We start from the raw sequence: 132,049 nt of genomic DNA, 5'->3' as shown, positions 1-132,049 counted from the left end.
AGAAAACACTCACAGAGACTTTCTGGCAAACACCAAGCTGGTGGTAATTCTTTATTAGCTGAGGGGTATAACTTTTGAACGGAGAGGCACAAAAAAATATTTCACTTTCAGTAGAGCAGCACCAATTAGAGGACATACTCAGGCTAAAGAGGTTGTCCAGTACTTTTAAAAAGATGGCTCATCCTTAGGATAGGTTATCAAGATCAGATTGGTGGGGGAGCGATAACCAGCCCAACCGCCAATCAGCTGTCCCCGGGTGATGGAGGTATTGACCGAATGTAATAAGTTGCATAGCAGATAAACACAGCTCCGTCAACTGTATAGTGGCCACAGCAGAGTACTGCAACTCTACCCCTATTCATTCTCATATTGGGTGTAATGTATTAATAGTGTGAAATGCAGCAGTTTGCTAGTCATCAGAAGTGGTGCAAATTGAGCAAAATGTATCAAAATGTTGCAAAATGCACTAATTTGGAGAAAATGTTATGTACCTTCTTTGTGGTGCGTGTTTGTTATGTATTTAATTTTGGAGCATGTTGTATTCGGTTACCTTTGTCAGTACCATAGAGAACGAATTAAGTAGTAGGGATGAGCGGACCCATGGATGTTTGGATTCGTCGGGTTCTGCCACACTGTAGTTCAAAGTTTGATTTGCATTTGACCCCAAACCCAATAGAAGACAATGGGGACCCGAACTTCAGTGCTTTACAATGTGAAATGATCATAGTAAGGGCTAGGGGCTGCAAAAAGGAAGCAAAATGGGGGTAAGAGCAGGACAACTGCCCTGGAAACAACTGTGGATAGGAAAATGACTTAAAAAAACATAGAATAAAAAAAATTATAATCTTGAACCAGGAGCTGAAGGTCCAAGTGGAGAAGGAGGTAGAGGAGATGGATGTTGCGATGTAAGTGGAAGAGGCAGGGGAGGCGGTATCCAACACTGTTTTTCGGTTTTGGGTTTTTTTAGTTCTTTTTTAGGGAACTGACTTCAAAGAACATAGAATTAAAAAAAGAAAAAAAATACCACTCTAGAACCAGGAGGTTCAAGTGGTGGAGGACGTGGAGTAGGTGGAGATGGAAGTGGATGTGGCGGTGTAGGTGAAAGAGACAGGGGAGAAGTATCCACCACTGTTTTTGTGTTTTGGGAGGTTTCTTTGGGGATGTTTGTTTGATTTTGTTTTTTTTTCTTAAAAGAACAAACAATTAAACAAAACAAAAAATAATAATCTAGAACCAGGAGGCAGAGTTCCAAGTGGAAGAGGAGGTGACAGTGTAGGTGGAAGAGGCAGAGGAGTAGGTATCCAACACTGTTTTTGTGTTTTTTCGTTTTTTTGTCTTTGTTTTTTTAGGGAACTGACTTAAAAACACATAGAATAAAAAAAATATGAAAAATCACAATCTGGAATCAGGAGACGGAGGTCCAAGTGGAGGACTAGGTGGACATGGTGGTGTAGGTGTAAGAGGTGGAAGAGGAGGTAGCCAACACTGTTTTGGTGTTTTTTTGCTTTTAGTTTTGCTTTTTGTTTTCCTTTTGTTTGTATTTTTTTATTTGGAGAGGCCCCAAAATTATATGAATGTCAAAAAGAGTATAACAATGGTTGGGTGTGGCTGGTATAGCTGTCTAGTCAGGCAAAGGTATGGACAAGTCCTGAGGGATTCATGCCTGGTTCATTTTAATGAATATTAGCTTCCCCACGTTGGCTGTGTATATGCGAATGCACCTGTCTGTGATCACATCCCCTACCGTGCTAAACACACGTTCCGACAGAACACTTGCTGCAGGGCAGGTCAGCACCTCTAAGGCATAAATGGCAAGCTCAGGCCATGTGCCCAATTTGGAGACCTAGAAGTTAAATGGGACAGACCCATCAGTTAGTAGAGACATTTGGACACGTACTTTTCCACCATGCTGTTGTAACGCTGCCTCCTGATAATACTGACAGTATCACATGTGGATGCCGAATGTTGTCACGTGCTGACAAAGTTTTACCACATTTTGACTATGCTAAACCTACCTTCCGAGGTGGCGATGCCCCAGTTGCTTTGGCATCTTCCTCCTCCTCTGCCTTGTTCTTCCACTGAGCCCTAGCTGTCAGGTGGGAACACCGTCAGTAGTACCTCTACCAATGTGCGCTTGTATTCCCGCATTCTCCAATCCCACTTCAGTGATGGATGTAAGGACAGTACAATGTCCTTGTAGCGGTGATACAGTAGGGTGGCTACTCAGTAATCAGCAATGGTAACAATCCGTGCAACTCGGTGTTTGTGGTGCAGGCACAGCAGCATGTATTGGCTCATGTGTGCCAGGCTGTGCCAGGCTGCCAACAGGCAACGACAAGCTGTTCATGGTGGAAGGTGTTTAATCTGTGTCCTCTGTATCATCTATATCCTCTGTAACCCCCAGTCAGGCTTCAGTGATGCCCGTGAGCTGCTTTAAATGCCACCCTGCTGTGAACATTGTTCCTTCTCCTCTTGATCATCCTCCAAAACTGTCCCCTGGCTGGACAGTTGTGTACCTTGTCGATTGTGAACCCACAATCTTAGCCATGTGTAGACAAATAGCCTGTGAATGGTCCCTATTTCTCCTCTTACTACTAGCCACCACCTCATCAATCATCTTCTGAAGCATTTTTTTCAAGGAGGTATAGTAATGGAATAGTATTGCACAGCCTCTTCAGCATATGCAAGGTTTAGTTCCACCTTATTGGTACGTTGCATATGAGGCAGTAAGCAGTAAAGCGGAAGACAGGTGAGCAGCAGCAGTGTGAGAGTGGTGAAAGCACACCAAGATGGCCCCCACTTTCTGCAGCAGCTCTGATATTTCGGGGTAATCTTTCAGGAAGTTCTGCAACACAAAATTCAGCACATGCAGGAGGCAAGGGATGTCTGTAAAACTGGCTAGGCTGCTACGAGATTTTGCCCGTTATTGCACACTACCAGGCCGGGCTTGAGGTTTTGCAGCACTAACTAACTCATCAGTCTGTTGAGTGACCACTGTACACAGCTCCTGCACGGTATGGGATTTTCCCCCCAAGCAGATGAGCTTCAGAACAGCTTAGAGTCATTTCCCCATGGCTGTGCTGAAGTTGGTGGTGCAGGTGTTACACTGACCAGAAGATGAGGCAGTGTAGGAAGCGGAGGAGTCAACATGAATAGAGAAACATCTGTCAATCCTCGGTGGTGATAGGACTTGCATCAAAACGCTTTTTACCTCAGACGTAGCCGCCTTTACATTTACCCAGTGGGCAGTTAAACGTCCCTACCCATGCTTACTGGTCGACCTATTGGTAGTTTTGTAGATCGTGATAATGATGGCATTGTGCAGTGCACACCGGATTTTCTACACTACATGTACATGCAGGGCAAGGATGGCCTGCCTGGAAAAATAGTGGCCACTGAGAACCACACACTGTGGTTCATATAATCCCAACATATTGTTTCCCCTTTTTAAATGACTTGTGAGCTGGAGGAAGAGTCCGAGACAGCAGCAGAAGAGGGAGCAGGAAGAGGCTCAGGTCTTTTCTGTTTTTTCAGTTGTGTACTCCACTGAAGCTCATTATTATTATTATTTATTTATATAGCACCATTGATTTCATGGTGCTGTACATGAGAAGGGGTTACATACAAATTACAGATATCACTTACAGTAAACAAACTAACAATGACAGACTGATACAGAGGGGAGAGAGGACCCTGCCCTTTCGGGCTTACATGCTACAGGATGGTGGGGAAGGAGACAGTAGGTTGGTGGGTTGCAGCAGTTCCGGTGTTGGTTGAGGTGATATCACCGGTAGTGGTGAGAGAGAAGGAGGTAGCGGGGGTCATTGCAGGCTGTATGCTTTCTTGAAGAGGTGGGTTTTCAGGTTCCGTCTGAAGGATCCAAATGTGGTTGATAGTCGGACTTGTTGGGGCAAAGAATTCCAGAGAATAGGGGCTATTCGAGAGATGTCTTGGAGGCGGTTGGGTGAGGAGCGAATAAGTGTGGAGGAGAGAAGGAGGTCTTGGGAGGACCGGAGATTACGTGAGGGAAGGTATCGGGAGATTAGTTCAGCGACATATGGGGGAGACAGGTTATAGATGGCCTTGTAATGTCAGTATTAGTAAATTTGAACTGGATACGCTGAGGAAATGGGAGCCAGTGAAGAGATTTGCAGAGGGGAGAAGCGGAGGAGTAGCGAGGAGAGAGATGAATTAGTCGGGCGGCAGAGTTAAGGATGGACTGGAGAGGTGTGAGGGTGTTAGCAGGGAGACCACAGAAAAGGATGTTGCAGTAGTCGAGGCGGGAGATGATGAGGGCATGCACAAGCATTTTAGTAGATTGAGGGTTGAGGAAAGGACGGATTCTGGAAATATTTTTGAGCTGGAGGCGACAGGAGGTAGAAAGAGCTTGGATGTGCGGTTTGAAGGACAGGGCAGAGTCAAAGGTTACTCCGAGGCAGCGGAATTCTGGTACTGGGGAAAGTGTGATGTCATTAATTGTTATAGCTAGGTCAGGTAAGGAAGATCTGTGAGATGGAGGAAAGATGATGAGTTCAGATTTGTCTACATTGAGTTTGAGGAAGCAAGAGGAGAAGAAGGAGGATATGGCTGATAGACACTCTGGGATTCTGGAGAGCAGAAAGGTGACGTCTGGGCCAGAGAGGTAGATCTGAGTGTCATCAGCATAAAGGTGGTAGTCCGTGGGACTTTATGAGTTGCCCCAGACCAAGTGTATAGATTGAGAAGAGTAGGGGTCCTAAAACAGAGCCTTGGGGAACTCCAACAGAGAGAGGGTGGGATGAGGAGGTGGTGTGGGAGTGGGAGACGCTGAATGTGCAGTTGGAAAGGTATGAGGAGATCCAGGATAGGGCAAGGCCTTTGATGCCGAAGGAGGAGAGGATCTGTAGTAGGAGGCAGTGGTCAACTGTGTCAAATGCAGAGGACAGGTCTAGAAGCAGGAGTATAGAGTATTGTCCATTTGATTTGACTGTAAGTAGGTCGTTAGTAATTTTGGTCAGGGCTGTCTCAGTGGAGTGATGGGGGTGGAAACCAGATTGTAAATTATCAAAGAGCAAGTTAGATGATAGGTGGGAGGAAAGTTCAGCATGGACATGCTGTTCCAGGAGTTTGGAAGCAAATGGAAGCAATGATATTGGGCGATAGCTGGACATAGCGGTTGGGTCGAGGGTTGGCTTTTTAAGGATAGGCATGATTGTGGCATGCTTGAAAGCAGAAGGGAAGGTACCGGACGTTAGCGATAGGTTGAAGAGGTGGGATAGGGAAGGGATAAGTGTGGTGGTGAGGTTGGGGAGGAGGTGGGATGGGATGGGGTCAAGTCCACAGGTTATGAGGAGCGATTTGGAGAAGAGGTGATTAAGCTCCCCTTCAGTGATGTTGGAGAGTGAGGTTATGGGGTTTGGGCATTGGTCATGTTTCACGACTCTAGTGTTGAGTGTTCTGGGATCCAAGGCTCCTTCCCTGTCCCTAACGCTAGGGACACCCTAGCTTGCCCTGTTCCTCAGATTACTTCTGATGGTGAAAATGCCAGGAGCATATACCTTGCTCCTGAATCTGCCCTCAGTTTGTACCCTCCCCCCACCCAAGGAATAGGGGAGTAGTAGGGTACCATAATACACCAACCAGACTAACAAGGTATAATGAACAGGAATAAAGGAAAACATCAATCATACAAATATACTCACATAAACAACAGAGTCAAACACCATGGAGTGGAGGACGGGGTCAAACCAAAGTAGGAGAAGGAGGGAAATTAACACACACCCAGCATCGGTCTCAGATAAATCAACCAAACGCCTTCTCAAATAACAACCAGCAATCTCCAGCCATGAAGCTAAATCTATCTCTGACAAAGCGTGCTTGCCGGGGCCCAAGTTATATAGGAGATGGGAGTGGCTAACAGTGAACAGCTGAGCATTAATGCAGGAAAGTAGGAGAAATTAGACGCTGCAGACTTCGGGCTCCTCTCTGTCACAGTAAACCTGTGACATTGTGCTTTGCATTCAGATGCCTCGTTATGCAGGTGGTGCTCAGGGTAACAACATTTAAACCTTGCTTCAGTGTCTGATGGCACAGCGTGCAAACCACCCATGTATTTTCAAGGACCTCATTTGAATTGACTGAACTGGTCTTGGTCCAGCCAATACCTCCTTCTGTCCTCCACAATCGTGTATTCCTCATACAACCGGCTGCAAGACTTCTCCCGGGTATTCCCATACTCTGGAATTCTGTGCCCCAACACGTCCGATTATCGACAACATTCAAAACTTTCAAGTGGAACTTGAAAACCTATCTCCTCTGAACAGCTTACTGCCTGCAATGACCCCACTGCCACCTCATCATTAGCAGAGCTGCCACTACACCAACACCAGAGCTGATGTAACTCCCCAAACCTGCTGTCACCTTTCCCATTATCCTGTAGAATGTAAGCCACAAGGGTAGGGTCCTCTCCTTACTGTACCGGTCTCTCAGTATTAGTTTGTAATTTCTATTTGTGTGTGGTATGTAACCTCTACTCATGTACAGCACCATGGAAACAATAGTGCTCTAAAAATAAATAATAATTATCCCCCACATGATCTTCCACCCAGTCCTCACCCTTGCCCTACTTGTTGGTCTGCAGACAACAGAAAGCTGCAGCAGTTGGCACCTGTGTCTCGTCATCATCATCATCTGATATGTCCTGCGGTGGTCCGCTGACCATTTGCAATACTCCCACGTACTCATCCTCAAACAGAAGAAGTGGTTGGTCATCAGTGCACTCAATCTCTTCCACTTGTGGGGCAGGGCCAGGTGGATGGCCCATGAAACCACAGCCAGCAGAGTCATCAAAAAGCAGAAGTGACTGCTGCATGACTTGGGGCTTAGACTGCTTGCCTAATTTCAAAGGGGTGAGGTGGAAGACACATACCCATGGGCCACAGGTGCAAACCCTGTGCTTTCCAGAGGGGACCGGGTGGAAGACAAAGCGATGGAACTGAAGGCACTTTCAGCTATCCAATCTAAAACTGCCTTTACTTGTTCTGGCCTCACCATTCGTCCAGCGGTACTCAGGCCTACAAAATTACACAGAGCATCCTGATGCTGCGTGCACCAGAAGAAGGTGTTGTATTTGGGCATGTAGCAGGCACAGATCAATAACATCCTCTCCCTTCAGCAACTGCACCACCACCAGCAGCAACATGGCCACATCCCCTATTTGATGCTCTCCTCATTCTTTGCACCCCAAAAAAGTGCAGACTATTATACGGCATGTATACAGAAAGTGAGTGGCCAGAAAATTATTACACTACCTGAATGCAGTGTGACCTCACAGAGCATCTTTTCAGAGCACCCCCCTAAAAATAAATAAAAACAAAACACAAAAAGTTTTGGCTACCTCCTCCGCCTCTTACAGCTACACTGCAACATCCACCTCCTCCCCAACTTCCTCCACTTGGACCTCTGCTTCCTTTTTCAAAGAAATTTTTTTAATTCCATACTATTTTAAGTCATTTCCCTACCATATTTGTTTGCAGGGCAATTGTCCTGCTTTTACCACCATTTTGCTTCCTTTTGCAGCCCCCTAGCCCTTACTATGAAAATTTTACAGCCATTTTAAAGCACCGAATGTCATGTCTCCATTGTCTTTCTCTTGGGTTTAGAGTCAATTTCAAGTCAAGTTCTGATGCCCGGATCGAACTTTGACCTACAGTTCGACCGAACCTGACAAACCCGAATGCCCATGGTTTCACTCATCCCTCCTCATCGTGGGAGGGATATTTTGCAGAGGGGCATTGTGTGTGTGAAATAGAGTCACAGAATCATAGAATGTAAAGGCCCCTTTACATTTAGCGATGCACCAGCGATCCCGACCAGCGATATGACCCGGTCAGGATCGCTGGTGCATCGCTAAATGATCGCTAGTGAGCTTTCACACCTGTAGATCTCACAGCGATGCAGCAGCGATCTAGCGGTCGTTACTTACCTTTCACACGCAGCGATCCTGACGTCCTCCCGCCCGCGTCCACACGTCGCTCGTCGGCGCCAGCAGGAAGCCCAGCAGGAAGCAGACGACGAGAAATGGAGCTGCGCGATCTCGCATGATCAGCGATGGACAGCGGGGGAGCCGGTCAGAGGTAAGTATCACACATAGCGATATCGCTAGCAATATCGCTGCTGCGTCACCAAATCGGTGATGCTTTAGCCATATCGCTATGTGTAAAACCCCCTTTAGAGTTTAAGGGACCTCAGTGGTCATTGTGTCCAACCTCCTGCTCAATGCAGAATTTACTAAATCATCTCGGACAGATGTCTGTCCAGCCTCTGTTTGAAGACTTTCATTGAAGAACTCCCCACCTCTCGTGGTACCCCCCTGTGTGTGGGGTGTTTTGCAAAGTGACAGTGTCTGAGTTTGTGGAGGGATATTTTGTAGAGGGACAGTGTGTTTGGTGTGTTTCAATTTCAGTTGAGGTGTGTACATTATGTGTATTATTAGAGTAAAATAGAAAAGGTGTCTCTTTCATAATTTTATAATAATCGCAGAGCTGTATGTGAGATCAGCGCAACAGAGTTTTATTCGAGGAGTATGGCAAACGATAAAATCAAAATTATACTCACCTTTTATGAGTATCTATAAGGCATGTAATAAAGCACATCAGCTGCAGCAGATCCACGTGTCAGTTATAGACCAAAGGATATCCAGAAAAGAAAGGAAAAGTTTGTGGATAGTTTCCATGCTTGCTGATCAATGATGAGACTTCTTCATCAGGAAAGACCACAAGTATCATACTTGATACTTGTGGTCTTTCCTGATGAAGTCTTTCGTACTTTGAAACGCGTAGAATAAACCACTATTTCATTTGACGATGTGGGATATACATCTCATCATTGATCAGCAAGTGTGGAAACCATGCACAAACCTCTAATTTCTTTCCTTTTTAATCTTATAATTTAATTTTATTAAAATGTAATATTTTTAATAACTGTACTAAAAGTAATGTTGTCCAAGGATATGAGTTTTGGCAGACATCTGCTCTTTAGGTTTATTTTTTCTCTGAAATGTTGGAGCATATCAGCCCTAGTTACAGAGGAGATAAAACTTTGCTGTTCAAATTCAGATGTAACCAGCTGCATTCCCTACCGGGCACCCGCTAATCAAATGACTTAGCACATGATAGTTGTTTTTTGTAATGGTGCTATAATGTAAATCAAATGGAATTATGTTGTCAACAGGCAGATGACAAGTGGAAGACACACATGGCAAGCTATAATTACACTGTTTGCAGAATTATTAGGCAAATGAGTATTTTGATCACATCATCCTTTTTATACATGTTGTCCTACTCCAAGCTGTATAGGCTTGAAAGCCAACTGCCAATTATGTAAATCAAGTGATTTGCATCTCAGTAATGAGGAGGGGTGTGGTCTAATGACATCAACACCCTATATAAGGTGTGCTTAAATATTAGGCAACTTCCTTTCCAAAATGGGTCAGAAGAGAGATTTGATGGACTCTGAAAAGACAAAAATTGTGAGATGTCTTGCAGAGGGATGCAGCAGTCTTGAAATTTCCAAACTTTTGAAACGTGATCGCTGAACAATCAAGCGTTTCATGGCAAATATCCAACAGGGTCGCAAGAAGCGTGTTGATAAAAAAAGGCGCAAAATAACTGCCCATGAATTGAGGAAAATCAAGCATGAAGCTGCCAAGATGCCATTTGCCACCAGTTTTGCCATATTTCAGAGCTGCAACGTTACTAGAGTATCAAAAAGCACAAGGTGTGCCATACTCAGGCACATGGCCAAGGTAAGGAAGGCTGAAAAATGACCACCTTTGAACAAGAAACATAAGATAAAACGTCAAGACTGGGCCAAGAAATATCTTAAGACTGATTTTTCTAAGGTTTCATGGACTGATGAAATGAGAGTGACTCTTGATGGGCCAGATGGATTGGCCCGAGGCTGGATCAGTAAAGGGCAGAGAGCTCCACTCCAACTCAGACACCAGCAAGGTGGAGGTGGGGTACTGGTATGGGCTGGTATCATCAAAGATGAACTTGTGGGACCTTTTCTGGTTGAGGATGGAGTGAAGCTCAACTCCCAGACCTACTGCCAGTTTCTGGAAGACACCTTCTTCAAGCAGTGGTACAGGAAGAAGTCGGTATTGTTCAAGAAAAACATGATTTTCATGCAGGACAATGCTCCATCACATGCATCCAAATACTCCACAGTGTGGCTGGCCATTAAAGGCCTAAAAGAAGAAAAAACAATGACATGGCCCCCTTGTTCACCTGATCTGAACCCCATAGAGAACATGTGGTCCCTCATAAATTGTGAGATCTACAGGGAGGGAAAACAGTACACCTCTCAGAACAGTGTCCTTAACGGACACTTGTCGGACCAGTTTCATCTGAAACAAATTTTGTTTCATGAAACCCGATCTGACTAAAGTCGCTCAACTCTAGTGTCTGCAATGCAATTTGATCATGTGGGAGTCAGATTTTATAAACCTCCCCAAGTGTAGTATGATAGTAGTCAGAAAAGTACCTAAAGGACAAGAAAATAACAACATTGCTCTTGCAGGAAGCATAAAAACAGTTTAAAGCTTTGAAAGGCTTTATTGCAAATGTTTGACAAAGCAATAAGTTTGAAAACAGTTTTAAAACAGTAAAAAGTATAAGTATTGTAGCAGTCAATGAACAATCTATTCTATATGTATAGTTGTTTTCCTTCCTCAATAGTATGCATTTCATGATAAACATGCCACAATAGGAAGAATTTTCTCATGCCAGAAAAAGTTAAGCATCTTCATTTTACCAATATACAAGTTTGGTGGATAGAACATTGTTTATTCTATTATATATTTTCCAAATCACTTTTGTTTTTTGTTTTTTTTAACCATTTTTAAATTAAATAAATACACTCCTCAGTATTAAAATTGTAGAAACAAGAAGAAAAAATTGTGGAATAATGGATATTATAGGATTGATAGACATGTTAATGATAGGCATGTGATGAAAACATGGAAACACAATTTCAACACATAGTTTAATAAGTATCGAGAGTAAGTGTCACACAAGGAAGCACATGCACTTACCCACCTTGACATGTTATTATTATTTGTTGTCTGAGAAAAGTTCTGCCACATTGAATGCACTTGTGCACACAGATCAAAATCCACTGCAGGCAACTTCCTTTGCAATTGTTGAGCAATGACATCCCAGATGTGCACAATGGGAAACAAGCTTGCAGGCCATTGCAGCACATTTAATTCATGCAGGGTGCTCGCAATAGCACAATCAACTTGCAACCTCGTGTTCTCATGCTGAAAAACGGCTGATAGGGCACTTTGGAGATATGTCTACAGCACTGGCTCTAGTGTACGTGGAATTAAAACCAGAGGGGTCTGGTTACTGTCTATTATGTAACCCCGCACTATAAGTGCAGGAGTACGACCATGATGATGCTCCCTTGTGAAGGCTTCTGCCAATGTGGTCTTAAAAATAATCTTCGCCTATCATTGCGACTAATACAAAAGAGGGACTCATCGATGAATAGGATAGATCTACATCCCAGCCTCTACTGCCATTTTGCACTTTACCATGATAGAATTTGTGAGAGGACGCAAAGAGATCAATCAAACACTCCATGAATGGACATCTGGCTCTTAGCACCATGTGCAAACGCCTTCTGATGATTTGTGTAGACACTATTTAATACCTTAGGCTTGGTGTGTAACATTGAATGTTACTTGGAATACAAAATGGATCAATTGTGAACACTGTGGTATGGACATTTATCCAAAGTGTCCAAGGAGCTATTTTTCAACATCACTGCACAAGACCACATGGTGTTACCATGTCCTGCAGTGTCTTTGGACTTGTCTTCCAGTGAGCACATCTTGGATGTCATTTGCTGTCAACTGTAATGACAGACAATTTAAATGCCCAAGTGCATTTAGCATGGCACAAAATTTCTTCAATGCCTGTTAATAACCTCACTGATAGCATGCCAAGGCATGTAAGTTCTTGTATTTCTGTCGCTATTACTCGATACTGAATAAATCAAGAGGTTTGAAAATGTTGTTTTCATTTTTTCATCATTTGCAGATCATTATCATGATTATCGATCCTGTGATCTCCATATTCTCATGACTTTTTCTTCTTGGTGTTCAATTTGAGTGCTGAGGCATGTGTATTATGTGTATTACTAGGGTAAACTAGAAAAGGTGTGTCTTTCTTAATTTTATATGTCTTTTTTTTTATAACCATTCTAAAATAAAGTTGTATTGTCCAGGGTTGTAAGAGAGTTTTGGCATCTGATCTTTAGGTTATATTGTCATCAGACAGTTGGCAAGTGGTAAGCTATCATTACAGAAATCAGCAATTACATCCCATAAGGGGCAACACCACTAAAAACACATTAATTAACTACATAGAAAGCTCATACTCTGATTTTGTTAGAAGAATAGTTAATTAAAGTGATATCTAGACACTTTAGTCAATAAGCCATGTAACTTCTTTCAGCTATCATTGAATACATACCATGCAACGTACAACTTTATATTGCTATAAAGAGGTTGTCCACTACTTAAACCATCTAAAATTCTTAAAAATAGCATGCTTGCACGTTCTGTTTCAGACAGATGGGCATGTTACAAAGATTGCAAATCACTGACCACAACAGAAACCAATATATGAAGCCGCTGTGGTCAATGCTTGGTTGCACCTGTCAGATGTCAGTATACTTTACTTTATGGATATAATTTTTTATCTAATTTCACGAATGGAAAACCTCTTTAACATAACAATTATATTCACTCAATATATTTTTTCATTGGGTCATTCTCCCATTCTGGCAGGGTGGTCAATTCATTTCTGGTTGCTTCATCAATGGGCCACCCCCAGACTTGGAAAAATGGGGCCAGATTTTTATTGACTGCTTGAGAGAACAACTTTGCCCAAAGATTCATCTTATCTTTGTTATCTTTACTGACTTTGGACATGGTCTGGTACTTGGAGAAAAGATATTTGAAGGGATCCCAACCAAAACCCTCCTGTAGCTGAAACAATAGAATAACAAAAAGTTATTAACAACGGATCTAATGTGTCCTAAATGGAAGTTAACATAAAATTCCAACATATAATTAATCACATTGTCATACATTGCAATCATTTTACTTGGTATGTTTCTTTTCTTTGGACCTCCAGTGTTGACACAACATTTCATTTACATTTCAAAATCAGAATTTGCTTAAATTGTGTATGTCTCAATTTGTAGTTTCTCAGTAAGGGCTCATTTAGACATCAGTATTTTTTAATTACGAGAAGAGCGGAGTGAGTGGCATTATTTTTGACTAGTTTCATCTGAGTTTCAGCAGAGTGACATCAGTTTTTCTCACTTGAGAGACAAAGAAAATGTTTATCTACTTTCTATTTAGCAGTTCATGAAAATGAGTCTGATTTCTTCATGGATCCATAGACTTACATTGTCGATATTGATCCAAGCTAGGAGCCAGTAATATTCCATATTTTCGGAATGCCAAGTGTAATGCAGTGGTGTTCACACAGTGCGGTAAAGAGTCGGTGACCCAGGTTAGTCCAAATTAACAGTCTTTATTTTCAAAACTCACAAATTAAAGACAAACGTTATCCTCCGGATCACAGCCAGGTCATCCGATACAATCCTAACAAAACTTGATGCCATGGGCGACTACACCGCCATATCACTTGATGGTGCGTCAATTGCGTTGCTTTCTCTGGCCTATGCTCAGTCTTCACACAGACCTGTACTGCACAGCGCTCCCTGATGAGAAGCTTGCAAACAACACACTGACACACTGAAATCTCAACTCAAAGTTTAAATGTGAATCATGGACATGAACCAATCGCAAAACCCGGATTGGAAGGAGAGACCCGCACCACTACCATCCTGCAGATCTCTCCAAAAATAAAAGCCCATGTCAAGTTTTCTTAAATATGACTTGGTCAAATAGGTTGACAAAATACACACTGTTTTATTTTGTATTGAAATTAGAGCGAATATATCAATGTTCAATTTGGATTAAGATTGCCGATTTTGCAATATTCGCCGATTTATTCGTCAAATATTTGCCAAACATAGCCGAACGTCATTGGAGTCAATGAGAGGCAAAAACATACACATACACAAGACCTTCAAATGGGCCCAAAAGCTGCCAAAACATATCAAATTAGGGGCAGGCACCAGAAAAGTGGCCTGAATTGACCCACAGTACAAATTTTAGAATGGCACGGCAGTAATCAAACATGTATGAGGTATCAGGGTCTGGGCCAGCATTTACAGCTTTGAATTGAAATTCACATTAACGAGGTGGGAGAGGGATCGGTGTAGGCCTGCTGTGCTGGGAGCCCTGATACCACATGCAACAGCTCAACCTACTTTTATGCTCAGCCACACTCAGGTGGTACAACTATCAGTTTTGTAGACTAGTATTGTCAGAAAAATGTAAGGATAGTAACACGGGAAGTTGACTTAAAGAAAGTGGAGGCCTGCCGGTCTCGGAAGCCTACTGCTACAGGCAACACACATGAAGGAGATGTCATGTATGTCAGTACCTGGATAAGAATGAAGTGATTAAACAGAGTCAGCATGGGTTTGTAACTAATAAGTCATGTCAGACTAACTTAATTTCCTTCTCTGACGGAATCACTGATTGGGTGGATCAAGGAAATGCTGTAGATATAGTATATCTTGACTTCAGCAAAGCATTTGACAAAGTCTCTCATACAACCCTTATTGAAAAAATGACTAAGTATGGAATGGACAAGGCAACTGTTAGGTGGATTCATAACTGGCTTAGTGATCGGACCCAAAGAGTGGTCGTAAATGGCTGCACATCCAGTTGGAAGAATGTCTCAAGTGGGGTACCACAGGGCTCTGTCTTGGGCCCTGTATTGTTCAACATCTTTATCAACGATTTAGATGAAGGAATTGAGGGTAAACTGATTAAATTTGCTGATGACACAAAGCTAGGAGGGATAGCTAATACTAGAGAAGAGAGAGAGAGGATTCAAAAAGATATAAATAAACTGGAGAAGTGGGCAGCAACTAACAGAATGGTTTTTAACAGGGAGAAATGCAAAGTACTACATCTGGGCAATAAAAATGAAAAAAGCATATACAGAATGGGAGGAATAGGGCTAAGTGACAGCACATGTGAAAAAGACTTGGGTATACTAATAGATCACAGACTGAATATGAGTCAACAGTGTGATGCAGCAGCAAAAAAGGCAAATGCAATTCTAGGATGTATTAACAGAAGCATACAGTCTAGATCACGTGAAGTCATTATTTCACTCTACTCCTCTTTGGTCAGACCTCATCTGGAATATTGTGTCCAGTTTTGGGCACCACATTTTAAAAAAGACATCAACAAACTGGAGCAAGTTCAGAAAAGAGCGACCAGAATGGTGAACGGTCTGCAAACCCTGTCTTATGAGGAAAGGTTGCAGGATTTAGGAATGTTTAGTTTGCAAAAGAGAAGACTGAGAGGAGACTTAACAGCTGTCTACAAATATCTAAAGGGCTGTCACACTGTAGAAGGATCAACTTTATTCTCATTTGCACAAGGAAAGACTAGAAGTAATGGGATGAAACTGAATGGGAGGAGACACAGATTAGATATTAGAAAAAACTTTTTGACAGTTAGAGTGATCAATGAGTGGAAAAGGCTGCCACGAGAAGTGGTGAGTTCTCCTTCAATGGAAGTCTTCAAACAGAGGCTGGACAGACATCTGACTGGGATGATTTAGCGAATCCTGCTTTGAGCAGGGGGTTGGACCAGATGGCCCAGGAGGTCCCTTCCAACTCTACGATTCTATGATTCTATGATCCAGGAGTCTACAAATTTACAAAAATTAGTGGTAGACACCACCTAAGTGGCATCAAATTCAATAGAGGAGAAAGTATAATGAGGAGTGACATCTCTTTCACTACAGCCAACCCAGCAGATGGAGAGACCCAACCAGGAATGTACACATTTCCAAAAATTAGTGGCAGGTCTCACAAAAGTGGCATCAATTTCACCAGAGTAGAAATAGTATAATAGGGACCAACATGTCTTCCACTACAGCCAACCCAGGAGATGGAGACGTAATCAGGAATCATCAAATTTAAAATAATTAGGGGCAGACACCACCAAAGTGGCATCAATTTTACCAGAGTAGAAATAGTAAAATATTGTAGGTACCGACACCTCTTCCACTACAGCCAACCCACTAGATGGAGATCCAACCAGAAGTGTTCACATTTCCACAAATTAGTGTTAACATCTTCAGCAGCAGCAACAGCAGGCACATAAGCCCTACTAAAGATATCACAGACTGCAATTACATGAGATCAATGCAACACACTAAAAACTACATAACCACCTAGTCTGTACAGTGTGCGATTGGGGTGCAAAAGTCCTTGGAGATCCATGACTGAGATCCATGACCATCTTGATGAAAGTTAGGTGGTCTACACTTTCAGGGGACAGCCGGCTGCGCTTATCTGTCAGGATACCACCAGCAGCGCTGAAGACAAGTTCTGAGAGAATGCTGGCTACCGGACATGATAAAATCTCCACGGTGTGACTGGTGAGCTCAGGCCCCTCATCCATTTTTGAAGAACAAAATGTAAAATAGTCCAACCCCTCCCGGATGGATGGTATTGATATTGAGATCTAGATACTTCTGCACCATCCTCTCCAGTCATTCACCACGTATCAGACTTGGACTGTGTTGTGCTGGTGCACGAGCTGGTCTAAAAAATGTGTCAAACGACTCAAAGAAATAGCTTCTGACACTTACTCTGCTGCTGCTAATGTTTTGGCATTGACGAATTGACGTGCCGTTGGTTGGAAGTCTAGAGCTGCGATGCATACTGTGTGCCTCACTGCTGTCTTGGGGAAAACCTCTCTTAAGGTTGTGTAAAAGTGTGTTTAAATACTCCAGCATTCGTGGGTACCTTTCCAGGGTGGGAAGCATCTGGCAAAATTTACTATTATAATGTGGATCTAACAGAGTGTCGACCCAGTAATCAGCATTATTCCAAATCATAACTATACAAGGATCATGTTGCAGCAAGAAGGCACTAATATGTCGGGCTCTTACATTAGGTCCAAGCTCATGCTATGTTGATAGCTGGGTAACACTGATGCTTGTTTCCTCCATCCCCTCCTGCCAACCACGAACAACAGAGAGGGGATGATTATCCTCTTCATCTCCTGACAGTTGCTCGCCTAACACCTCTTCCTCCTCCATTTGTTCCTCGACTCTTGCACCACCTTCACTAACAGTTTGACTGGTATCACCAGCCCTCCTTGATCGCATTAATCCACCCTCCCTTGGCATCCACCTGTGTGATGACAGCCTGGAACTTTTAGACATAAAAGTTCCACATCCTCTTCTGCTTCCTCCTCTTCCTCTGAGACCACCACCTCTTCCCGTAGGCTATTTAAAGTCAGCTCCAGCATGTAGGTGACCGGAAAAGTGATGCTGATGACAGCATCATCAGCGCTAACCATTTCAGTAATCATTTTGAAACTGTGCAAAGGTCCTTAATCTGTGCCCTCTCCGTAAATGTGACATGCCCCATGTCCGTACTGTGTTGGCCCAGGCTATATGACATGATGTACTGCATCAGGGATCGTTGCTACTGCCACAGTCGCTGCAACATGTGCATAGTGGAATTCCACGTGTCGGCAGATTGCATATCATGTTAACTGGCATTGAGAAAGACCTCTGTATTGATGCAAGTCGATGACCCGAGGGGTGCGAATGGCGAAGGTGAATACACAGCTTCTGTGCTTTCTGCCTTAGCTCACCCAAGCCAGGATAGTGGTGGAGAAATCGCTGTACCACCAGGTTAAGGACATGAGCCATGCAGGGCTAGTGTATGAGCTTGCCTTGGCGTAGGGCTACCACCAGGTCGCATCGTTATCAGACACAACCTTCCCTGGATCCAGGTTCAGCGGAGACAGCCCTTGCTCAAAATCTGCCTGGAGAGCTGTCCACAACCCTTCAGCTGTGTTACGTGTTACAGAACCACTCAGCACCCAGAATATGTTGTGCAGTTATATGTACGTATAATAGGTTCTATGTGAGATGCATGTCCCTAATGCATCAGCCCACAGGCTGCGCCCCTGGGCAGAGGGGACATGATATTCTCCTTTTGTCCGTCCTCCCCCCACCTTTGTAATTCCCACAGTAAACATCGGCAGGCTCCGGCCACCTGCGGCTTTTGTAATGCATGTCTGGCCTGCCGCTTTTCTATTGGCTGGCCCTCTGTATCTGTGTGACATATTCTGTGTCCTGTGAGTAAAGTGTTGTCAGACTGGAAATACATGGAGAAGCAGTGATCTTTTATATGCGCCGATGTAAACAGGGAATTACAGCCAGCGTCATTCATTCAGACTCCAGCCAACGCAGAGTGGACCTCCGAAAACACGGGGTGGTACTGAAAGAGGTACCCCAGCTTGGGTAGACCCGGTTACACTGGTGGCAGACAGTGGTATTTGATACCCCTTCGACAGGAGGAAAGGAATGAATGGAAAATAACTACCAGAAGTTAAAGAGGACTACATTAAAAGATCTGGTGGAAGCCCGAGGGTTGATCGCCAGCAACAAAACAAAAGCGGATTTGATAGCAGCCATCATGGAACATGACAGTGCAGCGCCCCCCCAAAGTGAACGTGGAGGAGACCGAATTCCAGAGGGAGGTAAAGAACAGACTGGTGTCCTATGGCCTAAACCCTGCAGTAGAGATCATACGAGAGGTGATGGCTGATGTGCGTACTGATCTGAAGGAAAAGATGGCCGAGTGGACCAGGATAGAGATAACCAAGATGGAGATGACAGAGCGGACCAAAGTGGAGCTGGCAAAGATGGAGATGGCAGAGTGGAGAGAGGAGAGCCAGCGAGCAGGGGGAGCTCTGGCCTTCGACAACATACCTTCAACAGTAAGCCACAAAAAGTTCCGACAGTTGGGGGAGGCAGAGGAAGACATTGACGGCTTTCTGCAGGACTTTGAGCGGCAGTGTGCCCTTCATCAAGTGAAGCCGGAGGAACGGGTTCAGATTCTGGCCAGCAAGCTGACAAGCTGGGCAGCGGACGCCTATCGCATGGTACCTGATGAGGACTGTATGGACTATGAGCGGATCAAAGAAGTGATCTTGGCCCGGTATGCGCTGACACCAGAGGCCTACCGCCAAAAGTTCCGTGGACTTATAAAACGCGTAACCCATACCCACGCTGAATGGGCCTGTAAATTACGGCGGTCACTGCTACAGTGGGTGCAAGGGAGCCAAGCAACCACTAAGGAGGATGTCCTCCAGCTCTTCCTGTTAGAACGATTCTTTAATGGACTAAACCCCGAGACACAGGAATGGCTTCGGGACAGGCGGCCAACGACTCTTGAGGAAGCCGCCTGTCTGGCCGATGAACATCATGATGCCAGGAGGCCGCAGTTCTCTGCATCAAAGGTGGTCACTAGGGGCCTGCCCATGGACCTGGAGGGCCCCGAACCACCGAAGATTGTAGGGGGACCAGCTAGAAACCCGGCCTACCACAGTCCCCCTGGGGTGCGATGCCACACCTGCCGTCAGCTGGGCCACCTGCAAAGACAATGCCCCAACCAGACTCAGCATACCCAGTGGCCAAAGGCGGGAACAGCTACCTTCAGCCGGGCTGCTGTACACTTCTACCAAGGTGAAGCTGACCCGACATTGGGGGCCACAACTAACCAAGGGGTGGAAGAGATGGAGGAAGTGCTGCATGAAGCAGACCCCGTGCAGGCAGCCCGGGCAGATAATCGACAACAGCATCGACAGGTCGTGTGGGTTAATGGGAAACGTATGCAGGGACTAAGAGATTCCGGGGCAACTTTGACCCTTGTGAAGCCTCATCTCGTCAGGGACCAAGAGAAGACGGACCAGACAGTGGCAGTCCGTGTAGCAGGGGGAGCTATACATCGACTACCCACTGCCAGGATTCACCTGAACTGGGGAGTCGGGGATGGCCTTGTTGAGGTCGGCTTGATGAAGGTTTTGCCTGCAGACGTCTTGCTGGGAAATGACTTGGGGCCCATGTTGTCTGCATTCTCGGTGGCCCCTCTGGCTGAGACCTATCCTGTGACCACCCGGAGACAAGCTCGAGCTGCGGAGACAGAATCACACTCAGAGGAGGCCCAGGTAAGACATCCCAGCCCTGCACGTATTCCCATAGCCAGACACATTTCTTGGGCCACCCCAGATGAATTTAAGAGGGAGTTACTTGAGGATCCTTCATTAGAGGGATATCGTGGGAAGGCACAGGAGGGGAGAGGAGTACTGGAAGGGGAACAGTTTGTATGGAAGCAGGGACTCCTCTACCGGATCTCAGATCAGCACCACACAGGGACGAGCCCCACAATAAAACGACAGCTGGCAGTTCCCAAGAAGTATAGGCAGGAGCTACTGCGAATCTCTCATGATATACCCTTGGCCGGGCACTTCGGCGTCAGTCGCACCAGGCATCGTCTGACACAAAACTTCTTTTGGCCGGGGGTAACCTATGATGTTCGTCAGTACTGCCAGACCTGTGACAGTTGTCAGCGCATTGGCAAGAGGGGGGATCGATGCAAGGCCAAATTACGCCCCCTCCCCATTGTGGAGGAACCATTTAGCCGAGTAGTGGTCGATCTGATAGGGCCGTTAGCCAAACCCAGTCCGTCCGGGAAAAAGTATATATTGACAGTGGTAGATTATGCCACACGGTATCCAGAGGCGGTTGCGTTACCTAACATACTGGCAGAGACGGTGGCGGCCGCCCTGCTCCAGGTGTTCTCACGGGTTGGATTTCCCCGGGAGATTATCTCGGACCAGGGTACCCAGTTTACAGCAGAGGTGACCAACCAACTGTGGAAGCTGTGCAGCATAAAGTCCATTAGAAGTGCCCCGTACCACCCGCAAACCAATGGGTTGTGTGAACGCTTTAACGGGACATTAAAACAGCTCATTGGGACTTTTACCAGAACCTACAGGGACTGGGAGAAATTTTTGCCACACCTCCTGTTTGCCTATCGGGAGGTGCCCCAAGAATCCACGGGGTTCTCCCCGTTCGAGCTGGTATACGGGAGATGGGTAAGGGGACCCCTAGACTTAGTGCTACAACACTGGGAAGGGGAGGGCCTCATAGAAGGGGAACCTATTGTACCCAATGTGCTGGAATTCCAGGACCGCCTCCAGGAGCTGACTCAGGCTGTACGTGAGAACATGCAGGCGACCCAGCGGCGCAAGCGCATATGGTACGATCGGAGGGCCAGAGAGCGCACTTTGGAAATAGGACAGAAGGTCCTGGTGTTAGAGCCCACTAAGCAGAATAAGTTTCAAGCTGCATGGCAGGGGCCCTACCAGGTAGTGGGGAAAATAGCCGACACAACCTATAATGTCGCCAATTGTGACGACCCCAGGGTTATCCGCATGTTCCACGTGAATATGCTGAAGCCCTACCGGGAGCGCCCTGAAGAGGTAGTGGCCACCTGTGCACCTGAAGCAGAGGATTTAGCCGGACTTCCCTTGCCGGATGTCTTAGGGGAAAGGACTCAGTCTAAAACATGGGACCAGGTACACTTGGGTGAAGACCTAGGCCCCCGGGAGAGACAGCAGGTGGAGGCATTGTTGAGGCTGCGACAGAGGATGTTTTCAGAGAGACCGGGGTACACTCGCCTGGCACAACACAAGGTTGAGACCCAGGATCAGACCCCCCTGCGACAAAACCCCTTCCGCGTCCCTGAGTCTGTACGGAGAGGGGATGCGACAAGAGATACAAGAGATGTTGCGTTTAGGGGTCATTGAAGAGTCAGATAGTCCCTGGGCATCCCCCATAGTGTTAGTGCCCAAGAAGGATGGGACTACACGGTTTTGTGTAGACTATCATAAGCTCAATTAGAAAACAGTGACGGATGCATACCCCATGCCGCATGTGGATGAGTTGATAGACCGGCTGGCGGGGGCAAATTATTTGACCACCATCGATCTATGCAAAGGCTACTGGCAGATTCCCCTTAGTCCTGACGCTATTCCCAAGTCGGCATTTGTCACCCTGTTCGGCTTATTCCAGTTTCGAGTTATGTCATTCGGGATGAAGAATGCCCCGGCGACCTTCCAAAGGCTGGCTGACCGGCTTCTGGATGGTCTCCAGGACTATGCTTGTGCCTACCTGGACGACATCGCCATCTACAGTGCGACATGGGAAGAGCATCTAAATCACCTAGAGACAGTATTGGACAGGATCCACCAGGCCGGAGTCACCCTGAACCCAAACAAGTGTCACGTGGGCAAAGCAGAGGTTCAGTATTTAGGGCATTGGGTGGGATGTGGGAAACAGCGACCAGAACCAGCCAAGATTGAGGCCATAGCCAAATGGCCCATCCCACGCACTAAAACCCAGGTCATGGCGTTTCTAGGGACAGCGGGGTATTACAGGAAATTCGTTCCCAATTACAGCAGCGTAGCCAAGCCCCTCACTGATTTGACCCGTAAGAACCAACCCCGCCAAGTAACCTGGACCTCAGAGTGTGAGGAAGCCTTCCGCTAACTAAAGGACGCCCTCACCAATACCCCTGTATTGGCCGCACATGATCCAACTAAATGTTTCCTGGTTCACACAGACACTTCTATGTTTGGATTAGGGGCAGTACTGAGCCAAGTCAGGCCGGACGGCCAAGAACACCCGGTAGCTTACCTGAGTCGGAAACTACTGCCCCTTGAAGTAAGCTTTGCGGCCATCGAGAAGAAGTGCCTGGCAGTAGTATGGGCACTCAAGAAGTTGCAACCATATTTGTATGGACGACAGTTTTCCCTCCTAACGGACCATAATCCCCTAGTCTGGCTTAATCGGGTCTCCGGAGGCAACGCCAGATTGCTGCGGTGGAGTTTAGCCCTACAACATCTGGACTTCACCATCCACCACAGACCCGGCAAACAAAACAGTAACGCCGATGGACTAAGTCGACAAACGGAACTTGTACCAACCCCATAAACTTCGGTCATCCCCAAACCGATCCGTTGAGGATCAGACTGTGTATGCCGATCACATCGCTGAAAAGGGGAGCCGTGTTACATGTTACAGAACCATTCAGCACCCAGAATATGTTGTGCAGTTATATGTACGTATAATAGGTTCTATGTGAGCTGCATGTCCCTAATGCATCAGCCCACAGGCTGCGCCCCTGGGCAGAGGGGACACGATATTCTCCTTTTGTCCATCCTCCCCCCACCTTTGTAATTCCCACAGTAAACATCGGCAGGCTCCGGCCACCTGCGGATTTTGTAATGCATGTCTGGCCTGCCGCTTTTCTATTGGCCGGCCCTCTGTATCTGTGTGATATATTCTGTGTCCTGTGAGTAAAGTGTTGTCAGACGGGAAATACATGGAGAAGCAGTGATCTTTTATATGCGTCCATGTAAACAGGGAATTACAGCCAGCGTCATTCATTCAGACTCCAGCCAACGCAGAGCGGACCTTCGAAAACACGGGGTGGTACTGAAAGAGGTACCCCAGCTTGGGTAGACCCCGTTACAAGCTGTATGACTGCGATCTCCAAGGCATATCAGTTTTAACACTGCCTGATTGTGGTGAGCCCTGGCTACACAGTACGGAGGTGGAGGGGATTCGCTCTACACAGTTGGAATACGTGTCTCATTAAGGCAGACGTTGAGGGCTCAGGTGGAGGCCTTGGAGGAGATGGAGGAGACAGAAGCTGTGGAGGAAGTGTGAAATACAGAGGTTTGTCCTGCAAGCCTTGGGGATTCCAAGAAAAATCCTCTGTTTAGACTGAAGTCTATATCTCTGTGGAGGGGAAGTGGCCCTGCCTTGAATAAAAACACCTGCGGCTAACAGGTGGAGTGCTCAGTCAGAAAGTAAATGAATACAAATATCAAAAACTGACCATCACATCCAAGCATAAACATTGTGTGAACAGGTGCTTAACCTGGAGTCACCAACTCATATACATGCAAGCAAAAAAGGAAGCACACTGTAGCACCATAACATGCAAATGTGAAAAATGAAAAATGACTTGCATTACAAATATGAAAAATTGAGAAAGTTTAGCGCATAAAACGGCCAAGTTATGTGTACCTGGAAGCCAACGTTAAGGCATTTCTCGCTTTCCAGGTGCCTGCCTATGCCAATCCTCACTAAGACTGAAGTCTACATCTGAATGGGAACCTATGAAAAATCCTCTGTTTAGACTGAAGTCTATATCTCTGTGGAGCGGAAGTGGCCCTGCCTTGATTAAAAAGGCCTGCGGCTAACAGGTGGAGTGCTCAGTCAGAAAGTAAATGAATACAAATATCAAAAACTAACCGTCACATCCAAGCATAAACATGCAATCTCCTCCACAGAGATATAGACTTCAGTCTAAACAGAGGATTTTTCATAGGTTCCCATTCAGATGGAGACTTCAGTCTTAGTGAGGATTGGCATAGGCAGGGACCTGGAAAACGAGAAATGCCTTAACGTTGGCTTCCAGGTACACATAACTTGGCCATTTTATGCGCTAAACTTTCTCAATTTTTCTTATTTCTAATGCAGTAATGCAAGTCATTTTTCATTTTTCACATTTGCATGTTATGGCGCTACAGTGTGCTTCCTTTTTTGCTTGGGGAATAAAAATCGGCAGTGAGTGGAGGACAGGAAACACACCTACAGTGCCCATTTCAATGGCAACGGCATCAATTCTAATTACTTAAGCTTGTCAACCTTAATTTACTTTATAATAATAGTAACGCATTGAAAACTGGGGGTTATTTGGCTAAAGTTGTGGGGGGGCTACAGCCCAGATAGGGAGGTGGAAAAACTGGCATATGTTGAGGTGTAGGCTGGACGTTCAGCAGCTGCAAATGGAGGAATTGGAGAAGTCGGAGGAAGAAGAGGACAAAGCGAGCCATTTTGCTGGCGACCTATGTGTCATCAGGGGAAGGTGTTACAAAATCCTTTGAAACCCAGGCATGGTTCATTTTAATGAAGGTGAGATCACCTACATTTTGGGTCGACAGCTGGGTCCTTCTTTCTGTCAGGATTGATCCAGTAGCACTGAAGACTCTTTCTGATAGCACACTACCAGCAGGGCAAGCAAGCTCCTGTAAGGCAAATTGTGCCAATTCAGGCCAGGTGTCCAGTTTACAGGCCCAGTAGTCAAAGGGGAATGAACTGTGAGGAAGAACATTGATAGGGGAGGAGAGGTAATTTTGAACCATAGTTGACAACCTGTCTCATGTCTGTTGCAATCGATTCAGTATTACCAGTCTTGTGAGCGGTACTCGAGAAATCAGTCCACAACATGGTCATGAAACCCCTGTCTCCAACACCACTTCGGCTGTGTGCACAACGAACACCTCTTCCATGTTGCCCAGTACGGCTCGTGGTAGAACCTGCACCGCTACTGTGTGCTGGGAATGCCTCTAACAAACGGTTTAGCAGAGTTGCTTGTTTGTTCGCCAATATTAGCTCTAGGTTCTCCTGTGGCATAATGTTCTGTAATTTGCCTTTATAGCGTGGATCGAGGATGCTGGCCAACCAGTAGTCATCTTCCTTCATAATTTTGGCAATGTGGCGGTCCCTTTTTAGGATCCGCAAGAGATAATCACACATGTGGACCAATGTTCCAGGTGTCAATGATGCACTGCCAGTGGTGGGTGGAGGAGCACTTTCTGCCAAATCCACATCCCTCCAGTCACGCACAAACCCTGTACCTGACCCTTGGCAAGCCAACATTTTCTCTTGCCCCCTGAGAAGCATCCTCCTCCCCAAAATAATCATCACCCTCATCCTCCTTCTGCTCTTCCTCTTTTTCCTCCACCTCATCCAGGACAGTTCCCTGAGCAGACAATGCCTAACTGTCATCAAGGCTTCCCTCCTCCTCCTCCTCCTCCGCTGCAGATGCCTGATCCTTAATGTGCGTCAAAGTTTGCATGAGCAGACGCATAAGTGGGATGCTCATGCTTATGATGGCGTCGTCTGCACTTACCAGCCGTGTGCATTCCTCAAAACACTGAAGTAATTTACAGAGGACTTTCAGCTTTGACCCCTGCACACCCGACAACTCGATGTCTTCCCTCAAACTGCCTGCCTGTGTATCCTCCCACAAATGCATTACAGCCTGCCTCTGTTCACACAGCCTCTCAACCATGTGCATGATGGAGTTCCACCTTGTTGCAACGTCTATGATTAGGCGGTGCTTAGGGAGGTGGAGCGATTGCTGCAGCCTCTGCATATGACTGGAGTCTACGGGCGAGCGATGGATTTGTGAGCACAGTCTTCGCACCTTATGGAGCAGGGCTGGTAACTTCGGATAATTATTTATGAAGCACTGCACCACCAGGTTCAAGGTGTGAGCCAGGCAAGGTATGTGTCTGAGTTTTGCCAGGGCTATGGCCGCCACAAAATTACATTCGTTATCTTTGACTACCTTGCCTGGCTCAAGATGTAGACTGCCCATCCATGACTCAATTTCTTGCTGCAAGTAGTTGGCCAGTACCTCCACGGTGTGTCTGTTGTCGCCCAAAGACATCATCTTTAAAACAGCCTGCTGACGCTTACCACTAGCTGTTCGACAGTGGGACACCTCGTGTGCAACACGGGCAGCTGCGGATGGAGTGCTTGTGCGACTGCGCTCTGTTGACGAGCTTTTACTTCTGGAGGAGGAGGAGGTGGAGGGTCGAACGCCTACAGCCAACTGTTGCCTATACCGTGGGCTAGGCAGCACTGTCCCATCGCCGCTCTCACCTGCTTTGATTGACTCTGGGATGCTGCCTGTTGGAGGATGTCCAGTTTCCCTGCCTGGTTGGGGAGAGGTGTGGACTTAAGGGTACTTCACGCATAACAAGATCGTTAGCGAGATCGCTGAAATGTCACAGGTTTTGTGATGCAACAGCGACCTCACCAGCAATCTCGCTACGTGTGACACATAGCGGTGACCGCCCCCCATTGCAATATCGCTGATCGTGCTCGAATGTCCTAGGACATTTTTTGATCGTTGGTGTCCCACTGGCCAGCATGCATCGCTGTGTTTGACGCCATAACAAAGACGAGCGACCTCGTTTGCGACTCAGAACTCAGGGACGCAGGCATGATTTTGCTTTGTCTTTTCAATGCCCCCTCAGCTCCGATTGGTGGTCTCAAATTAGGATCTTTGTAGCGTTTCCTTTTATAGGTCCGCTATCAATTACTGTATGTGCAATCATAACATTTAACATGTACAGTTATAATAATCGCGTGTCCCCGTGTCAGTGACTGTGGATCACCGTATAAATAGCGCACTAGCGACTCAGACAGGGACGCTGAAGCAAACCAGGTAGTGATAGCACAGTAGTGGCCACCAATCGGAGCAGAGGGGCATGGAAAAGGCAACGCTGAAGCACGCCTATCGAGGTCTGAGTCGTCAGAATAGCTGCTGTGTGACAATGTCCCAACGACCACCGAGGTCGTTATACAGATCGCCGAATCATTGCTGCGTCGTTGAATAAATCTGCCTGTTTGACAGCTTACTAGCGACCATGTAGCGACGTACCAGCGATCCTTAACCAGGTCGTATCATTGTCGGGATCGCTGGAGCGTCGCTATGTGTAACGGGACCCTTAGCATCATCGGCTGTCCAGGCTTGAGGTCTCATGTAGTCTTGAGGAAGGTTAAGGAGGGCTGTCCCTGCTGGGAGCTATCTGAGACTGAAATCTCCCAGCCAGAATGAAAAATCAATTATCACTCACAGCAGGGGAGATTCTACTTAGCTCCTTTTTCTATCTGAGCACACTCCTGCCCTGTCACACTGTCCTGCCTGTGCAGATATCACTCCTGGCAGCTCTCACTCCCCTAAAGGGGGTTTTACACTAAGCGATATCGCTAGCAATATCGCTAAAACGTCACTGGTTTTGTGACGTTATAGCGATATTGCTAGCGATATCGCTATGTGTGATACTTACCAGCGACCGGCTCCCCCGCTGTCCATCGCTGATCGCGCGAGAATGTCCGGCTCCATTTCTCGTCGGGCGCTTCCTGCTGAGACTTCCTGCTGTGACGACGAGCGACGCTGGAGGCGGGCGGGAGGACGCCAGGATCGCTGCGTGTGAATAGTAAGTATCGTGCGCTGCGTCGCTGCCGAATCGCTGTGAGGTCTTTCTGTATGAAAGCTCACTAGCGATCATTTAGCGATGCACCAGCGATCCTGACCGGGTGGGATCGCTGGTCGGATCGCTGGTGCATCGCTAAATGTAAAAGGGCCTTAATACCTCAGTTACTTGAGCTGGAGACCCCACACCAGACAAATATAGCCCCCCTCCAGCTGCACTTATAACCTGGCTAAACTGTCTGCATTTTCTATTTAAACAGCCTCATGCTCTTCAAATCATAAAACTTCAAAGGAGTTAACCCTTTATTGCAAAAACACAGTCATCTAGGAGTGCTGTCCAGAAGAGCAGCATCCCAAAAGCCCTCCTAACCACTAAGGAGAATACTGCAGAAGCTGAGGTGCAGTTTTAGTTGGGGTTTTCCTGTATTCAAACTTTCTGACCATCTTATAATACTGTATATTACTTATATTGTAAGCTAATATCAACTTTCAACTTTCTGACCATTTTATAATACTGTACATACTTATATTGTATCTCCCTCACCTCATTGTAGATTGTAAGCTCTCACTAGCAGGGTCGTCTTATTTCATCTTATTTTGCTTTAATTATTGTATTGTTAACGTTGTTACTTATGACTTGTGTTTTGAAACTGTTAAACTGTAAACCGCTGCGGAATATGTTTGCGCTATATAAATAAAGATTATTATTATTATTATTATTATATATTGTTAAAAAGGCCTAAGAACTTTTCCTTATTATAAAGGGCTCTTCTCTAGCTCTCTGCTGATATCAAGTGGCAATTCGTGTAACCACATCTTTATTTCCAAGTATAAGTGATTATATCTACACAAACTGTGACAACACTTTTATGGTCTTCACCTACCTATACCCTTCTCTACTACAGTATACAATCCCTAAAGCACAGGAATATCCACATGCAAGAGAAAATAGACATATAGGACACTAAATCTACTACACGGCAACAAAAAAACAAGAGGAGCCACGCACTATCCCTTTCCTAGAACTAATGTGGAAAAGACATCTGGTAAAAAAATGGATCTCTGCAGACCTCATTAACTAATTCTGGGACTTTGGACAACTTCCTCCATAGACATGACAACTCTTAAAGTGGGGAATCACTTACTCCAAGGCGCTCCTCCAAATGGGTTGGTTCACTGACACGCACTTCTAGTGCGCCACCAAACTTTTCTAAGGACAATTCGGGAACCTTGGCGTCTTCTTACACTGCAAATATTACAGGTCCAACAACTCCATGTATCAATGAAAAAGGGGTACAACGAAATTCTAGCTTCTCAGCAGGGGGCCCTGAGACAGTGAAACTTAATCTCTCTCCCTCAGTTCTGGTATTTAACCCATCATTGGACAAACATACAAATAGAAGTACATCAGGAAAAGACTTTGCCCACAAACAACAACCTTGTACGCCTTCAGAGTCCTCCTGGATGGAGAAAGAAAAATGTTGTGAAGAAGAAACGGAGAGTGGTGGTCATGGGGGATTCCCTGTTGAGAGGAACAGAGGCCACTATCTGCAGACCGGATATAACTTCAAGAGAAATGTGCTGTCTTCCAGGGGCAAAAATTAAAGATGTGTCTGACAGGATATCAGGACTCTTCAGACCTACAGATGACTACCCATTCCTGCTACTACATGTTGGGACAAATGACACCGCAAGAAACGACCTGGAAATCAACTGCAGAGACTTTGAAGACTTAGGCAAGATAGTGAAAGAACTGGGAGCGCAGGTGGTCTTCTCTTCCATCCTCCCAGTGGATGGCCATGGAACAAGGAGGTGGAATAAGATTCTGCAGGTGAACAACTGGCTACGTCGATGGTGCCGTCAGCAACGATTTGGATTTATGGATCACGGAGTGAATTACCTTTGCGATGGACTACTTGCTAAAGATGGGGTGCACCTTACGAAGACTGGAAAACATGTATTTGGAAGTCGCCTTGCTACACTTGTAAGGAGAGCTTTAAACTAGACCAGCATGGGAAGGGAAGCAAAAGACCAGAAAAAGCCATACACCTGACAAATGCTATTGAGAACTCTGCTATTAGAAGTGGAAAGGAAGAACAAAGACAAAAGAATCTAATTAATAAAAATATTGGAGAAAGAGAAACCAATCACAAACTAAAATGTTTCTATACTAATGCACAAAGCATGGGAAACAAACAAGGAGAATTGGAACTACTAACACAGGAACAGAAATATGATGTCATTGGAATCACTGAAACTTGGTGGGACGATACACATGATTGGAATACAAGACTAGAAGGATACAACTTATTTGCAAGAAACAGACTTGATAAACGAGGAGGAGGTGTCGCATTGTATGTTAGAGAGGTGTCGCATTGTATGTTAGAAACGTGTATATCTGCACAGAGATTGAAGCTTCAGAGACTGGGAGTTCTGTGGAAACTGTTTGGGTGAGAATGCAAGGACAGAACAATGGAAAGGACACCATTGTAGGCATATACTACAGGCCGCCTGTGCAAGCTGAAGATATGAATGAACTCTTTATGCATCAAATGGCCAAGTTCTCCAAAAAATATGACATAGTTGTCATGGGAGATTTCAACTATCCAGACATTTGTTGGGAATCTCTCTCAGGCAAAACTAACAGGTCAAGGAAATTCTTGTCCTCTCTTGCTGACAACTTTATCTTCCAAAAGGTAGGGGAGAAAACAAGGGGAACTGCTACCTTGGATCTAATCCTTATAAACAGGGAGGAAATGGTTGAGGAGGTAAAAGTGGCTGGGACCCTAGGAGGTAGCGACCATGCTATTTTAGAATTTTGGATAACTAGAGGAGGAAGACCTGTGAAGACTCAGACGTCAAGGTTAGATTTCAGAAAGGCAGATTTTAAGGGATTCAGAAAGAGAATTGGAGGGATCCAATGGCTGGATATCCTTAAAGACAAAAATGTCCAGGAAGGATGGGAAATCTTGAAAAATGAAATTCTCAAAGCACAACTGTTAACAATTCCGAAAAGAGGGAAGAATAGGAAGCATTTAAGGAAACCAGGATGGATGAACACAGAACTTAAGCACATGCTAAAAAGGAAGAAAAAAAGTTTATAAAATGGAAAGAGGGAGGCATATCTAAAGAAAAATATAATGCTGTCTGCAGAACCTGCAGGGCACAAATCAGATTATCTAAAGCTGACAATGAATTGAGGCTTGCAAGAGACGTCAAAAGCAATAATAAAGGATTTTGGGGATATCTCAAAAGTAAAAGAAAAGTCAAAGATGCTATATGATTTTTACAGGATGAAAATGATGAAATGGTAAGACAGGATGTTGAGAAGGCCGAACTTTTAAATTCCTATTTTGCATCTGTTTTCTCTCAGAAAGGAAATGTAACATCAACTGTTCTTCACTGTCCTATTAAGGGAATAGAAGAATCCAGGATATCTATAAACAGAAAGATAGTGAGGAAACCCTTAGCTAACCTAAATGAATTCAAGTCTCCAGGTCCAGATGAATTACACCCCAGAGTACTGAAGGAGATAACAGAAGAAATTTTTGAACCCCTCTCCATAATCTTTGAAAATTCTTGGAGAACAGGAGAAGTCCCAGAAGACTGGAGAAGAGCAAATGTTGTTCCTATCTTCAAAAAGGGGAAGAAGGTGGACCCAGGCAACTATAGGCCGGTGAGTCTAACTTCTATACCAGGAAAGATCTTTGAACAAATTATTAAACAACATGTATGTCAGTACCTGGATAAGAATGAAGTGATTAAACAGAGTCAGCATGGGTTTGTAACTAATAAGTCATGTCAGACTAACTTAATTTCCTTCTATGATGGAATCACTGATTGGGTGGATCAAGGAAATGCTGTAGATATAGTATATCTTGACTTCAGCAAAGCATTTGACAAAGTATCTCATACAATCCTTATTGAAAAAATGGCTAAGTATGGAATGGACAAGGCAACTGTTAGGTGGATTCATAACTGGCTTAGTGATCGGACCCAAAGAGTGGTCGTAAATGGCTGCACATCCAGTTGGAAGAATGTCTCAAGTGGGGTACCACAGGGCTCTGTCCTGGGCCCTGTATTGTTCAACATCTTTATCAACGATTTAGATGAAGGAATGGAGGGTAAACTGATTAAATTTGCTGATGACACAAAGCTAGGAGGGATAGCTAATACTAGAGAAGAGAGAGAGGATTCAAAAAGATATAAATAAACTGGAGAAGTGGGCAGCAACTAACAGAATGGTTTTTAACAGGGAAAAATGCAAAGTACTACATCTGGGCAATAAAAATGAAAAAAGCATATACAGAATGGGAGGAATAGGGCTAAGCAACAGCACATGTGAAAAAGACTTGGGTATACTAATAGATCACAGACTGAATATGAGTCAACAGTGTGATGCAGCAGCAAAAAAGGCAAATGCAATTCTAGGATGTATTAACAGAAGCAAACAGTCTAGATCACGAGAAGTCATTATTTCCCTGTACTCCTCTTTGGTCAGACCTCATCTGGAATATTGTGTCCAGTTTTGGGCACCACATTTTAAAAAAGACATCAACAAACTGGAGCAAGTTCAGAAAAGAGCGACCAGAATGGTGACCGGTCTGCAAACCCTGTCTTATGAGGAAAGGTTGCAGGATTTGGGAATGTTTAGCTTGCAAAAGAGAAGACTGAGAGGAGACTAAATAGCTGTCTACAAATATCTAAAGGGCTGTCACATTGTAGAAGGATCAACTTTATTCTCATTTGCACAAGGAAAGACTAGAAGCAATGGGATGAAACTGAATGGGAGGAGACACAGATTAGATATTAGAAAAAACTTTTTGACAGTTAGAGTGATCAATGAGTGGAACAAGCTGCCACGAGAAGTGGTGAGTTCTCCTTCAATGGAAGTCTTCAAACAGAGGCTGGACAGACATCTGACTGGGATGATTTAGCGAATCCTGCTTTGAGCAGGGGGTTGGACCAGATGGCCCAGGAGGTCCCTTCCAACTCTACCATTCTATGATTCTATGAAACTACCTATAACAGAAATCTGTCTATCTTCAACAGAAGCTACTGGAAACCCTATAGCAGCAAAATCTCTTGATTTCAATATGCCTCCTAAGCCACAAAGACACTCTTACCTCTGCAAACCAAACTGACTCCCCAGAAGACCTAGGGGCTACCCCATCCCTCTTTAGCCTTGTGGAGCAATCGGAGTCAGGGAACAGTAACCTTGGCTCCGCTTCTTCCTTTACCAATTCTCCTTTAAGACCCTCTATTCCTGAGGAAATACATGCCTACTTACAACAAATTCCCACTAAGGAAGATTTTGGGGCCCTCATCTTGGAAGTGAAAGCTACATGTAGATCTGATATCGCTGTATTGCGTCAGGATAAAAAAATTTATTGCGGAATATGTAGAGTTATTAGAAGGGACCCACAATGACACATGTAAATATTTGACTCTGCTCCAGGAATCTGTGTCCACCCAGGCAGAAGCTCTTAAGGCTGCTAATCAGCATATAGAGGACCTAGATAATAGAGGACAACGTAATAATATCCGATTAAGGGGCCTTCCCGAACAAGAGGGAAATAAGGACCTCTAAAAAATTTTGGAATCCATCTTCAATAGAATCCTAAGCCTTCCAAACACTAACAAATTTAAGCTAGATCGAGCTCACCATGCTCTAAGGCCAAAGGGATCCTTAGCCTTACCACATGACATTATATGTTACGCTCACGACTTTGCTACTAAAGAAGCTATTGTCTCCAAGGCACACACAATGCGAAACCTGGACTATAAAGGATCCACCTTCCAACTATTCCCGGATCTATGCTAGATAATATTGCTAAAAAGGCGACATCTTGCCCCTTTCTATCCACTCTACAGGAGTGTCAAATCATCTATCAATGGGGATTCCACTTTCTCTATCACAGCTAGGGTGAATGGGCGATCAGCATCCTTGAAAGCTCATAGTGACTTGCCCTCCTTCTGAAAAACTTTAAGCATTAGGCTAAGTGCACACGTACCGGAACTCTCGCGGAAATTACCGCGAGAATTCCGGAATTCCAGTCCGCGGGAAAATCGCATTTTAAATTCCCGCGATTTTCCCGCGGAAAAACTAGCATTTTGCAAGCGTAATTAGCTTGCAAAATGCTAGCGTTTTCCAAGCGATCTGTAGCATCGCTTGGAGAACTGATTGACAGGTTCGTCACACTCGTCAAACATAGTGTTTGACGAGTGTGACCAACTTTTTACTACTGAGGCTGCCTATGCGGCATCAGTAGTAAAATATAGAATGTAAAAAAAAAAAAAAACGGTGTTATTCTCACCCTCCGACGTCCCGCGCATCCGTTCCCAGTAATCCTTTGCGAAAATGCCCGCGATGACGTCAGTTCTCGCGGGATCGCGACGTCTCGCGGTAATTCGCGATGACGTCGCGCGAATGACCGCGAGTCTTCGCGATCCCGCGAGAACGGACGTCATCGCGAGCATTTTCGCAAAGGACTACTGGGAACGAGAGCGTGAAGAGAAGCAGGAAGGCTGCGCGGGACGTCGGAGGGTGAGAATAACAATATTTTTTATTTTAAATTCTATTTTTTACAGGGATATGGTACCCAAAGCCCGGAGGACAGTCTCCTCTCCTCCGGACCATGGGTACCATCCGCAATTGTTCTGCTTACTTTCCGCATGGTGTGCACAGCCACATGCGGGAAATAAGCGGAACAATGCATTCCTATGGGTGCGGGATCGCCGCGATTCCGCAAATTAATGAGCATGCTGCGGTTTTTACCGCGAAGCGATTCCGCCGCGGTAAAAACTGCAGCATTAGCACAGCATTGCGGAATCCCATAGGAATGCATGGGATGCTTATTTTTCGCGTTTTCGCGGCAAAATCGCGCGGTTAAAACCGCCGCGGAAACGCGAAAAAAACGCCACGTGTGAACTCAGCCTTACGCTTCCAGAAATCTCTCACTGGAACTAGGCATACCATCACCTTCCCCTCCACCACTGTGGCAAACAAGTCAAAAGAAATGAGGAAGACCAAACTCCACTCATCCCACTACACCACCCATGAGACAAGAACCACATGACTTACACAAAGTCTGCTTAATTTTTTCTCTGTATTTTGTGTTTCCACTGTGGCAGTATAGGGATATCATATCTAAGTTTTAAACTGCTTTAGAATTCGGCCCACATGAATATAAGATTAATCATTTAGTTGCAGGGACTTTCCTCCCTATTATCAGTTAATTCTCTGATCATCTTAATTGTTGCTGGTTATAATAGTTTTGGTTCCTTCAATTTCCAAGGAGCTTAGAGGCTACCCCATTGCTCCCACAGAAATCCTGAGCACATACTGTGTTGTTCTTCAGATTTCTCTAGGAGTTAGGAATTTTAGTTTAAACAATTCCTTGAAGTGATGTTTTCCTACATATTTTATACTTTTATCTGTTATTTATCAGATGTCAACATTTGATTCCCCCTCCATTCATGTTTTTATCTTCCCTCTTCACATTTTCAAACCTTTTGATCCTAAAGACGACTTAATGCATCTCAAGACTTTACCTCCATTCTCCAGCCTTGGCGAGTCTACATTGGCATACTTACTCCTTTTAAATCTACCATGATTAAATGCGTCTCACTCAGCATCAAAGGGCTTAACTCAAATGTTAAGCGATGTGTAACCTTAACTGAAATTAGATCCTGAAAAGCAGATGTAGTGTTCCTTCAGCAAACTCACTTTAATAAATTAGGTTCCTTTAACTTTGCTCGCAATCATTTCCCCACAATTTTCTCTGCCACACAAAACAGGAATATAGCTGGTGTAGCCATTCTTTTTCCAAGAACATGACCAATAAAGGTGACCTCCTCTTATTTGCATCCTGATGGAAGATACATAATATTGGAAGTCACCCTTAGAGGGAATCCTCTTATACTGTGCAACATATATGCTCCTAATACAGCCCAAATCAAATTTCTTAAACGAGTTATGCTTAAGATTTCACGTCTCCCACCTGCAGACATAATCTTAAAGGGAATCTGTCACCTCATTTTTGCCCTATGAGATGCAGCCACCGCCATCAGGGGCTTATCTACAGCATTCTGTAATGCTGTAGATAAGTCCCCAATGTAACTTGAAAGAGAAGAAAAATGAGTTAGATTATACTCACCTGGGGGGCGGTCCAGTCCGATGGGTATCGCAGATCCGGGTCCGGTGCCTCCCATCTTCTAGCGATGACATCCTCATCCTTGCTTCTGTTGCGCTCCTTCACAGGAGTAATTCTCTGTCCTGTTGAGGGCAGAGCAGAGTACTGCACTGCGCAGGCGCTGAGAGAGGTCCGGCGCCTGCGCACTGCAGTAATTTACTCTGCCCTCAACAGGGCAGAGAATTACGCCTGGGCAGGAGCGCGACAGAAGCAAGGAGGAGGACGTCATCACTAGAAGATGGGAGGCGCCGGACCTGCAACACCCATCGGACCGGACCGTCCCCCAGGTGAGTATAATAAAACTCGTTTGTCTTATCTTTCAGGTTACATCAGGGGCTTATCTACAGCATTGGAGAATGCTGTAGATAAGCCCCTGATGGTGGTGGCCGCATCTCATAGGGGAAAAATGAGGTGACAGATTCCCTTTAAGAGGGGATTTTAACATGATGTTCTCTGAAACTATGGATAGATCTGCCTTGTCTGGTAAACCACCATCTCCTTCCCAAATTTACATTTCTTAGTAATTTCACAAGCCACCTCTCTCAAATACCTAGGAATTAATCTCACAACCTCATGTTCTACTTTATACCAGAACAATTTCCCTCCATTATATACAGAAATGCGATCCTTATTGACAAAATGGAAATCACTTCCTCTCTCACTATTTGGACACATTTCAGCAATAAAAATGACTGTTCTCCCAAAAATGTTATATCTTTTTGAAACGTTACCCATATCGGTCCCACTCAGAGATTTACGTGCTTTTCAAGCATTCACTTTAAATTTCATATAGGCAGGAAGGCGTCATAGAATTCCAAAGTCAGTAATGTTGGCTGATAAAAATATGGGATGTCTAGCAGCATCTAACTTTGTTTATTATTATTGGGCATCGCACCTCTGCACGATTCCATCATGGTCTTCTAAACCTACCTGTATGAAATGAATGGAGATTGAAAAATTATGGTTGGCTCCAGCTCAGCCCAACACCCTGATCTGGTCCATTTACAATCCCCCGTCAACAGACCTATGTGGTTCATTCATGCACACCAGAAATATATGGAGGGTCTGCCCTAAAAAATTCAATCTGACATCAACAAACTCCACCCTTCCTTCCTCCCTTTTCCGTCCGATTTTCCCTGAAAGTTTAACCCACTCATTTACAAGGTTATGAACTCAATCAGGCGTGTTTAACTTCGCTGACATATTCAACTACAAAATGCGAATTCTACATTTCTATGATGAGCTGAAAAGAAAATTCTCCCTCCATTATCTGACATTATTTCAGTATATTAAAATTAGGCACTTTGCCTCATCATTATTCCACAGTCTGCAGACCTCCATTCCTACCTCCTTCTAGAGACTGTGCAAGAATAGTTCAACAAGAGGCTTAATATCTAGTGTTTACAATATTCTACATTCTCCAGATACAGATTCCCTAACTAGACACTCTTATATGCTCAAATGCGAGGAATATCTGGGTAAAACACTGACCATGGTAGAATGGAGAAATGTTTGGACCAGAGCAGCCAAGACAGCATCTTGTATTTCATACAAAGAAACTCAGTACAAAATCCTTAGATGGCCACATATATTTAAATAGGCTGCCATTTGTGGTGTAGAAAGGTATTCACCTGCTTATTAGCACTACATCTTTTTAGTTTTTTGGGTTTTTTTTGCTTTGTAAATAAACCCTCCTCATGGTATAGATCCTGACATTTTAATGAAGTTTAAACAAAATATGTTGTTTAGTTGTCTGATATCTCTCCCTCCTCATTTAAACATGCCAGCATACATCCAATACTTGAAAAAAACATTCCAGAACTGAGCTGCTAACTACAGACATGTCTCTAATCTCCTCTAAATCTCTAAACTCCGGGTAGACTTGGTCCATTCCACCTAATCCACTATCTCTCCGATAATTCTCTTCTTGACCCTATACAATCTGGTTCCTGCCTCTAATGAAACTACCCGTACTAAAGTCTCTAATGATCTACTAAGAGCCAAATCTAATGGTGACTACTAGCTGCTCATTCTGCTGGATCTCTCTGCACCATTTGACACTGTGGATCAGCTCCTTCTCACTATGCTCCCCTCCTTTGGCATCAAGGACAAAATTTGTAGGCTCCTCTTCCTCTCTTCCCCTTACTGTTAGGGTTTCTCAAGGATCTAGGTCACCTCCCTTTTTCCTTACATACTGCCCATATTGGACAAACCATGAGTAGATTTGGTTTCCTGTATCATCTCTATGCTGATGACACCCAATTATACACATTTTCTCCTGACATCACCCCTGCATTACTATAAATATCAGTGATTGTCTTTCTGACTGTCTTTATCTCTAACATTATATCCTCCCTCTATCTAAAACTGAATCTGTCAAAAACTGAACTCCTCATGTTTCCCCCCTCCACTAATCTACCTATGCCCGATATTGCCATTTCCATGTGTGGTGTGGTTCTCCCATTACTCCCCAGAAACATGCCCACTGTCTTGGGGTCATATTTGATTTAGATATTTCATTCACCCCATACATCAGAAACGCTCCTCTCTCCATTCCGTCCTGAATGCAGCAGTCAGGATCATATTCCTTCTCAACTGCTACATCAATGACTCTAACCTGTGCCATCATTTCACTATTTGCCCATCCGCTTCACAGTTCAATAAAAACTTATCACTCTGATCCACAAAGCTCTACTTGGTTCAGCACCACCCTACATCTCCTCGCTCGTCCACCCTACCCATGCCCTCTGTTCTTCTAATGACCTAAAACTAACATCCTTTATAATTTGAACCTGCCACTCCTGTCCCCAAGGCTTCTCACTTGCTGCACCAATTTTTTTTAATGCACTACCCAGCACAATTCGATTAATTCCAAATGCCCACAGTTTTAAACATGGCCTAAAATGTTTTGCTTCAGACTGGCCTATTGCCTCACCTCACTTGGGTATCCATGACCGTTTTGCCCAAAGTTTGTTTCAAAATCGTGACTCTCATAGTTTCTGTCCAAACACCCTCCAAGCACTTAATAGCCCTCTGTGTCTGTAATGCACAGATTCTGGCTAGTGACTAGTTCATGCAGAGTTATTTGAATACCCTATTTATTATATTGTTGGTTGAACCATACAATGCAAGCACTTATTACCATTCACCTTTCTTGTCTCCCCTATTTCCTCATAGATTGTAAGCTTGTGAGCAGGGTCCTCACTTCTATTGGCATCTGTTGAGTTATTTGTTCTTTTGTAATGTCTTTTTTGTCTGTACAAGTAAACTCTAAAATGTAAAGTCCTGCAAAATATGTTGGTGCTATAGAAATAAAAAATTATTATTATTTACACTTAGTCACTATAAGCCATGTAATATTTTTGCGGGAAAAGAGGGTGCCAATGCTTGTGGGGTACCCTTATAGAACCTGTCTGATAAAATAGTATGGGCATAAACAATAGACTTTTAGCCAAGCATAATGAGCTACAGGTTACCATATGACTGGCACCTTATCTGATTGCATGTTAAATATTACCTGTCCACATCCCTCATGGGTGATAGGTGTGTAAGTGGACATTCATCCACATTTTGTAACTATGCTAGCACCATCATATACCATTGGAGTTTGTCTGCATCCTGCAGTGAACTAGTGTTATTACCATGTATTTGTAAGGATGGCTTTTTTAGTGATGCATTGTGGTTATTATAGAGAGCAAAATGAATTCTAACAAAATAAATTAGTTCTGTGTCTTACCTGCAGATAAGTCTCCAGTGCGGTCCACAAATTCCAGTCTGCCAACTTTGCCCCATTCTTCAAATACTCTCTGATACAAGCTTCTCTTTTTTCTGGTTCCAGATCAGGATGAGCTTTATCTCTTGGGATTCCCAGAACATTTTCATGTACATATATCGACCACAGGTTACATGTCGCATCTGTAGTGTGAGGAGGGAATTCCCAAGCACTCTGCTGTTGATTGTGCCCAAGTTCATGTATGGGCCCCCACATTCCATCTTTCTTTATGATTTTAAGATCTGTTAATTCTTCGGCTGACTGTTGAAGACACATGACTGGGTATCCAGCATGCATCCAACCTAAAATGTAAAGTATTCACACATGTTAAATACTATTTAGATAATAGCAGCAAAAACATAATGATTATCAGGGTGGATTAAAAGTAGCCAGGGCCCGGGCAATATAGAAAGCATGCACCCCAGGTACTCAATGTATCATGACACATGTCATATATGATCCCCCTGATAAATGATGTGATAGCTCATGTGAGTAACACACAGGTAGAAATGGGAAAACCCGAACACTAAAGTTCAGGGTCAGTACCGAACACCTACTGTTCGGGTTCAGCACCTCGAACAACGGTTGTTTCTCACGCTATCATCAGTATGACAGCGTGAGAAACACCGGTGGCAAAATCATTACCACCGATCAGAGCACTGCAGTTCTCCTGCTGTCAGAAGACAGCATGAACTCGCAGCTGTGACCGGAGGTAAAAAGTTTACCTCTGGACACAGGCATCAGCTGATGGGACTACTAACCCCCATCAGCCTACGCATGCTGTTGCTGATAACAGCAAAAGCAGCCACCACTGATGAGTGTATTTATCAGCCGGCACCTGCAATACAAATTAAAAATTTAAAAAAAAAATTGTGAGTTCCCCTTTTTTTAATTATTTAAATAAATAATTTTAAAAAAATGGTGTGGATTCCCCCCATTTTTGACAACCAGCCAAGCTAAAGCAGACAACTGGGCTGGTTGATAATCTCAGGCTGGTAAGGGGCCATGGATATTGCCCTCAGCCTAAAGATAGCCACCCCAGAAAAGGCGCAGTTCACTGAGTCTGCATTCCCAGCCAGGCCAATGAACTGTGGTTACCTCAGTGAGATCACCACTAGCACTATGAGACAAAGTCTTATGGTGTAGAGCTGAGCTCAGTGAGTTCACCACAGTTCAAAGTTCTCATGACAAACATTGGTGAACTCACTGAGCTCACAACTAGCTCTAGTGGTGATCTCACTGATGTCACCGCAGTTCATTGGCCCACCTCGGAATCCAGACTTAGTGACCTGTGTTAACTTTGATGACATCACCACTAGTCACTGAGGCTGCGAATTCTCCAGTGGTTTTCAGCCTGAACGGTTGCATCTTGGCAAAGTCTAGGTTGAAAATTATTTATCGCAGACATGGATTCAAGCGTGGGACAAACCGTGGAACAGGTGAGGGATATGGTTGTTTTCTATTTTTGTTATTTTACAGGAGATGATCGCTTTATTGCAATGGGCATCAGGTGAGTATTATTGTTGTTTATTATCTTGTTTTTTTACAGGAGGCAATGGCTTCAATGGAAAGGGCGTTAGGTCAGTATAACTGTGTTTGTTATTTTTAAATAGAAAAGTAAAAGTTTTTTATTTCATATAAAGAACTTTATACTTGCTGTGTGTTTATTTACAATATAACTATAGGATTAGTAATGGATAGGTGTGTTACAGACACCTACATTACTAAGCCATGGGCTTGATGTCACCTGAAAATAGAAAGGTGACATCAACCCCACAAATATTAACCCCACTTGCCACTACCACAGGGCAAGTGGGAAGAGCCAGGCAAAGATTCAGATTTGGTGTATCTAATATATGCGCCTTTTCTGGGGAGGCTGCAGGCTGCTATTTTTAGGCTGGGAGGGGCAATAGGCTGCAGCCTGCAGCTGTCAGTTTTGCCTGGCTGGTTATCAAAAATACAGGAGAACCTATGTCATTTTTTTATTTTTTTATATTGCAGGCGCCAACTGATGAATACTCCCATCAGCCGCTGCCTGCTCTCGCTTTTATCAGCAACAGCAAGGGTGGGCTGATGGGAGTAGTAATCCCAACAGCTGACACCTGTGACTGGAGATAAACTTTTTGCCTGTGCTCATAGTTGCAGGCTCACGCTGTCATCTGACAGTGTGGGAATCACACCTCTATGACTGGTAGTATTGATCTTACTGCCAAACAGAGGCAGTGTTTGCGGCGCTGTCATGCATATGACAGCATGATAAACACTGGATGTTCGAGCTCCCCGTTCATGTGAATGGGGACAAGGTTCGGGTACTGTACTGGTACTTGAACCAAATTTTTTTAAGTGTTCAGCTGGACCCGAACATCGAGGGATTTGCCCATCACTACACACAGGTAGTTGGAAAATCTGCACATCTGTAGATGGAAAATGATAGAGATTGCAAATTTTTCCCTTATATACAGCGCTATACATAACATAGTGCTATATAAAATAGAACAGGGGTGGGAGATTAATTTTCCCAAGGGGCCACATGACAGACCGTGACTATTATGGAGGCTGAACCAACATGCTAAAATTAATTCTGCTCAATATTAATACAATAGCGATGAAACATTTTGCGTGTTTTTTAAAAGTGTGATATTTCTGTCTAGTTGTTGTGGTGCTATTTTCCTGGTGATTTTAGTAAACCGGAAGCAAATGGTTGTCAGCTATACGAATGAAAATTGTGTTTGACATTGTTTTATCCCTTTATGTGTTAGTTTTCAACATTTGCTGAGTCAAATGTTTTGCATATTTTGTCATGGCTAGTCGAATTTTTCAGTTGTTTTTGATAGAAAAAAATTTTTTTTGTTTGTGTATTTTTAGGTTAAAACATGGCAAAGACAAAGTCAAATTTATCAACAGATTTCAGGAAGCTTATTATTATGAATGGGAAGTCAGGTAAAAGCCAAAAAGAGGTAACTATGGACTTTAACTGTTCTTAATGTCAAGTGTCACATATAATAAAGAAAGAAAGGAAAAAAGAAGGTTATGGAACAGCTAACAAACCTAGAAGTGGAAGGCCACGGAAAACTTCCTCTAAAGTTGATCACATTATTAAGAAAAAGTCAGTATCTGATGTTCATAAAAGTGCTGTACACATTTCACATGAAATGAAAGAAGAATATGGGGTCCAAGTGAGTCGCCAAACTGTGTTGCGACAGCTAAGAGAAGTAGGGTTGAATGCACGAGTTTCAGTCAAGAAGCCTTTCATCTCTGCAAAGAACCAGAAGGTCCGACTTGAGTTTGTCTAAAAACACAGCCAATGGAAAGAGAATGATTGGTCTAAGGTGGTGTGGTTGGGTGAATCAAAGTTCAATCTGTTTGATAGTGATGGTAAGCACTATATATACTGCCCAATTAGAAAACATAGTGATGAAAGGTATCAAACACCTACAGTGAAACATGGTGGTGACAATGTCATGGTTTGGGGCTGCTTTTCTGCATCTGCCATTGGCCCTCTACATAAAATTGATGGAAATATGAATGCTACCATTTTCAAGAATATACTGGAGAATATCATGCTGCCAAATTGTAAAACCAAAGAAAGTAGGAAGGGGCTGGAAATTCCAGCAAGAAAATGATCCTAAGCACACATCCAATTTAGTAAAAAATGAGTTAACAAAGAAAAATGTTCGCCTGTTGCAATGGCCGAGCCAATTACTTGATTTAAACCATATGAAGCGCCTTTGGGATGAGTTAGGGCGACAAGTTGGTGCCCGTACCCATAGCAATAAAGATGAAATATTTGCAGATTTGCAAGTTGAATGGAGCAAGATCCCTCAGCATGTCTTGAATACCTAGTGGCTTCAATGCCCTGTCAGTGTGGTGCAGTAATTAAAGCAAGAGGTTATTCTACAAAATACTAAGCTATGGCATTGTAAACAATGAATTATTATCTATGTTGTGATCAATAAATAGTATTTGCAAAACTTTTCGCAATCAGTTTTCTTTATTTAAATGACCATACCTATATTCCAAAGCAGTTTGGTTAAAATTAAGGTCTTGCATGATGACAACTTCATACACTTTCAATTTATCACCAGGAAAATGGCATCACAACAACCAGACAGAACAAATCACACTTTAAAAAAAAAAAAGCAAAATGTTTGGTCGCTACTGTATAATATAAAGAAATTAATACTTGTATGACTCAATATCAAACAGAATTATGTATGCTGACATCCCACTATATATACAGTATGATCCACCACATAGTCCCCTACATACAATATGAGCTCCCTGTCACGACACAGCTGTTGGGTGTCCTGAACAGGGGCTCCTTCCCTGTCCTTAACACTAGGGGGCGCCCTAGCTTGTCCTACTCCCCGGGATACTTCTGAAGTTGAAGATGCCGGGGCATCCACCCTTGCCTTATCTCCTGAGTTAGCCCTCTGTCTGTTCTCTTCCCCTACCAAGGGAAAGGGGCGCTACTGTGCACCGTAGTACACCAACCCGAAAAACAAGGCAACACAAGGGGTAACAGAGAACTCCAGGCATACAAAATATTCACTCACATATAACAGAGGAATTCACCGTGGCGTGGAGGTAGGGGAATAAACCAAAATAGACGAGGGTAGGGAATTACCACGCATACAAACCAAGCAACAGTCACAAATAACTCCTCCAACTCTCCTTCTCATATGAACTCCTCTCCCTCTGATAGCCATGCAGCAAATGCTTGCTCTGACAAGGATTTGTAACAGAGCCCAGCTTATAAAGGGGAAAGGACTGGCCATATGAGCTCAGCTGTGAGTATAGGGATTTCCAGTGCTTCTTTTGAGCGCCGTAGTAGAAGCAATCAGACACTGCAGTCTTATGGCTCCACACTGTCGCAGTAACCCCGTGACAGTCCCCCCTCTTCTATGAGGGACCTCCGGACCCTCAGGACAAGGCCTATCAGGGTGTGTCACGTAAAAAGCCCTAACCAGTCTGGCCGCATGAACATCAGATGCTGGTACCCACATCCTCTGCTCGGGACCCTACCCCCTCCAATGTACAAGATACTGAAGCAACCGATGAACAACAAGAGAATCCAAGATCTTTGCAATCTGAAACCCCAAGTTTCCACCGACATTGACAGGAGATGGTGATAGAGGTGATGGTACTGAAGATGCAACATATTTTTTGAGATCAATGGAATACATTATGGATCCTAAAGGTATACGGTTAAGCAAGGCAAAATGCTACGAGATTGACGATAGCTAAGGACCGATAAACCTAGGACCCAGTTTCCAAGACGGAACCTTCAACTTAATGTTTCTAGATGACAGCCTTACCAAGTCACCAATACACAGGTCCGGACCCACCAAACGTCTCCAATCAGCCACACTCTTATATTTGGATCCCAGCTTCCTCAAATTCGTAACCACCTGCCATATGGCAGTAATAGAACATGAAAAACATTCTTCTTCCAGTAAACCAGAAGGATGATTACTATTAAATGAACTAAACTGTCTTTTCTTCCACGATTGCTCAATTTACCTGGACGGCCAGGTCTAGGAAGACATCTGGTGGACCCAAAGTTCTTCAATTTAACGATTATGGAGGCCACTGTGCTCTTAGGAACCTTGAGTACTGCAGAAATTCTTTTGTAACCTTGACCAGATATTGCCTTGCCACAAGTCTGTCTCTGAGCTCCTTGGCCAGTTCCTTTGACATCATGATTTTCATTTGGTCTGACATGCATTGTGTGCTGTGAGGTCTAGTGATGAGCGAGTATACTCGTTGCTTGGCTTTTTCCAAGCATGCTCGGGTGTCCTCCGAGTATTTTGGCGTGCTCAGAGATTTAGTTTGTGTTGATGTAGCTGCATGATTTGTGGCTGCTAGACAGTCTGAATACATGTGGGAATTCCCTAACAAACAGGCAACCCCCACATGTATTCAGCCATTCAAGCAGCCGCAAATCATGCAGCTGCTTCGACACAAACTAAATCTCCGAGCACACTAAAATACTCGGAGGAAACACGAGCATGCTCGGGAAAACCGGAGCAACGAGTATACTCGCTCATCACTAGAGAGGTCTTATATAGACAGGTGTGTGTCTTTACAAATCAATTCCTATTAGTTTAATTAAACACAGCTGTACTCCAATGAAGGAGTAGAACCATCTCAAGGAGGATCACAAGGAAATGGACAGCATGTGACTTAAAGATGAGTGTCTGAGCAAAGGGTCTGAATACTTATGACCATGAGATATTTCAGTTTTTCCTTTTTAATAAATTTGCAAAAAATTCTACATTTCTCTTTTTTTCAGTCAAGATGGGGTGCAGAGTGTTCATTAACCCCTTCACCCCCAAGGGTGGTTTGCACGTTCATGACCGGGCCAATTTTTACAATTCTGACCACTGTCCCTTTATGAGGTCATAACTCTGGAACGCTTCCATGGATTCCGGTGATTCTGACACTGTTTTCTCATGACATATTGTCCTTCATGATAGTGGTAAAATTTCATTCAAATAACTTGCGTTTATTTGTGAAAAAAATGGAAATTTGGTGAAAATTTTGAAAATTTTGCAATTTTCCAACTTTGAATTTTTATGCCCTTAAATCACAGAGATACGGCACACAAAAAACTTGATAACTAACATTTCCCACATGTTTACTTTACATCAGCACAATTTTGGAACCAAATTTTTTTTTGTTAGGAAGTTATAAGGGTTAAAAATTGACCAGCGATTTCTCATTTTTGCACCACCATTTTATTTTTATGGACCACATCACATTTGAAGCCACTTTGAGGGGTCTATATGATAGAAAATACCCAAAAGTGACACCATTCTAATAACTGCACCCCTCAAGGTGCTCAAAACCACATTCAGGGAAGTTTATTAACCCTTTAGGTGCGTCACAGGAATTTTTTTGAATATTTAAAAAAAAAATGAACATCTAACTTTTTTTCACAAAAAAAATAATTCAGGTTCAATTTTCTTTATTTTACCAAGGGTAACAGGAGAAATTGGACTGCAAAAGTTATTGTGCAATTTGTCCTGAGTATGCTGATACCTGATATGTGGGGGGGGAACGACTGTTTCGGCGCATGGCAGAGCTCAGAATGGAAGGAGCGCCATTTGACTTTTTCAATGCAAAATTGGCTGGAATTCAGATCGGACGCCATGTCACGTTTGGAGAGCCCCTGATGTACCATAACAGTGCAAACCCCCCCACAAATGACACTATTTTGGAAACTAGACCCCCTAAGGAACTCATCTAGATGTGGTGAGAACTTTGAACCCACAAGGGCTTCACAGAAGTTTATAACGTACAGCGGTACAATTAAAAAATCATATTTTTTCCACAAAAATGATCTTTTCACCCCAATTTTTATTTTCCCAAGGGTAACAGGACCCTAAAAGTTATTGTGCAATTTGTCCTGAGTACGCTGATACCCCATATGTGGGGGTAAACCACTATTTGGGCACATGGCAGAGCTCGGAAGGGAAGCAGCGCCATTTGACATTTTTGGCTAGAACTGAGATCGGACACCATGTCGCGATTGGAAAACCCCTGATGTACCATAACAGTGCAAACCCCCCACAAATGACACTATTTTGGAAACTAGACCCCCTAAGGAACTTATCTAGATGTGTGGTGAGCACTTTGAACCCCCCAGTGCTTCATAGAAGTTTATAACGCCAGGGCGTGAAAATAAAAAATTCATATTATTTCCACAAACATGATCAATTAGTCCCCAATTTTTTCATTTTCCCAAGGGTAACAGGAGAAATTGGACCCCAAAAGTTGTCCAATTTGTCCTGAGTACACTGATACCCCATATGTGGGAGAAAACTATTGTATGGGCACACGTCGGGGCTCGGAAGGGAAGTAGTGACGTTTTGGAATGCAGACTTTGATGGAATGGTCTGCGGGTGTCATGTGCGTTTGGAGAGCTCCTGATGTACCTAAACTATTGAAACTCCCCACAAATGACCCCATTTTGGACACTAGACCCCCCTCGGAACTTATCTAGATGTGTGGTGAGCACTTTGAACCCCCAAGGGCTTCACAGAAGTTTATAATGCCCGGGCATGAAAATAAAAAAATTGTATTTTTTCCACAAACATGATCAATTAGTCCACAATTTTTTTATTTTCCCAAGGGTAACAGAAGAAATTGAACCCCAAAAGTTGTTGTCCAATTTGTCCTGAGTACGCTGACACCCCATATGTGGGAGAAAACTACTGTATAGACACACATCGGGGCTCGGAAGGGAAGTAGTGACGTTTTGGAATGCAGACTTTGATGGAATGGTCTGCGGGTGTCATGTGCGCTTGGAGAGCCCCGATGTACCTAAACTATTGAAACTCCCCACAAGTGAACCCATTTTGGACACTAGACCCCCCACGGAACTTATCTAGATGTGTGGTGAGCACTTTGAACCCCCAAGTGCTTCACAGAAGTTTATAACGCTCGGACATGAAAATAAAAAAATCATTTTTTTCCACAAAAATGATATTTTTGCCCCAATTTTTTATTTTCCTAAGGGTAACAGGAGAAATTGGACCCTGAAAGTTGTTATGCAATTTGTCCTGAGTAGGCTGATACCCTACATGTGGGGGTAAAACACTGTTTGGGCGCATGGCAGAGCTTGGAAGGGAAGGAGCACCATTTGACTTTTTCAACTCAGAATTGGCTGGAATTGAGATCAGACGCCATGTTGCATTTGGAGAGCCCCTGATGTGCCCAAACAGTGGAAACTCCCCAATTCTAACTCCAACCCTAACGCCAACACACCCCTAACCCTAATCTCAGCCCTAACCCTAGCCCTAACCCTAGCCCTAGCCCTAACCTAACCCTAGCCCTAGCCCTAACCCTAACCCTAGTCCTGGACCTAACCCTACCCCTAACCCTAATGGGAAAATGGAAATAAATACATTTTCTTTTAAGTTTATTATTTTTCCCTAACTAAGGGGGTGATAATGGGGGGGTTTGATTTACTATTTATGGCGGTTTTTATGTTTGACAGCTGTCGCACGCTAAAAGACGCTTTTTATTGTAAAAATAGTTTTTGCATCACCACATATTGAGAGCTATAATTTTTCCATATTTTGACCCACCGAGTCATGTGAGGTCTTATTTTTTGCGGGACGAGTTGACGTTTTTATTGTTACCATTTTCGGGCATGTGACATTATTTGATCGCTTTTTATTCCGATTTTTGGGACGCAGAATGAACAAAAACCAGCGTTTCATGAATTTCTTTTGGGGGGGTGCGTTTACACCATTCCGCGTGCGGTAAAATTGATAAGGCGGTTTTATTCTTCGGGTCAGTGCGGTTACGGCGATACCTCATTTAGGTCATTTTTTTGTGTTTTGGTGGTTTTATGCAATGAAAACTATTTTATATAAAAAATAATTATTTTTGCATCGCTTTATTCTGCGAGCTATAATAATAATTTTAATATTTTTTTATTTTTTAGCTGATGATGCTGTATGGCGGCTCGTTTTTGCGGGACAAGACGACGTTTTCAGTGGTACCATGGATATTTATATGCGTCTTTTTGATCGCGCGTTATTACACTTTATGTTTGGCGGTATGATAATAAATCATTATTTTTTGCTTCGTTTTTTATTTTTATTTTTTAAGGGGTTCACTAAAGGGGTTAACTAATGGGACAGTTTTATAGGGCGGGTCGTTATGGACGCGGCGATACCTAATATGTGTACTTTTATTGTTTTGTTTTTTTTATTTCCAAAAAATGGATTTATTGGGGGAATATTTTTTTTTTTTCTAATTTATTTGGTGATTTTTTTAAAATTATTTTAACACTTTTTTTTATTTTTTTTTTAACTTTATTACTAGAGTTGAGCGACTTTTGGTTTTTCAGGGTCGCGTTTCGTTTCGTGAAACCCGACTTTTCCAAAAGTCGGGTCGAGCAAGATCGTCCGATTATAGGGAAAAGTCGGGGTCGTCCCGAAACACGAAACCCAATGTAAGTCAATGGGGAATAAAAGTCGGCACTGAAAAATGGGGGTTATTTGGCTACAAACTGTGGGGGGGAGGGCTGGCTCCAGGTTTTCATGTGCCCTGGGCGAAAGAGCGCCCCTTTAACACATACCACAACTCATCATGCTCCGATACGGCAGAGAAATAGCGGTATAGTACAATGAAAAATACCTCACTTTTTACGTCTCATGACGAGGCCCATCTATCTCTCCATACAGAATCAATGGTCCCATATAATGTTTGAAACAGTATATGATGAGCTCCACATAATGCTACAGTATATGTTGGTCCCCATGGATGAAGCTCCACTGTCTTATGGGCCCAAATAATGCTCCAAACATAATGGGCCCCATTTCTAATGCTCTAGTGTATAATGGGCCCTGTAAATGCTGCTCCAGTGTCTGATGTCCACCTTTGGAATGTTCCAGTGTATGGTGGGCCCCATCTATCATTCTCCAGAGTATAGTGCTCCCCAAAAATTGCTGTCCCAACATTGAAAACAATGAAATAAGTCTCCTCGCTAGGGAATCCCTGTACTTGTCTGGACAGGTGCTGTAGCTTGCTTAACAGCTCGCCAGCCGTTCTCACGCCCAGTATGGATTGCACGTGATTGCACAAAGGTTAGAAAGGGTACCGTATCCCTGGATAACATGTATGGATAGCATACACATTCAAAATATATGTCTCAGGAGGCAGGCTCAGACGGTGTCAGGCACAGTATGGATTGCACAAAGGTTAGAAAGGGTACCGTATCCCCGGATAACATGTATGGATAGCGTACACATTCAAAATATATGTCTATACAGCATGAGGCAGGCTCAGACGGTGTTAGGCCCAGTATGGATTGCACGTCATTGCACAAAGGTTAGAAAGGGTACCGTATCCCCGGATAACATGTATGGATAGCGTACACATTCAAAATATATGTCTATACAGCATGAGGCAGGCTCAGACGGTGTTAGGCCCAGTATGGATTGCACGTCATTGCACAAAGGTTAGAAAGGGTACCGTATCCCCGGATAACATGTATGGATAGCGTACACATTCAAAATATATGTCTATACAGCATGAGGCAGGCTCAGACGGTGTTAGGCCCAGTATGGATTGCACGTCATTGCACAAAGTTTAGAAAGGGTACCGTATCCCCGGATAACATGTATGGATAGCGTACACATTCAAAATATATGTCTCAGGAGGCAGGCTCAGACGGTGTCAGGCACAGTATGGATTTGACGGCCCAGATTACACAGAGGAGGAGCAGGGAGAGGTAAAGATTGCAAATGCTGGGGCCCTGCCCAAGCAAGGGGGGCCCACTCGTGGGCGTCGGTACTGGCACTGGGCCCCTCATAGTACAGCGGTGTGTCTGACGGCGGGTGTGCTCCACCGCCGTCAGAGACACTTGATTGCACTATGAGGGACCCTGTGCCAGTGCCCGCGCCCAAGAGTCGGCCTACCCACCTGTCCAGGGCAACGGCACTCGCACGGTGTCGTGCGGTAGGTGGTGACCCCGGCCATGGGGGGGGGGGAGGCAGCACAGTTAGGGAGTTTTAGAAAGTGGCATATGTTGATGTTGGACATTCAGCTGATGCAAAAGGCAAAATAGGTGAAGTACCAGGAAGAGGTGGACCAAAGCAAGCCATTTTTCTGTCACCCTATGTGTCATCAGGGGAAGGTGGGACAAAATCCTTGGAAACCCATGCGTGGTTCATTTTAATGAAGGTTAGATCATCCACATTTTGGGTTGACAGACGGGTCCTTTTTTCTGTCAGGATTGATCCAGCTGCACTGAAGACTCTTTCCGATAGCACACTTGCAGCTGGGCAAGCGAGCTCCTGTAAGGCATATTGGGCCAATTCAGGCCAGGTGTCCAGTTTAGCGGCCCAAAAGTCAAAGGGGAATGACCTGTGTGGGAGAACATCGATATGGGAGGAAAAGTAGTTTGTAACCATAGTTGACAACTGCTGTCTCCTGTCACTTTCCATCGATGCAGTATTACCAGTTGTGTGAGCGGTATTTGAAAAATCAGTCCACAACATTGTCATGAAACCCCTGTCTCCAACGCCACTTCTGCTGTGTGCACCACGAACACCTCTGCCAAGCTGCCCCCGGCCCGTACGGCTCATGTGAGAACCATCACCGCTGCTGTGTGCTGGGAATGCCTCAATCAACCGATTTACCAGAGTTGCTTGTTTATTAACCAATATTAGGTCAAGGTTCTCCTGTGGCATGATGTTTTGTAATTTGCCTTTATAGCGTGGATCCAGGATGCTGGCCAACCAGTAGTCGTCATCGTTCATCATTTTGGCAATGCGGGGGTCCCTTTTTAGGATCCGCAAGGCATAATCTGACATGTGGGCCAATGTTCCCGGTGTCAATGATGCACTGCGAGTGCTGGGTGGAGGAGCACTTTCTGGCAAATCCACATCCCTCCAGTCACGCACAAACCCTGTACCAGACCTTGCCACGCCAACATTTTCACTTGCCCCACGAGATGCATCCTCCTCCCCTAAGTAATCATCCCCATCATCCTCCTCCTCCTCCTCCTCTTCTTCCTCCACTTCGTCCAGGAGAGGTCCCTGAGCAGACAATGGCTGAATGTCATCAAGGATTCCCTCCTCCTCTTCCTCCTCATCAACATTGGCTGCAGACGCCTGCTCCTTAAGGTGCGTCAAACTTTGCATGAGCAGACGCATAAGTGGGATGCTCATGCTTAGGATGGCGTCGTCTGCGCTTACCAGCCGTGTGCATTCCTCAAAACACTGAAGGACTTTACAAAGGTCTTTCAGCTTCGACCACTGCACGCCTGTCAACTCCATGTCTGCTCTCAAAGTGCCTGGCCGTGTATCCTCCCACAAATGCATTATGGCCTGCCTCTGCTCGCACAGCCGCTCCACCATGTGCAGGGTGGAGTTCCACCTTGTTGCAATGTCGATAATGAGGCGGTGGTTGGGAAGGTGGAGCAATCGCTGCAGCTTCTGCATACGAACGGAGTGTACAGGCGACCGGCGGATGTGCGCGCACAGTCTTCGCACCTTCTGGAGCAGGGCTGTTAACTCCGGATAATTTTTGAGGAAGCACTGCACCACCAGGTTCAATGTGTGAGCCAAGCAAGGTATGTGGCTGAGTTTTGAAAGGGCTATGGCTGCCACAAAATTACGGCCGTTATCACTAACTACCTTGCCTGCCTCAAGATGTACACTGCCCAGCCATGACTCAGTTTGTCGCTTCAAGTACTCGGCCAGCACCTCGGCGGTGTGTCTGTCGCCCAAACACATCATCTGCAACACAGCCTGCTGACGCTTTCCACTAGCTGCTCGATAGGGGGACACCTCGTGTGCAACAGTGGCAGCTACAGATGGAGTGCTCGTACGACTGCGCTCTGTGGATGAGCTTTCGCTTCTGGAGGAGGAGGAGGAGGAGGAGGAGGGTCGAACGCCTACAGCCAATTGTTTCCTATACCGTGGGCTAGGCAGCACTGTCCCACCACCGCTGTCCCCTGTGGACCCTGCATCCACCACATTAACCCAGTGCGCAGTGATGGACACGTAACGGCCCTGGCCATGCCGACTGGACCATGCATCAGTTGTGAGGTGCACCTTTCCGCTCACTGACTGCTTGAGTGCATGGACAATGCGGTCTTTCACATGATGGTGGAGGGCTGGGATGGCTTTGCGAGAGAAGAAGTGGCGACTGGGTAGGTCATAGCGTGGTACTGCATAGGCCATGAGTTCGCGGAAAGCTGTGCTTTCCACCAACCGAAAGGGCATCATCTCAAACGAGATTAGTTTGGCAATGTGGGCGTTCAAACCCAGTGTACGCGGATGAGAGACTGAGTACTTTCTTGACCTACTCATAGTGTCTGGGAGGGTGAGCTGGACTTGAGAGCTGCATATGGTGGAAGTAGCGGTGGACAGGGCGGACTGAGAGAGGGTTGATGATGGTGATGGAGTTGGTGTTCTTTCTGATGGCCTAGAATCAGTCTTTCGTTGATATAACAGTGGGATTCCCTGACTGCTGTGGCCTTGCAACGACACCTCAACATTTGCTGCTGTGCTAACCGGTGGGCTTACAGTGGGGGAAACAATGTAGCGTTGCTGACTACCTTCGTTGTGATCAGTTGCACATGTGGCACTTGAGGTTTGGTGTTGTGTCCACGCTTGCAAGTGCATGCTGGTTAAATGTCTAAGCATGCAACTGGTATTCAAATTTTGCAGATTTTTCCCTCGGCTAAAGGTCTTTGCGCACTTCATACAGATAACCTTGGCCTGATCATGAGGATTTTGGTAAAAAAAGTGCCACACTGCACTCTTCCTACTTTGGCAGACATTTTGCGGCCTAGCACGCTGTGATCTTTTGACCCTCTGGACAAGCTGTCCAGCAACTCTTTTGATGTTTGGAACCTGTCTTTGGAGTGCTCCGGGCCTGCCAGATAACAGCTGTTGCGATGTCGATGTCTGCTGTGGATGCTCCTCATCTGAGCTATTGGAAGCAGCACCCTCTTCCCCCAATGGATGCCAATCTGGGTCAACAACTGGGTCATCCATCACCTCCTCTTCTATGTCATGTGCACCTTCCTCTGTGTCACCGTGTATGGTGGTATAGTGTGCGGGAAGGGGCACCTGAGTCTCATCAGGGTCAAAATCTGGCTCTGTACACTGCGAGGACAATGTAGTGCTCTGAGTGAATGTACCAGCAGAATCATCCATCAGCGGCTGTGCATCAGTGCACTCCATGTCAGATTCATCTTGGCCTGGGTAATTCACCATTTGACTTGATAATCCAGGCATGGTATGTGAAAACAGCTCCATGGAGTAATCAGTAGGATGGCCTGCGTCATCCTTCTATCTTGGTTGGGGTGAAGGACACAAGGAAAGGTGTGGTTCATGAACATGAGCCTCCAATGACGACTCAGTGCTTTTACTTTTTACAACTGAAGAAGAGGAGGCGATAGAGCTGGAGGCTGAGTCAGCAATGTAAGACAAAACTTTTTCCTGATGCTCTGCCTTTAAAAGCGGTTTGCCAACTCCTAGAAAACTAAGCGTTCGAGGCCTTATGTAGCCAGACGATGAAGCAGGGTCAGCACCTCCTGCATTCGGTCCTATTTTGCTCTTGCCACTACCATCAGATCCACCACCAACACCATCATTACCAGCTGCCAACCCCCGCCCAATTCCACGGCCTCTTCCACCAGCCTTCCTCATTTTTGGTAGAAATGTAGACAAAATCCAACAAACTATATAGTAATGTAAAACAAGGTAAAAGGTGTCTATAGGACAGAGGAGATTTAGAATTTCTGCACACACTTGTGGACAGTGGACACTTTTGGATTGTGTGAGGCCCACTGATATCTGAGTGCTATGTGACACGCTCGATGCACAGCTGCCTGTGACCAAAGTGACGAGAGGATAATGGAGATTTTGAATCTCTGCGTACACTTTTGGACACTGGACACTTGTAGATTGTGTGAGGCCCACTGATATCTGAGCGCTATGTGACACGCTCGATGGCACAGCTGCCTGTGACCAAAGTGACGAGAGGATAATGGAGATTTTGAATCTCTGCGTACACTTTTGGACACTGGACACTTGTAGATTGTGTGAGGCCTACTGATATCTGAGCGCTATGTGACACGCTCGATGGCACAGCTGCCTGTGACCAAAGTGACGAGAGGATAATGGAGATTTTGAATCTCTGCGTACACTTTTGGACACTGGACACTTGTAGATTGTGTGAGGCCTACTGATATCTGAGCGCTATGTGACACGCTCGATGGCACAGCTGCCTGTGACCAAAGTGACGAGAGGATAATGGAGATTTTGAATCTCTGCGTACACTTTTGGACACTGGACACTTGTAGATTGTGTGAGGCCTACTGATATCTGAGCGCTATGTGACACGCTCGATGGCACAGCTGCCTGTGACCAAAGTGACGAGAGGATAATGGAGATTTTGAATCTCTGCGTACACTTTTGGACACTGGACACTTGTAGATTGTGTGAGGCCTACTGATATCTGAGCGCTATGTGACACGCTCGATGGCACAGCTGCCTGTGACCAAAGTGACGAGAGGATAATGGAGATTTTGAATCTCTGCGTACACTTTTGGACACTGGACACTTGTAGATTGTGTGAGGCCTACTGATATCTGAGCGCTATGTGACACGCTCGATGGCACAGCTGCCTGTGACCAAAGTGACGAGAGGATAATGGAGATTTTGAATCTCTGCGTACACTTTTGGACACTGGACACTTGTAGATTGTGTGAGGCCTACTGATATCTGAGCACTATGTGACACGCTCGATGGCACAGCTGCCTGTGACCAAAGTGACGAGAGGATAATGGAGATTTTGAATCTCTGCGTACACTTTTGGACACTGGACACTTGTAGATTGTGTGAGGCCTACTGATATCTGAGCGCTATGTGACACGCTCGATGGCACAGCTGCCTGTGACCAAAGTGACGAGAGGATAATGGAGATTTTGAATCTCTGCGTACACTTTTGGACACTGGACACTTGTAGATTGTGTGAGGCCTACTGATATCTGAGCGCTATGTGACATGCTCGATGGCACAGCTGCCTGTGACCAAAGTGACGAGAGGATAATGGAGATTTTGAATCTCTGCGTACACTTTTGGACACTGGACACTTGTAGATTGTGTGAGGCCTACTGATATCTGAGCGCTATGTGACACGCTCGATGGCACAGCTGCCTGTGACCAAAGTGACGAGAGGATAATGGAGATTTTGAATCTCTGCGTACACTTTTGGACACTGGACACTTGTAGATTGTGTGAGGCCTACTGATATCTGAGCGCTATGTGACACGCTCGATGGCACAGCTGCCTGTGACCAAAGTGACGAGAGGATAATGGAGATTTTGAATCTCTGCGTACACTTTTGGACACTGGACACTTGTAGATTGTGTGAGGCCTACTGATATCTGAGCGCTATGTGACACGCTCGATGGCACAGCTGCCTGTGACCAAAGTGACGAGAGGATAATGGAGATTTTGAATCTCTGCGTACACTTTTGGACACTGGACACTTGTAGATTGTGTGAGGCCTACTGATATCTGAGCGCTATGTGACACGCTCGATGGCACAGCTGCCTGTGACCAAAGTGACGAGAGGATAATGGAGATTTTGAATCTCTGCGTACACTTTTGGACACTGGACACTTGTAGATTGTGTGAGGCCTACTGATATCTGAGCGCTATGTGACACGCTCGATGGCACAGCTGCCTGTGACCAAAGTGACGAGAGCATAATGGAGATTTTGAATCTCTGCGTACACTTTTGGACACTGGACACTTGTAGATTGTGTGAGGCCTACTGATATCTGAGCGCTATGTGACACGCTCGATGGCACAGCTGCCTGTGACCAAAGTGACGAGAGGATAATGGAGATTTTGAATCTCTGCGTACACTTTTGGACACTGGACACTTGTAGATTGTGTGAGGCCTACTGATATCTGAGCGCTATGTGACACGCTCGATGGCACAGCTGCCTGTGACCAAAGTGACGAGAGGATAATGGAGATTTTGAATCTCTGCGTACACTTTTGGACACTGGACACTTGTAGATTGTGTGAGGCCTACTGATATCTGAGCGCTATGTGACACGCTCGATGGCACAGCTGTGACAAAAGTGACTAGAGGATAAGGGAGATTGGATTGCTTTTAAAAAAGCAGTTTGCGGAGCAGTGGGTAAACAGCAATGCCAGCGTGTCAGGAAGCCTTAGAAGGCAGCCCAACAACCAACACCACTGATACACCACAATATAGCCTCCCCTTGCACTGCACACACAGTGACTTGTGTGTTGTGCAGGCCAAATCGCTAGCAGCAGAAGCAGTTCTTTTGTCTTCTTCCCTGCCTAACGCTCTCCCTACAGAATCAGCAGCAACCTCTCCCTATACTAAGATCGGCAGAAGTAAGATGGCGGTCGGCGTGCACGCCCTTTTATACCCCCTGTGACGCCCACCAAAGCAAGCCAATCACTTGCATGCCCTTCTGAAAGATGGTGGTGACCCGTGCCTATGTCATCACGTTGCCCACAGTGTCCATGGATCCTGATTGGCTGAAAAAGAGCACAAAACAAACTTTTGAAACGCGACTTTGGCGCGTAAGTCGCCGACCTCGTGGCCGACCTCATCCTAGGGTCGGGTTTCGTTTCATGAAACCCGACTTTGCCAAAAGTCGGCAACTTTTGAATTTTTTCGACCCATTTCGCTCAACTCTATTTATTACATAGTCCCAGGTGGGACTTCACTGTCCTGTGACAGATCGCTGACCTGTCACAGGCACTACTGCAGACTTCCTCATGCCTGCGCTTTGCAGGCACTGAGGAAGCCAGCTCCCTGCAGGCCCCCGTCGCCATCTTGGATTCGGGGGCCTGTAGGGAAAGAGACCCCCGCAGCAGCGCTGCACATTGCGCTGCTGTGGGAGGCTCAGGGAAGCACGGAGGGAGCCCTCTCCCTACTGATGCTTCCCTTTAACCCCTGGTACACCGCGATCATGTTTGCAAGGGGTTAACGTGTGGAAATCAGCTGACACCCGGCCGCGATTAGCGGCAATCACCACGTGGGCACCGCTGATCGCGCTAGACGTACTATCCCGTCCATGGGCATAGGGGCCCGGGTCCCATGGACGGGATAGTACATCTGATGTCAGAAAGGGGTTAATGAGAAAAAATGAACTTTTTTGAATTTACCAAATGGCTGCAATGAAGCAAAAGTGGAAAATTTAAAGGGGTCTGAATACTTTCCGCACCCATTGTATATAAAGTATGAACCCCCACATAGCCTCCTATATACAGTATGCACCCCCACATAGCCTTCTATATGTAATATGCACCCCCACATAGACTTCTTCATACACTAGGAGTCTGCACATAACCTCCTATATACAGCATGAGCCCCTATATAGCCTCCTACATATAGTACTAACTGAAGAGCCCGGCGCTGCCCGGGCGTAGTAACTAACTACAGTTAGTTATAGCAAATTAAAATGATTATACTGTATCTATATATATAAAGCTGAGTATAGAGCCCTGCCCACTCCGCATAGCCACATTCACTATAATATATGGGTCATCATCCCGTCAGCCAGAGCCACCGGACTACTCCCCCTAATATCTCACATCATCCCGTCAGCCAGAGCTACCGGACAACTACCACTAATATCACACATCATTCCGTCACAGCCGCCGGACTACTACCCCTAATATCCCACATCATCCCGTCAGCCAGAGCCACCGGACAACTACCACTAATATCCCACATAATCCCAACACAGCCGCCGGACTACTACCCCTAATATCCCACATCATCTCATCAGCCAGAGCCACCGGACTACAACCTCTAATATCCCACATCATCCCGTCAGCCAGAGCCACCGGACAACTACCTGTTATGAATGGGTCACCGAGGAGGAACAACAAAAAGCTAAGTCCCAGAAAACCAGAGAGGTTGGTAACTATGCAGATTGCAGATCCCTGATCTTAACCACACAACTTACAGTAGCAGTGGAGCGTTCCTACGATGTTCCTAGACGCCTCGTCACTGACGGAGGACTACATAAAAGTAAAGCAAGAAAAGGGAAAACTAACTGCCCCAGAGCAGACCCCAAAGGAATAGACAGCCCCCACACATGTATTGACGGTGAAGCAAGATGAAAACACAAACACACGCAGGAAAATAGGCTGAGCAAACGATGGGGTCCGACTAACTAGAGAGGACAGGAAAGGAAAGCCACTGTCTGCAATCTGCCAAAAAACCTACCAAAATAATGTCCAACACGTCTGATAGCAAAATTAACCCTGAAGTCACTAGACTTCTCCCACTATATCAGCACTCTGAAATATTCTGAAACAGCAAAAAGAGGCCAATCTAATAAGGGACAAAAAGGCAAATTGGCAAATACAGATAAATAGGAGTGGAAGTTCAGCATAGCCCCAGCAGGGGCAAACTGACCACACAAGAAACTGAATTGACCAACAAGCGTAAGTGTGAACATTAGCAAAAAACAAACTTAACTTGAGAAGACTGGAAGAGAGCTGAAGTCCAAGACCTGAGAAGCAGACTGAATCACCAGCACCAGGATAGGTCGTTGGCTGTCTTATATTCAGTCTGGTACTCCAGAGATCCAATCGTTATCCTCCTCATCAGGTGGCAGATCACTACCACTTAAACCAACCTCACTACCTCCTGTCACCACCAGAGGGAGAACGGAAGGAGAACTCTCAACTGGTGGAGCAGAAAATAAGCTCATAACAGTACCCCCCCGAGGAGGGGTCACCGAACCCTCATCCATGCCACCAGGCCGATCAGAATGGGCCGGGTGAAAAGCACGAACCAATTTATTGGCACAAATATCAGAGGCAGAGACCCAAGAATTATCCTCCTGGCCATAACCCTTCCATTTGACCAAATACTGGAGTCCCCGTCTAACCAAACGAGAATCCAATATTTTCTCTACCTCATATTCCACATTGCCTTTAACCAATACAGGGTCAGGAGGTGCCGCCACAGTAACGACTGGCTCAACAAACCTCTTCAACAGTGACTTGTGAAATACGTTATGGATTTTGAACGTAACTGGAAGAGCCAATCGAAAAGAAACAGGATTAAGAATCTCCAAAATCTTAAAAGGTCCAATAAATCTGGGCTTTAATGTTGGAGATGCAACCTTCATAGGAATATTCTTAGACGACAACCAAACCATATCACCCACTTTAAACCGGGGACCAATGATCCTATGCCGGTTGGAAAAACGCTGGGCCTTTTCCTGAGAGTGACAACTTATCCACCACTTGGTCCCATATCTGCTGCATTCTCAAAACCACAGTGTCCACACCTGGGCAGGACGAAGATTCCACTTGCCCTGAAGAGAATCGAGGATGAAACCCAAAATTACAGAAAAAGGGTGACATCAAAGTGGCAGAACTAGCTCTATTGTTTAGCGCAAATTCGGCCAAGGGCAAAAATGAGACCCAATCATCTTGATCAGCAGATATAAAACATCTTAAATAAGACTCCAGGGTCTGGTTTGTTCTCTCAGTCTACCCATTGGTCTGGGGATGAAACGCAGAGGAGAAGGATAACTGAATTCCCAGATTGGAACAAAAGGCTTTCCAGAATCTGGAAACAAACTGGACTCCTCTATCGGATAAAATGTTCTCAGGAATCCCGTGTAACTGAACCACCTGTTGTAAAAACAAGGGTACCAACTCAGCGGAAGATGGCAACTTTGGGAGTGGTACAAGATGGACCATCTTCGAAAATCTATCACAAATCACCCAGATAACAGTCATTCTCTGAGAGACAGGAAGATCAGAAATAAAATCCATTGAGATATGGGTCCATGGCCTCTTGGGCACCGGCAGGGGCATCAGCAACCCACCAGAACGAGAACAGGGTTTAGACTGAGAAAAAGTCCCACAGGACTGTACAAAATTCCTGACATCACGAGATAAGGCAGGCCACCAAAACGACCGACTCACCAAATCTCTGGTACCAAAAATACCCGGATGACCAGCCAATGCGGAGCAATGGACTTCAGACATAACTCTCTTTCTCCACTGGTCAGGAACATGCAATCTTCCCATAGGGCAACGCTCAGGTTTATCCTCCTGAAATTCCTCCAGGGCGCGTCTCAAATCGGGCGAAATGGCAGAAAGAACTACCCCCTCATCTAGGATAGTAGTAGGCTCGGTCACATTAAGAGAATCAGCAAAGAAACTCCTAGAAAGGGCATCTGCCTTAACATTCTTAGTGCCTGGAAGAAAAGAGACCACAAAATTAAAACGGGTGAAAAACAAGGCCCATCTAGCCTGTCTAGGATTCAAGCGTTTGGCCGACTCCAGATAAATCAGATTCTTGTGATCGGTGAGGACCACAAATTGATGTCCAGCTCCCTCCAACCAATGTCTCCACTCCTCAAATGCCCATTTCATGGCCAACAATTCCCGATTCCCCACATCATAGTTGCGGTCAGATGGGGAAAACTTTCGAGAAAAGAAGGCACAGGGATTCATCTTAGAAGTCACAGGGTCTTTTTGGGACAAAACAGCTCCTGCACCAATCTCAGAAGCGTCTACCTCCACTTGAAATGGAAGTGAGACATCAGGTTGCCGTAAAACTGGAGCTGAAGTAAATCTCCGCTTAAGCTCCTGAAATGCTGATACAGCCTCAGGAGACCAATTCAGCACATCAGCTCCCTTCTTGGTCAGATCAGTCAGTGGTTTGACAATACTAGAAAAATTACGATAGCAATTAGAAAAACCCAAAAACTTCTGGAGAGCCTTCAAAGAAGTAGGCTGAACCCAATCAAAAATGGCCTGTACCTTGGCCAGGTCCATTTCAATCGTCGATGGAGACAAGATAAATCCCAAAAATGAAATCCTCTGTACACCAAAGAGGCACTTCGATCCCTTAACAAGCAGGGAATTCTCCCTCAAAATCCGGAACATAGTCCAGACATGTTACACATGGGAATCCCAATCACTAGAAAAGATCAAAATATCATCCAGATAGATGATCAAAAACTTATCCACAAAGTCTCGGAAAATATCATTCATAAAGGACTGGAAGACAGAATGGGTATTAGAGAGCCCAAAAGGCATCACCAGGTACTCAAAATGTCCCTCCGGAGTATTAAGCGCCGTCTTCCATTCATCCCCGTGCTTGATGCGAATAAGATTATACGCCCCCCTGAGGTCAAGCTTAGTAAACCAGCAGGCACTCTTAACTCTGGAGAATAAATCAGACATCAGAGGTAACGGGTTCTGATATTTAACCGTCATCTTGTTAAGAGAACAATAATCAATACACAGTCTTAATGAACCATCTTTCTTGGCCACAAAAAAACCAGCATCTAAAGGTAATGAGGATGGTCTAATATGACCCTTCTCCAACGACTCCTTAATATAGGATCGCATAGCATCATGTTCGGGTACAGATAAGTTGAAAAGCCGACCCTTGGGAAATTTACACCCAGGCATCAAGTCAATTGCACAGTCATAACTCCTATGAGGAGGCAAAGACGCAGACTTACTCTCACTAAATACATCAGAGAAATCAGCCAGATAATCAGGAATATCATGAGACTGAGGAGAGGTGGAGAAAACAGGAGCGTCCCTAAGAACACACTGACAACCCCAACTCACCACAGAGACAGATTTCCAATCCAAAACTGGGTTATGAGTTTGCAACCAGGGGAACCCCAGAACAATAGTATCGTGCAAATTATGCAGCACCAAAAATCTACAATTTTCTTGGTGGTCTGGGGCAACTCGCATTATCACCTGGGTCCAAAACTGAGGTTTATTCTCGGCCAAAGGAGTGACATCAATACCCCACAAAGGAATAGGCATCTGCAGAGGCGTCATGGACAAACCACAACGTTTAGCAAAGTCCAAATCCATCAGATTCAGAGCTGCTCCTGAATCCACAAAAGCCTTAGTGGAAAATGTGGACAAGGAGCAGATCAGAGTAATTGCCAAAAGGAACTTAGGTTGTATACTGCCCACAGCAAATGTGTGTGCAAAACATTTCTCTCGTTTAGGGCAGACAGAAATAGTATGAGAGGTGTCTCCACAGAAAAAACACTGCTTATTACGCCTTCTAAACTCCCGACGTTGCGCTATAGACAAAACCCCATCACATTGCATAGGTTCAGACATTTGTTCAAAAGGTGGCAGCACATCCCGTGTAGTTTTACGTTCACGTAAACGCCGATCAACTTGAATGGCTAATGACATACAGCCATCCAGACCAGAAGGATCAGGAAATCCCACCATAACATCTTTTACGGTCTCTGACAAACCTTTCCAAAAGAGAGCTGCCAATGCACTATCATTCCATGTAGTAAGGACCGCCCACTTTTGGAATTTTTGACAGTACAACTCTGCAGGATCCTGACCCTGGTCTAATGCCAACAGGGTTCTCTCAGCTTGATCAACGGCATTAGGTTCATCATACAACAACCCCAAGGCTTGAAAAAATGTATAAACATTAGTCAAAATAGGATTTCCAGGTGTCAGAGAAAAAGCCCAATCCTGGGGATCACTGCGCAGCAAGGAGATGACAATTTTAACCTGCTGCACAGAGCTCCCCGATGAATTAGGCTTCAAGGCAAGAAATAATTTACAATTATTCTTAAAATTCAGAAATTTAGACTGATCCCCAGAAAATACATCAGGAGTAGGAATCTTAGGTTCAGCAGCATGTGACTGAATGAGGTAGGTGGAAATTCCCTGCACTTCAGCAGCAAGTTGCTCCACACGATCAGGCAATTGCTTAATCTCCATTAGGAGAAAAAAAAATCCTCCTACGGCCCCAGAAAAAAAGAGGAAAAAATATACACAAAAAAAAAAAATTCTGACACTTTTTTTCTTTTCTTCTTCCTTTAAACAATTTTTCCCTGCTTTTGAGTACCCTAGAAACTGCGGTATGGCTGGTGATTCTGTTATAAATGGGTCACCGAGGAGGAACAACAAAAACCTAAGTCGCAGAAAGCCAGAGAGGTTGGTAACTATGCAGATTGCAGATCCCTGATCTTAACCACACAACTAACAGTAGCAGTGGAGAGTTCCTACGATGTTCCTAGATGCCTCGTCACCGCCGGAGGACTACATAAAACGTAAAGCAAGAAAAGGGAAAACTAACTGCCCCAGAGCAGACCCCAAAGGAATAGACAGCCCCACACACATGTATTGACGGTGAAGCAAGATTAAAACACAAACACAGGCAGGAAAATAGGCTGAGCAAACGATGGGGCCCGACTAACTAGAAAGGACAGGAAAGGAAAGCCACTGTCTGCAATCTGCCAAAAAAACCCTACCAAAATAATGTCCAACACGTCTGATAGCAAAATTAACCCTGAAGTCACTAGACTTCTCCCACTATACCAGCACTCTGAAATATTCTGAAACAGAGCAAAAAGAGGCCAATCTAATAAGGGACAAAAAGGCAAATTGGCAAATACAAATAAATAGGAGTGGAAGTTCAGCATAGCCCCAGCAGGGGCAAGCTGGCCACACAAGAAACTGAATTGACCAACAAGCGCAAGTGTGAACATTAGCAAAAAACAAACTTAACTTGAGAAGACTGGAAGAGAGCTGAAGTCCAAGACCTGAGAAGCAGACTGAATCACCAGCACCAGGATAGGGCGTCGGCTGTCTTATATCCAGTCCGATACTCCAGAGATCCAATCGTTATCCTCTTCAGGTGGCAGATCACTACCACTTAAACCAACCTCACTACCTCCTGTCACCACCAGAGGGAGAACGGAAGGAGAACTCTCAACTGGTGGAGCAGAAAATGAGCTCATAACAACTACCCATAATATCCCACATCATCCCATCAGACAGAGCCTTCGGACTACTCCCCCTAATAAGCCACATCATCCCGTCAGCCAGAGCCACCGGACTACTACCCCTAATATCCCACATCATCTCGTCAGCCTGGGGTCAGATACAGAGCGCTGAGTGGAATGGTCCTAACCTCCATATTGGGGATCCCTTTAAGAGAGGCCTGGCATTAGAACCAGAATGCTGAGTGGATTTGCCCTGACTTCCATACCAATGATCCCTTTAATAGAAGCCTGGGTGAGAATCAGAGTGCTGAAGGATTTACACTAACTTCCATACCGGGGATCCCTTTAAGAGAGCCTGGGATCAGAACCAGAGCGCTGAGTGGATTTGCCCTGACTTGCATACCAATGATCCCTTTAATAGAACCCTGGGGTCAGAATCAGAGCGCTGAGGGATTTGCCCTGACTTCCATACCCGGGATCCCTTTAAGAGAGCCTGACATCAGAACCCGAGCGCTGAGTGGATTTGTCCTGACTTGCATACCAATGATCCCTTTAATAGAACCCTGGGGTCAGAATCAGAGCGCTGAGGGATTTGCCCTGACTTCCATACCGGGGATCCCTTTAAGAGGGGCCTTGGATCAGAACCAGAGCGCTGAGTGGATTTGCCCTGACTTGCATACCAATGATCCCTTTAATAGAACCCTTGGGTCAGAATCAGAGCGCTGAGGGATTTTCACTGACTTCCAAACAGGAGATCCCTTTAAGAGTGCCTGAGGTCAGTACCAAAGCATTTGAAGGCAATTGCCCTGACTTCCATACCGGGGATCCCTTTAAGAGAGGCCTGGGGTCAGAACCAAAGCGCTGGATGGATTTGCCCTGACTTCCATACCGGAGATCCCTTGAAGAAACGCCTGGGGTCAGTACCAAAGCGCAGAGTGGATTTGCCCTACCTTCCATACCAATGATCCCTTTAAGAGAGCCTGGGGTCAGAACCAAAGCACTGGATGGATTTGCTCTGACTTCCATACCAATGATCCCTTTAAGAGGGAAGATGTGCCTATAGGATAGAGGATGTGTGATGGGGATATGGGCACGGGAGGGGGGATTCATTCCTGTCATGAGCTCTGTGCTCCTTTCTGGGGCAGACAATGACTGGGAGCTTATGTTCCCAGGGATGCTAGATTTCTCCCACCATGTCAGTGTCTGCTGAGGTGTTGTCAAGTGGGAAAACTTGCTCATAGCAACCAATCACAGCTCGGCTTCTTTTGAACAGCTCTGGTGAATTGAAAGATGATACACACACACACACACATACATTCAGTTTTATATATAGAGATACAACCCCATATAGATTCCTATATACATTAGGATCTTGCACAGAGCAATCTATATATAGTACGAACACTCATATCCTTTACATATTAATAAAAAAAACATATACAGACAAGCTCATCTCACTCCCGTTCCCCTGGCTCTCTGGTAGGGTCCCTGAGGTTCCACTTCTACTGGTCAGAGCGTACATGCTAGCGTGATAACATCATCGTGCCAGTTTCAGCTGATGACATCATCGCGCTGGCATGTCACAGCAGAGGTGACAGGAGCTCCCCTGGAGCTGCGCTGCCATTCTGTATCGTCGACAACACATCGCCAGGTTGGTCCCTGCCGGGATATGTAGGATGCCATTGCCATATGATGAGGGTAATCTAGCAAGGGGAACTCCGCAGCCTTGAGCCCCGGGCACTAGCCCAGAGTGCTCTCATTATAATCCGTCTATGGTGAGCATGCTTTACACTTCCTGCAGCCTACTAAAAATATCTTCTATTAGCAGGTTTTTATGTTTACTCAATGGCTACGTCACTTACCTGCTGAGATTTGCACATCTGCAACAAATCTTTCAGGACGCAGAAATTTCTTTGGAATTGCTGCCAGTTCAGCTATTGCACACATTATGGAGTCCCACTGAGATAACAAAACATCTGGATCTTGTAATGACCGGATAGAGTCAGAAGGAACAGTCAAAATTATATTTTCTGTTATCAGCTCGGCCCAAGGAATTTGGGATGTACGAATTATCTTCAACCAGGATGAAACTTCAGTCTTTCCTGGGGGAAACACAATACTATAGATTATTGGTCTAAAATTAATAGTTAAAGCACTTGTCCACTTAACTCATCAACATTGGTGGGTGTCTGATATCTGGCACCCCCACTGATCAGTTGTTTCCAGCTTTGGTGGCGGCTGGATGTTAACAGTATATGAAGCAGGAATAGCCCATGCTGTTCCTGCATTGTATACTATTTGCATTCAGCCAGTGCTGTTAATTGTTGATCGTTGGTGCACAGTGTCTCAGGCCACACAAATCTGATATTTATGCCTTATCGTAAGGTCATCAGTAACACAGTTCTGGGCAAGCTAACGATTTAAACTGTCATAAGCAGCGAGCACGGTAAAAAGCAGGCATGTGTTAGCGGATAGCACTCCGACCAATGTTATACTATGGGGCAGTGCAGATTTGTGCATTTTTTCTCATACCGATTTAGCATGAGAAAAAAAATTGCAGCATGCTGTGAATGGCTCTGCAAATCAGATCAAGTTTTTGAATTTACATGGACACAGAGAATGGACAAGATGCAGAAATTAAGTTCACTGTCTTTAACTATGTTCTCATCCACATGCTACCTTACAGACTCCATGCTCCATGAAGACTTGTTTTTTCAGTCTCTGCTTATATTAGCATGAGATGTTGAAAATGGCAAGAAATTAAGTATTTGGTGCATTCTTGATGTTGCCGATTTTTTGCAGCATTTCTGCTCAATTTAGCTAAACTAGTTTACATGCATTTTGAGTACATTTTTTACATGTGTTTTTATGTTTTACCCTGCTGCAGTTTTTGTCTCCTTTTGCTATCTTATTTTTTTTAAAGAAAACTGATTTGTTTTGGAAACTTCCTGTTAGTTACTTAACTTTGATAAAACTTTACTGATTAAGTCATGTGCAGATGGCAAGCATATTTAGTAGAAATGCACTAAAAACATATGCGCATTTTGCCTGCAGATTTCACAGGTCTACTAAAAAAAATTTTTTTCTAATCATCGCAGGTGACTTTGTACTTTTCTGAATCATCTCTTTGTTCTGATTTAAAAAATGTGTACAGTTTTTCTGTAGCACGTATAGTTTCCATAGAGCAGCAACGTTATTATAAAGTATAGGAAATAAACTGGCGACATTAAGCAAACAGTAATCTACATATCAGAAAAAAATGCTTTGCCTTACAAAACAGTTTTTATTGACCCAAAATAATTTCACATGCAAAAAAGAAACCAAAATATGAGCAGAACTTAAAAGTGCTCGACATTAGACTGTCGCTGATACGATTTTTCAGGGTTGTCCCTATATAACATCCAACAGTAATCTGCCATCATTGAGTCATTCCAAAAACCATGGTAGCAGTGTTCCATTACTTTAATGTCGTGGTGAAACCGCTCGCCTTGTTCATTGCTTACATCCCCAAGGGATGAGGGAAGAAATCTAAATGTGAATGCAGAAAGTGCATTTTCAGAGACATGCGACATCCAAGACACTGGTATGTATTTAGCAGTTTCTCAACACCTTAAACAATATTCTGGAGATTTTTGTTTTCCTAAGACGTTTTCACAGATCCACTTGAAGCTTTTCCAAGATCTCAATTCCTTATCATTTAGAGTTCCTTCAAACACATCATCTCTCATAAGCTCTCTGATCTGAGGACGAACAAAAACTCCTTCCTTCAGTTTTGCTGGTGAAATGTTGGAGAATTTCTGTGAAATGTACTGGAACCCTTGCAAATTTGTCTTTGCCATGGCTTTCACAAAGTTTTTAATCAATCCCAACTTTATATGTAGTAGAGGAAGAAAGATTTTTGTTGGAGTAACTAAATGATTATGCTGAACACTGCCTCTACCTGGAGTATAGATATTTCTTTGTCCCCAATCATGATGAACATACTGCCCTACTGCATTTCTGCTGTCGCATAAACACAAGAAGCAACAATATTTTGTGAAACCTCCTTGTATTCCCATTAGCAGACGAATCACTTTCAAATCTCCACAGATATTCCATTGTTGATGCTTATATTGTATAGTATCCAAAACAACTGACAGATTTTCATAACTTTCCTTTAGATGACATGAGTGAGCAATAGGGATTGATGGTTTCAATGGTTTCATATTTCAATTGTGAAGCAAGATCATTTAATTCATGTTGAGTAAAGCATTCTGGCCGCTCCATCAGGTACATACTCCTCTTGACTTGAGGTCTCCATGTCTTTGCCAGTAGCTTCAGCTCCATAGTCTTCATATTCTACTTTATTTTCATCCAATCCAGACAATGGTTGTACAGGAGATGGCAAGGTACCATCATGTGTAACTGGCCTAATCGCAGATTCAAGTTCAGGGTAATTAAATTTATGTTTGTTGTTTATAGAAAAGCCCTTCAGTTTGACAAAACAAAAGTAGCAGTTGTCACTATAATTTTTGGGTTCTCTCCAAATCATGGGAACAGCAAATGGCATAGCCACTTTCCTCATATTCAAGCAGTCACGAAGACCATTTGAACCACTTGAGCGTATCACATGAGGGGCTCAGCTTTTGTCTTGATCACCAAGTGGACACTTAAAGTACATCCGGTACATCTTTCAAGACAAGCAAAGAAATGGGACTAACATAGGAAAAACCTCATACATTGAAAATGCAGAAATAACGTAATAACAAAAATACTTCTGTCTCAGAAACTTTATGTGATGGAGCAAAACTAAGCATATTTTTGGAATCAGCACATCAAACATAACTCCAAACAGATATATTACCTTTGCTGATGATTTTTAATGTTGACCAGTGTTTTTTACATCTCATTGAAGTATATATAGGGAAAATTTGGAAACTAACAAGAAAAAAAGCACAGGTTGTGGATTGCAAAAACACACCAGAAATCAGTTTGCACAGCGCAAACAAAATTTCTGGAAATTCCATCCACTTTGCCAGAGCTAAATTTCTTGTACAGTAGAAATATGCAATAGTACATTGTTTAGGCTACATAGACTGCTCTTGTTCTCAGCAATCATAGTCCTGTTTATACAGTATGATGTACCACTATGATCTCTTGCTCTGCACAATAGATCATTTCACCCGATGAACAAACATCTTCACTCATCAAGTGATTGGTAGCCTGTTTACACCAAAATATTATTGTTAAGAGTGTTCTTAAAAATTATCGTGAACAAACTTTAAGTGTAAATTCAGCTTTAGGTCTCATGCCTACTTGCGATGAAATCGGACAAATCCGATTAAAAATCAGATTGAATTCGGACCAATGTTAATTTATGATGGTGTCTTCATCTGAGTTTTTTTTTCCAGCTCGGATCGGATCACGATCGGACTGGAAAAAAATAGCAGCATCCTCCGATTGTCAGGAAAAAATAGGATCGCATCCCGCAATAGAAGTCATTCTGCAGCGTGGGAGAATGAACTGGCGGGGGGGGCAATAACCATGGTCCCTTCCTAGGCTATGAATATCTGCCCCCAGTCTCTGGCTTTCCCTCTCTGGCGCAGAAAATTGTGCCGGAGCACAGGTCATTGTTTTCTCCTAAAAGATTCTTTTTATTAAATACACACATGTCCCATAATTTGCACACACACTATACTAATTATATTGGTCACTGACATCTATATATCAAACTATTATGCATGTGTTTACTGCATGTAAACCATGTCTTCTATCCTGTTGGCTCCTGCATTGATTTTACAGAAGCTGACAAATTAATTGATGGCTAATTTTCTATCTATATCTCTATGCAATATATATATATATATATATATATATATATACACACACATACACCTGTTCTATGTGTATATATCTATTCTATCTATTCTATTATAACCTATTTTATTCTAAACTGTACCTGGCAGATCATTTGCCAGCTTTTAATCTATCTATCTAAAATATACATATATATTTGAAGAATATTTCATTTTAAAACGATGTGTAAATGACTTAGAACATTTCTCTATGTAAAAATCGCATTGCAGTCTGATAGCAATTGTACTGCATTCGGATGTAAATTGGATGCTAGGTGTGAAAAATCGGATTGTACTCGCATAAAAAACGCCTGATACTCGCATGACAATTACATTACACTCGCCCAACTCTCCTGCATCAAAACCGGACCGATTTTTAAATTTCTAGTGTGTCTCCAGCCTTACACTGGCCTCCAGATTTAGGGTATGTGCACACGTAGTTTTTAGGTTGTACGGATTTTGTTGAAAAATCCGCAGGTAAATCCACAGGACAAAAGTCCTGCGGTTTATCTGCGGATTAGCCTGTGGTTTTGCCCTGCGGTTTCACACCTCATAATGGAGCAGGTGTGAAACCGCAGCGGAATCCGCACAAAGAATTGACATGCTGCGGATTGTAACCCGCAGCAAATCCGCGCGGAAAAATCTGCAGCATGTGCACAGCGTTTTTCAGTTTACCATTGAAAACAATGGTACTGTACAACGCACCTAAACCTGCTGCGGACCCGCAGGGCCAAAACCGCTGCAGATCCGCAGCAGAATCCACACCGTGTGCACATAGCCTTATTATGAATGTAGACCTATTACAACCCCTGGCAAAAATTAGACACAGCTGACTGTGAACAACCAACATCTTTTGCAACATTGCGTGATGATTTACCTTCTTTTTAGGGTATGTGCACACGCTGCAGATTCTGCTGTGAATCCGCTGCGGATTTGGCCCTGTGGATCCGCAGCAGTTCCGCAGACATTGTACAGTACAATGTTTGCCAATGGGATTTCAAATCCTCAGTGCACATGCTGTGGATTTTTCCGCACGGATTTGCTGTGGTTTTAAATTCGCAGAATGTCAATTTTTTCTGCGGATTCCGCTGCGGTTTGGCACCTGTTCCATTGTCCAGGTGTCAATCCGCAGGGGAAAACCGCTGACAAATCTGCAGGAAAACCGCAGATCTATTTACCTGCGGTTTTACCTGCAAATCCGTGCGGAAAAATCCGCAGGTGAATCCGCAGCGTGTGCACTCACCCTTAGGGTGTGTGCACATGCTGTGGAATGCTCTGCAGATTTTTCCACGGGGATTTACTAAAATCCGCAGATAAATCCGCAGGTCAGAAGACCTGCAGTTTATCTGCGGATTAGCCTGCGGGTTTGCCCTGCAGTTTATCATCTCTACAATGGAGATGGTAAACCGCAGCGGAATCTGCAGAAAGAATGTCAATTCTTTCTGCGGATTTGAAACAGCAGCAAATCCGCACGGATAATTCCGCAGCATCTGCACTGCAGTTTCCATTTTCCATTGATTTTAATGGTACTGTACACCGCAGCAAAAAATGCTGCAGATTCGAAGGACCAAAACCGCTGCGGATCCGCAGCAGAATCTGCAGCATGTGTACACACCCTTAGAGTTTGATAATCCTCTCCTTTGTTTCAATTGACATCTCTCGTGTTGGAGCCATGATTCATGTCTGTCCACTTGGTGCAACAGCTCTCCAAGGTGTGCTCTCTCCTTTTCAGATGCAGACTAACGAGCAGATCTAATTTGATGCAGGTGTTAATTTTGGGAATGAAAATTTACAGGGTGATTCCATAATTTTTTCCCTCAGAATTGAGTGATTCCATAATTTTTCCCCTATGCTAGGTTAAAAAAAGTAACCATTACTGGCTACCACATTTTTTGTTCTTGATTTCTTTTAGTGTTTCTTGAAGCCAGAAAGTTGCCATTTGAATTGACTTTAGTTTTGTGCCATGTCTGTGATCTGCTTTTTTTCTACAAAATTAAACAACTGATTCCATAATTTTTGCCAGGGGTTATAGGATCTGCCATTGGTAGAGCCCAATAGACTACCTCCAGTGTCATGCTGAGAGGCACAATTCACTGCAATACAGAAATACTGCAGGAAATTATACCATCAATAACAAACATTTTGCGCATTAAAAATACTTTTTTAAAATACTCTATTAAGTCAAAAAAGAAAACAAAAAAATAAAAAAATACACATGTAGAATTTTGGCCTCCATAACAATCCATATTATGTTATTTTACCTCTATGATAAATATGATAAAAAATAGCAAACAATGTGTAACAACCCTTCTGGCATCACTGCATGGCCTCCCATCCCCCGCACACCAACTTACTTACTGCTTCAAGCCATGCTGTGAATTCTGTCTGCTGCCAGCCCTGTGCTCTGGGCCTCTGCTCTCCTGCATGCTTCCTGGCTATGCGTGTATAGGGGGGCGGCACCAGAACTCTCTGGTTCTTATGCAGTCAGGGAGCACCTGTCTAATCTGTGTCATGATTTGTAGTTTTGCCCTGTCCTGTATTTTGTATAATATGTCATGTAACTTTCCTCTGGTTGTATTTGCTGTAAATTAACCATGTCTCCTTCCCCCAATACTTTGCAATGTCTTGTGATTTACCTGGACCATAATCTAATTTAGGCTTGTGTCAACAGCTAGTGGAACTTTGGCTATTGTTTTCCTAAGCAGAAGATAACCTACAATACACATCCTGTAGACTAAGTGGAGCCCTTACATTTCTAGAATCTTCTGATGGACCAAACCATTGAATAGTAGGTGTGACCCCTACCCCCCTTCAGATGGACTGATCCCAGGAGCCCTGACAATACATTCTTGCTTTAAGATCAGATGTGAGTTGAATGCTAAAAGAGAAGGACGAGGCTGTCTGAGGAAGCTTCGGCCTCTGTGTGATCGTGGTGGATTTCTGGGACTCTTAAAGGACTATGGTTTTGTGATCTGGCACAAGGATTGTCGGGAGGTGCCCCCGAATCAGTTTCCTGTGGACTTATTTTGGGACTCTGCAAATTACCTTCGTGTTGTTCCTATTTTTTGGTCAATAAATCTGTTGGATTATTCCCAGGCCTGCTGTCCCTCCTTGCTCTGGAGAATACTCCCGTCACAATCTGTCCCTGACCAATTACCTAGAGCCCTTGACTATTTAGGTCTGCCACACCCACTGGAACATTGCCTGTGCAATGTCTAAACTCAGTTAGCATCTTGCTACTGAGCCTGCCAGATCCTCTCCTGTGTATCTCCTCCTTCTCTGGAAGAATACTCTTTGTCATGCCTAGTACCTTGTCCGCCTGCCAGGAGGCAGAATATCCTGGTCCTTGAGACTTAGTCCCTGCTCCTTGTCTGAACACTGTCCTACCCCTGCCTCCTTGTCTTTGGCTTCCTTCCCTGCTGTGTCTTTCCTTGTGTCCTCCCTGTCTGTGCCGCTGCAGCATTGCAGCTCTGTCTGTGCCTCTGTAGCCTTGCAGCTCTCTGTGCCTCTGCAGCTGCAGAACCTCTTGCTGCAGCTTCTCTCCACAGACCTTGTGGTTCAGCTTTGCTCTGCTGCTGCAGAACCTCTTACTGCAGCTTCTCTCCACAGACCTTGTGGTTCAGCCTTGCTCCGCTCCTGCTGTCGCTGCAGAACCTCTTGCTGCAGTATCACTCCGCATTCTTGTGGCTCTGCCTACTCAGCACTCCTGCGGCTCTGCCTACTCAGCACTCCTGCGGCTCTGCCTACTCAGCACTCCTGCAGCTCTGCCTACTCAGCACTCCTGCGGCTCTGCCTACTCAGCACTCCTGCGGCTCCGTTTCTAACCTGTTCCAACACACTCCACTCCTTCTTGCCTATACCGTTACCTGCATCTGCTGTGTGAACAGGCGCCTGCCGGTTCCTTCTCATACCACGCCAGCCTGCCCTGTGTCTCCAGGCCGTGCCCGCTTGCCCTGTGTCTCCAGGCCGTGCCCGCCTGCCCTGTGTCTCAGTCTGCCTGTCAGTCACACCTGTTCAAGTGACTTGTCCCCGAGTGGGATCAGCAGCCACAGCCAGACACCCCCCTGGAGTGGCACCCGACAGCTATCTGCCGCACAAGCCTGACCTCAGCATCAGAGGCTCCAGCGAAGACTGAGGTAGCTGTCGTAGTCACGCCCCTTCCAGGGTAGTCTGGTTTGTGGCACAGTGGGGCCACAACCCCCCGGCTCGTGCCATTCAGCCAAGGCGCGAGTGTGACAGAATGCCTGGAGTGCCATTTTTTAAATCACCCCCCCCCCCAACACCACAAAAAACGAAAAACAATCAAAACTCTTATGTACCACAAATTTATACCGAAAAAAAGCAGCTCATGCCACAAAAAATAAGCTTTCACAAAGCTCCTGTGTATATTTCTATATTTGTAAAGTGCTGCAGAATATGTTGGAGCTATATAAAGTTATTATTATTATACTTATGAGGGTACTACTCTGTTTACAGTTGCTTAATCCTAATGTGATGACACCCCGAGAGTTGAGAAACCTAATAACCATGTAGCATTAGTTTCTACTAATCTAATTTGAGCAATAAAACTAATATGGTTGCACTTCCAGAAAATTTGCACTTGTCATGTGCAGAGTATGTCCTTTTTGAAGGGTGCTCTTAATTGAGCATAAAAAAAATACATCTCACTTACCATTTATAAATGTTGGCGCTCGTTCTGCTCCATAGACTGTAACTGGAATTGTTCCTAGTTGACTTTTCCCCTTGACAATAACATACAGGAGTCCTCCCCAGATACTGGATACCACAACCTTCTCATGAACAACGTTCTTTTTACACACAACCACTGGAGCACGGCACAATTGTTTTGCTGAGCTCAGGTCATCTGTCTGACAACCGATCTGTACCTAAAGTGTAGTATAAAAGTGCATAAAATTAGTTATGGTTGGATGCAGAAAAATCAATCCGGACCAAAAAAATAAATAAATAATATATCCTATAAGCAAGACAAAAACCTTGAATACCAAGAATATTTAAACTATTACGCCATGATGCACACTAAAATCTATACAGAATAAAAACATAAAATTTATGATACAGGAATGAATCATAGCAAATAATAAAACATGGAAATTCACCAACATGAAAGTGCTACTGTATTATATCATATCAAACGACTTGAGAAATGTACAGCATTGTATTGTTTCTGCTACAGTGCTGTGTAATCAGTTTGTCCTGTCCCTCTCCCTGTAGCCCAGCTCTGATGTCAGTAAACCCGCGCTTCTCGCTCAAATAGTGTATGTTAGCCATGTTGCTAGTTCATGTTGATGCATGCCTGATTTAAAAACGTCTTTTTACCTACTGCAACCACTACTGTTGCACCTATGATGCTGCTACTACTGTGCATCATCCAAGAATTCAGCTGGAAAATAAAACTTCCTCTGAAATCTTCATACATGATCTGCAGTCAAGTTAAGATATCTGATGAAATCTCTTCATGTGAGTACTGGTTAATACAGACATCCATAGAAATGGTGTCTCAAGAGCCCCACACTCACAGCCAAGTTTTGGAGTCATAATAATACATTTTATACTCATTAATAGAGTATAGAATAACTTCATCATCAAGATCCATGAATAAAGTTACATCCATCTACTGTCAAAAGCCTACAGATTCAAATAAATACAAAAAATGGAACAGAATTATAAGATGCTCAAAATAATAAAAAAAAGTAAAGAAAGCATAGGATCAGGTAAAACTGTGGTGCACAATCCAGAATAGTGCACAATCCAGAATAATCATGTGTTTGTATGTAATTTAATTTATGGATGATTAAGTCATTCTACAGGGAGGGCCAGTTATATGGAAACACCTAAATAAAATGGGAATGATTGGTGATATCAACTTCCTGTTTGTGGCACATTAGTATATGGGAGGGCCATTTTGCAGTCGGCCATTTTGTATCCAACTTTATTTTTTTCAATGGGAAGAGAGTCATGTGACACATCAAACCTTTTGAGAAATTCATAAGAAAAACAATGGTGTGCTTGGTTTTAACATAACCTTATTCTTTCATGAATTATTTACAAGTTTATGACCACTTATAAAATGTGTTCAAAGTGCTGCCCATTGTGTTGGATTGTCAATGCAACCCTCTTGTCCCACTCTTGACACAAATGTACGCTTGCCCCTGCTTGGTGCATATTTTTGGCGACAGTGCACACTGGACATCCGGTGCACCTGATTCATTAAACATTGCATGCTGCATAATGAATCATGCCAGTGTACTCTATCGAGCACTTCACCACGACTGACATTCGTTACACCACTCTTAATTAGTTGTCACTCTTGTTTCTACTCTATGGGATTTTAGAGTGCATCATGGCTCAATAAAGTTTATTTAATTTATTATTATTATTTTGGAGTAACCTTTACTTGGTATTGTATGTTTTTGTACACAGAAAAAGCCTGACTGCATTGCTTTTACTATCATATAAGACTAAGGGTACTGTCACACTTAGCGATGTACCAGCGATCCCGACCAGCGATATGACGCGGTCAGGATTGCTGGTGCATCGCTAAGTGGTCGCTAGTGAGCTGCCACACAGGCAGATCTCACCAGCGACATCGCAGGGGTCGCTGCTTACCTGTCAGACGAGGCGATCCTGACGTCCTCACGCCCGCGTCCACGCGTCGCTCGTCGTCACAGCAGGAAGCTGATGACGAGAAACGGTCCAGAACGTTCTCACGCGATCAGCGATAACCAGCGGGGGAGCGGTCGGAGGTAAGTATCAGACATAGCGATATCGCTAGCAATATCGCTATAACGTCACAAAAACCAGTGACGTTATAGCGATATTGCTAGCGATATCGCTTAGTGTGACAGGTCCTTAAGAGCAATATACCAACAATGAACATCAAGGTAAATTTGCATTTGTCTTCAAAGCATGATTTCTCAGCATTGGCACATCAGATTGCTGCAAAAAGGTGTCATTGTTATTGCTGCACTAGAACCAATAAAACTACAGACCAGAAGTGGCCACATCATTCTGCATGCTCTAAGATTAGAAATCCTAAATGCTGCTCTTATTGAAGAGTTCTAAGCCCCAGCAGAAGAGAATGAAAGTTGACACAAGCTGATTATCTTCATATTAAATCTTTTCACAGATTAGAGCTCCATTTTTCTGCATAAACATAAATGATAAAGATAACATGTTATTTTCCTGTAGTCATCAAAAGAGGAGGTTTAGTATTAAATTGTATTTATTTGGGGCACTGTAACAATTACGAAAGCGTTATCCAGTAGTGGGCCACACCTTCTTAAATGCTCCAGTGCCTCAAATAAAATAAAAACACATACTCACCTCCGGGATTGGCGCTGATCTAGTGATGTTGGCATGCAGTTTCAAGGGTCTCACTAGACATTATTACGGTATGTCATGTGAGTGCTGCAAAATTTTAACAAACATTGCCAGAACAGTGACAGTCCAGGAGGCGAGTACCTGTTTTAATTTTATTTGGGACATTTAAGAAGAGATTGTCTAATAGTAGAGAACCCCTTTAAGTATAAACATTTAGTATACTAATGGTACCTCATATTGCCATAAATTGAAATTATTAAGAAGACAATTTGCAGTAATCTCCCATGATCTGTCTTGTGGCAGCTGCGGGTGGTCAGAATGCTGCCTTTAAAATCTATATCTAAACAGTACATAGGGATTTGAAGCGATGTATAAAAGACAAACATAGGTTAATAGATTAATTAAGCATAGAATTTTGGACCTGAAAGCAACTTTATGTTAGGAGGTGTAGATTTATTTGCATATTGAGATTTAAAGGATATCTCTATGAATGTTGTTTAATACTATCACAGTAACCCCTTGATCAGGCGACTTTATATTATATTATAAATATGTCGTAATTCCAATTCTAAAAATTACCTGTAGACCTTTCCCTACAACTGTTGCTGGAAATAAAAGAGTTGCTTTTATTCTAGGAGGCAGGTAGAGTCCAGTACTTCTCCAGGCATCATAACCTACATGTATTATAATTCAATAAATATTTGTTACTACAATCAATGTATGAAAACACATTATATTAGGATATTATATTGCAAAAGAATCACTTTATGATTTTATGAAGAAAAAACAGTCTGTGTAAAATGATTTGTCAAAATCGGATTTGATTTTCTGTAAAGTTTAAATGTTAATTGTAGATTCATTACCTAAGTTTGTTGCATCAATATGCACTGTAACACAGGGATCACCCAGTTTACCCATACAACTCATTTCCTGGGCCAAGATCATGATGAAAGCCTCCTTGGAGCAGCTTTTTACTGGATGCTCTTTACTTGCATTGGGTAAATTAAATGATTGCACAAGGTCTGAAAGCTCCTGCCACATTGATGAAACAATAGGACTTGCCGGTAACTTCAAAAAACTTGTCACATCCTTTCCGAGCTGGGACATCCAGGAGCTTAGCGGTGGCTTTAGCTCAGTCACACTTTTCAGATCCTTCAAGAGTTGGCACAATGCTCTGGGGAAGTGATATGTGTTAGCTGCTGTCTGAGGATTCAATGCTTTATACACCTTTTGCTCAATTGTCCTGGACAGAATGGTGATTCCAAGTTTGTTGAGGATTTTATTGCCAGGATATTCTGAAACCACATCTGGATTGGAATAGGACCAGGACCAAGATTGTCCACCAATAAAAAGACTTCCTCCCTCTGCCACAAACTGCTGGATTTTTTCTGCTTCCCCATCACTGTAAGCGCTACAGCAGTACACACTGAGCCCTGGAACCAAATCAGATACTACACAAGGTAAGCCTTCTTTCCGTAAGATGTTAGCAAGGGTTTTCAATTCTTTATTCACACCGATCTTCCCCTTTCTACCCATATCTAACCAAGAAACTGTGTTAATGGTGAAAGTCTTCAGTTCAGGTTTAGATAAAAAATCTTCATGTCCCTCAACAACAACACGTCCCTTGCCATAAAAGGCTGCACCAACAAAGCATTGATAAACATCAGTCATTCCAACTGGAAAGGTCAGAGGTCCATGAAGTAGAAGTTCTGAAGGAATACCTTTCCCACTGATGTCCAGAGTAGTTATATTTTGCAGGATAGTCTTTAGGTTTTTGGTAAAGTCCATGCTACAAAGAGAAAATAATCACAAATGTTAGCACTAAGAGATAAGAGAGATCAAAACACCTTGTATATCAAGACGACAGGAGACTGTAATAAAAAATTCAGTAGGTTGACCAATTAAAAAAATGTATCTTGAGCTGCACCAAGTGCAAGTGTGGCGCCTCCAGGAGTATGGTCACCACATTGGCATTACCTTCCTCCTAGGGAGAGTGATTTCACGCCTGGAAGCAATGAAGGGTCTCTCTGGCAGTTAACCATAACATGCAACACAGTTCCCACTCCGGGTCAGCAGAGGGAGCTCTGAACCCAGAACTGAGGGGAGGAGCTGTCTCTGGGGGCCAGGAAGGAGTGAGTCAGTTAGTGTGAGGAGGGCATCATGTGCAGACGTGGAGGAGAAGAGCTGGGGAGACTGAGGAAAGGAGGGAGCTCAGTGCCAGTGATAGCGCATGATCTGGAGCCTGGTCTCCAAGGGTGTATGGATACTAATGGTCCTGCACCAGAAACCAGAGGAATAGGAAGCTGTAAATGCCCTATTCCCACATAATCCTCGGAGGCACAACAGCGACAGGTGAGCCAAGAGAGATAGAAGGCTACGGCTGTCTGCCATGCGAGTGGAGTGTGGATAACATCAGAAAGGAGGAACTCCAGTGTAACTCAGAACTGGGAGTACTTCATAGAGAGCGCTAGTAAGGAGACTGCACAACCCATCTGCCAGAGTGATTCCTGATTTGCTTCCAGGCTAACCAGCTCCTGTGCCATCTGTACTCAGGACCCTGGACTGCATTTGCCAAGTAAAGGTAAAGAAACTGCAACCTATTGTGTCCTTGCCTTCTTGCTGCAACCTCCCCGGCACTGCTACATCTCTGTTCCTGACATTGCACCTTCCTTCCCAACACCCAGCTACACTGCCCTGGGACTACAGCCCTGCCTGTGGATGGCTATAAGATCATTGCTTCACTACACCATCTGTCCACAGGTGGCGTCATGAATCATCTATTCATAAACTTTATTCCATCACTTCACTCCCTTCATGGACGCCCAGGGCCACGGACCAGGTCACCGCCACTGTGACACTTCCCAGTGAAATACCGGCCAGGTACCGAGTACCCCACTGCCCTGGCGGGTGATCCACAAGTGAAACGGAGGCCAGGGGGGTAGTCATGGCAGCGGGTGGCTGCACTGGAACATGCTGGCCCTCCACTCTATTAACACACAGTAGTTCACTCACTTGCAAGTCAGGGTCGATTTCACATGGCCGGAAGTCCTTTTCCTTTAACACCACACAATGACAGTCAGAGTTCAGGTTCAACGTTAACAAAACGATTTTACTCAGCTCGTCTAGTTTAGTCACCAAAACAGTGCAAGATTATTCGCAGAATATCACCCTTCTGTTCCCTGTACTGTCCCTCACTACTCCAGAAAAATAGCGATACTTATAATAGCAGTCAGAGTGTTTCACCTCGCCCCAACGCACGTTTCATGGTCTACTTCATCAGGAGGCGCCTCCTGATGAAGTAGACCATGAAACGTGCGTTGGGGCAAGGTGGAACACTGACTGCTATTGTAAGTATCGCTATTTTGTATTTAACTATTTAAGTACTATGATTGGGAGTATAGGAATGACGTCATGTCATTTGTTGTAATATCTATAACATGGACCTTATTCTATTTGATTAAGAGTTTTTTCTTATAATAATATTAATAAATAGGTCACAAACATGCAGTTACTTTGCTAAATAGTTATTTGATATAGATCAGTGTGTTCCACTTGTTGTGCTAGTGTACTCTGCATCTTTATTCAATAATGTTTTGGATTTTAGAATAATTATGTTCAATAAATGAATTTTGGAATATACTCTTGTGTTCTTTGGTGTAATATATTGATTGAGTTTTTTCCGGCATATTTTTTTGTTTGGGCATTTGTGTAACAGTGCTCGGAAATTATGTCTGAGTCTCCACGGTTGTATGATTTGCGGCTGCTAGACAGCCTGAATACATTCAGGGATTGCTTGATTGTAAGGGAATCCCCACATGTATTCAGGATGTCTAGCAGCCGCAAATCATGCAGCTATGGGGACTCAGACATAATTTACGAGCACGCCCAAGATGCTCGGAGAACACCTGAGCATGCTCGGAAAACTCGAGTAATGAGTACACTCGCTCATCACTATTAGATATATGATATTCATTTACAATCTATTGGTCACATGTCCTTTCCTTCTGTTACTCACCCTCTCTTCTGTGTGATACTATTTAGAGTCTATGTGTCATTTTTCATATAAAGTATGCTTTATAGTTTTTTACATTTGTTGTTGTTAGCTATATTCGTGTATCGTGTATGTTGGTAAGTCACATCATCACAGTAATAATATAAATGTAAGCCATGAGAATATAGTGGAGGAAACACTGATTTGAAATATAAGCAGGTGTATTTTGGTTAAAGCATCTCTCTGAAACAAAAAAGTAACCTAAAAATTTCCTTTACAGTAACTTCATGATAAAACTACAATTGCATTTCTACGTTACTAGATATGTTATGTATTTGTATACTCACTCAGTCCTCCATGGTGTCCTTGGCATGTGGTTACTCACATCAAAAACACCTTTTTCTCCATATTCAGCAGTGAAATACACTCCAGCAACAGAAGTTATTTTATTTCCTGGGAAATGGAGCAGAACATTATCTTGTTTGTGGGTAGAAGACCAATGCCAGGCTTGAGCTCCGATAAGAAGACCTCCTCCCTCTTTTACAAAGGATACAATCTCCACAGCCTGACTACCATCATAACCAGTTATACAGAGCACTCCCAAACCTTTCTTGAGACCAGAGATTTTTTCAACTTTGTATCCACACTGAGAGAGGGTTGTCTCTAAATGGTTGAAGTTCTTGTCAACACCAATTACAGCTTCTGAAGATGGTTTCAGCCAGGATATTGAGTTTTTCATGAAATCCATGAAGGGAGGATGATTCAGATATGCTTCATGGCTCATAACTACTACACGTCCTTTTCCATATTTAGAGGCAGCGACAAGAACATGCTTTTTAGGAGTCACTAAAACTGGGAAGGAAGTGTCACCATTCAGAAGAAGTTTGCATGGCACCTCGTCGCCAGAGAATTCCAGGCTTCTGACACCCTTGACAAGGGAGTATCTATCTTTATCGGAAGTCATATTTCTTATAAACTGTAATACAAATAAAATTGTAGGCACATTATTAATGGTATTTTTTTACTATTTTTTTGAGCAAGTTATAAAACAACTGTTTAATCTGTTTGCTTATTCTCTGTTCACATCTGCAGCAGAGACTTTATTAGGAGCTTCTGTTACAGATTTGGTCAACAATGTTGGGCAAACTGAACAGACCCTATAATTTACATTTTATAGGATCCACGTCATGCTGGTGGTTTGTGGATCCACTGTGCCATGGACCAAAGAGAGTCTGGAGGGGTGTAGCTAAGCGACCACCTGGGATTTACTAGAGCCCCAGTTGATGTGGTTAGACTTAATCCACAAGTAGTCACCAGGTGTCACTCCAGGGAAGATCCAGGGAACCGCAGAAGCTGACTCCATGGGTCAGGAATTATGGTACTGACTCAAAGTTGCCAGCAGAACATGAACAGGGTCATGAACAGAACAGTTATCGGAGCTGATTCAGGCAGGACGGCCTCAGGGTGCCGATACTGGTTTAGACAGGACTAGGTAAAGGCTCAGACTCCGACAAGGCGGGTTCAAGTTAAGACAAGGTATAGACAGGACAGGTACATGATCAGGCTCGGGTAGGATCGGTTCAGGGATAGGTTCAGGTTTACACAATTCAGGATCAGGAATGGGAACCTGACAACAGGGTTGTTACGCAACCACTAACTAGGACACTAAAGGCACTAATGTCGCTCAGGCACCTTCCAACAGGTGTGCATGCACTGTCTCTTTTTTGTTTCAGGGAGTGCTCGCACCCTAAGCATGCTGCCAAGAAACAAGTGCATCGGACGCAGGCCCTGGGATATAAGAAGCATGGCGAGACCAGAAACAGAGGACGTAGCTGGATGGCCGTGGTGGTGGGTATGTCGGCATCCCTGGGTAGGGGGAAGCAGCAACTTTCTGTATTTCCAGGGTTTTGTTCCTATTGTTGGATATGGGATTGGAAAGTAACTTTAACCTACCACTTAGATGGTGGCCAAGCTACCTGCTATTCTAAAGAAATAAGGCCTTATGTTATAAGATACAGTATAAATAAGTCCAGAAAGCAGAAGAGCAGTTTCCATCTACTCAGTTGGGTCTTATCCCAATTAGTCACAAGTCTTCAGCCAGCATTTCAGCCACTAATCGTCCTCTCTGTATAGTGTTTCACCCCAGCACTTGCAACTCTGCTTCTTTCGCGCAATAGAAAGCTAAATTCAAACATCAATGAAATATGATCCAAGTTCAGGCTGTGATGTCTGGACCAGGTCATATGACCATAACTCAATAGCCTCATATATGTTTATGAGGTTGTTGATTTTGTGTCTGGAGTTCCGTGGTAGGTCTAGATTATAGCCTTTACTTAAATCATGTTTCATGGACTTCAGAATTTGTTGTAAGCATATCATCACTGTGGGTATTACGGCAGTTTCTTTGCCTGGGACCATGTATTTGTAGGAAGATGGACCGGGCCGGTGGTACTTCTCTCGCGTCGGTTCCGGAACTATTGGGATTGTCACCATTATTCCTGGGGAAAGTTTTTGAAAGAAGGCAAAAAAAACTAAAATTCAAAAAATGTAAAATTCTCTGGTCCTAGGAGTCAACAGAGTTGAAAAAGTGTGTGTGCACTGTAGGTGTGTGAGTTGTGTGTGTACCATTCATCTAATGTGAAAGTGGTAGTGTTACACCCGGTCCCTGTCCTGGCGTGGCGCCCAGGTCTGCCACTGTTACACCTTGTCCCCGTCCCGGCACTGCGTCCAGGTCTGCCCCTGCCCCCCATTCTGGGCACTCACCTCGAGCCTCGCACGCTGTCCTTAGGCAGCAGCCAGCCTCTGTGTCTAATGCTGCTGATCAGCATTCAGGTCTCTCACCTGCCTCCACCTCCTGGCATCCTGTCAGCAGATCTGTAACTTAAGCTATTAGGGCACGCCCGCCCCCGCCCGCTCTCCTGCCTTCTTAAAGGGACAGCGTGCATTTTTCAAAAAATGCAATTAACCAATGGCAGTGCACTGGCTGCTATTTCTGGCCTCTCCTTCATAGGGAGAGCGCTGGAGCAACGAGTATCAATCAGTGCTACATCCCGTTCTCTTGCTAACCTGTCTGCGCTGCGTCTGCAGTCTCTGTACATTCTTTAATGCTATCTGTCTCCACAGAGTATCAGTATCCTGAGCTTCCTGGTTATATCTGCAACCATCCGGGCGAAAGCCATCCCGTTCCACCAACAGCCATCCGAGTCCGAGGACTGTGTGAAGGTCGCTGGAACCAACTACTTACCAACTACCAGGATCCAGGACCCGTCTCATTACAGACTCTGCTGTAACTACTGTTATCCCTTTTGGTCCTGCTGGGACAGCTGCCACGTATCTGGGGTCTAACTGGAGGTAGCACCTGTGTCCTCCGGATATTCCATTCTGGTCCTGTCTGAGGGGCTTTACTACGGGTACTCGGGGCTCACTAGTCACGCCCCCTTCAGAGCCCCCCGGACCGTGGTCCTGAGGTTCCACTTTAAAAATAAAAAGCGAATGTTAACTTCACCATCTCTGCCTCCGCTTCCATTCGTTACAGGTAGATGTCTTATGTATATAAAATGATGTGTGTGGTGTATGTATTGCATCCAGAGGCTGACTAAGAGCAGCCAGGGACCTAGGTAGTTTATAAAAAACGAATGTGAACTTCACCATCTCTGCCTCCGCCTCCATTCGTTACAGATTGCTCTGGCCATGGAATCCGCTGGACCCCAGAGGCATCCGACTATGGAACTGTGCCAAGAGGTGACCCGCTTAAAAGATTAACAGGACAAGATCACGTCCTAGCTACATAACCTGTTCACCCGCATGGATTCTCTGCTGAACCCGGCTGCTCCTGATTCACCTATCACCACCCATGTACCTGCTGTCACGGCAAGCAAGGGTCCTCGCCTGGTGGCTCCTCCCCACTTCCATGGTGACCCCACTCAGTGTCGGGGTTTTCTCAATCAGTGTACCCTACACTTCGAAATCTTGGGGCACTTGTTTGCTTCTGACTGTGCCAAAGTGGGCTTCATTATGTCACATCTAGCAGGAGAGGCTCTCACCTGGTTAAACCCGTTATGGGAGAGAGGAGACCCGCTGGTTAATGATCTTCAATCTTTCCTAGAGATTTTTCGCAGGACCTTCGATGAACCTGACCGGACCACATTGACCACTTCTGCCCTGCTTCGCTTACGCCAAGGAATCCTCACGGTGGCTCAGTATGCTGTTCAGTTCCGCACCCTCTCGTCTGAGTTATCCTGGAACAATGAGGCCTTGCTGGCTACCTTCTGGGAGGGCCTATCTGGAAAAATTAAGGATGAGCTGGCTGGAAGGGACAGGCCTACCATCTTGGATGACCTGATTTCCTTGGCGACCCAGATTGACCTGCGTTTTCAGGAGCATTCCATTGAGATTAGGCAAGACAAGAGGTCCTACCACCTGGACTCTAGTTCTTCCAAGATGGCCACCTCATCTTCTTCTCCCGAAGCTATGGAGGTAGATCGAATAAGTCTGGCCAGCTGCCGCCAGGAGGGGCGTCACAAAAACAGAGACTGTCTATATTGTGGTAGTTCAAAACACCTGATCCGCTCCTGTCCAAAGGAGTCGGGAAACTCCTGTGCCTAGGCTCGGTAGGAGAGGCCACCCTAGGTAGAGAACATTCCTCTCCTTCACTGCAGATCTCAGTCTCTGTGACCTGCGGAGCAATAAAATTTTCTGGACTCTGTCTGTTGAATTCCGGAGCCGCCGGGAGTTTTATCCAGCAGACACTTGTGGATCGTTACCACTTACCAGTTCAGGCTCTTCCCAATCCATTGCGGGTGACCGCTGTCGATGGCCAGCCACTGACCGAACCTGTCCAGTTCCAGACTGAGCCAGTGGAACTCCGGGTAGGTCTTATGCATTCTGAAAGAATCCGGTTTTATGTGTACCCTGGTTTGTCTCACCCCTGGCTTTTAGGTTTGCCTTGGTTTCAGAAGCACGAACCAGTCCTTAATTGAAGAACAGGTGAAATTCTGCTTTGGGGAGATTCCTGCTCGGACCGTTGCTTAACCCAGATTGAACCTGTTTCACCCCCAGTCCAACTTGCTTCCCTGCCTGGATTACCATCCGCTTACTGGTCCTTCTCGGATGTCTTCGGGAAAAAGGAAGCTGATAAACTCCCCCCCCACAGGTCATATGACTGTCCAATAGATCTTCTTCCTGGAACATCTCCTCCCCGTGGGAGAGTTTACACTCTTTCCCAGGCAGAGACTCAGGCTATGTCGGACTACATCCAGGAGAATTTCACCAGAAGGTTTATCCAAAAATCATCATCACGGGCAGGAGCAGGCTTCTTCTTCATGAAGAAAAAGGACGGATCCTTGCGGCCCTGTATCGACTACCGGGAACTGAACCAGATCATGGTAAAAAACAGGTACCCTTTGCCTCTAATTTCAGAACTGTTTGACCGTCTCTGAGGGGCCAAGATCTTCACCAAGCTGGATCTCAGAGGTGCCTACAACTTGATCTGAATCAGGGATGGAGACGAATGGAAAACAGCCTTCAACACCCGTGATGGTCACTACGAGTACCTGGTAATGTCATTTGGTCTAAGCAATGCACCCGCTGTTTTCCAAGAGTTTGTCAATGACATTTTCAGGGATCTGCTTTACACCTGTGTTGTTGTCTATCTGGACGACATTCTGATTTTTTACACTGACTTGGTCTTGCACCGACGGCAAGTACGCCTAGTCTTACAAAGGCTCAGGAGAACAGACTGTATGCTAAGTTTGAAAAGTACCTCTTTGAACAATCCTCTTTGCCTTTCCTTGGTTACATTATTTCCTCCACAGGATTAAAACTGGATCCAGAGAAATTATCGGCTGTACTCAAGTGGCCTCGTCCCACTGGGCTGAACGCCATAAAGCGATTTCTGGGCTTCGCCAACTACTACAGACAATTCATGCCTAACTTCTCCACCTGAGTGGCGCCCATTTCAGCTGACCCGGAAAGGTACAAATCCCAAGGATTGGCCTCCTGATGCTGAGGAGGCTTTTATTTCTCTCAAAAAGGCCTTTGCTGTCGCACCTGTTCTTCATCGTCCTAACTCCAATGAACAATTTTTTCTTGAGGTTGATGCCTCTTCAGTAGGTGTGGGAGCTGTACTAACCCAGAAATCGTCCGCCAGGCAATGCACTCCTGTGTTTTTTTCCAAGGTTTTTTCTCCCGGAGAGAGGAATTATTCCGTTGGAGATCGGGAATTGTTGGCTATCAAATTGGCTCTGCAGGAGTGGAGGCATCTTCTAGAAGCAGCTCTTCATCAGGTAGTTATATACACCGATCACAAAAACCTTGCTTACCTCCAAACTGCGCAAAGGCTGAATCTTCGTCCAGCCCACTGGGCTTTGTTTTTTGCTCGCTTTAATTTTGTTCTTCATTTTCGCCCAGCTGACAAAAATGTCAAAGCAGATGCACTTTCCAGAGCCTTTCTGCCTCCTGATCAAGAAGAAGAACTGCAGCACATCATTGAACCCTCAAGGTTAGTTGCTGTCACTTCTGCTGATCTTACCTGGCTTCCCCCTGGGAAAACTTTCGTGTCAGCTTCTGAACGTACTCGTGTCCTTCGGTGGGGTCACTCATCCAAGTTGGCTGGTCATGCCGGTCAGAGAAAGACTCTGCAACTCATCTCCCGGTACTACTGGTGGCCTACTATGGCTAAGGACATTCAGGAGTACGTCACAGCCTGTCCTTCCTGTGCCCGTAACAAGACGGCCAAGCACCTACCCACAGGTAGGCTTCAGCCTCTTCCAATTCCGTCTGCTCCCTGGCAACACATCGCGATGGACTTCATCACAGATCTTCCAATCTCATCTGGCTGTTCTGAGGTGTGGGTAGTGGTGGACCGCTTCTCTAAAATGGCTCACTTCATTCCGCTACCCGGTCTTCCAACTACTCCTGAGTTGGCGGATCTGTTCATCCGGCACATCTTCCGTCTCCATGGTTTCTCTCTCCACATCATGTCCGACAGAGGAGTCCAGTTCACCTGAAGTTTCTGGAGAGCAGTTTGTAAACTGGTAAGAATTGAACTGGATTTTTCCTCAGCATACCATCCCCAGTCCAATGGGCAAGGGGAGAGGACAAATCAAATCTTGGCTGGATTCCTGCGTCACTTTGTCAACACGCATCATGACGACTGGGTAGACTTACTGTCCTGGGCCGAATTTTCCTACAACAACCAAGTAAGTGAGTCTTCTGGAAAGTCTGCCTTTCAGATTGTCTTCGGACTGCAACCCGGAATACCTCTTCCCATCTCCGGATCATCTGGCGTTCCGGCTACTTTCTCCGAAGATTTTTCTAACGTCTGGAGGGACACCAAAACTGCTCTGGAGAAAGCCTCCCATCGTATGAAAAGGCATGCGGAAAAGAGACCTTTGGATGCGCCTATCTTCCTCCCCGGAGACAAGGTATGGCTCTTTTCAAAGTATATCCGTTTAAAGATGCCATCCTACAAATTGGGTCCCCGGTTCATTGGACCATTTGAGATCTTGAGACAAATCAATCCAGTCTCTTACAAGCTGAAGTTGCCTACTTCTGTACCTGTGCCTATCTCCTTTCATGTTTCTCTCCTCAAACCAGTAGTTTTGAGCCCCTTCTTTAAGGATCCGGGCAGCACTCCTGACCCTGTCTCGGAGGATGATGTTTTTGAGATAAAACATATCCTGGCCATAAAAAAAGTAAGGGGTAAGACCTACCTGGTGGACTGGAAGGGTTTTGGTCCTGAGGAGAGATCTTGGGAGCCTAGAGAGAACATCCTCTTCTCCTTAAAAGATTCTACGCAGGCTTGAAGAAGAGGGGGTGTAAAGAGGGGGATACTGTTACACCCGGTCCCAGTCCTGGCGCGGCGCCCAGGTCTGCCACTGTTACACCTGGTCCCCGTCCTGGCGCTGCATCCAGGTCTGCCCCTGCCCCCTGTTCTGGGCACTCACCTCGAGCCTCGCACGCTGTCCTTAGGCAGCAACCGGCCTCTGTGTCTCATGCTGCTGCTCAGCATTCAGGTCTCTCTCCTGCCTCCACCTCCTGGCGTCCTGTCAGCAGATCTGTAACTAAAGCTATTAGGGCACACCCGCCCGCTCTCCTGCCTTCTTAAAGGGACAGAGTGCATTTTTCAAAAAGTGCAATTAACCAATGGCAGCGCACTGGCTGCTATTTCTGGCCTCTCCTTCACAGGGAAAGCTGTTATGAGCTCATTTTCTGCTCCACCAGTTGAGAGTTCTCCTTCCGTTCTCCCTCTGGTGGTGACAGGAGGTAGTGATATTGGTTTAATTGGTAGTGATCTGCCACCTGGTGAGGAAGATAACGATTGGATCTCTGGAGTATCAGACTGGATATAAGACAGCCAACGCCCTATCCTGGTGCTGGTGATTCAGTCTGCTTCTCAGGTCTTGGACTCAGCTCTGTCCCAGTCTTCTCAAGTTAAGTTTGTTTTTGCTAATGTTCACACTTGCTCTTGTTGGTCAATTCAGTTTTTTGTGTGGTCAGCCAGCCCGGCTGGGCTGTGTTGAATTTCCACTCTTATTTATCTGTATTTGCCAATTTGCCTTTTTTTGTCCCTTATTAGATTGGCCTCTTTTTGCTCTGTCTCAGAATATTTCAGAGTGCTGATATAGTGGGAGAAGTCTAGAGACTTCAGGGTTAATTTTGCTATCAGTTGTGTTGGACATTTTGGTAGGGTTTTTGGCAGATTGCAGACAGTGGCTTTCCTTTCCTGTCCTTTCTAGTTAGTTTGGCCCCATCGTTTGTTCAGCCTATTTTCCTGCCTTTGTTTGTGTTTTCATCTTGTTTCACTGTCAATACATGTGGGGGGCTGTCTTTCCTTTGGGGTCTGCTCTGGGGCAGTTAGTTTTCCTCTTTTCCTGCTTTAGGCTTATTTAGCTCTCCGGTTGTGACGAGGCATCTAGGACCACCATAGGAATGCTCCACAACTGCTGCTAGTTGCGTGTTAGGATCAGGGGTCTGCAGTCTGCATAGTTACCTACCTCTTTGGTTTTCTGAGACTTAGCTTGTGTTGTTTTTTATTTCGTCCTCGGCGACCCATTCATAACAGAGAGCGCCGGAGCAATGAGTATCAATCATTGCTACATCCGGTTCTCTTGCTAACCTGTCTGCGCTGCATCTGCAGTCTCTGTGCATTCACTAATGCTATCTATCTCCACAGAGTATCAGTATCCTGAGCTTCCTGGTTATATCTGCAACCATCTGGGCAAAAGCCATCCCGTTCCACCAACAGCCATCCGAGGACTGTGTGAAGGTCACTGGAACCAACTACTTACCAACTACCAGGATCCAGGACCCGTCTCATTACGGACTCTGCTGTAACTACTGTTATCCCTTTTGGTCCTGCTGGGACAGCTGCCACGTGTCTGGGGTCTAACTGGAGGTAGCACCTGTGTCCTCCGGGTACTCCATTCTGGTCCTGTCTGAGGGGCTTTACTATGTGTACCCAGGGCCCACTAGTCACGCCCCCTTCAGAGCCCCCTGGACCGTGGTCCTGAGGTTCCACTTTAAAAATAAAAAGCGAATGTTAACTTCACCATCTCTGCCTCCGCTTCCATTCGTTACAGGTAGATGTCTTATGTATATAAAATGATGTGTGTGGTGTATGTATTGCATCCAGAGGCTGACTAAGAGCAGCCAGGGACCTAGGTAGTTTAGAAGGCATGGGCACCCTAGATGTATCACATGACATGTCACATGATCCCCCACCCCCCTGGAAGAAGCTAAGGGCAAAACGCACGTCAGAGCTAGGGGGAACCTTCTGAATCACCCACACTTCTTATCCCACACCTGGGTTTATTATTCAGGTAATAGGTCTCTATTGTTTATGTATTAGTGTATCTGGCTATACTTACTACATAGGGCCTTCACAATTGAATTGGGCATTAACCTATTAGGATGCCTTAGGCACTTGGTCACTTTATTAAATACCCTCATCCTTTGCCCTTCCTTTTGAGAATTGTAATGCCATGATGCTAGCACAGCTTTTACACTGATTTGTTAATACTGTTATTTATTATTTAGTCTGGAGTTATATACTGTATACAGGCACTGATCTCTAATAAATACCTTGTTGGTGTTTTTCCTTGGTCCACCTACTGGGTTGTTTTGTGTATTAATGTTTTATGTCCTTTATCTTTTTAAATATTTATAAATAAATGTTAATTTTAGATTGATGATCTGGGTTGTCTTCGTTTAGTCTGCTGTTTAATTACAGCATGACTTTTTGTTTTTCTACTTATTTTGAAGTGCCTTCTATCACTGTAATACAGGACATTTTATGTAACTTTACATAATAGTGTTAGTTGAGGCACAGGCAGCACAGGAGTTAACTAAATAGGAGGAACAGCACAGAGGAGAGAAGTATAGTCAGGATACTTCCTGATTACAGGTAGTCGCCTGGGCATCCTGCTCAAGGGCATATGGAGTAGACAGCTGCAAGCTGTGAGGATCAGTCTGCGGATGGCAGCAAGGGGCCTTAAGGCCCCTTTACATTTAGCGATGCTCCAGCGACAACACGACCCGGTCAGGATCGCTGGTGCATCACTAAATGGTCGCTAGTGAGCTGTCACACAGGCAGATCTCACAGCGATGTAGCGACGCGGCGATCCTGACGTCCTCCCGCTCGCGTCCACACGTCGTTCATCGGCGCCAGCAGGAAGCCCAGCAGGAAGCGCCCAACGAGAAATGGACGTGGACGATCTCGCGCGATCAGCGTTAGCCAGCGGGGGAGCCGGTTGGAGGTAAGTATCACACATAGCGATATCGCTAGCTATATCGCTACTGCGTCACAAAATCGGTGATGGTTAAAACCCCCTTTAGGCCGGAGAATAGCAAAAACTGGCACCAGCTCAACGGAATCATCCCCAGGAAGGATTCGGGGTCTAAGACCCAGGCAGGAGCAGCTAAGATGGCATTCCCAAGCATCTCTTCCTAATGGAACCGGATGAGGGGCTGTCAGGGAGCTGGTGATATGTACAGTGCAGATGGGACATGGATTCTCCAAAGAGGTTGCCTAGCACTGATATCTATGCAGCTGGATTAGTCCTCATAAGGACTGTTAGTGGAGATGGATACGTGTCTAATATTTTGTGATATATCTACACTAACTAAGACACAAGCAAATCTCTCCCTAGTTCAGCAGCAACTCTCCCTACACAGTCTGATTCTGGAGTAGACTGTGATGAGCATGGCAGTGTCAGGTCTGATATAGACGTGATGACGCTGTGGGGCCAACCAATCACTGCAATGCCACAACCAACATGGCTGTGGCATTAGTGTGTGTGGCAGGCAATCCCTGCATGTTCATTGGCTCTCTAAAGAGTGCCAAATATGCAGGGCAGGGACTCGAGCTCCCGCTGAGCAACCCTGGAAATACTCTGCGAGCTCCGAGCATCTCGAGCAGTAAGATGCTCGGGTGAGTACCAAGTAGTGGCGAGCATGCTCGCTCATCACTATTGTTTAGATGTTCTTTTACATACTTCTGATGCTGAATATTATGGTGAGTATGCAGGAGAGGTTTTCTCCTGATGACTCTTCCATGAAGTTCATATTTGTGCAGGTGTCTCTGTACAGTAGAACAATGTACCGCAACTTCAGAGTCTGCTAAATCTTTCTGAAGGTCTTTTGCAGTCAAGCAGGGTCCTGATTTGCCTCTCTAGCAACCCTATGAGCAGCTCTCACAGAAAATTTTCTTGGTCTTCCAGACCTTATTTTAACCTCCACTGTTCCTATTAACTGCCATTCGTAATTACATTGTAGAAAGAGCAACTTGAAAATATTTTGTTATCTTCTTATAGCCTTCTCCTGCTGTGTGGGCCTCCACCATTTTTCATTTTCCAAGTGCTAGACAGCTGCTTAGAAGAACCCATGGCTGCTGTTTTTTTGCACAAGGTTATATATTGCTGGGTTTTTATAAAGCTGGTAAATTTGCATCACCTGGCCTTTCCTATCGATGATAATGAACAAGCCACAATCCTAACAAGATAAATAGGGCCCAAAACCTTGGTCAAAGTTATCTGAGCACACAAATCTCCAAGGATGCCTAAACTTTTTCATTGGCCCATTTTCCTTTTTGGAATTTTTAAAATGTAAAAAATGACAATATATATTTCTTTGCCTAAAATACAAAGGAAATGTGTCATCTTTAACTTTAGCCCTTTTAGAGAATATTTTATCTTCAACTTGCTTAACTGTTCACAATAACAGTAATTTTGACCAGACTTTTACATGCCACTATATATAATAGAGCAGGGGTGGAAAATTAATTTTTCCGAGGGGGCTACAATGAGAGACTGTGACTGCTGTGGACGCCAAACGAATAGACTGAAGTGAATGCTCCTCAATATTAATATTGATGTATTAATTATAATTATTTTATGATAAAATTTATTAAATCACTTAATATTGAGCAGAATTAAAGGAATGGTTCGAAGGCCAAATAAATATTCATCTATATCTATTTACTGCTGCAATTTAAACTAATTTCTAATATACCTGCATTAAAAATTTGTTATCCTTCCCGAACTACATTGTCTAACTTCTTGTGTGTTTGTTTTTTTCCCTACTTCCTGTGTAATAACACTTCACTTATCTCAGAAAGGAAATGTAACATCAACTGTTCTTCACTGTCATATTAAGGGAATAGAAGAATCCAGGATCTATACACAGAAAGATAGTGAGGAAACACTTAGCTAACCTAAATGAATTCAAGTCTCCAGGTCCAGATGAATTACACCCCAGAGTACTGAAGGAGATAGCAGAAGAAATTTTTGAACCCCTCTCCATAATCTTTGAAAATTCTTGGAGAACAGGAGAAGTCCCAGAAGACTGGAGAAGAGCAAATGTTGTTCCTATCTTCAAAAAGGGGAAGAAGATGGACCAAGGCAACTATAGGCCGGTGAGTCTGACTTCTATACCAGGAAAGATCTTTGAACAAATTATTAAACAACATGTATGTAAGTACATAGATAAGAATGAAGTTATTAAACAGAGTCAGCATGGGTTTGTAACTAATAAGTCATGTCAGACTAACTTAATTTCTTTCTATGACAGAATCACTGATTGGGTGGAACAAGGAAATGCTGTAGATATAGTATATCTTGACTTCAGCAAAGCATTTGATAAAGTATCTCACACAATCCTTATTGAAAAAATGACTAAGTATGGAATGGACAAGGCAACTGTTAGGTGGATTTATAACTGGCTTAGTGATCGGACCCAAAAAGTGGTCATAAATGGCTGCACATCCAGTTGGAAGAATGTCTCAAGTGGGGTACAACAGGGCTCTGTCCTGGGCCCTGTATTGTTCAACATCTTTATCAACGATTTAGATGAAGGAATTGAGGGTAAACTGATTAAATTTGCTGATGACACAAAGCTAGGAGGAATAGCTAATACTAGAGAAGAGAGAGAGGATTCAAAAAGATATAAATAAACTGGAGCAGTGGGCAGCAACTAACAGAATGGTTTTTAACAGGGAAAAATGCAAAGTACTACATCTGGGCAATAAAAATGAAAAAAGCATATACAGAATGGGAGGAATAGGGCTAAGCAACAGCACATGTGAAAAAGACAACAACAGGGTGATGCAGAAGCAAAAAAGGCAAATGCAATTCTAGGATGTATTAACAGAAGCATACAGTCTAGATCACGTGAAGTTATTATTGCCCTCTATTCCTCTTTGGTCAGACCTCATCTGGAATACTATGTCCAGTTTTGGGCGCTACATTTTAAAAAAGACATCAACAAACTGGAGCAAGTTCAGAAAAGAGCGACCAGAATGGTGACCTGTCTGCAAACCCTGTCTTATGAGGAAAGGTTGCAGTATTTGGGAATGTTTAGCTTGCAAAAGAAAAGAATGAGAGCAGACTTAATAGCTGTCTACAAGTATCTCAAGGGCTGTCACATTCAAGAAGGATCATCTTTATTCTCATTTGCACAAGGAAAGACTAGAAGCAATGGGATGAAACTGAATGGGAGGAGACACTGATTAGATATTAGAAAAAACTTTATGACAGTTAGAGTGATCAATGAGTGGAACAGACTGTCACGAGAGGTGGTGAGTTCTCCTTCAATGGAAGTCTTCAAACAGAGGCTGGACAGACATCTGGGATGATTTAGCGAATCCTGGGTTGGACCAGATGGCCCAGGAGGTCCCTTCCAACTCTACGATTCTATGACTTGAGAATCTACAGTGTATTCTGGATGTGGAGACACGGGCGGTCATCGGGTGCTCTAGTCCGCACTAGCCTAAACCGCATGGACCTGGAATCATCCAACCGAATGCCCACTCTCCTTTTACCATGGACATAATGCTACTCAGACAACACAAAGTACGGGTAAAACAGTGTGGCAAAATACCCAAGATGCTGCAAAATTACAGAGTCTCAACCTTCTGCTGACTTGCTGGGATAAGAGCAGATGTGACTTCAGAGCTTGGGGTATCAGCAGGATAAGGAGTTTGTGCAGGTTGGGAATAAATGGTGATGGAGCTGGAATATGAGAAGTAAAATGTGTCTTTGTTGTAATTTCTACAGCCGGGTCCTGGATGGAAGAAGTTGTTATATCGGTCTGGGCCAGATGGAAAAGACGGGAAAAGTGAACAATTCCATCAGAAAAAAACGTTAGCTGTAAGTTACCATGTGCTGTAATCACTTATATGTTCCGTAATACTGGTATTTACCACTGACCATATGGCGTTAATATCAATGTTGTTTTTTGTATAGAGTAGAGTTGAGCGAAACGGGTCGGTCAAATTCAAAAATAGCCGACTTTAGCTAAAGTCGGGTTTCGCTGATCGAAACCCGATCATAGCATGAGGTCGGCCATGAGGTTGCCGATCAGAGAGCCAAAGTCGCGTTTCAAATAATGCTTCCAGCGCCTTTTCTCAGCCAATGATGGAGGACGCACATTGTGGGCAATGCGATAACATGGGCAGCGGCCACCACCATCTTAGAAAAGGGCATTGAAGTGATTGGCTGGCTTTGTGTGGCGTCACAGTGGGTATAAAAGGCTGTGACCACCGACCGCCATCTTACTTCTGCCGATCTTAGAATAGGGAGAGGTGCTGCTGCTGATTCTGAACAGGGAGAGCGTTAGGCAGGGAAGAAGAAAAAAAATAGCTTCTGCTGATAGCGCTTTTCACTGTACAGTTAGTGTGTGGTGAAACTGGAGGATTTTTGTTGTGTGCAGCAGCGCTGGTGGTGATTAGCAATATGTGTGTTAGGTGGACACCACAATATTTAACACATGAAAGAAATGGCCGGAGTGAGCCTCCCGGCCCCCTGTAGGAGGCGTGGGTGGAGGCAATCATGACGGGGGGTTGGAAGGTTTAGTGGAGGGAAGGGTTAATGGGGAGGGGGAGCTAGGGGGTATTTAAGCCAGGGGCTGGGGGGTTCCTGCCCTCTGTTCCCGTTTCCCAGCTCCAGAACAGTCCCACACGCTTACCGGGATGTCTGGAGTGGATCAGGCCCTGGACAGACTGCGGGCGGCAGCGGCAGGGCAGCCTCCGGGATGGTTGGAGGCTCAAGTGGCTGGCCTGCTTCAGGGGGCACCAGCACAGGCCGAGGTGAGAGAGTGGAGATCCAGGCAGGCGAGGCCTCCGGAACGGCTCTCGCCCGACACCGCTCCCCGGGCCTCGCGTCGCCGCCGGAGCCCCTCCCAGGACCCTCCCAGCCGCGCGACGCGCACCCCCCCTTTCAGGGCGTCGTGGCCTGGGAGGAATCCTCTGGTGCGGTGAGGCCCTGCGGAAGTCCGGACCTTCGCCCCGGGGCAGGAGGGGGGCGGAGCCGGCACGCGCCCGGCTTCAGGCTGCACCAGCTCCTTCGGGGGGCCGTGGCGGTTATGGACATGCCGCGCGGCCTGCCTCTTCAGCCACATGTACTTCGGCCACCGGCAGAGTGGCGGCCTGCCAGGTGGCAGGGCCGGGTTCTTCTTCGTCCCCCAGTGGTGTGGGGGAACCCGCTGCGGCAGGGGGCGTCGCTGCGCTGGCACCGCAGCTGCACCTGCTTCTGATGAGGTGACAACGCCTTACAGCCCTGTGGCTGCAGCGGGACCGGAGGCCCGTTTGGCGGGGTCGGCGCCGGCTGCAGGTAGATTCGGGCGAAGCAGGACGCTTTCGGGCTCCCAGCTGTCGTGGGGGGCCCTGGACGCCCAGGTGCAATGTGATGGCACATCAGCAGGAACTCTCGGCGGGGGGTGCCAGGAGGCTTTCGACTTGAGGGTACCGCTGCCTGGTTCAGTCCAGGGGTTCAGGCCTCCCTCCCCGGCCCTTGCTGCGGGGGTGTTCGGGGTCCAGCAACGCGGCAGCGAGTCCGCCACCGGGAAGCGCGAGGTCCACGAGGCGTCGGGGATCCAGGCTTTCCGGCTGGAGGGCACACAGCCCCCTCGCAGCCCGGTGAGTATGTGTCTATGTCCCCTGTTTGTCACCCGCTTTTATCTTCGTCAGTGGTGGTAGGGGGGCCCTCAGCTGAATCCAGTGGCGTCAGGCTTGGGGCTGGGTTGAGCAGTTCAGGGTCGGCCGGGGGCGTGTGTGATATGCTGGCGGATGTGCGTAGTTTGCTGTTGCGCTTAGAGCGGGGTTTTGTTTGGTCGTCACCGGTAGCAGCGTGGGTCGGGCCGCAGGGTGGAGGGTTGTCAGGTCAGTGCGTGGTAGTGCCGGGCCCTCGCGCTGGTGAGCCATTGTCGGTGTTGGTGCAAACCGACAGAGAAAAGGACTGTCGTGTGCATCTGGATGACCGGGCGCATGGCGAGGTGTACGTGTGCTTCGAAGGTTCGTTGGGGGCTCATTTAAAAAAGGAGGTGAAAGAGCGGATTTGGAAGGATGAATATGTGGAAATATTTTCGTTATTGCCTCTTGAGAAGTTTAATTTGGATAAAAGTAAGAAAGAAGATAGCAAAAAGGAAGAGGAAGAAAAGCGTAGGTGGCGCCTGATTCCTCAGACATTTGCAAATTGGCAGCAAGCTTTTGCCATTTTGGCAAGTGTTATTGGGGAAAAGGCCCCTGACAATTGCTCTGCGCTGTTCAGTTATTTGGACGCTATTGGGGAGGCATACAGAGTATATGGCGGTCAGGCGTGGCTGAGGTATGACGAGCAATTCCGTCAGAGGAAGGCTGTACGTCCGGCTATTCGCTGGGACCAGAAAGATATTGGTTTGTGGATGCGTGTGATAGCGCAAAATAAGTTTCGGAGCTCCTTTCATAGGGGGGCTGGAAGCACCAGCCAGAGTAGCGGCACCTCCAGCTCTACGGGTGGCGGGGGTCAAGGGCAGTCGGGAACGCACAAGGCGGGGGTGTGCTGGCAGTTTATTGATGGCCAGTGTAAGTTCGGGGCCAATTGTATATTTAAACACCTCTGCTCAAATTGCAATGGCGCCTCACACGGGGCGTCAAAGTGTTTCAAGAAAGGGAAGTCCAGAGCTGGGGCGGTAATTCACAAGGGGGTGACTCCGGTGAATCTGGAAAGGATGGTTCCCTATCTAAATAGGTACCCGGACAGTGAAAGAGCAGGGCTGTTATATTCAGGTTTTAAGGAGGGTTATCGCATTCCGAGTGCTCCGTTTGAAATCCCGTTTATTTTGAAAAATTTGCGCTCAGCTTTGGAGCATTCTTCAGTTGTTTCGGAAAAACTCAGGAAAGAAGTTTCGTTGGGTCGCATGGCGGGCCCTTTCGTGTCCCCTCCTTTTCCAGATTTGGTGGTTTCCCCATTGGGGGTGGTTCCGAAGAAGGAGCTGAATAAGTTCCGGCTCATTCAACATTTGTCTTACCCACGTGGGAGGTCGGTTAACGATTGTATTGATCCAGAGATTTGTTCGGTGGTATACTCTTCCTTTGACGAGGCGGTGCGTTGGGTGCGAAAATGTGGTCGTGGTGCCCTTATGGCTAAGACCGATGTTGAATCCGCTTTTCATTTACTTCAGGTTCACCCTGAGAGCGTGAAGCTGCTGGGCTGTTTTTGGGAAGGCAGGTTTTTTGTGGATAGGTGTTTACCTATGGGTTGTTTGTTGTCCTGTGCGTATTTTGAGGCGTTTAGTTCCTTTCTTGAGTGGGTCGTGTGCAACGTTTCTGGTTTCGACTCGGTTATTCATTATTTAGACGACTTTTTGTGTGTTGGCCCAGCGGATTCTTCACGTTGTTTCAGGATTTTGAAAGCCATTGAATGGGTGGTGGATCGGTTCGGGGTCCCGGTGGCGCCCAAAAAAACTGAGGGCCCCAGCACGTGTTTGCGTTTTTTGGGGATCGTCATCGATACAGTTGAATGGGAATTTAGGTTGCCTGAGGACAAGCTAGAAGATTTGAGGTCTGATGTGGTCCGAGCGTGTCGGTTGCGGAAAATATCGTTGCGGGATCTTCAGTCGCTGTTGGGGAAGCTTAACTTCGCTTGTTGGGTGATGCCGCTGGGTCGAGTTTTTTCACGTAGGTTGGCTAGCGCTACTTCGGGGATTCGGGCTCCCCATCATTTTGTTAGGTTGTCGGCGGAGCTCAGGGCTGATTTGGCGGTCTGGGAGTCCTTTTTGGAGGAGTACAACGGTCGCTCGTTGGTAATGGCAGATGTGGTTGGTAACGATGCATTGGATTTGTTTACAGACGCATCTGGCGGTTTCGGTTTTGGTGCCTATTTCAGAGGGCAATGGTGCGCAGCTCAATGGCCTGACGTGTGGGTTTCGTCCGGTTTGGTGCGTAACATCACGTTGTTGGAGATTTTTCCGATTGTGGTGGCGGTACATTTGTGGGGGCAGGATTTTCGGAATCGGCGTGTTCGTTTTAATTGCGACAACATGAGTGTTGTGAGCGCGATTAATGGTCTTACTGCATTGTCTCCTTCAGTTGTTCGGGTTTTGCAGCAGTTGGTGCTATTGTGTTTGTCTTTGAATGCACATGTGACCGCAACGCACGTGCCCGGCGTGAAGAACGAGATAGCTGACTCTCTCTCTCGTTCGCAGTAGGATCATTTTCGTTCCTTGGCTCCGGAAGCAGAGTTCGAGGGTCTACTTTGTCCGGAGGAGCTGTGGAGGGTGGCTTACGAGCCGCAGAGTCACTGATCGAATCGTTATTGGCACCGAAAACTTGGGAGGCCTACCGGGCTGTGTGGCGCATGTGGGAAGAGGTCCTCACCAGTGGGGTTGGGTTCGAGCAAGAGGGAATGTTGTTGTCTTGGTTGGGGCGGGGTGCAAGCGAAGGTTGGTCCCGTGCGAAGGTGACGCACTTGTTGGCAGGTTTGTCTTTTGGTTTTCGGTTGCGTGGGTGCAGGGATTTGACGAAAACATTTCTGGTAAGGCAGGCGGCAAAAGGTTTCTGCCGTTTCCGAGGGGGGGGTGATTTAAGACGGCCTGTGTCGTTTAATATGCTGGAGCAATTGGGGCTGGTTCTGGGATCGGTCTGTGCGGATCGATATGAGGTTGTGTTGTTTCACCTGGCCTTTTCTTTTGCATTTATTGTGGCTTTGTGGATTGGGGAGCTTGTGTCTCCCAATAAAGAGTCGATGGGTGGCTTGTTAGCCAGGGATGTGGTATTGACCTCCCAGGGGGTTGAATTCTGGCTGCGACGGTCTAAAACGGACCAGTCTGGTAAAGGCCGTCAAGTTGTGTTGGGTGGCGTGTCTGGTTCTGGAATGTGCCCGGTTCAGTGTTTGCGTAATTTTTGGGAGCTTCATCCCAGTTTGAGCGGATCCTTGTTGTGCCACGCAGACGGGGGTAGTTTGTCTCAGTATCAGTTTGGTGAGGTTTTTAAAAAATCCATTCTGTGTTTGGGGGTAGATGATTCCCGATTTGCCTCTCATTCATTTAGGATAGGAGCGGCGACCGAGGCGGCTGAGCGTGGGTTGGGTCCCTCTTTCATACAGCGCATTGGCGGGTGGAGGTCTAATCGGTATCACAGTTATGTTCGGCCTTAAGTTGAGAGGGGGGGTTTTGGTTGGTGGTACATGGGGTCGAATAAATGTTTGAGGGGGTTGGCGTTAAAGTTATGCTGTAAGTATGTTTTTCCTGTTAGTATCGTTTTGTGTTTCAGGTGCGGAACCGCTGCTGGTCTGGATTTTTGGTCACTCCTTCGTTTATTGGGGAGCATTGCGAGCCAATGTCAGGAACGAAGGCAGACAGTTGGGGATTCCCAGGACTGTGGCGGTGGTGCGGTGGCTCGGTTTTAGGGGCCTGGCGTGGCGTCAGGTGTTGCCGGAGATCCACGAGTGCGTCCGGTTGGACCGGGCACCAGTTATTCTCGTTATTCATGCTGGGGGTAACGATCTGGCTGTCCGGCCCTTTTGGGAGTTGATCAAGGACATTAAGCAGGATTGCTTACGGTTGTGGTTGATGTATTGGGGGATCACGATTGTGTGGTCAGAGATTGTGCCACGCAGGCGTTGGCGGTCTATGAGATCGTTGGAGAAGGTCCATCGGGCCAGGATTAAGGTTAACAGAGCGGTGTCTGCTTTTATTGTTAGAAATGGGGGCGTTGCCGTGCGGCATTTCGATTTGGAAAAGGGCGAGGGCGATTTTTGGTTGGCGGACAGGATCCATTTAAATGCAGTGGGTTCCGATATTTGGGCCCTCGCCCTTCAGGAGGGTATAGAGAAGGCCGTTGCATGGCAGGTTGTGGGGGTCTCGGGTCATTGAGGTGTTCAAGGCCCCCTCGTTGTGGCAGTTTTGGGGGAGGTAGGAGTCCTTGAAGTCGGTGGAAATTGGTTTTGGAGACTCGGTGTAGGGTCTCCTTCGTTAAAAGGTATGCTGGTCGTGATCTGGTGAAAGGTGGATGCGGAGTTTTCCGTCGGAAGAGGGCGTATCTCCAAGTAGTTTGTGGACAATATCTATTGGTGTGCTGGTGCTCCCGAGCCTGTGGGGTAACGGCTGGGAGCAAATGGACGGGGTTTGTTCACAATATTTTGGACTACTTCACCATGATCTTGTGGCTTCAAGGACTTCTCCTTCCAGTGTTAAAGTCATTGTACTTATGTTATTTATGATACAGTGTTTACTGTTTGTTTTGTTGATATAATAAAAGGCTGCAGTGGCCATAAAAATTCCAAAGAAAATACCGGTGTCTGTGTATTAGTTGGCGCCGGAGAGGTGGTGGGGGTTTTTTTCATGGTCATGCGGGGGTAATGGAGGAAAGTCAAGACGCTTGATCTCCCCACGAGGTAAACACTTGACAATACCAATGTCAAGTAATGGCCGGAGTGAGCCTCCCGGCCCCCTGTAGGAGGCGTGGGCGGAGGCCATCATGACGGGGGGTTGGAAGGTTTAGTGGAGGGAAGGGTGAATGGGGAGGGGGAGCTAGGAAGTATTTAAGCGAGGGGCTGGGGGGTTCCCACCCTCTGTTCCCGTTTTCCCAGCTCCAGAACAGTCCCACCCTCCCGCCCTTCTTTTTGGACAGTGGGGTGCAATTCTAATTTTGGGTAATGGCGGTTTTGGGGGAGGGTGGAGTCCTTGAAGTCGGTGGAAATTGGTTTTGGAGACTCGGTGTAGGGTCTCCTTCGTTAAAAGGTATGCTGGTCGTGATCTGGTGAAAGGTGGATGCGGAGTTTTCCGTCGGAAGAGGGCGGATCTCCAAGTAGTTTGTGGACAATATCTATTGGTGTGCTGGTGCTCCCGAGCCTGTGGGGTAACGGCTGGGAGCAAATGGACGGGGTTTGTTCACAATATTTTGGACTACTTCACCATGATCTTGTGGCTTCAAGGACTTCTCCTTCCAGTGTTAAAGTCATTGTACTTATGCTATTTATGATACAGTGTTTACAGTTTGTTTTGTTGATATAATAAAAGGCTGCTGTGGCCATAAAAATTCCAAAGAAAACACCGGTCTCTGTGTATTAGTTGGCGTCGGGGAGGTGGTGGGGGGTTTTTTCATGGTCACACGGCGGTAATTGGGGAAAGTCAAGACGCTTGATCTCCCCATGAGGTAAACACTTGACAATACCAACGTCATGACTTAGCTGGGTACAGCACAGTGCCAAAATACCAAGGAGAAAAAAAAAGAAAAAGATTGATGGTGATTAGGCTGCCTTTTAAGGCTACCTGCTAGCTTCATTGCTGTGTGCACACTGCTGTTCAAACTGCTTTTTTCAAAGCACTCCAACTTTTATTATTTTGTCCTGGTGAGTTACTGAGCGTCCTCACACACTACCGTGTACCGGCTGGTATCACGGACAAATAGAAGCTATCTGGGTGTGACTCTAGAAGAACAAGCCGAGGAGTTTTTCCATTTTTCCAGACCTACACCTTAGAGAGCTGTCCGTTTTTCAAACAGTTTCGTATATCTGCTGTTTGATAACGGTCAAAACTAGACAGAGACAGCGTGTGTCAGTCCCTATACAAATAGACGGAGATTGACAATTTTCCATACAGACACCGTATAGCTGTGTACGCTCCTCACACACTACCGTGTACCGCCTTGTATCACAGACAAATAGAAGCTATCTGTGTGTGACTCTGGAAAAAAAAGCCGAGGAGTTTTTCCATTTTTCCAGACCTACACCTTAGAGTGCTGTCCGCTTTTCAAACAGTTTCGTATATCTGCTGTTTGATTACGGTCAAAACTAGACAGAGACAGCGTGTGTCAGTGTTATGAGCGGTGGAACGCACTAAATAAAATTAAAATAAAGTGCATTCACCGCTCGGGGTCCACCTTGCAGTAGATGGAGTAACCGTTGCTAAAAGAGGCAGGGCACTCAGGTGGTAATGTGCACAGGGTTTAGCTGCACCCAGTGCACTAAAGCAGACTCTGTTTTATGCACAGAGCTGGTAACAAAAACCTAAATAACGCTGAGTCTGTATAGGGTCACAGACTTCAGCGATGTGGACACGGTATTAAAAGGTCACAGAAATATCCTTAAACACCAGGACTATCCCCTCTAGACCTACCGTAGAAAATAGGATACGGGACATCGCAACTGCGAGCACCCAAACAGCTGCTACCGCAGCGCGGCGTGAACTGAGCCGCAGAAGAGACACAGCTACGCTGGCAGCGCGATGCAGGACGCTTAGCTGCTGGCAAAGCTGAAGCTTGGGCGCGCTGGCGCTGGTGCTAATACTGGCTGAACTCAAACACTCACACAAACGTAATAACCAAGGAAGGGGGTATTTAATGAGTCATTCACCAGTCCAAGCATCCATCAGCAAACACACAGCAGCAAGTATGAAATACTAGCGCATGGCGGAACGGCCATGTGCACTTTTTATAGCGTACGGGACCTGCCGGAAAACTCCAGAGCCTTGAGCAGAACCAATGGAATCAGGAGCAGGACCTGAGCACCTGACTCCTGAACTCCAATGGGAGCTCGTCCCATGGGCATGCTAAGAAGCTGAGAAGAAGGACTTAGCCTCTGGAGACAAATGTGAGGATCTGGATTGCTGCATAGGCATGGTAGAAACCAGATTCCTAACATTACCCCCCTCCTAGGGCCCCCTCCTCCCTGAAACCTCTGGTCCACCATCCTGTGCCCAACAGTGGCATAGGGCTCAAACTCGTCCAAAGGCGAGCTTAGTGTCCTAGTAGGTGTTACCATGAACCGGGACACTTGGATGGCATTAGTGGAATCAAGGTCACCAGGTTTCAGAAGGGAAACCTGAGAGATAACGGGAGCGGGCGCTGTAGCAGAGCGCCGCCGTGAATCGGCGACCGTCACCGGTCTCCGCCTAGGAAGGGTGTCCTGAGCACAAGAGGTACAGGCCTGGATACATTTTTTGATGTCCCGAGCCCTATGGGGCCACCAATACGCTCCAGCCAAGAGCTTCGAGACTTGCATGTAACCTCGATGGTGAGACGTATTGGATGCATGCGCCCAGGCGAGTACCTGAGATCTAAGATTAGGAGGGACAAAGGTCTCGACAACCGGTTCAGACTCCGACCATTGCGGGGGGCTGGCTTCCGGAGAAGCCGCACATATGTGGTGACAACCGCAAACGGATTCCTGGTCTGAGTCCGTATTGAGATTAGTACGAGACACCTCCATGGGCTCAGGGGGTAGGACCTCTGGCTCAGACAGCTCAAGAGGTTCAAAAAATTTAGGCGCTGAAACAGCTCTTCGCTTGGAGTGAGCCCGCTCCATACCGCGCTCCGAAAAACGGAGGTCGATACGTGAGGAAATGGAAATCAACTCCTCCAAGCTGGTGGGGATCTCTCTAGTGGAGAGAGCATCCTTCACGTGCTCTGCTAGACCTCGCCAAAAAACGGGGATAAGGGCCTTGTCGGACCATTCCAACTCGGACGCCAGTGTCCGAAAACGAACAGCATACTGGCTAACCGAGAGTGACCCCTGAGTAAGGGCGAGTAGTTGCAGAGACGTGTCATGCGTGACCCGCGGACCGAGAAATACTTGCTTGATGGCAGTTAGCAAGTTAGCAGCGGTCCGAATCTCAGGTCACCACGTTCCCATAGCGGCGTAGCCCATTCCAGCGCCTTGCCCGACAGTAGGGATATAATGAAGGCCACTTTGGCCCGTTCCATAGAGAATTGCGCAGCCAGCAGCTCCAGGTGGATCGAGCACTAGCTGATAAAACCCCTACAGGAGGCGCCATCCCCAGAATATTTTTCGGGTAATGGGAGGCGGGTAACTGTCGGCGCAAGGGCGGACATGGACATACGCCCTACTGCATCTGTGAGTGCCTGGACAGCAGCATCTGTTGCCTGCGAAGCTGCGAGGGCCCTCTCAAGGGTAGCCAAGCGAGCCTCGAGCTGTCGCACGCATTGCAACAATTGCTGCTGATCTGCCATCTACAGCCAGACCCTGGCGCTAGTTTTATGTTATGAGCGGTGGAACGCACTAAATAAAATTAAAATAAAGTGCATTCACCGCTCGGGGTCCACCGTACGGTAGATGGAGTAACCGCTGCTAAAAGAGGCAGGGCACTCAGGCGGTAATGTGCACAGGGTTTAGCTGCACCCAGTGCACTAAAGCAGACTCTGTTTTATGCACACAGCTGGTAACAAAAACCTAAATAACTCTGAGTCTGTATAGGGTCACAGACTTCAGCGATGTGGACACGGTATTAAAAGGTCACAGAAATATCCTTATACACCATGACTATCCCCTCTAGACCTACCGTAGAAAATAGGATACGGGACGTCGCAACTGCGAGCGCCCGAACAGCTGCTACCGCAGCGCAGCGTGATCTGAGCCGCAGAAGAGACACCGCTACGCTGGCAGCGTGATGCAGGACGCTTAGCTGCTTACAAAGCTGAAGCTTGGGCACGCTGGTGCTAATACTGGCTGAACTCAAACACTCACACAAACGTAATAACCAAGGAAGGGGGTATTTAATGAGTAATTCACCAGTCCAAGCATCCATCAGCAAACACACAGCAGCAAGTATGAAATACTAGCACATGGCGGAACGGCCACGCGCACTTTTTATAGCGTACGGGACCTGCCAGAAATCACCAGAGCCTTGAGCAGAATCAATGGAATCAGGAGCAGGACCTGAGCACCTGACTCCTGAACTCCAGTGGGAGCTCGTCCCATGGGCATGCTCAGAAGCTGGGAAGAAGGACTTAGCCATTGGAGACAAATGTGAGGATCTGGATTGCTGCATAGGCATGGTAGAAACCAGATTCCTAACAGTCAGTCCGTATAAAAATAGACGGAGATTGACAATTTTCCATACACACACCGTACAGAGCTGTCCGATTCTCAAACAGTATTGTATATCTGCCGTTCGCATTACAGTCACATCTATACAGAGTCAGCGTGTGTGTGTGTGTGACACTCTGTAAATACTGTGAGGTGCCAAGGGGAGAGGTACTAGAAAATAGATATATTTCCCCCCGTTTCATTGCTTATGTCTCCCTGTACTGATAGTGAAGCCGGTTTATTTCACTGTAATCTGGTCCTGGTTTCTTTAGTGATCAGCGTGGAAAAGACTGGTGGTTCCCCGTCCACACGTTCAATCCAGGTTTGATTCCTGACGGGTCCAGCTGATATAATCAGGAGGAGCTGGGATCTCTCTCTCTCTCGTCTGCTGGGCTGGGAGCTGACACAGTAAGAGTACATGGACTTCTTTGTTGTTGTATAGGTTTATTTTGTAGATAGCCTTCTATTGTTAGTTAGTGGCCTGACGGCCTTAGATATTTTATTTCATGTTTGGCATGTGTAACATTGAATGACCAATGTGCACAATAAAATACGCCGTGCCCATATCCGAGTGGAACTCGCTAGACTGCTGTTGTGACTCCATAGCCACCCGCTTGTGCCAAAGCAAAGATCCCAGCTGAGCTTTATATATATATATATATATATATATATATATATATATATATATATTATATATACATCCCCCACAATACATATAGGGAGATTGTTAGTTACACAAAAAACGTACACAGCTGTACACTTCTGATACAGTTCTGCATATCTGCTTGTGGGATTACGGTCCAATACATACTGTGAGAGCGTCTGTGACTAACAAAATATATACGTAGATATAATTTTTTTAATGCACCTTACACAGCTGGACGCTCCTTATACAGTACCATCTCTCTGCTGGTATTTTTGGTACATTTTCCCAAACATGAGGAAGAATGGTTGAAGTGGCCGCGGACGTGGGCAAGGGGGCGCAGGTGGTACTGATGGTGGTGGTGCATCGACTGGTTCTAGCAAAAGCACAATAGCAGCTAAGGCAGGAGGTGTTGAGCCTGCGTCATCGTCTGGCACAAGAAGGCCTGTAATTTTGCCTTTTCTTGGAGTAGGAAAACCGCTTTTAAAGCCGGAGCATCAGGAACAGGTTTTGGCGTACATTACCGAAACAGCCACCAGCTCTATTGCCTCCTCTTCTGAACGTTCGAAAACTGCAAGCACGGAGTCGTCAGTGCAGGGTTCTGGTCAGGAAAAACACCTTTCCTTGTGTCCTTCACCCCCACCAAAAGTTAAGGATGCGGCAGCCCACACTTCAGATTACTCTATGCCTGGGTTATCCAGTCAAATCCAGAATTCCCCAGTCCAAGATGAATCTGACATGGAGTGCACTGATGCACAGCCACTGCTAGGTGATTCTGCTGGTACATCGACCCAGAGCACTACATTACCCTCGCAGTCTATTGAGTCAGAATCTCACCCTGATGAAACTCAGGTGCCCCTTCCCGCATACTATATCATCTTACACGGTGACACAGAGGAAGGTAAAAAGGAAGGTGCAGATGACTTTGAAGAGGAGGTGATGGATGACCCAGTTCTTGACCCGGATTGGCATCCATTGGGGGAGGAGGGTGGAGCTGGCAATAGTTCAGATAAGGAGAAGGATCCGCAGCAGGCATTGACATCGCAGCAGCAGTTATCTGGCAAGCCCGTAACTGTCCAAAAACGTGGAACAAAAACTAAAAGAGTTGCAGGACAGCTTGGCCAGACGGTCAACTTAGCACAGCGTGCAAGGCCAGAAAAAATGTATACCATAGTAGGAAGAGTGCAGTGTGGCACTTCTTTATCCAAAATTCTACTGATGACGCAAAGGTTACCTGTAATAAGTGCGGAAGGACCTTTAGCCGAGGTAAACAACTCAGAAATTTGAATACCAGTTGCATGCTTAGACATTTAAACTGTGTTCCAAATTATTATGCAAAAAGAGTTTAGGAGTGATAAGGTTAGAATTTTTTTGTTTTGTCATTTAAACTCATTGATGGTGATGTGTGTCAGGGCTCTTTATATCACTGAAAGCAATTGCAGATACCTGTGCAAATTAGTTTGGCAGGTGTGTCCAAATAAAGGCAAGACTACTTAAGAAAGCTGTTCCACATTATTAAGCAGCCTACATTTTTTGTCAAAAAGGGAAAGAAAAAGGATGTGTCGGCTGCTGAGAAGCAACAAATTGTGGAGTATTTAGGTCAAGGCATGACTACAATCAACATTGCCAAGACACTTCATCGTGATCATCGCACAATCAAGAAGTATGTAGCTGATTCCCAGCACACAATTGCGTCAGGTTAAAAGAGCAGCTGCAAAAATGCCTTGTCATAGCAGCAGACAAGTTTTTGAAGCTGCTGGTGCCTCCAACATCCCCCGAACAACAAGATGCAGGGTCCTTCAGAGGTTTTGCAGCTGTGCGTAAGCCATCCTGTCGACCACCTCTACCACTGCACACAAGCAGAAACGGCTCCAGTGGGCCAAACGATACATGAAGACTGACTTCCAAACTGTTTTGTTCACCGATGAGTGCCGTGCAATGCTCGATGGTCCGGATGGATGGAGTGGAGGATGGCTGGTTGATGGACACCCTATGAAAACACGGCTAAGACGCCAACAAGGAGGAGGTGGAGTAATGTTTTGGGCTGGAATCATGGGGAGAGAGATTGTCGGCCCCTTTAGGATCCCTGAAGGGGTAAAGATGAACTCCATAATCTATGTGGAGTTTCTAAAACAGCACTTCCTGCCATGGTTCAAGAGGAAGAACCGTGCTTTCCACAGCAAGATCATTTTCATGCATGTTAATGCACCGTCTCATGCTGCAAATAACACATCTGCATCTCTGGCTGCTATGGGCATAAAAGAGGACAAACTTATGGTGTGGCCAACATCTTCCCCTGACCTCAACCCCATTGAGAACCTCTGGAGCATCATCAAAAGGAGTGTCTATGATGGCAGGAGGCAGTTCACATCTAAGCAACAGCTCTGGGAGGGTATTCTGTCCACATGCAAAACAATTGAAGCACAAACCATCCAAAAACTGACAAATTCAATGGACGAGAGAGTTCAGAAGCTTCTTTCGAACAAGGGGTCCTATGTGCAGATGTAACATCACCTAGAATAAAGTTTTGACTAATTTCATTTTGTAATAAGCTGATAATGCTTATAATTTCACAATTGACCATTTTTTTGTTCTAAATAAAAATAAAAAGGTTGAAAACTCTGCTGTGCATAATAATTTGGAACATGCATTTGGAGTGTTTCTTATTTTTAAAAATACACTGTTTTCATAGGCAGTTTGTTCAAAAACATTGCAATTATACTAGAATATTAGATGACTGGAAAATAACAATGACTGCAATTCATATAGGTAATTTAGAGAAAATATGAGGAAATATTTTTTGCATAATAATTTGGAACACAGTGTAATCAACATGCACTTGCAAGCGTGGACGGACTACAAAACCTCAGGTAGCACATGTGCACCTGCTTCGACTGAAGGTAGCCAGCAACGCTCCATCGTTTCCCCCACTGTAAGACCACCGCCATCGTTAAGCACACCACCAGCACTAAATGTGGAGGTGTCGTCGCAAGACCAAAGCACTCAGGGAATCACAATGGTTTTGCAGCACAACACTTACTCTAGGCCATCACCACCAATACCATCACCAACCCCCTCTCACTCCGTCCGGTCCACCGCTACTTCCCCCATATGCAGCTCTCCAGTCCAGCTCACCCTACCAGACACTCTGAGTAGGACAAGAAAGTACTCATCCTCTCATCCGAGTACACTTTGTTTGAACGCCTACATTGCCAAACTAATCTCATTAGAGATATTGCCCTACCGTTTGGTTGAAAGCGAAGCTTTCTGCGACCTCATGGCCTACGCTGTCCCACGCTATGACCTACCCAGTCGGCACTTCTTTTCTCGAAAATCCATCCCTGCCCTCCACCGGCATGTGAAAGACCGCATTGTCCATGCACTAAAACAGTCAGTGAGTGGAAAGGTGCACCTCACAACAGATGCATGGACCAGTAGGCATGGCCAGGGCCGTTACGTGTCCATCCCTGCACACTGGGTTAATGTGGTGGATGCAGGCTCCACTGGGGACAGCGGTGGTGGAACAGTGCTGCCTAGCCCACGGTATAGGAAACAGTTGGCTGTAGGCTTTCGATCCTCCTCCTCTATCAGCAAAAGCTCATCCACAGAGCGCAGTCGCACGAGCACTCCATCCGCAGCTGGCAGTGTTGCACACGAGGTGTCCCACTATCGAACAGCTAGTGGTAAGCGTCAGCATGCTGTGTTAAAGATGATGTCTTTGGGCGACAACAGACACACCGTGGAGGTACTGGCCGACTACTTGCAGCGACAAACTGAGTCATGGCTGGACAGTCTACATCTTGAGGCAGGCAAGGTAGTCAGTGATAACGGCCGTAATTTTGTGGCAGCCATTGCAAAACTCACACACATACCTTGCCTGGCTCACACTTTGAACCTGGTGGTGCAGTGCTTCCTTAATAATTATCCGGAGTTAACATCCCTGCTCCATAAGGTGCGAAGACTGTGCATGCACATCCGTCGCTCAAACGTCCACTCAACTCATATGCAGAAGCTGCAGGATTGCTCCACCTCCCCAAGCACCGCCTAATCATAGACGTTGCAACAAGGTGGAACTCCACCCTGCACATGGTTGAGAGGCTGTGCGAACAGAGGCCGGCTGTAATGCATTTGTGGGAGGATACACGGGCAGGCAGTTTGAGGGAAGACATGGAATTGTCGGGTGTGCAGTGGTCAAAGCTGAAAGACCTCTGTAAAGTCCTTCAGTGTTTAGAGGACTGCACATGGCTGGTAAGCGCAGACGACGCCATCATAAGCATGAGCATCCCACTTAAGCATCTGCTCATGCAAAGTTTGACGCACATTAAGGATCAGGCATCTGCAGCGGAAGAGGAGGAGGATGGAAGCCTTGATGACAGTCAGCCGTTGTCTGGTCAGGGAACTGTCCTGGAGGAGGTGAAGGAAGAAGAGGAAGAGGAGGAGGAGGAGAATGTGGGGGATGATTATTTTGGGCAGGAGGATGCTTCTCAGGGGGCAAGAGAAATGTTGGCATTCCAAGGTCAGGTACAGTGTTAGTGCATCACTGTAGGGATGTTGATTTGACAGAAAGTGCTCCTCCACCCACCACTGGCAGTGCATCATTGACACCTGGAACATTGGCCCACATGTGCAATTATGCCTTGCGGATCCTAAAAAGGGACACCTGCATTGCCAAAATGATGAGGGATGACAACTACTGGCTGGCCAGCATCCTCAAGCAACGCTACAAAGGCAAATTACACAACATCATGCCACAGGAGAACCTAGAGATAATATTGGCTAACAAACAAGCAACTCTGGTAAACCATTTGTTTGAGGCTTTCCCAGCACACAGCAGCGGTGCTGGTTCTCCCACGAGCCGTAGTGGGCACAATGGAAGAGGTGTTCGTGGTGCACACAGCCAAAGTGGCATTGGAGACAGGGGTTTAATGACCATGTTGTGGAATGATTTCTGAAGTACCGCTCACACGACTGCTAATACTGCATCGATTAAAAGTGACAGGAGACAGCAATTGTCAACTATGGCTACAAACTACTTCTCCTCCCATATCGATGTTCTCCCTCACAGGTCATTCCCCTTTGACTATTGACTAAACTGGACGCCTGGCCTGAATTGGCACAATATGCCTTACAGGAGCTCACTTGCCCTGCTGCTAGTGTGTTATCTGAAAGAGTCTTCAGTGCTGCTGGATCAATCCTGACAGAAAAAAGGACCCGTCTGTCTACCCAAAATGTTGATGATCTAACCTTCATTAAAATGAAGCATGCATGGGTTTCAAAGGATTTTGTCCCACCTACCCCTGATGACACATAGGTAGCTAGAAAACTGCCTTGCTTTTGTCCTCCTCTTCCTCGTACTTGCCCAATTCCGCCCTTTGCAGCAGCTGAATGTCCAGCCAACACATCAACATATGCCATTTTTTAAACCTCACTAAGTGGGCTGCCCACCCCCCCAATGGCTGGGGTCAACACCTAGCGCACCCGGGCAAGTGCTGTTGCTCTGAACAGGTGGATGGGCCCACAGATGGCCGACGGAACAGGCATAGGGCCCCTCATAGTACAATACAGTGTCTCTGATGGTGGGGGGGCCCACTCGCCATCAGGCACACCAGCGTACTATGAGGGGCCCTGTGCCAGTACCATCGACCACGAGTGTGCCCCCCCTGCTTGGTCATGGCCACAGCACTTGCAAGTTGCAATACTTACCTCTCCCTGCTCCACCGCTGTGTAGTCTGGGAAGTTAAATCCTTCACAGGGACGGCCACTAGAAATTTGGTTTATTGATCGATGATGGTTAAGATGTAGCTATGGCCTTTCCTGCTGGCCTCTACCTTCAGATGATCAATGGCTAACATTTGTAATGGACGTCAATTTACAAGCGGATGCAGTGGTGCTTTATGATCACCTTTCACAGTAGTGATAGTCACAGACGTGTGACATTCCTGCCACCATTTTTCAATGTCTCCTCTCATGCCAATCCAATAGAATCGCCTACGGTCTGTGGCTTCTGTCTTTTGCACTCCAAAATGACCAGACACATCATGATAGGCAGTGAGGACCATGTCTACATCTATCCCTGTGATCACAATTTGATGGAGACGAGTAACGGTGATGTGATCCATGCTACTGCGATAAAGCAATCCTTTCTTCACAAAGAACCGTTTTCACTCTCTCCACAGACACAGTAATTGAGGGTCTACATCGCCTCTGCAACATCTACCGGGAGGTTTTCCCGCGATGAGTAATTCCCAAATTTCTGTTAACACTCGACTTTCCGTCTGTACTTGTATCCATGTAGTTTCCAGTAACGGAGAGTCTAGCCTGGCTTACTGAGATTGAAATATATACGAAGATTTAAAAGTACCAGAACACTGTATACTGTTGTACGCTTCCACTACCTTTCCCTTTTTCTACTTGTTAAAGTCTGGTAAAATACATACTGAGCCTGTGAGTGTCTGTGTCTGACTCCGGAAGTATAGACGGAAATTTACAATTACCCCTAGACTGGATACACCTGGTATGTGCTGATACAGTACCTTTGTTCAAAATTTTGTATTACGGTATCATCCATAGTGAGTGAGCGTGTGTGGTTTACGCCTTCTATATATATATGGTGATTCGGAGATACCAATTTTTACCCTACAGTATACTCGATACAGCTTGTATCTTGTTATACAGTACCTTTGTTCGACATTTAGTATTACGGTCAAATCCATACTGAGTGAGCGTTTGAGGCTGACTACGGGACTATGTATATGGAGATTTCAATTGTACCCTATAATATATATACTTGCTTTCTTTTTATCCAGTACCTTTTTTGCAACATTTTTTATTTTGGTCAAACCCAGACTGAGTGAGCGTCTGAGGGTGACTCCGGAAATATATACCGAGATTTCAAATTTGGCCAACACTGTATATAGCTGTACGCTTGTGTTACATTACCCATTTACAGCTTTTCATATTCTTGTGTAATCCATACTTGGCCTGAGAGTGTTTGTGTCTGCCTCCTGAAATGTATACGGAGATTCAGTATGTTTACACTATATTATATAAACCTTGTATCTGGTGATATTGTACACTTTTTCACCTTTTTATTTTATTGGGTAATCCATACTGAGCCTGTGAGCGTCTGTGTATGACTCATGAAATATATACAGAGATTTACTGTTATCCCTAGACTGTATAGAGCTGTACGCTTCTGATACAGTACCCTATATCTGCTGGTATTTTGGGTCAATTTTCTAAAACATGAGGAAGTATGGTGGAAGAGGACACAGACGTGGGCGTGGGGGTCCATCTGGTACTGATGGTGGTGGTGGTGCATCTGCTGGTAGTGCCAAAAACACAATAGCAGCTAAGGCAGGAGGTGTTGAGCCTGCGTCATGGTGTAGCTCTGGAAGGCCTGGAAGGCCCCTTTTCTGGGAGTAGGTAGACTGCTTTTAAAGCCGGAGCATCAGGAACTGTTTTTGGCTTACATTGCTGAAACAGCCTCCAGCTCTATTGCCTCCTCTTCTGAAGTTCAAAAAAATGCAAGCACTGAATCGTAAGTGCAGGCTTCTGGTTAGGAGCAACCACTTTCCTTGTGTCCTTCACCCACACCACAAGTGAAGGATGCGGCAGCACACACTTCAGATTACTCCATGGAGCTCTTTTCACATACCATGCCTGGGTTAAATAAAAATGGGGCCCATCATATAATGGAGCATTCAAAATGGGGGACATCTGACACTGGAGCATCATCCATGAGGCCCATCATATACTGGAGCATTCTAAATGGGGCAGATCAGACACTGGAGCAGCATCTATGGGGCACGTGATACACTGGAGCATCAGAAATGGAGCCCATTATATATGGAGCATTATTAGGACCCATAAGACACTGGAGCACCATCCATGAGGCCCATCATACTCTGGAGCATCATCCATGAGGCCCATCATATACTGGAGCATTCCAAATGGGGCAGATCAGACACTGGAGCAACATCTATGGGGCACATGATACACTGGAGCATCAGAAATGGAGCCCATTATATATGGAGCATTATTAGGGCCCATAAGACACTGGAGCACCATCCATGAGGCCCATCATATTCTGGATCATCATCCATGAGGCCCATCATATACTGGAGCATTCCAAATAGGGCAGATCAGACACTGGAGCAGCATCTATGGGGCACATGATACACTGGAGCATTAGATATGGGGCCCATCATATACTGGAGCATTCCAAATGGGGGACATCAGACACTGGAGCAGCATTTACGGGGCCCATTATACACTGGAGCATTAGAAATGGAGCCCATTATATGAGGAGCATTATTTGGGCCCATAGCACACTGGAGCATCGTCCATGGGGACCATCATATACTGTAGCATTATGTGGAGCTCATCATATACTGTATGGAACATTATATGTGGCCAGTTATTCTGTATGGAAAAATAAATGGGGCTCATTATTCTGTATGGCACACAATGTGGTGGTCATAATACTGTATGAAGTAATATACTGTCCTTTTTTTGAGCTATTGTACAATTTAAAATAGATCAGTCATGTCATGTAAGCAGTGAAGTATTTGTCATTGTACTATACCTATATTTCTGTGCCGTATCGGAGCATCATGAGTTGTGGTATGTGTTAAAGGGGCGCACTGACACTCTTTGGCCCAGGGCACACGAAAACCTGGAGCCAGCCCTACCCCCCCACAACTTTAGCCAAATAACCCCCTGTTTTCAATGCGTAACTATTATTATGAAGTAAATTAAGGTTGACAAGCTTCAGTAATAAGAATTGATGTTTTTGGCATTGAAATGGGCACTGTAGGTAGGTTTACTGTCCTCCACTCCCTGCCAACTTTGCTTCCCCATTGACTTGCATTGGGTTTCGTGTTTCAGTCGGCCTCTGACTTTTCCCTATAGTCGGCCGATTTCGTTCAACCCGACTTTTGAGAAAGTCGGGTTTCATGAAACCCGACTCGACCCTAAAAACGGCAAAGTCGCTCATCTTTAGTATAGAGATTATTTTCAGCAACAGCTCGGTCATCTGCTGAGGTTCTCCTACACCCACTATTAGGGTGCGTCACCCAGTTGTAATCAAGCTTGCCTGGTTGGGGCCCACTCAGAAGTTTTGCCCCCCCGACCCAAAACCCTAGCTACGCCTCTGGTCCCACAGGAGCGTTGTGTCCCAGGTTGAGGCCAAATTGACCTCATTATAATCTGCTTATAGTTGTATGCATCTAATGTATGAATGAAGTCTGTGGTATTTATTTGAAGTGTAAGTTATATGTGTGGTGTGTATTTAATATGTGAGCGATGAGAGTGTGGCATGTATTTTATATGTCCACCTGATCAGTATATAGTGATGTTGCAGCTGTGACTATGTTCTGTGGTGTCAGACATTGTCCGAGTCACATTGTAGAACCTCTAAGGCAACCAGGCAATTCAGGAATCACTACGCAGCAAAATAAAGAAACAAATATCAGCACAGACACATTAACAAAGGAATTTTCTTCATAGGCAGGTAATAGCAAGGGGAGGCTGCAGGGTATGTAGAGCAGGGGCAGGGTATGTAGAGCAGGACAGAGTTAGTCACGTCCCCTGAAGATGTGGAGAATGGACGTATAATAAAAATAATGTCTCTTTCTAATGAGCTATTTGTGTAAGCAAACTGAGTTAAAGAGGAACTTTCACCAAATGTTTCATGCTGAGCTGCTGGACACGCTATGTAATAGTGAATTTTTGCTGTCATAACACCCACTATTTCTCAGGGAGTGGAACAATAACCCGAAGGCTATGTGCACATGTCCGGAAATGCTGCAGAAATTTACGCAACATTTCCGCAACTCCCGCCACGTGTAAAACGCATCTGGAATTCGCATGCATTTTCCCGCTAAACACAAGTGTTTTGCAAACGTATTTACCTTGCAGACTGCTTGCACTTTCCAAGCGATTTCAAGCATCGCTTGGAAAAGTAATTGACAGGTTGGTCACACTTCTCAAACATAGGGCTTGACAAGTGTAACCAACTTTTTTCTATTGATGCCACCTATGCTGAATCAATAGTAAAAGATAGGATGTTAAAAATAATTAAAAAAATTAAAAAAATGGTTATTCTCACCTTCCGATGGCCTCGATCTCCTCAGCGGCGCTTCCGGCATCTTCCGTTCCCAGTGATGCTTTGCGCGAAGGACCTTTGTGACGTCACACTCGCGAGAACGCGACGTCATCTCAGGTCTTTTGTGCAAAGCATCACTGGGACTGGAAGATGCTGGCAGTGTGGTGAGAGGCGGGGAGGACTCCAGGGGCCATCAGAGGGTGAGTATTTCCTGATTTTTATTTTAATTCTATTTTTTATAGGGATATGGTACCCAGGGAATGGAGGAGAGTCTCCTCTCCTCCAGACCCTGGGTACCATCTGCACATGAAGCGCTCACTTTACGCATGGTGGAAATAGCCACATGCGTAAAGTGAGCATTTCAATGCAATCCTATGGCGGCGTAATGGGATGCGTTTTCTTAGCATTTTTGCAGCGGAAAAATGCCGCCAAAACGCTAAAAAATGGCAACGTATGCACATAGCCTAAGAGATACCTCATCTCACTTCATGGCAGTTGCTGGCTTGTAACAAAGGTATAACAAAGCATTTTCTAGTGTTTAGGATATGATTAGTAGTAATGTGTCATGTAATGAAACATATTTAGGCAGCAGCATAAATAAGAAGCAATATTTACATATAATGAATCTAATAAAAGAGGACTTGTCGGCTCGTCTGATACATCTTTCTACATAAACACTTCTCGCACTTTTTATTTCCATAAAATAACAATCCTGCTGCATCTTATCAACAAGTCTGTGTTCTCCTTTCCCTCCTGATAGAAAACTGCCAATTTGTGCAGTAACATCATATAATAAGATTGCTTTTTCTTTAAACTCTGCAGTTACACACTCCATTGTATGGGGGAGAGACAGTACAGAACAAGGATCTAAGAAAAGGTTCTTCATAATTGTTGTTTACTCCATTTCTATAGAAATATATTTCAATATTTAAAGTTCTGTTGTAAGGCAGAGATTGTATAAAAGGCAGATTGGGAAAGAGAGAGTAAAGGGAGATGTCATACATACGGTTTTTGTCCAAGAAGCAGAGGAGCTGAAATGAGAATGCCAATTGTGGTCACTCTACAGGGATGTGCCCAGGATGGTCCCAGCTCACACTATCTAAGAGCAGTACATTTTCTGTAAGATTATATTACGAGTAAGAGGAAGGGGTGGGAGTGGGGGAGTTAACAATTGATTAAGCAAAGGTTTGCAGGTGGTCACTTATATAACAAATGCGATGGTTTTTTTTTAACACTACACAAGTAGTGCTGCTTTTACACAACTACGTGTACTACTAGCAAATTGTGCATTTTTTCATTAAATGCAGCACCTCAGTTGAGCATACAATTGGAAAGAAAATTAATGTAAGTTGGCAAAAAAGCATTGTACATTGTGTGCATGAAATGTATTATGTGTTCATGACCATTTTTGTGCCTTCTTCAACAGTTTTAAAAAGTCTATCTAAAAAGAAATGTACCTTCAAAAAGTGTGCCAGATTCATTAATAGTGAGTGCTAACTATTGGTGCACACCAGACATGAGGGGGAAAGAAAAAAAGTGTCGAAGCGGTTTTATAAACTGGAACAAATTAGACAGAGCTTGAGCCATTGTAATATATTGTACAAAAATATGTTTACACTATCTCTAATGCATATATATGAAATGTTTTCAGTTATTTTCTTTCTTTCTCCAGAGAACCCTTTTAAAAGTAGGTAAACTTTTTTTTAATGTAATCATTAAAGATAAGAGAGCAATAAAATACTTGGGTGCTCATTGCTCAAACCCAGCAATTCCTAATACTCGAATGCTCGCTTCGAATAACGAGTATAATTGGAGTCAATGGGAAAACCAAGCTTTTTTCTGGAAGACCCTACAAAGAGGTCTGGGGGGCACTGAAAATGTTCAAATGGATGGTGGGAAAAGTGCTGAATGGAAGAAGCACCGCATGGGGAAGACCCCAGGAAGCATCGCTAACTCCCAGATCGCTGCTGAGAGCAATGGTGTCACAGTTTTACTCCACCTTAATGAGTGACAATAAAATATTACAGTAGGCAAAAGAACACGGCACTCCAGAGAAAAAGTAAGGTTGTTCGGTGCTCAAGTAAGGTTTCCAACCCATAAATATGTACAAAAATACTTGGCACTCAAAAATGAAGAAGCAGTATATTCTTTATTTAGCATCCAGACAAAAATAGACTCATATCGTATGAACGTTTTCGGTCCAACAACGGACCTTCATCAGAAAGGTGTTTTTGTTTTCTTTTGGTAGAAAACTGGATAAAGCAGGGCTACAGGAATGGGTTAACAGCGCTAGGAGCGCAGGCTCTGCAAACAGATACAGCGCTTAGTGCCCGCAGGAGGAATCCAGGGTGCCGCCTTACACCAAAAGGTGGTAGGTTGATGCATGGGAGGCTCAACAGGCTTTGATAGACTACATCAGTGAGGGACTTGCGGCCTGGCTAGGGTACCCATTGACCCCCGATAGGGCCAAAATTGCAGCAAGGTGGCGCGAGGTGGTGCAGCTTACTTGGTGGCTCCCATGACTGGGCGCACTACTTTGTTTCAGTATACCACCCTACCCGCACCCTCCGTTCTGCTGATGACCTGAGGTTAGCATCCTCAATAATCAGAACCTCCTACTCCCGTCTCCAAGACTTTACACGTGCTGCGCCAATTCTTTGGAATGCACTTCCCAGGTCAATACGATTAGTCCCCAATCCCCACAATTTTAAGCGTGCCCTGAAAACGCATTTATTCAGACTGGCCTATCGCCTCAACACATTAACCTAATCTATCCCTGTGTGGCACAGCCAAAAGTTTTACCATAACCAGGTTCCTCGCATCATGTTCCCACATGCTTTATGCATCCATCAGCCCTCTGTGTCTGTACTGTTACACACTTAACATTATGGCTGGTTGAAACAATCAGGGCAACTGTTACCACCCACCTTTCGTGTCTCCCTTTTTTCCCTCATAGACTGTAAGCTTGCGAGCAGGGCCCTCATTCCTCTTGGTATTTTGTTATAATCTACTGTATGTGATTATTGTTATGCTGTAATGTCTATTGTCTGTACAAATCCCCTCTGAAATGTAAAGTGCTGCGGAATATGTCGGCGCTATAGAAATAAAATTTTTTATTATTATTATTATTACTACTGCTGTGAACAGAACATTGACATTAGCTAGAGAAAGACTTCTTTTACTTTTCTGTGTTTACTGTTATCTTTGCTTGAATGTTAATCTGCATAGTTACTAATACTGTTTAGATTTACTTTAAATCACTGTATATACAGTGGGGCAAAAAAGTATTTAGTCAGTCAGCAATAGTGCAAGTTCCACCACTTAAAAAGATGAGAGGCGTCTGTAATTTACATCATAGGTAGACCTCAACTATGGGAGACAAACTGAGAAAAAAAAATCCAGAAAATCACATTGTCTGTTTTTTTTTCATTTTATTATTTTATTTCATATCCCACTGAAATCTACCCAAGCAGATGTAATACCCTATGGAAAAACAATATACGGTAATACCGATAAATTTTGAACACGTTTTTTGAGGTTTATATACCAACAAAATCTACCCAATAATATGTAAAAGTCTATGGATGAGCAATATAAAGCCAATACGTTTTGAACAAGTTTTTTGAGAGTTATATAGCCACAAAATAACATAACATTGTAACATAGTTTTGAAGGCTGAAGGAAGACCTTATGTCCATCTAGTTCAGCCTATTTTTAGTGCAGCTGTTCTGCATTGTTGATCCTGGGGAAGGCAAAAAACCCAGAGTAGAAGCCAATTTTCTCCATAGGGAAAAAAATTCCTTCCCCTAAGCTGGGTCAACCATCTACCTATAATATTATGTTATTCGTAACCTTCTATACTGTTACTCACAAGAAAAGCATCCATTCCTTTCTTAAATTCATTCAGTGAGTTGGCCATCACCACTTCATCAGGAAGGGAATTCCAGAGCCTCACTGCTCTTACCGTGGAGAACCCTCTTCTATGTTGGTGCAGAAATTGTCTTTCCTCCAAATGAAGAGAATGCCCCCTTGTTCTTGTCACAGTCCTTGGTACAAACAGTTCATTGGAGAGATCTCTGTATTGCCCTCTGATATACTTGCACATATATATTAAGTCTCCCTAAGTCTTCTCTGTTCTAGAGTAAATAGACCTAATTTTGATAACCTTTCTGGGTATTGCAGTGAAGAAACTCCATTTATCATTTTAGTAGCCCGCCTTTGAACCCTTTCAAGTTCAGTAATGTCTTTCTTGAGCACAGGGGTCCAAAATTGCACACAATACTCCAAGTGTGGTCTGACGAGTGATTTGTACAAAGGGAGAATTATGTTTTCATCTCGTGTCCCCAGACCTCTTCTAATGCATCCCATGACCCTATTTGCTTTGGTGGCAGCTGCCTGACACTGGGCACTCCAATTTAGTTTCTTATTGACTAAGATGCCTAAGTCTTTTTCCATGTCTGATTTCCCCAGCAGTTTCCCATTTAGTAAGTAATTATAGCATCTGTTTCTCCTTCCCATGTGCATAACCTTACACTTATCTGTGTTAAACCTCATTTGCCATTTTTCAGCCCAATTCTCCAATTTACTCAAATCTGTCTGCATTAACACAAACTGTCCTACTTTGTGTTAACTACTTTACATAGTTTTGTATCATCTGCAAATACTGATATTTTACTATGTAAGCCATCCACTAGATCATTAATAAATACATTAAATAGTAGGGGGCCCAATACAGAACTAATGGAGATAAAAAGTTCCACATTTTGCTGAATGCGTGCAAGTAGTCAGGCTCCCACCAATCAAAACGTTATCACTTATCCTGTGGAGAGGTGATTACTTTTTTCACAGTAAAGCCCCCATCAAACATAGCGACGCACCAGTGATCCTGACAATGATATGACCTTGTCAGGGTCGCCGGTGTGTCGCTACATGATCGCTGGAGAGCTGCCAAACAGGCAGATCTCAGCAGCGATCAGGACCAGCGACAACACGGGTAACAAGCGCGCGCGTCGCTTAGTTACCAGCAGTGTACCTTAGATACCAGCGTGCTGGTGCAGGGAGCTGGTATCCAAGATAAACAGTGGGTTTCTAAGTGACGCGCGCGCTTAGTTACCCACGGTTTACCTTGGATACCAGCTCCAGCTTGCTGATCGCTGGTCTCCCGCCTGCCACATGCAGAGATTCGTGCTGGCCAGCGGGAGACCAATGATCAAAAAAATGTCCAGGGCTTTCGAGCATGATCAGCGATACCCAGCGGGGGGAGCAGTCGTTGATAGGTGTCACACACAGCGAGATAGCTGCTGAGATCGCTGTTGCGTCACAAAACTTGTGACTCAGCAGCGATCTCGCTGGTGATCTCGCTGTGTGTGACCGGGGCTTAAGTGCATCTCTACCGCTGTGTGCCAAGTATTTAATTAATAGAACAAATGACCACCATACACAACACAATCCACTATACCAAGACCAATAATGCCACATACAGGGAAGGAATTCCAGCACACCATGACCAGACCACATAGTGTCCAAATATTACCAGCATAGAGCGACTAAATAATACCACATACAAGGAGAAATACCACCACACCATAACTAGACTACATATTCCACCACATGGTGACCGAATAATACCACATACAGAAAAGAAATACTGCCACACCATGACCAGACCACTTAGTGACCGAATAATACTACATACAAGGGACAAATACCGTCACACCATGATCAGACCATATAGTAACTCAATAATATGACATAGTACCAGCATATAAGGATCAAATAATACCACATACAAGGAGAAATACTGCTACGCCGACATCAGACCACAAATTACCACCAAATAATGACCACATACTGCAATACTGATCATGAATACAACCCACAATACTAACACTGTTATTACCAGCAGTGACATTATACACAGGTGCTCTGTATATAGTGTCAGTGTACAGGTAATACAGTGATCACCAGTGACATTATACACAGAACCTCTGTATATAGTGTACAGGTAATACAGTGATCACCAGTGACGTCACATAGCAGTAACATTGAAAGGTCTCCAGCCTATCAAAGGCTGCAGGAGTCATTCAACGTAACTGCTATGTGACGTCAACGCATGGCCTGTCACAGAGCAGAATGCCCTGTCACAGCTGCAGCCGGCATTCATCTTGATGTGCGATGTCACCAGGGTCAGCTCCAGGTTTTTGTGGGCCTCGGGAGAAAGAGTCTCAGTGGGCCCCTTTAATACATGCTACGATTCATGATGCACAGATAAAAAATACAGGTGTAGTACAATATGGGCACCACATAGTCCTCCATATAGTATTATGGGCACCACATAGTCCTCCATACAGAATTATGGGCACCACATAGTCCTCCATACAGTATTATGGGCACCACATAGTCCTCCATATAGTATTTTGGGCACCACATAGTCCTCCATACAATATTATGGGCATCACATAGTCCTCCACACAGTATTATGGGCACCACATAGTTCTCCATACAGTATTATGGGCACCACATAGTCCTCCATACAGTATTATGGGCACCACATAGTCCTCCATACAGTATTATGGGCACCACATAGTCCTCCATACAGTTTATTTTGGGCACCACATAGTCCTCCATATAGTATTATGGGCACCATATAGTCCTCAATACAATATTATGGGCATCACATAGTCCTCCATACAGTATTATGGGTACCACATAGTTCTCCATACAGTATTATGGGCACCACATAGTCCGCCATATAGTATTAAGGGCAACACATAGTCCTCCATACAGTATTATGGGCACAACATTGTCCTCCATACAGTATTATAGGCACCATATAATGCTCATTCATTCAGTATGTCTCAGGCTACATATACTGCTCATCCATATAGCACATCACAGGCCCCATGCAATACTCAATCATGCAGTATATCACAGGCTGCATATACTATTCCCCAATACAGCATTATGGGCCACCTGCTCCTCCATACAGAATTATGGGCTCCCGTGCTCCTTCATACAGCATTATGAGCCGCCCTGCTCCTCCATACAGTATTATGGCCCCCTGCTCCTCCATACAGTATATTATGGCCCCCTGCTCCTCCATACAGTATATTATGGGCCCCTGCTCCTCCATACAGTATTATGGGCCCCCATGCTCCTCCTACAGTATTATGGGCCCCCATGCTCCTCCATACAGTACTATGGGCCCCCATGCTCCTCCATACAGTATTATGGGCCCCCATGCTCCTCCATGCAGTATTATGGGCCCCCATGCTCCTCCATACAGTATTATGGGCCCCCATTCTCCTCCATACAGTATTATGGACCCCCGCTCCTCCATACAGTATATTATGGGCCCCTGCTCCTCCATACAGTATTATGGGCCCCTGCTCCTCCATACAGTATTATGGGCCCCTGCTCCTCCATACAGTATTATGGGCCTCTGCTCCTCCATACAGTATTATGGGCCCCTGCTCCTCCATACAGTATAGTATGGACCCCCTGCTCCTCCATACAGTATTATGGGCCCCCATGCTCCTCCATTCAGTATTATGGGCCCCTGCTCCTCCATACAGTATTATGGGCCACCTGCTCCTCCATACAGTATTATGGGTCCCTGCTCCTCCATACAGTATAGTATGGGCCCCCTTCTCCTCTATACAGTATTATGGGCCCCTGCTCCTCCATACAGTATTATGGGTTCCTGCTCCTCCATACAGTAATATGGGCCCCTGCTCCTCCATACAGTATTATGGGTCCCTGCTCCTCCATACAATATAGTATGGGCCCCCTGCTCCTCCATACAGTATTATGGGCCCCCATGCTCCTCCATTCAGTATTATAGGCCCCTGCTCCTCCATACAGTATTATGGGCCCCTGCTCCTCCATACAGTATTAAGGGCCCCTGCTCCTCCATACAGTATTATGGGCCCCTGCTCCTCCATACAGCATTATGGGGGGTCCCATGTAATGCTGCTGCATAAATAAAACAAAAATCATCCTCACCTCTCCCGTTCCACCGCAGGTACACTCACTCAGCATCTCTCCTGCCTCTGCAGCGCTCAGGACAAAGAGGCTGAGCACGCAGTGATAACGTCATTGCACTCTCTGCCCTGAGATGCAGCAGAGTCAGAGAGCGCTGAAGACCCTGCAGCTGCCGGAACGAGGAGAGGTGAGTATTAGAGGGGGCCCCGATGCCAGCGCTGGTGCCGGGGGGCCCTGACTCACAGACCCTATGCAGCTATGATGCGTCCTGCCGCGTCACCCCCCCCCCCGTTTGCCCAGGTCCTCCAGCGCTTACCTGGGTTCACGTGGGCGGGTGGTGCCGCGCCGCCAGCCTTGGTTGGAACGGGACTGCGTGCATGGGACAGCATGCGTCCCGTGCACGCGCGCGCCTGGGGCTCCTTTAGTGTTAAAGGGCCCACGTCCTTTTTTTTTTTTTTTCTTCCGCTTCATTTTTTTGTTCTTTTTTGAAGAACTCCTCTCTGGGACGGGGCCCACCGGGCATTTCCCCAGTGTCCCGGTGGGCCAGTCCGACCCTTGGCACATCGCACACCAGTCAGTGAGCTGACACTTGTATGTGCTGCTGCAGAACTGCCAGAGCAGCAGCAGCTGTAGCTGACTTGCGGAAATGGACACTGAAGTGGTGTACCTTGACCAGAAGCTCTGGCAAATGAAAGTATGTTTTCAGAAACTGCTGAACTACCAAGTTGAGCACATGTTTTAAGCTTGGTACGTGCGTGAGCTTGCAGATTACACCCATTATCACACCATGCCTAGTTGGAGGTTCATCAGCAAAAAACACAGATCTATCTGGTCTGTTATTCCTTTAAGTAACTCTGCTTCAGTGTGTGGTTTGCCTCCTAGACTATTTAGCTTCAGCAGAGTGCTACAGTTTTCATCTTCCTGCAGATGTTGATGATGTGCTCTGAGAGCACATTGGAGATGGAGGATGAGGAGGAGTAGGAGGGGGTGCAGGAACTGCTGTAGGAGGTGGACGAAACCATAATAGAAGTAGGACCAGCAATCCTCGTTGTCGGGAGCACATGCGCCGTGCCAGAGTGTGACTTGGCCCAGGTTCCTCTTTGTTTACCCAGTGTGATGACAGAAAAATGTAGTGTCCCTGGTCACAAGCACTTGTCCACATACTGGCCGTTAAATGGGCAATGTCAGTAAGTTCGTTGGTAAGGGCATGGGTAATGTTCCTGGAGACGTGCTGGTACAAGGCGGAGATGCCACTCCAAGAGAAAAGGTTTCGGCTGGCGACCAAGTACTAAGGGACGGCTGCCACCATGAGGCGGCGAAAATCCTCTGTGTCTACCAGCCTAAATGACAACATTTCCATGGCAATCAGCTTGGAAATGTGACTGTTTAGCATTTGGGACTGTGCGTGGGTGACTGGGAACTTTCCTTTGAGTTCCAAGGAAAGGGGTAGGGCAGCTGAACACTGTGCTGGCACGATTTGGAAGTGCCTGATGATGGTAAGTCAGAATGTGCATGGATAGGTGCAGTGCTGGAGGCATCTGTACCAGTGTTTTGGACAGGGGATTGGGAAACAACTAGCACAGGGGAAGAGGTAGTGGTGTCACTCGATGGCACCAATCATGGACCCATGTGTTCGGCCCACCGAATCGGGAGCTTAGATGACATGTGGCTGATCATGCTGGTGGTAGTTATGTTCTTAGTGGTCATGTCCCTACTGATCTTGTCATGGCCATTTTATTAGTCTCAGAAATCTCTTTAAAAAAGTTCCAGGCTGGGGAACACCTGATTCATTGACAGAGAAATGAACGAGTGTCGGTGCTCTGCAGAACAGTTTCCCACCTTCTCCCTCTGGTTACTCCAATGCCTCTTCCTATCTGTTTTTCTGATGATGATCTCTCCCCCTTAGTGCTGCTGGCCTCACTCTGCCTGCCATCTTTGTCTTCCACAACCTTGTCTTCCACCACCGGACCCTGACTTAACAACAAGATTTAGCGGCAACTGTGTCCCATGATCCTCTTCCTCCTTATCGAAAATTTCCCTGCTGTCATGTTCTTCTAGCTGTGGCTGCTCTAAGGTTTGTTCATCACTAAACAGCATGTCCTCCTGTCCCTGTTGGAGTATGCAGGATGAGAGGCAACAATCAAGAAATTATGCTGTAAAGAGCTCATTGGAGTGTCCTAGTGTGGGATCAATAGTCTCCTGAGACATGGTGGGAGATAAGATGATCAGGTTAAGGTTTAAGTGATCCAGATTTTAGGCTAGTGAGACTGGACCATGTGGAAAACTGTGTGGTGCTGCCAAGCCTGCTGTAAGCATTATCTGATATCCAACCAACCACCTGTTCGTACTGCTCTGGCTTCAGAAGGGGTGTAATGTGCCTCCCTGCAAACTGGAACAGGAACCTATGTGTCATTGATCGGCGTGTTTTTTGTGCTCCAGCAACAAGCATAGTCACACCTGCCCCACATCTTCGGCAACTGCGCGCACAATCATCAGCCCTTCACTTCTCTGTCCCTTAACGCACGCCTTATGCATTTTGTAATTGCTAGGTGCAAGAATGCAAAAGTGTATGGATGACAATCAAATTTAATCCAGAAAAATGTTTCAACGCTTTTTTCCGTTTTAAAGGTCAGAGAAATGTTCACAGACCACGTAATACTGTATGGCTGAGAAATGGAACTCTACAAAATTTTTAAAAGCTTTTTCTCAGCTTTAGAGATTACAGAAATGTTCACAGATCACATGATACTGTATAATTGAAAAATTGAACCCTACTACATTTTTAAAAGCTTTTTCTCAGTTTTAGAGATTGTTGAAATGTTCCCATACCATGTAACACTGTATGGCTGAGAAAAGGAACCCTAGAGATTTTTTTAAAGCTTTTTCTCAGTTTTAGAGATCCCAGAAATGTTCCCAGTCCACGTAACACTAAATTGCTGAGAAATTAAACCCTAGAAAGAATGGCGGCCAATGGGTGCGTTAACGCATCCGTTACATAGTGTTAGTGCCTCTGTGGGGTACTCGGTATCGGGCCCGATGAGTTTCAATGGGAGTTGTCACGGCAGCTGGGACCCGGCCCGTGGCCCTGGGTGCCCATTGTAAAAGGGGGGAAATGTTCAGTGTGCTTATGATGATTAGAGTCGTGACGCCACCTGTGGTGTTCGGCAATGAAGATGTTAAGCCGATGCTGCAGACAGATCCTCTGGGACAGATGGTGTGGTGCAGCAATGATGTTATAGCCCTCCACAGGCAGGGCTGTAGTCCCAGGGCAGTGTAGCTGAAGTGACACTTAGATGATGTAGTGTCGGGCGCAGGGGATGTAGCAGTGCTGGACAGGTTGACGCAGGAATAAGTGGAGGACATCGGGGCATGTAGTTCCAAGATTTACTCACAGTCTGTTGTGGCACCAGAGCCCGCATCCATGCCGTGTCCTCCGGGTCAGGAGCTCAGCCAACTTCCAGGCAAGATGAAGTACTCCTTTCCAACACTCCGCCAACATATGTGCCTTTTCTGAACGTCTCCCTCTTAGCGCCTTTAGTGAAGTACTCACAGTATTGAGTTACACTGGAGTTCCTCCTGTCAGATGTTTCTATGAACTCTACTTGTACAGCAGACAGCTGTAGCCTGCTTCAGGGACTCCTTACTACCTAGTCCCGGCTCACTATCGATGCTGTTGTGCCCCCAAGTCTTGTGTGGGAATAAAGTGGTGACAACTTCTATTCCTCCGGTGTCTGCTGCAGGACCATTAGTATCCATACAACCTCGGGGAACGGACCCCGGCCTTTCGCTTAGAACTTGGGAAGGGTTCTCCTCTAACCCTAATCCTTAGTTCTCTTCTTCTCCTCACGCACCATACTAATCCTTTCCTTCTTATGGAGAGTCAGGCTTTCTATTAATGTTCCTTTCCTGTGCCAGCGGACCCAGATCACTGAGGTCTGCTGCAGCACTTCCTTCATCCATCCCACTCAGGGGATCTCCTTTCACAGACTGACCTCGTCAGACTCCTGTGACTAACTGCCTAATTCCTATCCTCTTCCCGCTCTTTTGAGTGCAAAACTAAACTCCACCCGCCTCCCAGCACGCTTCGTGTTCCGAGCAGGGAGCCACCAAAGGGTGCTGCTATGAATGAGTCACCGTAGGAGGCAAAAACAGAAATACTAGCTAAGTCCAGAAAACCAGAGAAGTTGGCAGCTATTGGATTGCAGACCCCTGAACCTATCAACAACAACTAGCAGTAGCCGTGGGGGGTTCCTACGGTGCCCTAGACCCCTCGATCACAGCCGGAGAACTACATAGCCTAAAGACAGAAAGGGAAATCTAAACTGCCCCAGAGCAGACCCCAAAGCAATAGGCAGCCCCCAACATATAATGACAGTGAAGCAAGATGAAAAAACACTCACACAGATAGAAAGATAGGCTGTGCAAATGATGGGGCCCAAGCTAACTAGATAGGACAGGATAGAAAAGCTGCTGTCTGTAATCCGCCAAAACCCTATCAAAACAAGAGCCAACAGCTGATAGGGAAAAAAGCCCTGAAGACGCTAGGCTTCAAAAAGACTATATCAGTACTCAGGTATTTTCTGAAGACAGAGCAAAAAGGAATTCAGCTCACCCCAGCAGGAAATGGCAGAAATCAAGGAAAACAATGCAAAACAAAACCAAAACACAAATGCAAAAAGTAGAGCAGAAAACTTAGCTTTTGAGGAGCAGGAATCAGACTGGTCTCCTAGAATCCCTCAGAGAGGTCACCAGCAAGGCAGAAGGGCGTCGGCTGCCTTATATCCAGTCAGTAATTCCCGTCACCCAGTCATCATCATCCTGCCCAGGTGCTTGGTAATCAGCCTCACTACCTTCCTTCACCAGAAGAGGGAGTTCATCAGACCTCAATGGTGAAGGGGTAAATGAACTCACAACAGGTGCTTTGCTACACTACTATGTTGCGTGGGATGCAGGTGATGGAGCGTGGTCAGGTGTCTCCACCTTACCTGAATAGTGGGGTATCACACCTCAGGAGGAGCTGCAGTACCTCTGTGGCGACTGAACCCTCAGGGGCGTCACAGATGCATTAAATGCAGGGCCCTAACGCAATGTGGACCGAGCCTTATGCAGCAGTACAATGATCCATAACACACCAGCAAGTCCACATCTGAATGAAAAACAAAACTAAGATTTTGGAGTTGCCTAGTCAAAGTCCT

General features: G+C 45.3%; 1 protein-coding gene across 2 annotated transcripts; it reads right to left on the bottom strand.

Moving 5' to 3' along the window:
• Window positions 1-10,575: 10,575 nt before the first annotated feature.
• LOC141092951 (TRPM8 channel-associated factor homolog) lies at window positions 10,576-119,960 on the bottom strand. 2 transcript variants are annotated; one of them, XM_073579328.1, is made up of 8 exons: window positions 119,878-119,960; window positions 82,891-83,519; window positions 79,416-80,341; window positions 79,132-79,226; window positions 75,884-76,097; window positions 67,240-67,479; window positions 40,039-40,376; window positions 10,576-13,039 (listed from the first exon to the last, which is right to left on the bottom strand). In XM_073579328.1, exons 2-8 carry the CDS (start codon window positions 83,505-83,507, stop codon window positions 12,794-12,796), a joined length of 2,676 nt encoding a protein of 891 aa, XP_073435429.1. In that variant the 5' UTR covers window positions 83,508-83,519; window positions 119,878-119,960; the 3' UTR covers window positions 10,576-12,793. The 2 variants fall into 2 exon arrangements, with proteins under 2 accessions (XP_073435429.1, XP_073435428.1); XM_073579327.1 differs by lacking the exon at window positions 119,878-119,960 and adding an exon at window positions 85,307-85,376.
• Window positions 119,961-132,049: the final 12,089 nt, after the last annotated feature.

The sequence above is a fragment of the Dendrobates tinctorius genome, unplaced genomic scaffold, assembly GCF_039654945.1.
Source record: "Dendrobates tinctorius isolate UK_male_01 unplaced genomic scaffold, ASM3965494v1 ptg000062l, whole genome shotgun sequence".
Taxonomy (NCBI): domain Eukaryota; kingdom Metazoa; phylum Chordata; class Amphibia; order Anura; family Dendrobatidae; genus Dendrobates; species Dendrobates tinctorius.
This window is presented reverse-complemented; position numbering and strand designations above follow the sequence as displayed.

Excerpts from the sequence above, each read along its gene's own strand:
- LOC141092951 (XM_073579328.1), bottom strand. The coding sequence starts at position 83,507 with ATGACTTCCGATAAAGATAGATACTCCCTTGTCAAGGGTGTCAGAAGC. Across the intron at positions 80,342-82,890 it reads AGGACACCATGGAGGACTGA|CATGGACTTTACCAAAAACC; the intron begins GTGAGTATACAA and ends TTCTCTTTGTAG. Across the intron at positions 40,377-67,239 it reads AGATGTGCAAATCTCAGCAG|GTTGGATGCATGCTGGATAC; the intron begins GTAAGTGACGTA and ends TTTACATTTTAG.